Source organism: Mobula hypostoma, chromosome 2 (assembly GCF_963921235.1).
Source record: "Mobula hypostoma chromosome 2, sMobHyp1.1, whole genome shotgun sequence".
Taxonomy (NCBI): Eukaryota; Metazoa; Chordata; class Chondrichthyes; order Myliobatiformes; family Myliobatidae; genus Mobula; species Mobula hypostoma.
The window spans coordinates 45,293,995-45,438,173 of record NC_086098.1 but is presented as its reverse complement, the minus strand read 5'-3'; the positions used below and the strand labels follow the sequence as shown (position 1 = coordinate 45,438,173).

At 40.0% G+C, this 144,179-nt stretch overlaps 2 protein-coding genes across 2 annotated transcripts; both read right to left on the bottom strand.

Moving 5' to 3' along the window:
- Nucleotides 1-35,688: 35,688 nt before the first annotated feature.
- LOC134339732 (cytosolic 5'-nucleotidase 1A-like) lies at nt 35,689-104,294 on the bottom strand. The gene is made up of 7 exons (XM_063036466.1): nt 103,854-104,294; nt 103,519-103,686; nt 94,890-95,019; nt 86,802-86,924; nt 84,595-84,779; nt 62,605-62,637; nt 35,689-36,069 (listed from the first exon to the last, which is right to left on the bottom strand). Exons 1-7 carry the CDS (start codon nt 103,983-103,985, stop codon nt 35,770-35,772), a joined length of 1,071 nt encoding a protein of 356 aa, XP_062892536.1. The 5' UTR covers nt 103,986-104,294; the 3' UTR covers nt 35,689-35,769.
- A 7,069-nt stretch (nt 104,295-111,363) lies between these two features.
- LOC134339726 (cytosolic 5'-nucleotidase 1A-like) lies at nt 111,364-139,848 on the bottom strand. Its single transcript, XM_063036454.1, has 6 exons — nt 139,593-139,848; nt 139,306-139,473; nt 137,684-137,813; nt 133,086-133,208; nt 117,640-117,824; nt 111,364-114,764 (listed from the first exon to the last, which is right to left on the bottom strand). Exons 1-6 carry the CDS (start codon nt 139,731-139,733, stop codon nt 114,399-114,401), a joined length of 1,113 nt encoding a protein of 370 aa, XP_062892524.1. The 5' UTR covers nt 139,734-139,848; the 3' UTR covers nt 111,364-114,398.
- Between the last annotated feature and the right edge of the window lie 4,331 nt (nt 139,849-144,179).

Here is a 144,179-nt window from a genome sequence, read left to right as displayed (position 1 = left end):
ATAAAAAGTGGAACGCCCCATGAATCAATCCTTAACTCTCAATGATTGACAATCTATGTTAATATTGTAGAGAAAGAAGCCGAGGGTAAGGTGATCCAAGTATGATGATGAAAATAGGTTAGAGGGCACATTGCAATGAAAAGAACTGGACGTTGCAGCAACAGAGATCAGCTGAGTGAACGGGTAAGAATCCATTAAATCGTTTATATTTATAGGAAAATCAAATGGCACACTAAATGGCAGAGAGATGATATATCAGTTCAGCTGATTAGGACTGAGGTGTTCTTGCGCATGAACCACAAAAGATTACTATGCGGGGAGGAAATATTCAAGAACATAGAACATAGAATAGTACAGCACAGTACAAGCTCTTTGGCCCACATTGTTGTGCCGACCCTCAAACCCTGCCTCCCATATAAACCCCACCTTAAATTCCTCCATATACCTGTCTAGTAGACTCTTAAATTTCACCTGTGTATCTGCCTCCACCATTGACTCAGGCAGTGCATTCCATGCACCAACCACTCTCTGAGTAAAAAACCTTCCTCTAATATCCCCCTTGAACATCCCATCCCTTACCTTAAAGCTATATCCTCTTGTATTGAGCAGTGCTGCCCTGGGGAAGAGGCACTGGCTATCCACTCTATCTATTCCTCTTAATATCTTGTATACCTCTATCATGTCTCCTCTCATCCTCCTTCTCTACAAAGAGTAAAGCCCTAGCTCCCTTAATCTCTGATCATAATCTATACTCTCTAAACCAGGCAGCATCCTGGTAAATCTCCTCTGTACCCTTTCCAATGCTTCCACATCCTTCCTATAGTGAGGCCACCAGAACTGGACACAGTACTCCCAAGTGTGGCCTAACCAGAGTTTTATAGAGCTGCATCATTACCTCACAACTCTTAAACTCTATCCCTCGACTTATGAAAGCTAACACCCCATAAGCTTTCTTAACTACCCTATCTACCTGTGAGGAAACTTTCCGGGATCTGTGGTCATGTACCCCCAGATCCCTCTGCTCCTCCAGACTATCAAGTATCCTGCCATTTACTTTGTACTCTGTCTTGGAGTTTGTCCTTCCAATGTGCGATGAACCAGATTTGATCAGGGACCTCGAAGTAAAGGAGCCATTAGGAGTTAGTGACCATAATATGATAAGTTTTAATCTACAATTTGAGAGGGAGAAGGGAAACTTGGAAGTGTCAGTATTACAGTTGAACAAAGGGAACTATTGTGCTATGAGTGAGGAGATGGCCAAAGTTCAATGGAAGAATACCCTAGCAGGGATGACAGTGGAACAGCAATGGCAAGTATTTCTGGGAATAATGCGGAAGGTGCAGGACCAGTTCATTCCAAAGAGGAAGAAAGATCCTAAGGGGAGTAAGGGGAGGACGTGGCTGACAGTGGAAGTAATGGACAGTATAAAAATAAAAGAGAAGAAGAAGAACATAGCAAAGACGAGTGGGAAGCCGAAGGATTGGGAAACTTTTAAAGAGCAACAGGAGGTAACTAAAAAGGCAATACGCGGAAAAAAATGAGGTATGAAGGTAACCTAGCCAAGAATATAAAGGAGGATAGTAAAAGCTTCTTTAGGTACGTGAAAAGGAAAAAAATAGTTAAGACCAAAATTGGGCCCTTGAAGACAGAAATGGGTGAATTTATTATGGGGAACAAGGAAATGGCAGACAAGTTGAACAGGTACTTTGGATCTGTCTTCACTGGGGAAGACACAAACAATCTCCCAGATATAATAGTGGCCAAAGGACCTAGGGTAATGAATGAACTGAAGGAAATTTATATTAGGCAGGAAATGGTGTTGGATAGACTGTTGGGTCTGAAGGCTGATAAGTCCCTGGGACCTGATGGTCTGCATCCCAGGGTACTTAAGGAGGTGGCTTTAGAAATCGTGGATGCATTGGTAATCATTTTCCAATGTTCTATAGATTCAGGATCAATTCCTGTGGATTGGAGGGTGGCTAATGTTGTCCCTCTCTTCAAGAAGGGAGGAAGAGAGAAAACAGGGAATTATAGACCGGTTAGCCTGACGTCGTTGGTGGGAAAGATGCTGGAGTCAATTATAAGAGATGAAATTATGACACATCTGGATAGCAGTAACAGGATCGGTCCGAGTCAGCATGGATTTACGAAGGGGAAATCGTGCTTGACTAATCTTCTGGAATTTTTTGAGGATGTAACTATTAAAATGGACAAGGGAGAGCCAGTGGATGTAGTGTACCTGGACTTTCAGAAAGCCTTTGATAAAGTCCCACATAGGAGAAGAGTGAGCAAAATTAGGGCCATGGTATTGGGGGCAGAGTACTGACATGGATTGAAAATTGGCTGGCTGACAGAAAACAAAGAGTAACGATTAACAAGTCCCTTTCGGAATGGCAGGCGGTGACCAGTGGGGTACCGCAGGGTTCAGTGCTGGGACCGCAGCTGATTACAATATATATTAATGATTTAGATGAGGGAATTAAAAGTAACATTAGCAAATTTGCTGATGACACAAAGCTAGGTGGCAGTGTGAAATGTTAGGAGGACGTTATGAGAATGCAGGGTGACTTGGACAGGCTGGGTGAGTGGGCAGATGCATGACAGATGCAGTTTAATGTGGATAAATGTGAGGTGATCCACTTTGGTGGTAAGAACAGGAAGGTAGATTATTAACTAAATGGAGTCAAGTTAGGAAAAGGGGAAGTAAAACGAGATCTAGGTGTTCTTGTACATCAGTCACTGAAAGCAAGCATGCAAGTACAGCAGGCAGTGAAGAAAGCTAATGGCATGCTGGCCTTCATAACAAGGGGAATTGAGCATAAGAGCAAAGAGGTCCTTCTGCAGCTGTACAGGACCCTGGTGAGACCACACCTAGAGTACTGTGTGCAGTTTTGGTCTCCAAATTTGAGGAAGGACATTCTTGCTATTGAGGGAGTGCAGCGTAGGTTCACAAGGTTAATTCCCGGGATGGCGGGACTGTCATATGTTGAAAGATTGGAGCGACTGGGCTTGTATACTCTGGAATTTAGAAGGCTGAGAGAGGATCTTATTGAAACATATAAGATTATTAAGGGATTGGACACGCTGGAGGCAGGAAGCATGTTCCCACTGATGGGTGAGTCCAGAACCAGAGGCCACAGTTTAAGAATAAGAGGTAGGCCATTTAGAACAGAGTTGAGGAAAAACTTTTTCACCCAGAGAGTGGTGGATATATGGAATGCTCTGCCCCAGAAGGCTGTGGAGGCCAAGTCTCTGGATGCTTTCAAGAAAGAGATGGATAGAGCTCTTAAAGATAGCGGAATCAAGGGTTATGGGGATAAGGCAGGAACTGGATACTGATTGTGGATGATCATCCATGATCACAGTGAATGGTGGTGCTGGCTCGAAGGGCCAAATGGCCTACTCCTGCACCTATTGTCTATTGTCTATTGTCAAAGTGTACCACCTCACAGTTATCCGGGTTGAAATCCATCTGCCACTTCTCAGCCCACTTCTGCATCCTATCAATGTCTCTCTGCAATCTTTGACAATCCTCTACACTATCTACAACACCACCAACATTTGTGTTGTCTGCAAACTTGCCAACCCACCCTTCTACTCCCACATCCAGGTCATTAATAAAAATCATGAAAAGTAGAGGTCCCAGAACCGACCCTTGTGGGACACCACCAGTCACAACCCTCCAATCTGAATGCCCATGACCCTCTGCCTTCTGCAGGCAACCCAATTCTGAATCCACCTGGCCAAACTTCCCTGGATCCCATGCCTTCTGATTTTCTGAATAAGCCTACTGTGTGGAACCTTGTCAAATGCCTTACTAGAATCCATATAGATCACATCCATTGCACTACCCTCATCTATATGCCTGGTCACCTCCTCAAAGAACTCTATCAGGCTTGTCAGACACGATCTCCCTTTCACAAAGCCATGCTGACTGTCCCTGTTCAGACCGTGATTCTCTAAATGCCCATAGATCCTATCTCTAAGAATCTTTTCCAACAGCTTTCCCACCACAGACATAAGGCTCACTGGTCTATAATTACCCGGACTATCCCTACTACCTTTTTTGAACAAGGGGACAATATTCGTCTCCCTCCAATCGTCCGGTATTATTCCCGTGGACAATAAAGACATAAAGATCCTAGCCAGAGGCTCAGCAATCTCTTCCCCAACCTCGTGGAGCAGCCTGGGGAATATTCCATCAGACCCTGGGGACTTATCCGTCCTAATGCATTTTAATAACTCCAACACCTCCTCTGCCTTAATATCAACTTCAGTCATATTGTCCTCATCATAAATGAAATATTGGCATTTATTACAAGAAGGTTGGATTTTAAAAATGGAGAAGTATTATTACCACTGGCCAGAACAGTGGTGAGGTCACATGTGGATTACTAGATACAGCCTTGGTCTCCTTTTCAAAGGAAGGATGTACTGTCTGCATTGCCAGCATTTCAGAGAATTCTGATATACACTGTCTGGTTTTGCTATTAAATATATAACTGGTATAAAGGAACAGTGCTGTTTAATACAATTCGCTTCACCCTCAGGTCATTTTATTGTAGGTAAATATTCATCAATAGCCTAAACTTAGATTAGGAAACACTTCATGATGTTAATATTGCTGATGTGTATGTAGTTACTGTATGGTAATTATCCATATCTATGAACAAACAAATCCTGTTTATGAAGTTTGGTTCCTTTGAAGTCAAAAGAAGCATATTTAAAAAATAAACCCCTTGCAGTTTGAGCCTTGGGTGCTGAGGATAGTTAAATTAACAAGAACGTAAGGCACATAATTCTTCATAACTTCCCAGTACATAATTCAATGTAATTTCCGCCATCTCCTATAGGATCCCACCACAAAGCATGTCTTTCCCTTTCCCCCTCCCACTCTCAGCTTTCCAGAGGGATTGCTACTTACGTGACTCGCTTGTCCACTCATCCCTCCCTACTGATCTTCCCTTGCAAGTGGAGCAAGTGCCACACCTGACCCTACACCTCCTCCCTCGCTACCATTCAGGGCCCCAAACAGTCCTTCCAGATGAAGCAACACTTCACCTGCCAGTCTATTGGGGTCATCTACTGTATCAATGCTCTGGGTGTAGACTCCTGTCTATCAGTGAGACCCAATGTATATTGGGAAACCACTTCGCCAAGCACCTACGCTCCATCCACCAGAAAAAGCAGGATCTTCCGGTGGCCACCATTTCAACTTTACTTCCCATTCACATTCCAACCTGTCAGTCCATAGCCTCCTCTATTGCCACGATGAAGCCACACTCAGGTTGGAGGAGCAACACCGTATATTCCATCTGGGTAGCTTTCAACCTGATGGCATGAACATTGATTTCTCGAACTACTGGTAATTGCTCCCCATTTTACCATTCCGTGTTCCTGCTTCTCTCTCACACCTTATCTCCTTACCTGCCCATCACCTCCCTCCGGTGCTCCTCCCACTTCCCTTTCTTCCATGGTCTTCTATCGTCTGCTATCAGATTCCCCCCTTCTCCAGCCCTTTACCCCTTTCACCAATCAACTTCCCAGCTCTTTACTTCACCCCCCCCACTCTCCCAGTTTTACCTATCACCTACCACCCTGAACTTCTTCCTCCCCTCCCCCCACCTTCTTATCTTGACTTCTCCTCTTTCTTTTCACTGCTGATGAAGAGACTCGGCCTGAAACGTTGACTGTTTACTCTTTTCCATAGATGTTGCTTGGCCTGTTGAGTTCCTCCAGCATTTTGTGTGTATTGCTTTGACTTCCAGCATCTGCAGATTTTATTTTGCTTGTCTATAGATCAATGCTTTTTAAATCCAACTAAGAGCACTATTCACTTGGTGTCGGACCACCTCATCTTTTTACTTACCCAACTACTTCTTTGAAGTGTTGTGCCGAAGTTGGTAGAGGCAGAGTACACTTTTAGTAAAGAAGGTTGTAGATGACTGTGAACAATTATGTTAACTCAAGGCTCAGATGTCCCAGTTTAGGGTTGCAACAAATCATAATGAGCAGCAGCAACATGACAAACAGGCAACAATGTCAGATTGGCAGCTGTAGGATCCCAGTCTTGACAGAGGACAAGAGACTTATACTCTGCTGAGAAAGAATCATTTCCAGAGGGAAGGAATCTATTAGAGGACAGAACTCTACAGTGTCATGAGATTTTTAAAGCATCTTTGTGCAACAGTATCCAGAGCTAATTTGGATGGCAGAAGCTTCCAATGCAGGACTTGCATGTTGGGTGGTGTCCATATATACTACAATAGAATTTGAGACTTCAGCCATCAAATATTCTACCCTGGTTCAATCTGTATGTGTTGATAGGGAACTGGCCACCATATCCATAGTAGAAAGGACAGGATCCAGACTCAATGCAAAATCTCGTTCAAGGTTTTATTTGCGGTTTCATTATTTCTGGACATCCTTGCAGGTTTTCCAGCATGTTCAACAATGACCCATGCATCTCCATGTGCAGAAACCATTACATTCTTCATCTGAATTCTTCAGAGCATTACTAATGTGCAACTTTGCCATCTGGGAAGCTGAAATCCTCTCTCCTTGCTGTAAGCCTGGCCACTCACCTCAGAACCATGTTCTAGTGTTTGCAAGATGTCAGGATCTCATTTGTTGGATACAATTGTCACCCTGAGCTAATTAGTTCATCAGCTGGGCTAAGTCAAGTGCTTGACGTTTAAAGTACATTCATTATTGATGTATGTATATATTACCATGTATTACCTTGGGATTCATTTTATTGCAGGCATTTTCAGAATTTATATTATATTTTAATTTTATTTGTGATACAGTGTGGAGTAGGGCCCTCCAACTCGTTGAGTCACACTGTTCCCAGCTACCCCCCACGACCCTGATTAACCCTAACCTAATCACCAGACAATTTACAATGACCAATTAACCTTTGGACTGTGGGAGGAAATCAGAGCACCCGGGGGAAACCCAGGCATTCCACAGGAAGGCTGTACAGATGTCCTTTCAGTACAGTGCCAGAATTGATCTTTGAACTCTGGAACAGCCCGAGCTGTAATTATGGCTGTGTTAACTGCTACACTACTACCCTGGTGCCCAGACTGACACCAATTTATGAAAAGCTACACACAAATAGACCAAGAATGATGAACAACCAAAAGACAAACCATGCAAATAAAAAGAATAATACTGAGAACATGGGTTGTAAAGAGTCCAAGAAAGTGAGCCTCTGGGTCATCAAATTTGTTCAGAATAGTGGTGATTAAAGTTATCCACACCAGTTCAGGGACCTGCTGGTTGTAGGGCAGTAAACTCCTGAACCTGGTCATGTGGGATCTAAGGTTTCTGTACCTCCGGCCCGAAGGCAGACGTGAAAGAAGGACATCGCCTGAATGATGTGTGTCTTTGATGATACTTTCTTGTGGCAGTGCTCCCTGTAAGTGTATTCGGTGTTGAGGAGGGCCTAGCCTGTGATGAACTGCGCTGTGTCCACCTCTATCTGTAACCTCTTCCATTCCTGGGCATTAGTATTTCCATACCAAATTGTGATGTTATTTCCATTATGGAAATGCATTAGTATAAACTTCTCCACTCTGTTAGAGTATTCTCCACTGTATATTCATAGAATTTTGTAAAAGTTTTTGATAACATAACAAATCTATGAAGTTTAAAAACTTCTAAGATAGTAGTGGCATTGTTGTGCTTTCCTTGTGACATTGTGCTGGTCCCTGGGCAGATCCACTGACATGCTAATGGCAAGAAATTTAAAATTACTGACCCTCTCCACCTCTGTTCCCCCAATGCATCTCTGGCTTCTTCCTCCTCTAGTCAATAATCAGCTCTTTGGTTCTGCTGACATTAAGTGAGAGGTTGTAGTTATGGCACCACTCAATTAGATTTCCAATTACGCACCTATATGCCAATTTGTCACCACCTTTGATTTGGCCGTCAACAGTGGTGTCATCAATTAACTTAAATACAACATTGGAGCTGTACTTAGTCACAGAATCATAAGTATAAAGTGGGATTTCCTGTGCATCTGAAAGATATAACAGTTTGATCATTGTAAAGGGGTAAGCAACAGTGGCATATTTAAACTATTTGCATTTTATACACCAGAAGAGATTTTGGAATGAGATTTGTTCACACCATCATTTTCAACAAACTCATTTTCTTATTAGTCACAGATTTTTGCTAACACTAAGCCCACGATTACCAGCGTTCTTTTGACAACGCAGGTCAGCAAGCCAGTAGAGGTCCAGTGGGCACAGTAGAACCCACTGCATGTTAGACGTTCCACTTGTTGTTGCTGACTATCAGCAAGCACCCATTGTCTGTTTGTGAGTTGCAATGTGTGATTGTGATGTTCCTGGTATGATTGAATAGCTCTATTCAAAATAAAGTGCAATGTGTCTGTTCAGATACTGGAAGAACCTCAGCATGTGAGTGAAGATCTGCTGCTATTTTGTCTCATGTACAGTACAAGTATAAAATCACTACACTTTCCTTTGTATGAATATAGATTTTATATGCTTCATTCTTTGCATTAACCACACTGTCAACCTCTCCCAATGTCAATTCACTGTTATCTCAGAAAGCATTAACTAAAGTATTCAGGGTTGCGATTTATTGAAAATGAAATTGAAATTCAGATTGGCCAATATTTAATTGAAAAGCTGAAGTTATGTGAACACTGAATAATATACATCTGTTTCTATCTTATATTATGCTTCAGTTCCATCTAATATTCTAAACTTTAGGCACGTAATGGAAATAAACTTCTAATTTTCATGGTGTAATGCAAATGTTCCACATTACAGCTTTGGAATGCACTGGTTTTGAAATTTTGTTCCCCTGGGTGAAAATCATCAGTTTCCTGAAAAAATAAAAGCTGGTCAGAACTGCCTTCATCCCTCATTTCCTGTACATGAGTAACTGATAGAATTTAGTCTCTAGTGTGCACATTTAATCAATAATGAAGTATAGCCAAGCGCAGAGAAATGAAGGGACTGGAATGACATCAAAGTAAATAATCTGTTTTTCTTTCTCTTTCTAGGGCAGTAGTATACTTCTTAACATGGGAGGAGAAGGAGGTATACATTGCTCCTAATGTATTTTCCTCATTTAATCCAATAATGGGCTGATTTCTTAGTTGAGGAGAATCTAGTTGTCTACTGCGATTTGTGCATTAGTATCTTTAAGTGTATTTACAGGATGATTGTGAGGATGGAATGATGGAAAACATCTGGTGGAGACCATTTTGGTAAATGGAACTCTGTAAAGTAAGATGCTCAGATAAGCTCATTGCACAGATTTTTGATTGTGTCTTCATTAGTACTCCAAGTAGCAACATTCTGTGCTAATTTGCTACAGGATATCCATGCTAAGTTATTGACGTGCCCAGCTTTGTGGCAGATATCTAAGGCAGAATCTGACATGAAATAGCACCTTATATTTTAATTCCTTCTGAGAAAAGGTGGGTATCAAGGTAGACTTCAAAGAGGTAGTTACTGACTCAAGCACTTGTTATGGTAGATGGAGCAAAATATTGTCTCTGATCCATTTGTGTCTGTGTTGGTATTGCCATGACTTGCCTGGATTTGGTGACTATGGCAAACAGACTGTGCTAGTTGTTCATTATTAAGTTAATCAAGCTTAATGCTTATTTTGAAGTATTTCTGAAGGTATTGCCGTTGAACTACATTCCTTCCCTTGGCACCATATTAGCAGCTGAACGATGCACAATTAAATGGAAACTGACTTGAACAGATGCCAAACAGAAAAGCTAACTCAATACGTGCTTAATGAGATGAAACTGTATAGAACTCAAAATAACCTCTCTAGATCTATATCTTCAATGTAATGTTATGAAAACTATATCCTTAGAGATTGTTTTAGTGATACACTTATCTACCACTGAATTTTCTGACAAGAGGAGAGTTTTTTTTCCTATTGATCTGGACTCAAAGGCTTCTTAGCACCTAGTGGGGTCAAACTTCACATAACTCAGTGTAAATGACCTCATAACCATACTGTTTCCAAACCCTTTTATAGATCATCAATGTTTACAGAATGTAAAGTATCTATTGGGATCTTGATGAACTAATCGAAAACTATTGTTGCCTTCATTCTTTCTTCAGCCTTTTAAGTTTCCCTGCTTAAAATATTTATCAGTTTTAAAGAGGGTCCATATTTTGAAAAGTTGCATGATGCTGTAAGATCTCCTGAAAGGTTCACCACTAAAATGCTGACACAGTTTCCAGCTCCATAAATATTGCCTGATCTGCTGAATATTTCCATTTTTATTTAAGACCTAACAGATGTTGTGTACACTAGATATCGTTGGAAAGAAAATTGTAAGATTTTCAGTGAATTGTATTGAATTATGATTGACAATAATAGGTAAGCATAAGCAGCTTACAGAAATACATGTATGAACCTTAAGATTAAAGAGCCAAAATGAAATGTCCCTGCTTGGTTGATTACATTTGAGAAAGAATGTTACTAGCTATTTTCGGTTAAAAAAAAAGTACTTTTGTTGTAGGAGAGAATGATGGCTGCGAAACAGGGTAAAGAAACCACAAAACTCTCACACCAATGCACCGTATCTCCATTGAGCATAAAATAAAGGCTAATCTGTGTTAACTAAACTAAGGCTTTTTGGAACACATTCACTTCAAATTTTACACGGAGCTATAAACAGCCCTGACCTGCATGTAAGCCACTCTTTCATCATTGTTACTAACTTAAAAACTTCCAAAATCTTACTAAGAGCATCGCAGAAGTAAATTTACTAAGATATCTTGCTATCACCTTCTGAAGAGCTATTGGGGATGAGTACAAGCCTTGCCAGCCGCACTCACAGTGTAAGAATATTATCAGGACATGAGTAGATATTGCTAATCCCCTGACTTGCTGTTTAGCTGACTGAAGCCACTGTATGATATTCTCTTCACTAATGCACAATACTAATAGTTTTGCCATTATTCCAAATATAAAATTCGCAACATCATTAATCATAAAATGTAGTCATGACAGTTACTATATGGTAATTAAGAAATGTTAATCCTTAAAGCAATAAATACAAAATAATATGTCAAATCAGAATGAAAATTTAAAAAATGCAGGCTGTAGGTATGAAGTCTCTTTGTCTTCAAACAGAAACATTAACTATGTATATCTTTCCAAATATGCTGCCTGACTTATTCAGTATTTTCAACATTTCTGCATTTATTTATGTTGAGCAGTTTTACCCTAGAAGATACAAGGTCAGCAGATAGTTGTACATGTGGTGAAAGCAGTATTTATGATCCAGTAATGCTGTTGCTTGAAACTGCTTCTGACAGGCACAGTTATTATTCTTATTTAGTGCAGTACACATCAAAGGCTTCCTAGTCTCCATTCCCTTTTGCTGCTATTTGGTGGTGGCACTGCTTCATCACCGGAAACCACAGTTGCTACGCTCATCTAGATATTAAACAAAATGTGAGGTCGGATTTTCTTAAGGAGTGCTTTTTTCATTGAACCAACATGGAAGAGTGCTTCATCAATCTCTAGGCCCCTGTTACGAATTTTCTGCAAAGTTTTTGCTCCATTGTTGGAGGGACTTCCATCCATGATTAAGTATGTTCGGATAGGGCATTTCTGACGTTCATTTTTGGCAAAGAACTTTCGTTGGACTCCACCAAGTAGTTCCAGAAGTTCTTCGAGAGGGTCCTGTTTGTGAAACAGGTCAATTACAACTTCAGAAAAACTAGCTGCAACATCTCTGAGAATGAGAGCATTAAGGTCATATGTTATTAACGTATCACTTTAGGCCAATTCAATTCAAAATGGTAATGGAATCAAACATCCTTCCTCATTACTTTGTTACCTGTGGTGCCCAAAAGTTGCTTTGCATGCTTCTGCGTTACGATTGTGGTTCAAGTCCAGGCTAAAGATAATGCTAGTTTAGAATAGGCATAGAATTACACTCAGAAGTTTAAGTGCAGCAAGGTTTTTTTTTCTCTTGTATTTTTGGAAGGATTTTCTGTTTTGATGAACATGGTTCCACGGGAGAATAAGCTGTGAAAACTAAATTGGATATAATCTCAGGCTGGTAGATGTGCTTCCTACATATACTCACAAAAAATTTAGGGAGCAACTAATAAATTCAAAAGTATATATGGAAGGTTCAATATTATGCTGGGAAGTGCTGGAAAACTATGACAAAAAGAGAGTTTGAGCAATGTCAGATCCTGTTGATGAATTAGATTAACATCACTAATAGGGAGAAATATTGAAACCTACACAAAAAGAAAATAATGAAATATATAGAAAATAAAATGAACTCGGATCTGAAAGGCTAATTCATGGCTAAATAGTCTGAAATGAGTTTTTGAAGGGACAAAGGAAATTGTGAGAAAAAAAGAATAAAGTAATCAATACTTAGATTTTGAAAAGGACTTTGATAAGATACTGTTTAGTAGACTTCTGACATATGTCAGGGCATGTGGGTTTGAGGATAAATGTGTGAAATAATAAACAGGCAAAAAATAGAAAGTAAAAAGTTGTCTTTCAGATTAATGGGTGGTAATATCTGTTAAGCCACCAGGATCAGTGCTGACACCAAGTTATTTATGGCTTACATTTTTTATCTGGATTGAGGAAGAGGTAAAAATATTAAAATTTATTTATGACATGTAACTGCAAGGTCTAGTTAGTGGTGAGAGAGAATGCAAAGCAATACAAAAATTCCTTAAAGACGGAGCAGTTCTGCAGCAAATACATCTCAGGATAAACAGATGGATTGATGGATGTGATGGAAAACAGTCCGAAATGAAAGTATTACTTAACACCTTAGAAAATAAGAACCTGAATTGGATGGAAAAGCCACAGAATTGTAGGTGCAGATAGATAAATCAATAGAAGTGATTTAATTGGTCAGCAAAGCAACTAACCCATCAACAAAGCTCTGTGTTTATTTCTTGTGATATGGAATTCAGTCCACATTTAAGAGAAGTGTAGTGTTCTGGTTTCCACACAACAAAATAAAAAGATTAGTCTAAGTTTAACTTTAAAACTTGAACAATTTATTATTGTCTGATATGCCTAACTTCAGGACCATGTTGGGGAAAATGGAACATATCAAAGATACTAACATCTGCCATAGAATTAACAACATGTATAGAAATAAAGTATAAAAAGTGATTTCTTTTCCTTTTGTACGCATGGCTGGTTGTTTTCATTCTGGTATTTCAGAACTATATTAAAATTGTTACATACTTTGTATAGAAAAAGCAAAAGACAGCATGAGGAATGTTAATGTATATAGCAGTGACCCCTAACTGTGTTAGTAAATGACTGATATATCTGATTACAAACGAGCACCAAATGTCCATCGTGTTTATGCTAAATATGTTCTGTTGGAAACAAGGTTATGTAGTATATTACAGAATATTTCAAACTTGGAAGCTTCATTTTATATCCACATGAAATTTAAGAGTATATTTTGTTTATAATATAGCTATTATAAGAACTGGCCTAAGTCCAGTTTATAATTTAACTCATGGAAATTAGTTTAAAGACGATTTCTTCAAATTCATCAGAAGCTGAAAGTTAATGCCAAATACAGTTACCAGAAAAGTCTCTCAGGAACTTGCTGTCCTGAAAGAGATTCATCTGATGATTTTATATATTTGTATATATCTAGACCTTCACACAAATTTAATGAATTGGCCACTATAAAACTGTATGAAACAAACCTTAATTGAAAAAAAATCAAGTTTAATGAAGTAGTTAAAGTAACAGATTTAAGGATACTTGTTTAATACTTACTTATTTATACTTATTCCTGCACTGATCACATTTGTGTCAAGTAACACTCCTGTTTTTGCGAGGTTATTAGCTTCAATCTGCACTTCAGTTTATTTGACATTACTTGCTGCTGTAGTTGTCTAAAAGCTGTTCTTTTGTCACAGGTAACACCTGCTCTCCAGCACTAAATTCTTGTACCCAGTATTAGTTCAAAGGGGTCAGGTGGTTTGATGCCATATAATTCTGAATGGAACTCAAGTCCAGCAGTAGATCACAAGCTGCTGGTGATTAGTTTTGTCTGACTCTTATGTTAGTTTCTTTACTTAGATAAAGATGATCAAACTGTAACTGATCCTGCTACACTTATCATGGTTATTAGGGGTGATCTACTGGGCAATCTGTACTGGCTAGGAACGTATCCAACCAGTTTCAGGAAATATACCTTGCATTGCGTGAAGAATATACTGCTACTTTTTAATATTACATGAAGTACAAAAGATCAGATAGGATTAATTCATCTTTTATGCTCATGTCTAGAATTCACCATTGGTTGCATCTGCAGCTTCAGCATCAAATACTTGCATTTTTTTAACTTAAGTTGACAATGCTGTATAGATAATGTGAAGTCCTGTGTTTAACTGCTCAGGCATTACCATCCAGTATCTTATCTTAGCTTCTTAATTTTTAATCATTACTTATAGGAAAGAGATGTGTACCTTCAACATGACACAAGGACCATCATGTTCTAGATCAACATATTTCAGTCCTATTGGCTTAATTATCAGCCACTAATGTACGCTGGGAACGCTTTAGCAAAGATCATGCCTGAAATGATTGTACCTTCAATGACAGGTCACAGGTACAATGTGTAGACTACCATTTATAGAAATTTTAGCACTTAGTGTATAATTTTTTGCATGTTGCTAAGTGGATGGAAACAACGGTCAATTCAAATGTAACCTCATAGTGGTGCTAATAAAACAAAGCCTCAACAACAATTCACAAAAAAAACTGAATTGCAACATTTAGTCAAAGAATGTTTGTGTTCCTAATTAAATCTTAAAATAAAGTCCATTAAAAAGTAAAGATGGCCCCAAATAAAGTCAGTAAAACAAAACAGGAGAACTAAGTCACTTGTTTGCAGTGACATACGTAACTTGTTTAGAAATTAATTTAAGGATCATTAACAGCACAGACATTGTGCTTTTCTCTCCAGTCTGCTCCCAAGCACAATCTTCCATTGAGGAGCAGACTCTCAGTAGATCGCTGAGACTCAGTGCAGTTAAGGGCTCCTTTGGGTGTGGGTGACTGGTTCATCCCCATGCTTCCCGGGGACTCAATGGTTGACAATGCTATTACAGCTATTGAGTGTGAGTACATACACATGTACCCAAAAACTGTATCTTACCTTCTTTTTTTCTGGTGTTATGATACCATTTTGGGTTGACATAGTAATGAAGTACATATAAGTGGGTGCTATTTGAACTCCAGGTTGGTTCCATTTATACTCAATGGTTACTTTATTAGGTACTTCCTGCACTTAATAACGTGGCCATTGGGTGTACGTTCATGGTTTCTGCTGTGTAGCCCATGTACTTCAAGGTTCAATGTGTTGTGCTTTCAGAGATGCTCTTCTGCGTACCTCTGTTTAATGCATAGTTATCTGTGTTACTGTCACCCTTTTGTCAGCTTAAAGCAGTCTGGCTATTCTCCTCAGAACTCTCTCCGTAACAAGGCATCTTCACCTACAGAACTGCCACTCACTGAATGTTTTTGTTTTGTTTTGCACACACTCTCTGTAAACGCTAGAGATTGTTGTGCGTGAAAATCCAAGCAGATCAGCAGTTTCTGAGATACTCAAACCACCGTCTAGCACCAGCAATCATTCCACAGTCAAGGTAACTTAAATCACCATTCTGATATTTGAACTGAACCTCTTGACCATGTCTGCATGCTTTTATGCATTGAATTGCTGCCACATGTTAGGCTAATTAGATATTTGCATTAAGAAGCAGGTGTACAGGTGAACCTAATAATGAGCCCACTGAGTAAATTTAGCTTGAGTATCTTAAGTTATGTAGATCTGTTCTGTTGTTTCTGTGAGTGTGCTATTTGTAATCAGCCTCTTGGAGAACAGTTATTGCAAAGGCATTGCTATAAATTTGTGTTTTCTTGTTGCTAGGGTGGTAACTCAGTGGCTGCTGCTAAATCTCCTGGTTAATGTCTGTGGAATCCAACTGCAATCACTGCTCAGCCTGAGGCATGATTCATCAAGCGATGCAGGTAGCATATAAGGCAATGAATTGTGGATTAGAAGCACTATTTATATGTGACCTAAAATGATAGGAAGTAGTTTGAAAGGTCTCCCCGCTCTCCAGCTGGCTCAATGAGTACATTTAAAAACATGACATGGTATGGCACTGAGTAAAGAAAATTCCATTTTCAATCCCTAATCTGAGTTGATGCCAGCAGGGATGGGGGTATGCTTTTTTAAGTTGCCTTTGTTACTCCCTTGAGAATAGTATTTTTTAAAAAAAAGCTTTTTACTGAAACCATCTTATGTTCCCTCTCAATGCGGTTACTATTTTGGAAAATACTTCAGGACCATGTTTGTATTAAGCTGTGTATGGCTTATGCTTTATTAAGTATATCATATGTTTAATGGTACACAAGCCCTTTGTGTGAGAAGTTCACTCAGTTTCTCTACCAGCATTGTGCAACATTTTACTGCAGCAGTTCTTTTTTTAATTAGTAATGCAGCAGTTCTGAATTTCTCTGAAATGTGGCATCATGGTAACATAGTAGCATGACACTTTACAGTACTGGAGACCCTGGTCAATTCCCACTACTGTCTGTAAGGAATTTGTATGTTCTCCCCATGACCATGTGGGATTCCTCTGGTTTCTTCCCACAGTCCAAAGATTTACTGGTTGGTAGGTTAATCGGTCATTATAAATTGTCCTGTGATTAGGCTGGGATTAAACTGGGGAATAGGTGGGCAGTGAGGCTCAAAGGGCCTATTCTGCACTGTAAATTAACGAATAATATTGGTGAGAGATCTGAATTTATGAATTTACTTCTTCCACAAAACATTTGCTACAAACTTCAGCCATTACCTAGCTGATATGGGTGTTAAAATTGTTTGAATTCAGCTTCACTCTGGAAGACACAAGCAGTATGGTGTTAGCTCCAGGTGTCAGGGGATACTCCACCCTTCAAGAAAGGAGAGACGCAGAATAAAGGAAACTATAGGCCAGTTAGTCTGACCTCAGTGGTTGGAATTGATTATTAAGGATGAGGACTCAGGGTACTTGGAGGCTGTAGTCAGCATGGTTTCCTCAAGGGAAAATCTTGCCTGACAAATCTGTTGGAATTCTTTGAAGAAATATCAAGCAGGATAGGCAAAGGAGAATCAGTTACTGTTGTGCACTTGGATTTTCAGAAGGCCTTTGACATGGTGCCACACGTGAAGCTGCTTAACAACCTATGAGCCCATGGAAAAATTCTAGCACGGATAAATATGTGGCTGATTGACAGGAGGCAAAGAGTGGGAATAAAGGGAGCCTCTTCTGAGTGGCTGCCAGTGACTAGTGTTCCAAAGAGGTCTGTGTTGGCACCGATTCTTTTTACTTTATATGGCAATGATTTGGATGATGGAATTGATGGCTTTGTTGCAAAGTTTGCAGACAATATGAAGATAGGTGGAGCAGCAAGTCACTTTGAGGAAGTAAGGAAGCTACAAAAGGATTAGCAGACAGATTAGGAGAATGAGCAAAGAAATGGCAGATGGAATACAGTGTTGGGAAATGTATGGTCATACATTTTGGTGGAAGAAATGAAAGGGTTGACTATTTTCTAAATGGAGAAAATACAGAAAAAACTGAGATGCAAAGGAACTTGGGAGTCCTTGTGCAGGATTGACGAAAGGTTAATTTGCAGGTTGACCTTTCTGTCCATGGTGAGGAAGGCAAGTGCAATGTTAGCATTCATTTGAAGAGGACTAGAATATAAAAGCAAGGATGTCATACTGAAACTTTATAAAGGCCTTACTTGGAGCATTGAGAGTAGGTTTCAGCCCCTTATCTTAGAAAGGATGTGTTGAAACTGGAGAGGGTTCAAAGGAGGTTCATGAAAATGATTGCAGGATTGCATGGCTTGTCATATGAAGAGTGTCTGATGGTCTCACTAGAATTCAGAAGAATGAGTGGTGATCTCATTGAAACCTACTGAATACTGAAAGGCCATGATAGAGTGGATGTGGAGAGGATGTTTCCTATGGTGAGACAGTCTAAAACCAGAAGACACAGAATCAGAATAGAGGGGCATCATTTTAGAGTGGAGATTAGGAGGAATTTCTTTAACCAGAGGGTAGTGTATCTGTGGAATTCTTTGCCATAGGCAGCTCTGGAGGCCATGTCTTTATGCATATTTAAGGCAAAGGTTGATAAATTCTTGATTGGTCAGGACATTAAGGGATTTGGGGAGAAGGGATTTGAGGAGAAGGAATTTAGGGCTGAGTGGAAAATTTGGTCAGCTATGATGGATCAGCAGATTCAATGGGCCAAATGACCTAATTCTGCTCCTCTATCTTATAGAAACATAGAAAACCTGCAGCACAATACAGGCCTGTTGGCCCACAAAGCTGTGCCAAACACGTCACCACCTTAGAACTACCCAGGCTTTACCCACAGCCCTCTATTTTTCTAAGCTCCATGTAGCCATCCAGGAGTCTCTTAAAAGACCCTATCGTTCCCCCTCCACCACCGCTGCTGGCAGCCCATTCCACACACTCACCACTTTCTGTGTAAAAAAACTTACCGCTGACATCTCCTCTGTACCTACTTCCAAGCACCTTAAAACTATGCCCTCTTGTGCTAACCATTTCAGCCCTGGGGAAAAGCCTCTGACTATCCACATGATCAATGCCTCTCATTATCTTGAACGCCTCTATCAGGTCACCTCTCATCCTCCATCGCTCCAAGGCGAAAAGGCTGAGTTCACTCAATCTATTCTCATAAGGCATGCTCCCAAAACCAGGCAACAACCTTGTAAATCTCCTCTACACCCTTTCTATGGTCTTACCCAGAGCAGAATGTACAAAGCACACCTGGTTAGCATAAGACACAGGACCAGGATGAGGCCATTCAGTCCACTGTCTGTTTTGACATTTAATTATGACTGACACTTTTCCCTCTCCTCCCCACTCTCCTGCTTATCTCCCTGTAACCTTTGATGCCTTTAATAATGAAGAACCTATCAACCTCCACTTCAAATATACTCAATGATTTGGCCCCACAGCTGTTTGTGGCAATGACTGTTAATGCACTCACTGGTCTTGCACACTGAAATTATAAATGGCAGATAAATCAAGGTTAAAATTTTGATTCTACCCAGCATTCTCAAATTACACATACCTGATACAACTAGGAGCCAAGTGCTATTAATTCACTACCTAGCCCTTAGTATGCAACTGAAATATAAAAAGAGCCAACTATAACTAAATAAAATGCTAGTGTGCTCAAGCAAAATATACATATCCCCACACTGCTCTTGATGATCCCAGCACTGTGCAACAGAGTGGATCTTGAAATTTATTGGTCTGAATTAGGAAGGATATCCTTTGCACTAAAGGAGGTTCAATATTTTCTCCCTCTATCCCCACTCTCCCTCTCCCTTTACCCCTCCCCCTTCTCCCAATCTCTCTCTTCCTCCCCCTCTCTCACTACTCTCTCTTCCCCTTTCTCCTCCTCTCCCTCTTACCCATCTTTCTCTCCCCTCTTCCTCCTCTTCCCTCTCCCCCTCTCCCTCTCTCTCCCCCTCTCTTCTTCTTTCAGCCTCCCCATCTAAAATTCTGCTACCTGATGAATGTCACTCAGGCTTTGGCCATAAGACATATGAACAGAATTAGACTATTTGGTCCATTGAATCTACTCCACCATTTCACCATGGATGATTCTTCTGTCTCCTCTCTGTAAATATTGACATCCTTACTAATTAAGAACTTATCAAACTCTTATTTAAATATACCCAATGACTTGGCCTCCACAGCCATGTGCGGCAATGAATTCCACATGTTCACCACCCTCTGGCTAAAGAAATTCCTCCTCGTCTCTGCTCTGAAGGGGCAACTTATTCTGAGGCTGTGCCCTCTGGTCCTTCTCTCTCCCACCACTGGAATCATTCACTCCATGTTCACTCTATCTAGGACTTGTTGCATTTCATGACTGCATTGAGTTATCAAGTTCTGAAACTGCCTATAAGCTAATCAATACAGCAGTCAAACTGTCAGTACTTGAGATGATTGTTCCAAGTATCAGGATGAGTGATCAAGTATCTTCAGATTTGATCTCTTGTTCTTCAGCTACTATCTTCTTCCAGTCAAGGGTAACGTTGTGCTGAGAAGATGATATAAAGGCAGAGGGAGATGCCATCTTACACTTTAAGAATGTGTGTGATGAGGAGAGAAGTGGATATGAGAGGAGGTATTCGAAACGATTATGTCATCATCTTTAATTATCTCCGACTGGCAAGACCTCATGATTCATGGCTTGAACTATCTTTTTTGAAGTTGGGGGTGGGAGTGGTATGTGAGGTGCAAAGTTGTGGTCGCAAAGACCGACCACAATTATACTGTATTGCTGCTGTTGCCGATTGTACACAACTTTGTTCTTCAACTATGTCTGCCAGTGAAAAGTAATGGCTTTTGGATGAGCTGCTTGCCATGGTTAATTAGCTAGCAGAGTGAGATGTGGGAGTGAGCCATGGAGTGCCTAGTCTGATGAAGCCCGATTGTTGGCTGGTGAACTAGGCATTCTAGGAAGTAGGTCACAAGCTTGAGTGAGGATGTGAAGTTACAGAATTCATGGTATTGATGTATTAGGGTAACACACACTGGAAGAATTCATGTCAGGCAGCATCTATAGAGATGAATAAATAGTCACAGTTTCGAACTAAGACCTTTCATCAGGACCAAAGGCCCAAAATGTTGACTGCTTATTCCCTTCCACAGATGCTGCCTGACCTACTGAGTTCCTCTAGCATTTTTTGTGTGTTGCTCTGGATTTCCAGCATCTACAGAAGCTTTTGGGTGTATTAAGGCACTCTATTCAGCACTGACATTCCAGTTATGACTGTCTGCTCCCATTGCTACTTTAATGTGTGCGTGAAAGGCCATTTTCTGCCTAAGATAGAGAATCTATCCCACCAATCATGGACTCCATCGCTGCACTGGAAAATCAGGGCAACCTCATTTGTGTTCAGGCAGGAAGATGTAGAAACATTTGGAAAGTCTTCCGATACTTGCTGCAACCACAATGTGCTTTCCTTTGTGCTGACTGGGATGTATGTTATCTAAAACTTTGACGACGTTTGATAGGTGTGTGGCGAAGAGTATATTGACCAGTTACATCATGGTCTAGTATGGAAACACTAATGCCCTTGAATGGAAACGCCTAAAAAAAGGATTGGATATGCCCAGTCCATCATGGATAAAGCTCACCCCAATGAGCACATCTACATGAGCATGCTCTCTTCTCACTACTGCCATCAGGAAGAAGGTACAGGAGCCTCAGGACCCACAACACCAGGTTCAGGAACTGTTATTACCCTGCAACCACCAGGGTCTTAAACCAAAAGATAAATTCACTCCCCCCCCCCAACAATCACTGAACTGTTTCCACAATCTATTGAGTCACTTTAAAGGACTTTTCATCTCATGTTCTTGATTTTTATTGCTTATTTATATGTTATTATTTTTTTCTTTCTTTTTGTATTTGCACAGTTTGTTGTTTTTTTGCACATTGGCTGTTGTCCATTCTGTTGTTGGGTGCGGTCTTTCACTGATTTTATTGTGTTCCTCATGTTTACTGTAAATGGCCCAAAAGAAAATCTCAGAGTTCAGAGTTGTATATGGTGATGTATATGAAATTGATAATAAATTTACTTTGAACTTTCAACATTGGTTTAATATCAGCTCAGACTGTTTCCAGTCTCTCGTGATATCATGCAGCGAGGCAATGTGCTCAAGCAATCAGCAGTTTATTTACCCCTGGCTTGACAATAAGATTATGTTAATGAGCGATCAGCTTTGTAGCACTGTCTGCAGTAGATTGAGGGGGCAAGGTAAAGTCATTCATTGTGTTCCCATCACAACTTTTCCAGCATTATCCAATTTAATCTGCCTTGCGCTTAATAATGGTTGGAGTTTTTATTTTTTTGTATATAACTGAGATTCAAATAACAAAGAAGTACAATACTGACAATGGAAAGAGAAGCAACGTGCATAGAAATTCAACTATATGCCGCCTTTTCACTTTTATTCCACTTTTTTAAGTGTATGCAGACAAATATTTTTTTCTGTAAGCATCTGATTATCTGCCCATATTTTCAAAATCTAAGTCTATTTCTGATAGCCTTTAGGGATTTGTGCATGGTGACTTCTGCCATAATAACTTCCAGGAGTTTCTTACCCCACTCAGGGCAAACATCACTCCTGGAACAATGCCTTTTTTGTATTTTTCAAGAAATCAATGAAAATCATTCACAGTATGAATATCTGCACCATATGAGATCCATCTAATCTTTATATGTACTGCCGAAAGAATATTTTCTTGTCTATTGTATTGCTGGCATTTTGCAATCTGAGTCACTGAAGAATCTAAGTGCTTCTGACAATCCTTCCCTTAGGATAACAAGTGAATCACGAGTCTGATTCAAATTCAGATTGTTCTCATTTTCTTAACTGATTGCAGTCACAATCAGTAAATTACAAGGCTGTGGTACTTGGCTAACAAAAGAATTTGTTGAAAGAGAAGCTTGCAAATGATCATTAAAAAAATTGTTGCCAACTTAGCATTAATTAAATAATTGGTCAAAGCCGATGAAGCTTCAATCACATTCACTGTCTTTTAAATGCAACTCCCCAATATGCTTTTGTTCGGTAGGTACAAGGAGACCATACAGATGTTATAAATTAGTTCTCTATAATTGTCTCTTGGCAGTTATAAAGACATATCACAATTGATGATTTAATTTGGAACACGCATAAAAGATCCAACCTGGCAAACTACTAAAGGGCATCATTCTTTTTACTATTGTTCAACATGTTCCATTGATTTTCATAAAAGCAAGCCCTAGTTCAAGATTTCAAATACTTGCATCCAATTAGCTGTTACAGTTAATCAGGGAAGAGTAATACAGCAAACTTAATTCTGGAAACCCATAGGGACAAAATTAGAATTCAGGAAAACTCTCAGCTAACGTTTATTGTTCAATGGGCACGATGATATCCTATATGGCTATTTATCATTTGGTTGTTGTAAGGCAATGTGCAAACTCTGGCTGCAATGTTAGCTCCATTATGCCAATGGACAATCCAAGTTGTTCACCAATCTGTTTCCAGGGATGGTAGGACTAGCACATCAAAATAAAGAGTGGATCAACTAAGCAGGTTTTACTAGAGCTGATTGCAGACTTCAGGAACGAGAAATTGGGATAAAATGCACCAGTTCTTTTTGAGGAGTCATTGTTAGAAAGGGTGAGCAGCTTTAGGTTCCTGGGGTCAGCATTTCAGAGGATCGTCCTCCAGCCAGCACATTGATGCAATCATGGAGAAATCATGCCAACAGCACTACTTCATTAAAATTCTGAGCAGACTTGGTATATCACCAAAGACCTCTTACAAATTTCTGTAGGTATATGGTAGAGAGCATTCTGACTGCTTGTATCACAGCCTGGTATGCACAGGATCATAAGAAACTACAGAGGGTTGTAGATTTAGCTGGATCCATCACACGCACAAACCTTCCCACCATCGAGGGCAGCCTTAATAGGTGGTGCATCAAGAAAATGGCATCCACCATTGAGGACTCTCACCATCTGGTTAATGCTCTCTTCACATTACTACCATCAAGGAGGTGTTACAGGAACCTGAAGACCATGCTCAGTGATTCAGAAACAGCATCTTCCCCTCCACCATTAGATTTTTGAACATCCCAGGAACAATACCTCACTATTTCCTTATTTTTAGCATAATTTATTTTGGAATTTATAGTAATTTAATGCCTTTGCACTGTACCGCTACTGGAAAACAACAACATTTTTATGTCATTTAAGTAAGTGGTAACTGTGAGGATATCTCATTGAACAGTACCAAATTCTGCCAGAGGTGACAGACTGGACGCAGGGAGTACATTTCCTCTGGTTAGGGGGAGCTAAAACCAGTCCATCATTCAGGACTGAGTCAGTGGAGGGTTGTGGAGGCCAAGTTACTGAACACATTTAAGTAGAAAACAGACAGATTTCCACATTCCAGAGAAGTGGGTCGAAATCAGATATTAGATATTGAGATAGAGAATCAACCAATCTGAATGGTGAAAAAGTCTCAAAGGTTTGAATATCTACTCGGATAGCATGGTAGTGTAGTGGCTAGCATAATGCATTACAACGCAGGCTCAGTTCCCACTGCTATCTGTAAAGAATATATATGTTGTCCCCATGACCATGTGGGTTTTCTCTGAGTGCTCTGGTTTTCTCCCATATTCAAAAGCCATACAGCTTTGTAAGGTTTAATAGGTTGGTGACACCAGTGGGCTGCCCTCAGCACATTCTCAGACTGTGTTGGTCATTGACACAAACAGTGCATTAAACTGTATATTTCCATTTCTCGATGTACATGTGACAAATAAAGCTAATCTTTATCATTAAGTCTTAACCCTAATCCAATGTTTCTCTTTCTAAAAGCATGGCCTTTAATGTGAAGCTGTACTGGTTATCGTGAAGTCACTAAAGTTGAGATCAGGGAAAGAGGCAAACAAAAGCTACTTTGAAGCATGCAAGCTGACTAGTTTATCCAGACCTACCACAGTCTTTGGAAAGGTGGCAAACTATCAGATAAATGTCAATTATAGGGTGCAACATGATACAACAAGTTGAAGAAAAAAATGTGTTGGGCATCTTTCCTGTGATTCTGGCTTTCATCCAACCATCTGCAAGTTGTGAGCGAGATACAAAAATGGTAAAGCATGTGGGCGGGGAAGACAATGCAGCAGGCTAACTTTACACAAGAGGCGAGGCTTAGCTTATGCAATTAAATCTATTTCTGCTTTTGATACAGAATAAAAGAAATGTATTGGATAGGTTTCGCATTAGAAGATGTCATTGAAGGATCAAAATGCTTAAGCAAAAGTCAGACCTTCTGATCCACAGAAGGCTTTAGAAATGGCAGCTACTGATACTTCTTCAAAGCAGCAATGTGTTGAAGTTTATTTGACTATAATATACATTTATGGTCTTCTACAACTAAAGAAGTGTATGTCAAACAGTCGACACCTACTTAGACTATTGTTTATTGAATACAGCTTCATCTCCAGTACTCTAAGAAAACTCATCTCTAAGCTCTTAACGGGAGACTCCACACCTCCTTTTCTAACTACATCCTTGATATCCTGACCAACAGAATATAATCACAAACAAGAGAAAATCTGCAGATGGTGAGAATTCAAGAAACACACACAAAATGCTGGAGGAACCCAGCCGGCCAGGCAGCATCTAGGGAAAAAAAGTACAGTCGATGTTTCGGGCTGGGAAAGTAAAGAGCTGGGGAGTTGATTGGTGAAAGAGATACAGGGCTGGGGAAGGGGGAGTCTGATAGGAGAGGACAGAAGGCCATGGAAGAAGAAAAAGGGAGAGGAGCACCAAAGGGAGGCAATGGACAGGCAAGGAGATGAGGAGAGAGGGAAAAGGAGATGGAAAATTGTGAAGCAAGGGTGGGCGGGCATCACCAGAAGTTCAAGATATTGATGTTCATACCATCAGGTTGGATGCTAGCCAGACGGAATATAAGGTGTTGTTCCTCTAACCTGTGTGTGGCCTCATTACGACAGTAGAGGAGGCCATGGATTGACATGTCGGAGTGGGAATGGGAAGTGGAATTAAAATGGATGGGCACTGGGAGCTCCCGCTTCTTCTGGCAGATGGAGTGTAGGTGCTCAGTGAAGCAGTCTCCCAATATATGTCGGGTCACACCTGTATACTGGAGGCCACACCAGGAGTACTGGACACAGTAAGTGACCCCAACAGACTCACAGGTGAAATGTTGCCTCACCTGGAAGGACTGTTTAGGGCCCTGAATGGTAGTGAGGGATGAGATGTAGGAGCAGGTGTAGCACTTGATCTGCTTACAAGGATAAGTGCCAGGAGGGAGATCAATGGGGAAGGATGAATGGATAAGGGAGATGCATACTACAATGCTCTGTTGTGGCAATGTGGCAGCAACTACTCTGTCATAACTATTCCCCACAAGGAAACCCTAACCCTAACACTGATAATTGTATAGTAAGAAACTGGATCTGCGGACTGAATGAGTGTGACTACCTGGAGCGTTTCTTCTTTGAGCAATGAGAGTTCAAAATTCAGAAATAAACACATGCAGGACTGAAAGCGAGGGTAAATCAAAGGGGGTGAATGCAATGTCAGAGGAAGAAATAGAGAAAAGGAGGAATTATATCATCAACCAGATACTTTAAAGTATTTAAAATATTATCACAAAATAATCAAAATATGTCAATTATTAAAACTAAACAAATTGAAGATAAAACAGCAAAACGTATCACTCTGCAATGAGGTTTATGAGTATTTAAGGGGAAAATGCCCCAAAAACTTTTAATGCTGATTTGTGAAACTAATCACACAATTTATGGGAAAAAACTATTTGGAGAGATAAATACTTGCTGGAATATTTACTCTACAATGATCATCAGAGTCACTAACTTTGCTGCTACTTTGATGGTTAATTCCAGTTCATTAGAAGAAAATAAATTGGATTGCCTTGCATATTGTTTAATGGTTATTGACTATGTAAAGAATAAAGTGCTGATCTGCAAAAATTTATTCAGCACAATAGATTTAACGGATCTGAAACAGCATTTATGAACACAGTGTGAAAATCCAGTCATTATTAAAAAATTAAATTAAATTTACAAGGGCTGGAAAATTTAGAATCTGGATAACTGGCACACAATTTTCACCTTTTGGTGTCAGTATAATTCGTGTGAGTGCCGAGGAACAAAAATGTGAGTGCTGTGGTTATAAAGACCTATCCAGTGCATGACAGTACTGCTAATGTTAAAAGATGATGATAGGAGCATCTTAGCTTTCTCTTTTTATGCAGATGGAAAATAATTGTCACAAGAACAGTGAAATGCTGACTGATACACTTATATCTTCTCAAAGCACAATTCAGATTAGTTTAAAGTTCAGTCACATTGAAGACTTAAGTCAAGAACAAAAACTCAACTGGTCCAAAATGCCCCAGACCAAAACAGTCCCATTTCCAGCATTTGGTCCATAATTTTTTAGAATTTTCCAATCCATGTACCTGTCCAATTTCCATTTAAATTTTATTATTGTACCTGCCTCAAACACTCGTTCTGATAGCTAATTCCACGTACATGCCATCTTTTGTGTAAAAAGTTGCTACTTGTCCCTCTTAAATCTTCTCCCTCTCACCTTAATTCTTATGCCTGTTAATACTTGATTCCTCAGTCCTGGGAAAAAGACTGAGGTCAGTGGTTTCTGGTTAATTGGGCCATTAGTTAATCAGGGCAGCTGGTTTTTTGCGACTACTCTTAAAAGTTAACCGAGAAAATAGCTGGAATCCCTTTGTTTATTTGGGACACCGGGAGTGAAAATGAAATGATTTTGTTACTTCAACAAGTTAGACACTATGAGGAATTTAAAGGTATCGACAATCGTCTTGAATTTTACAATGAAAATGAAGATTTGGAGGATGTAATTGTTGATAGCATTGTATAAAGGCAGTCCATTATCTACACTAGGTGTTCGCACTGATTTTGCTCAATTTACCATCATACAAAAGAACATGGCAGCGTACACTGGATGAACTATTGGAAATTAATACACAGTTTTATAGTACTGTAGTAATATTGATAGTGCTCAAATTTGTTCTTTATTTTGTTTAAATACATAACTTGTTACTCAGCTAAATAGTAGTTTGTCATTTTTATACCTTTTTAACTATTTTCATGATACTTTGGTTAGTTGGGGCAGCCACAGATTTTGGCTAAAATGTTCTGGTCTAGATGTGTCCCAAATAACCGGAATCCACTGTGATCGTATATTCATCCTATATCTAGTCCCCTCATGTTTTATACGCCTCTGAAAGATGAGCGCTCGGTCTCCTACATACCATGGAATAAACCCCTAACCTAGCCAACCTCTCCTTCTAACCATTCCCTCAAGTCCTGGCAATGTAAATTTTTTGCACTCTTTCTTGTTTAATATCTTTCCTATAGCGAGTGACCAAAATCTGAATGCAGTACTCCAAGTGCAGCCTCAGCACATCCTGTTTAACCATGCCACACACTCCCAGCTTTTATACTCAATACCCTGATTTATTAAGGCCAGCTTGCCAAAAGCCTTCTTCACCACCCTGTGACTCCATTTTCAGTGAGTCAGGTAATTGCACTCCAAGGTTCCTCTGTCTATATCACTTGAGTACCCTAGGCTTCACTGTGAAAGTTCTACTGTGTTGCATTTTGACTTTCCAAAATGCAACACCTCACAACTTTTCTGAATTTAACCTCATTTGCCATTCCTTGTCCCAATTACTCAGCTGATCAAGATCCCACTCCAATTTTCAATAAGCTTCTTATAAAATACATGATTTTAAATGAATGGGAGTAATGTAAATAAATGATACTTGGAATTGGATTGTGTTAAAAGATTATGATTTTTTTTGTTTTGATGTGATGATTGATGCCAAGTATGTTGTTGTATAAGTAAGAGGGGTAGGCGTAATAAACTGTAGCTTCAGCCTACACCCTTTTGGTCTGTTTTAAAGAATATCTATGCTTTTTTGTTGTAATTTTGTCCTATGAAATCATCGTTGAAAATGATGCATTTGTTATGTTTGTACTGACCAAAATAAATTTCATTCATTAATTTCCTACTATACTGCCAATTTTAGGGTCTTGTGCAAAGTCACTAACAATTCCTTGTACATTCTTATTCAAATCCTTGATATAGATGACAAACAAAAGCCTACTGTTTGGCGTGCGATGTGCTCCTAATCTACTAGAAGTTGCCAAGGTGTCATGAAAGCCATCATTGATATCCCGTGGGATCATGATGGAATGAATACTTCATGCCATCCTTTTGGTCTGCAACCTCTGGCATGATTTTCCATAGGTTCCACCTTCAATGCATCTCTAGTACTTTCCAGTTGAGTGCAAATACACTCATCCAGTTCCAGCAATGCCCATTTGTTATAGCCCAAGAATCAGCACCCAGGGATTCTCCTTCCTCTTCTACTCTAACTTCAGTATTCTCCAAGAAGTTATCCTTAGCCCTTTCAACTAAAGTCTGCTGTTGGTAACATTGTTAGAAAACATAATGCCACTCTACTATATACAACAGTCAGCTTCGTCCATCACATTGCTCAATTAATCCACTGTCACTAATTGTCATATTGCTTGTCCAACCATCAGCTACTGCATAAGCAGAGGATTCTTCCAATAGTATTTTGGGAAGACTTAATAGAACACCTTTGATATCTGGCCTCTGATTCTATCCACTCCCTGACAAATAATATGAAGCTGCACCAGACGTGTCATGGCAGTGTAGTGATTAGCAGGACGCAATTACAGCCCGGGGTGTTGATGTTTCGATTTCAGTTCCCCCGCCTTCTGTAAGAAAATCTGTACGTTCTTTCTGTCTGCATGTGGGGCTCCTCCAGGTGCTCTGGTATAATTCCACAATACAAAGAAGTACGTACCAGTTAGAAGGCTAATTGGTCATTGTAAATTGTCCTGTGATTAGGCTAGGGTTAATTTGGTGGGTTGCTGGGTAACACGGTTCAGTGGACCAGAAGGGCCTGTTCCACGCTGTATCTCTAAATAAAAATTTATTTTTAAATCCTTGGTGGCATACTTGACTCCACAATGAACTTTAGATCACATACCATTACCTGGGCCATTTGCTTCCAAGTTAAAACTATGTAACACTGCTTGACATCACTCCTGGGCCTCTCACCTGCCAAAACCCTGTCCATTCCTTGCTTTCTTTTAGATTTGACTATTCTGATATATTCTTTGTCTGACTTCCTTGTTTTACCATTCATACACCAGCTGTGGTGATATGACATGGAAGAGCATGATTGGAGAGAGTTCTGAGCATGCGCAGGAATGATAGAAAGATCGAGAAACATGGTATTGTAAAAACGTTGTGGTTGTTGTTAAATAAAAGTTCTATTTCTTCCAGAAGATGGTTCTTTATTAGTAACCCACAGTATGTAAAAATATAAAGAACACAACATGCTGTCAGAAGTCGGTCTGGAAGAATAATACTTTTCCTAACACGGGAGAATCGAAGATAATTTTCTGAAAAAAAGAGTTCAAACTGTTTTGGTTTTGCTAACAGTTTTACAAATGTGGGTTTGCAGCCTCCGTTGACACTTCAATTGTCTGGGAATGTAGCTGAGAACTGGAGAAAATTTAAGCAACGTTTTGAATTGTATTTATCGGCGATTGATGCGGATCGAAAACAGGAACAAAATGAAAGCTGCGCTTCTACTCCACGTAATAGGTGACAACGCAATTGAGGTGTATAATCATTTTATTTTTGAAAGTGGAGATAATTTAAAGTTAAAATCGATAACGGATAAATTTGAAGCATTTTGTATACCGAAACGTAATGTGACGTATGAGTGGCATAGATTTTTTACATGTATGCAGAGAGATTGTGAAACTATTGATCAATATGTTACTAAGTTGAGACATTGGAGTAAAACATGTGAGTTTGGAGAGCTGACAGACTTTCTCATCAAAGACAGAACTGTTTGTGGCATTCTGGATGATGGTCTGAGAGAAAGACTGTTAGGAGAACAAGACTTAGACTTGGAAAAAGCTTTGATGCTCTGCAAACCTCGGAAACTGTGACATCACAGGCTAAAGGACTTTTCATTGAGAACTGCAACATGTTAGAAAAAGTAATAAAATGATAACAAAACCGACAGAGAGCAAGATGTCATCTCAGAGAAAAAGCTATGTGATCGCTGTGGGGGGGGGGGCAGCATCGGCCAAAACAGTGTCCAGCATATGGGAAAATGTGCAACGACTGTGGTAAGAGTAATCATTTTTCACGCTGTTGCAGAAGTAGAAAGAAAATAAAACAAGTAAATGCAGTGCTTGAAAATGAACTGGAGGAGTTTTATATACATGTGCTTTGTGAAAACAAACAAAGTAAGAATGGCTGGACTATTCCATTGCAAGTGAACCAAAACAATATTCTATTTAAACTTGATACTGGAGCACAAGTAAATGTTCTTGTGGAATCTCAGTTTAATGCATTAAAACCAAGACCAAAGTTACATAAGGCAAATATGACTGGGTATTCAGGTGCAGACATTCCAGTTAAAGGAAAATGTGTGGCAAAAGTATCACACAAAAATATTGTGCACACACTTTCATTTGTGCTGGTGCCAAAGAATGTACAGTCAATACTGGGTTTATCTGCCTGTGAGAGACTGAATTTGGTGAGAAGAGTGTGAGTCCTGGACAGTGACACAGAGTCAGAATACAGTGACTTGATGAAAGAGTATGAGGACTTGTTCAAAGGGCTTGGTTGTCTTCCAGGACAGCACACGATTAAAATTGACAACACAGTGCAACCCAAAGTACATCCATGTAGAAAAGTACTTTTTGCATCGCGCCATCAGCTGAAAACAGAGCTTGACAGAATGGAATGGCTGGGAGTCATAAAAAAATTGATGAACCGTCTGAATGGGTCAACTCGCTTGTCATTGTTGATAAGAAAAATGAAAAATTGAGGACTTGCTTAGATCCAAGAGACTTGAATCGAGTCATTAAAAGAGAGTGTTTCAAATTGCCTACTCGTGAAGAAATTATGCCACAGTTTGATAATGCAAAGTACTTTAGTAAATTAGATGCATCCTCTGGATTCTGGCAACTTAAAACTAGACGAATGTTCAAAGTTGTGTACCTTTAACACTCCTTTTGCCAGATACTGTTTTCTTTGGCTTCCGTTTGGAATTGCATCAGCTCCTGAAGTGTACCATAAAACCATTCACATGCTAAATGAGTACATTGAGGGCGTGGATGCTTCTATGGATGATATAATTGTTTGGGGATTATCTAAACAAGAGCATGACGCCAGACTCAGACAAGTCTTTGAGGCAACACGCAAGGCAAACCTGAAGTTGAATAAAGACAAAAGTCAGCTAGGAGTGTCTGAACTTACCTTTGAGGGTGATATCATCAGCAAAGAGGGTGTGCATCCTGATCCATTGAAGGTTTCTGCTATTGAGAACATACCAAGATTGCAATGTAAAAAGAATGTTCAAAGGTTCATGGTAATGGTCAACTACATGGGAAAACTCATACCCAATCTTTTGGAACAGCTTGCTCCATTGAGGCTGCTAACAGAAAAGAGAAACGAATGGAGCTGGAATCATGAACAGGAGAAGGCATGGCAAAATCTCAAGAAAGTGCTCACTAAAGAACCTGTGTTGAAATTCTATGATGCTGAGAGACCCATCAAAATCTCATGTGATGCATCTCAAGCAGGCTTAGGGGCAGTATTACTCCAGAAACATGATCAGCAATGGCTAAAAGTGGCATATGCATCTCGTTCATTATCTGATCCAGAAACAAGGTACAGTATGCCCAGATTGAAAAAGAATTGCTTAACATTATGTCTGCTTGTGAGAGATTTCATCAGTTTGTGTCAGGGCAATCTATTGATGTTGAAACTGATCATAAGCCTCTGATTACATTGTCTCACAAACCTTTAAGTGACTGTCCTTTGCGAATTCAGTGAACGATGATCAAATTGCAAGTTATGTATTGAATGTTTCATACACACCTGGAAAATTCATGTACACGGCTGACATACTTTCCAGAGCTGTGGATCCAACAACAAAAGACGTCACAGGGACGCTGCTGATGTTCAGGCTTTTGTTAATATGATCATAGAGACTATACCTGTTGCTCCCAAAAAGTTGGAACTGCTGCGTCTTGAGACAGAGGAGGATAAAATTCTCAGTCATGTAATACAAGTGGTGATGGATGGATGGCCAGATAATAAGCATGACTGTACCTCAGAAGTACATGAATATTAGAACCACAGATCAGAACTTTCTGTTGTGGATGGGATATTGTACAAAGCCAGCAGAATTGTGATTCCTAGAGGTCTCTGGAAAGAAGTGCTTGGCAAAATTCATGAAGGCCATCTAGGTATTGAAAAATGTAAAAGAAGGGCACGGGAAGTGATGTTTTGGCCCAGGATGAATCAAGAAATTGCAGAATTGGTGTCTTCTAGTCAAATATGCCTTAAATACCAACCTAGCAACCCTAAGGAGCCACTGCATCCACATCCTAGTCCTCAGAGACCTTATCAGAAAGTAGGAGTTGACCTTTTTGTAACTGACAACAAGGATTATCTTTTAATAACAGATTACTGCTCATTGTATCCTAAAGTGTGTGGTCTGAGCAGAACAACTGCAGAGAATGTAATTACATGCATGAAATCAGTTTTTTCCAGATATGGTGTACCTGATGAAGTTTTCACAGACAATGGTCTACAATTCAATGGTGAATGCATGAGACATTTTGCTCATGAATGGGGCTTTGTTCACACAACATCTAGTCCATTTTTCCTTCAGTCCAATGGATTAGTGGAGAAATCGGTAGGAATTATGAAGAAACTGATGTACAAAGCAAAAGATAGTGGAGGTGATTTTTATAAAGCTTTGTTAGCCTATCGCAGTACTCCACTTGAATGTGGATTTTCACCTGCTCCGCTCTTGATGGGACACTGTTTGAGATCCAATCTGCCAATAGATGAGAGCCTTCTGAGAACAGAGGGAGGTGAACAAGTGAAAAGATGGAAAGGTGAACACAAAGCAAAGCAGAAAACATACTTTGACAGATGTTCTCATCCATTACCTGAACTGCACCAAGGAGATGAAGTAAGGATACAAGACAAAATGAACACATGGACACAGAAAGCTACAGTATTTGAAGAAGTACAACCCACATCATACATGATCCAAACAGAAGGAGCAGTGTTAAGAAGAAATCGCAAAGACCTCAAGAAAGAGCCAACTTTAGAGTTTCAGTTAACTAATGCAGACCAGACAAAACATGGAAATAACAACGAAACGCAAGAACTGTGTGAACCACTTAGAAGGTCTACTCGTGTTTATAAGCACCCAAGGAGGCTGATAGAGACATGTTAAATTATGCATTTGTTACTGTCAATATTGCTAATTGTTTTTCTTTTTAAGGAAAGGAAGATGTGGTGATATGACGTGATTGGAGAGAGTTCTGAGCATGCGCAGGAATGATAGAAATTTCGAGAAACATGGTATTGTAAAACATTGTGGTTGTTGTTAAATAAAAGTTCTATTTCTTCCAGAAGAAAGTTATTTATTAGTAATCCACGGTAGGTATGAATATAAAGAACACAACACCAGCGGTCATTCAAAGCCTTGCTGCCAGTGTCCTAACTTGTACCAAATCATGTTCAAGCACTACTAATAAACCACCTGAATTATACTTGCAACTGGTTTAATAATTACCTCAATGTTTTAAATTTTCATCCTGTTTTGAAACTTCATCACCCCTCTCCCCCAACCCTTCATTATAACCTTTTCCATCTTAACTTCCACCAAGGTATCTGGTCCTGCAATTTTAACCACATCATCATTTGCAAATTTAAAAGCTCCATCATTGGCAAAAGTACCTTTTCCTACCAAGGTCTGCAGATCCAGAATTCCTTTTTAATAAATCTCCACCACTACAGTATCTCTCTCTTTCCTTTTTTTCAATGGGTTCTTAAAATCTCCCTGTTTGACTAAACCAAACCACCTGAATTTCTTCATATGCTCTTTGGTACCAAATTTTGTTTAATAATGTTCCTTTGAAATATGTTATACATCAAAGTTCCTGTAATAGTAAATCACTGAACATATTTCTGATTCTTCAGTGTGGAATCTGCAGTTCTGAAAGATAGATTAGATGGATCAATATTGCAATATTGATTTTTCACTTTTGTCATGACTTCATTTTAAATTGATAAATACTTTGTCTTTTTAAAAATAGAGTGGATCGTGAATCATACACTCCCAAGTTAGTTTATAACTTGGTACAGTCTTAATGTATTTTGATATGAAATTGGCTATATAAGTAAAATGCTTCATTATTGCTGTTAAAATTTCACATACTATTCAGATTTGTTGAAATCTATCCAACAAGCATTTTAATAATTATTTTTTGATTTTAGCAAGAAAGAGCTACGTGATGTTTGAGATTCAAACAATGTACAAACGTAAGTTGTATCTTAGGTGCCTGATAAAGTGTTTAGACCATGAATATGGGCTATTGGCTGTGCTGAACTTTTATCCTATTATTCGATATTTAAATCAGATATCCAGTTAGCTTTGGAGAATGACTTTTATGGCATATACTTTATCAATTTTTCTTAATTGAGCTTTGAAATATGCCAGGTTTAAAGAAATTCTATACTGGGAATCAATATAATCCTATAATTTTAATGAATGTATATTATCTCAGAAGTAATAAGAAGCTTAAGGTGGCCAACACCATAACTTAAACAACACCATTTCTAATTAGGATTTAAGATTAAAAGGACCAATATTTACATACTATAGATGAGTATTTTTTGTAATAATTTTAGAACCCATCAAATCTGCAATTAATGTAACCAGCCAGCAAATGCAAATTCAACAATAAAATTCTATTTTAAAAAGGCAATGATAATACATTTTATTAGTTTTAGTTATTTTTGATCCTAATAGAGCCTGGTTAAAATTAATAATAAAACACACAGCTACAAAATCTTTCAGTATTGTAGCTTTAATTTTCCTTGTTGTATACAGTTGGCATTGTTAAAAAAGACATCAATGATTATGAAGAATTATTCCAGCCCTTAACGGATCTTGCCTTGTGTACCAACTGCTACATTTGATTGGTTGAATGCCTGTTCATCAAAGTAAAGATGTGGGCATATTTTATCTAAAAGTACCGTTGCAGATAGGCCAGATAAGATGAATGCCTCGTCAACTTCCAGCCCCCAGCTACGAATTGTCTTCAAAGCTTTTAATCCAACAGCAGAACCGCCCTTTTTTATGATCATGAATACTCGAATTGGACAATCCTTACGTTCATTTTTGGCATAGAACTTTTTCTGGAGTTTTCCGACTGCTTCCAAAAATCCTACGAGGGGGCCCTATTTGTGAAACAGGTGAATTACAATTTGGAGAAACAACGAGTGCATATTTTCCAAAATTTGATCATTCAACTTGTGCTACAATTATATTCCATTATTTCAACAACTCTTTCTCTTACTCACCAATCCCACCTCCCAGCTAAATATCCAGTCACAATTTCAGAGTTTTTCTGAACTCCAATTAGGTCTATCTTTTAATCAATCTTTACATTTCACAATAAACATATCCTTTTCCTTAGGGACAAAAATTTTGCTTCGATTCAGTCAGAGTCATTTCTGGAAGAACTTCCAGTTCTACAGAAAGTTATGGAAACTTCCTTAAATCCTGCTGCATTGTTGAAATGTTTATCTCTTTTATTTTCATTCTAACATATTTACTTCAATTCTGTAGAACCCATTCTTTTCCAATTACAGTATATTCATAACGTTTCCAGGCATTTAGCAAAGGTTAAGGTAATATTGTTCTTTTGAAATTCTACCCCTTCAACATTGAAAGATTTCTACAAATAGAAATGTTTCACAAAATCATGTAATTAAACTTTGTGATGATATAATGAGGGTAATGTTCCATTTGCGTCTGTAGCATTTTTAAGAGCAAGTCAGGTGTGGGGTTCCAAAAATACACAACAAATATGTGAAGGTTCAAAGGTACCAGATTCTACTTGTAATATCATTCTGGAATATTGGGGAGTAGGATGGGAAAGAGAAGACTGAAATTCCATTTGACCCAGGAAATTTGCTGAATGCCAGAGATTGTGGACCAAGAAGAAAGAAGTACACACTTGGATTCTCTTTGCCCCCAGTAATAAGACATGCAGACCACTTGAGGACCCAAAACCTACATCCCTGTCGGAATGAAAAATGATCAATACTTACATTAAAGACATAAGTGTTACAGATAAAAGTTAGTTAAAAACTATCTAAAGCCAGTTCCATACTCTTCTTGCATCTTAAAAGTCATCCACTTATAGTTACATTAGCACAAACCTTCTCCCAGTGAGAAGGTCCACAAAATCAACACACTAATTTTTTTTTTAATGTAGCATGATCCTTTTACCATGAGTTAACATATCTAAATATAAACAAACAAAACAACTTTACTTTCATCTGAATTAACTATAGTGACTGATTATATTTATACAACTTTTCAACAAACTTTTTAGTATAAATTAGGTTATGATATTTCAAATTGAGCACATTACATTCTACTGCTGTTGTTTTCAGTTTTCCAAGGTAATAAGTGGAATTGGGACATTGCCTACTGACGCGAGCAGTGTCATGACACACTAGTTTGCAGCAGTACAGTGATTCTAATAAACCTTCAGAACCAAGATCTCTCTGCATATACTGATGTACTCCTGGGGATACTTAAGAAATGTTAAGCTGTCCGTCCTGACTTCTGAGAAACAGTCTGAGTATTTAAAAGGAATCAAAAATATCCACAGCAAGCACCAATATAAAATTATAACAATATATTGGTTTAAACAAAGTATATTATTTAGGCATTAAGACATTGACACAAGTGTCCAAGTGAGGCACCTTTGTGTTTGTCCATGCAGGCAGGTCTGGAAATGTGCTACATGCTTGTTGAACTGATTGCCTCGTCTAAATATCCTTGAGCCATAGAAGCATAATCTTGAAGCTTGTTATATTAAATTAAGTAATCCGTGATAACTGAAGAACCCTATGAAGAATTTGTCTTCTTTAGTTGTGTGCTTTCAGTAGGACGACTTCACTTCAAACTTTATTAGACATTCAGACCAAACATGGACAAAAGCATTACATTTCAGTGGCAATGAGTGCTCTTGACATCAAGGAGCAGTTAATGAAGCATACCATCATGAAGCCATGAGAAATGAAGAGAACACTCTCCACTAGCAGAAGTCCTACAAAGCAACAAAAGAATGATTGCTGTTGTTTGAAGTAAACCATCTTTTAAGATCATTAGACTTACGAGCAGAATTAGGCCATTTGGCACATTGAGTCTGCTCTGCCACTTGATCATAGCTGATCATAGCTGATTTAACTCTGCTATTTGACCATAGCTGATTTGATCGGCTCTCAACCTCAGTCTCTTGCTTTCTCCATGTAACATTTTATGCCCTTACTAATCAAGAACCTACCAACTTCAGCTTTAAATATACTCAGTGACATCACCTCCACAGTCATCTGTGGTAATGAATTCCACAGATTCACCATTCCATTCTATGGCCAAATAAATCCTTCATAGAAACATAGAAAATATACAGGCCCTTCAGTCCACAAAGCTGTGTCGAACATGTCCCTACCTTAGAACTACTGAGGCTTTACCCATCACCCTCTATATTTCTAAGCTCCATGTAGCCATCCAGGAGTCTCTTCGAAGACTCTATCGTTTCCGCCTCCACCACCGCCACCAGCAGCCCATTTCATGCACTCACCACTCTCTGCGTAAAAAAACTTATCCCTGACATCTCCTCTGTACCTACTTCCAAGCACCTTAAAAATATGCCCTCTCGTGCTAACCATTTCAGCCCTGGGAAAAGGCCTCCGACTATTCACATGATCAATGCCTCTCATTATCTTGTACAACTCTATCAGGTCACATCTCATCCTCCATCGCTCCAAGGAGAAAAGGCCGAGTTCAATCAACCTATCGTCATAAGGCATGCTCCCCAATCCAGGCAACATCCTTGTAAATCTCCTCTGCACCATTTCTATGGTTTCCACGTCCTTCCTGTAGTGAGGCGACCAGAACTAGGCACAGTACTCCAAGTGGGGTCTGACAAGGGTCCTATATAGCTGCAACATTACCTCTCAGCTCTTAAACTCAATCCCGCGATCGATGAAAGCCAGTACACCGTATGCCTTCTTAACCACAGAGTCAACCTGTGTCGCAGCTTTGAGTGTCCTATGGACTCGGACCCCAAGATCCCTCTGATCCTCCACACTGCCTAGAGACTTACCATTAATGCTATATTCTGCCATCATATTTGACCTACCAAAATGAACCACCTCACACTTACCTGGGTTGAACTCCATCTGTCACTTCTCAGCCCAGTTTTGCATCCTATTGCATTGTAACCTCTAACAGCCTTCCACACTATCCACAACACCCCCAACCATTGTGTCATCAACAAGTTTACTAACACAACCATCCACTTCCTCATCCAGGCCATTTATAAAAATCACGAAGAGTAGGGGTCCCGAACAGATCCCTGAGGCACACCACTGGTCACCGGCCTCCATGCAGAATATGACACGTCTACAACCACTCTTTGCCTTCTATAGGCAAGCCAGTTCTGGATCCACAAAGCAATGTTCCCTTGGATCCCATGCCTCCTTACTTTCTCAATAAGCCTTGCATGGGGTACTTTATCAAATGCCTTGCTAAGATCCATATGCACTACATCTACTGATCTACCTTCATCAATGTGTTTAGTCACATCCTCAAAAAATTCAATCAGGCTCGTGAGGCACGACCTGCCTTTCACAACGCCATGCTGAATATTCCTTATCATATTATGCCTCTCCAAATGTTCATAGATCCTGCCTCTCAGGATCTTCCCCGTCAATCTACTAACCACTGAAGTAAGACTCACTGGTCTACAATTTCCTGGGCTACCCCTACTCCCTTTCTTGAATAAGGGAACAACATCTGCAGCCCTCCAATCCTTCGGAACCTCTCCCATCATCATTGATGATGCAAAAATCACAGCCAGAGGCTCAGTAATCTCCTCCCTTGCTTCCCACAGTAGCCTGGGGTACATCCCGTCTAGTCCCGGTGACTTATCCAACTTGATGCTTTCCAAAAGCTCCAGCACATCCTCTTCCTTAATATCTACATGCTCAAGCTTTTCAGTCCGCTGTAAGTCATCCTTACAATCGCCAAGATCCTTTTCCGTAGTGAATACTGAAGCAAAGTATTCATTAATTACCTCCGCTATTTCATAGTCATAGTCATAGTCATATTCATAGTCATACTTGACTATGTATACTTTCCTCTGGTTCCATACACATTTTTCTACTGTTACACTTGATTGGTCCTATTTTCTCACGTCTTATCGCCTTGCTCTTCACGTACTTGTAGAATGCCTTGGGGTTTTCCTTAATCCTGTCCGCCAATGCCTTCTCATGGCCCCTTCTGGCTCTCCTAATTTCATTCTTAAGCTCCTTCCTGCCAGCCTTATAATCTTCTAGAATCCTATCACGACCTAGTTTTTTGAACCTTTTGTAAGCTCTCCTTTTCTTCCTGACTAGAATTACAACAGTCTTTGCACACCACAGATCGTGCACCCTACCATCCTTTCCCTGTCTCATTGGAATGTACCTACTCAGAACCCCATGCAAATATCCCCTGAACATTTGCTACATTTCTTCCGTATGTTTCCCCGAGAACATCTGTTTCCAATTTATGCTTCCGAGTTCCTGCCTGATAGCCTCATATTTCCCCTTAATATGATTAAACATTTCCCTAACTTGTCTGTTCCTATCCCTCTCCAATGCTATGGTAAAGGAGATAGAAATGTCATCTCTATTCTAAAGAGACATCTTTGTATTCAGAGGCAGTGCTCTCTAGTCCTAGACTCTCAATATTCAAAAGGTTTCAATGAAATCCCTCCTCATTTTTCTAAACACCTATTAGTGTTTAGAAAGACTAGCCCAGAGCCATCAAGCACTCCTCATATGTTAACCCTTTCATTCATGGGATAATCCTCATGAATCTCTTCTGGATACTTTCCAATGCCAGCACATCATTTCTTAGATAAAGGGTCCATAACTGCTCACAATACTCCAAATGTGGTCTGATCAATGCCTTATAAAGCTTCGTCCAAGGCACCATTGTAGATGTTCCCCCCGGTCAATGGTGTAAGTCAAACTTCCTTTAGCTGCTTCATCAGTGACTTCCATTCCATGTAACTGGAAGTGGTAATGCTCACTGATGATTTGTTACTACTTGTAACTTACCAGAAAATGAAGCTGACTATGCTTCCATCTAGCTAGATTTGGACAATATTCAGGTATACACTGCTATGTGAGAAATAACATACATGTCACACAGATGGTAGATAATGAGTTTGTAACCATCTTCTCTTGACAGTCAAAAGTACTGCCTTTGTTGAGTACTGGAGGGAATAGCACTTACTATGTTATTGGTCAACTGGGCAAAACAATTAAATACTGTGGCTACTTAAATATGGGTGACTCATCTCCTGATTCACTAAACCGTTCTACCACCACAAGATGGCAAACATGATGGAATCACCTCTGCTACTTTGGAAGAATGAAGTTCCAATGCTGCTCAAGAAACTCAAAACTAACCAGGGCAATGTGGAGTGCTGACTGTTCACAGAGTCATAGAATCATAAAGTCACATCCAATACTCAAACATTTATCTCTTCCACAACCAGCATCCACTAACCGTGAACTGTGTATAAAGTGCATTGCATTTATTCACCCAATATACTCCAATGTCACCATCTAACAGCATATCCTGGAACTTCTCCTTCAAACCTATATATGTCACAATCTACAACCCTGAGGTTCCTCTTCTTCAGGCCAATCACAGTAAATACAAGAAGCACAACAGAATCAATGAAAGACCAAAACCAACAGGGCAAACAACAACCAATGTCCAAATAAAACCCAATAAACTTTGCAAATACAAAAATAAAGAAAAACAATAAATACATATAAAACAAACAAAAAATAAATAAATATATCAAGCACATGAGACGAAGAGTCATGGGAAGTGAGTCCATAGGTTGTAGAAATAGTTCAGTGGTGAGACAAGTGAAGTTATTTCCTCTGGTTCAACAGCCTGATGGTTGGAGGGTGATAAATGTTCCTGAAGTTAGTAGAGTGGGTCAGCAGCCTCCTGTACCTTCTTCCTGATAACAGCAGTGAGAAGAGAGCATGGCCTAGATGATGGTGGGGTGGGGTGGGGTGGGGTGGGGGGGTGCGATGATGATGGATGCTGCTTTCCTGTGACAGCACTCCATGTAGATGTGCTCAATAGGTGGGGAAGGCTTTGCCATTAATGAACTGGACCATATCCACTACTTTTGTAGGCTTTTCCATACAAGGCATCAGTGTTCCCTCCCATACCAGGCCATCATAAATCCACTCAATATACTCCCATAGTCATAGTCATAGTCATACTTTATTGATCCTGGGAGAAATTGGTTTTCCTTACAGTTGCACCATAAATAATAAATAGTAATAGAACCATAAATAGTTAAATAGTAATATGTAAATTATGCCAGTAAATTATGAAATAAGTCCAGGACCAGCCTATTGGCTCAGGGTGTCTGACCCTCCAAGGGAAGAGTTGTAAAGTTTGATGGCCACAGGCAGGAATGACTTCCTATGACACCCCGTGCTGCATCTCGGTGGAATGAGTCTCTGGCTGATTGTACTCCTGTGCCCACCCAGTACATTATGTAGTGGATGGGAGACATTGACCAAGATGGTATGCAACTTAGACAGCATCCTCTTTTCAGACACCACCGTCAGAGAGTCCAGTTCCATCCCCACAACATCACCAGCCTTACGAATGAGTTTGTAAGTTCTGTTGGTGTCTGCTACCCTCAGCCTGCTGCCCCAGCACACAACAGCAAACATGATCACACTGGCCACCACAGACTCGTAAAAGATCCTCGGCATCGTCCGGCAGATATTAAAGGACCTCAGTCTCCTCAGGAAATAGAGATGGCTCTGACGCTTCTTGTAGACAGCCTCAGTGTTCTTTGACCAGTCCAGTTTATTGTCAATTCATATCCCCAGGTATTTGTAATCCTCCACCATGTCCACACTGAGCCCCTGGATGGAAACAGGGGTCACCGGTACCTTAGCTCTCCTCAGGTCTACCACCAGCTCCTTAGTCTTTTTCACATTAAGCTGCAGATAATTCTGCTCACACCATGTGACAAAGTTTTCTACCGTAGCCCTGTACTCATCCTCATCTCCGTTGCTGATGCATCCAACTATGGCAGAGTCATCCGAAAACTTCTGAAGATAACAAGACTCTGTGCAGTAGTTCCACAACACACCTATAGAAGTTTGTCAAAATTTTATGTGATATGCCAAATATTTGCAAACTTCTAAGAAAGTAGAGGCACTGCTGTGCTTTCTTTGTAATCCAATTATTTACCAAGCAAAACTGAAATGGTTCAAGGAGGCTCAACAGCATCTTATTAAGGGCAATTAGGAATAGGAAATAAGTTCAGTATTTTATGCCAACAGCATCATCCTACAGAGGAACAAATAATCAAGTTTCTTGATTATATTATAAGATTCTGATGTAAGATTCTTCAGTTTTTTTTGTCTATTAGTTCCATGCCATGACTGACTTGTGAGATTTAAAAGAGCAATCTTTAATTGGTAGTGAACTAACTTTACTTGACTGTTGTAGGTGTTCTAGCAGGCTATGGTTTAGGAATAGAAGCAAAGAAAACTGGAAAAGCAGAAGTAGCTTACACAACAGTGAGATTCTGCTCAGTAAGTTCTGCAGTTACTAGAAGCACATAACATAGGTTTTCTGTTGGCTGTTCTTCATTCTAGAACATAGAACAGAACAGAACAGGAGCAGGCTATTCAGCCCACAATGTTGTGCCAAACCAGCTAAAAAGCAAACCAGTAACACCCAAATTTCTAATCTCTCCCATCTTCACAATGTCCACATCCACCTTCCTTACATCCATGTGCCTATTGAAATGCCTCTTAAAAGCTTCTAATGTATTTGTCTCCACCACCATATCAGGCAGCTCATTCCAGGCATTCACCACTCTTGAGTAAAAAACTTACCCCTCACATTCCCTTTGAACCTGCCCCCTCTCGCCTTCAATGCATGCGCTCTGGTGTTTGACATTTCAAACGTGGGAAACAGATACCCCCTGTCTACTCTATCTATGCCACTCATTATCTTATAAACCTCTGTCAGATCTCCCCTCAGCATGCAGCGTTCCAGAGAAAACAAGCCAATTTGTCCACACTCTCATGACAGCGCATGCCCTCTAAATCAGGCAGCGTCTTGGTAAACCTCTTCTGCACCCTGTTAAAAGCCTCAACATCCTTCCTATGGGGGGGGGGGGGGGGCGCGATTAGAATGATATGCAATACTCCAGATGTGGCCTAACCAGAGTTTTATAAATTTGCAACATAACCTCTTGGTTTTTGAAATCAGTGCCTCAACTAATAAAAGCAAGCATTCCATAAGCCTTCTTGACCACCTTATCAACCTGTGTAGACACTTTCGAGGAGCTATGACCTTGGATTCCAAGATCTCTCTGCTCAGCAACATGGTTAAGGACCTTGCCCTTAACAGTGTACTGTTAGCTTGCATTTGCCGTACCAAGGGGCAACTCCTCACATTTATCTGGGTTAGACTCTATCTGCCATTTCTCTGCCCAGATCAGTCACTGATCTACATTGCACTGTGTTCTTTGCCAGTCTTCTACACTATCCACAACACCACCAACCTTTGTATCATCTGCAAATTTACCAACCTATCCATCTACATTTCCATCCAGGTCATTTACATACATTACAAACAGCAGAGGTCCCAGCATAGATCCCATATGAACACCACTAATTTCAGACCCCCAGCTCGAATAAGTCCCTTCAACCATTACCCTCTTTCTTCTATGCGAAAGCCAGAATCCAAACAGCCAATTCGCCATAGACCCCATGCATCTTACTGTTCTGGATTAGCCTCCCATGAGTGACTTTGTCAAACACTTTACTAAAATTCATGTAGGCAACATCCACCGCCCTACCCTCAACAATCTCTCTCGCCACCTTTCAAAAAACTCAATTAAGTTGCTAAGGCACGACCTACCACTCACAAAGCCATGCTAACTCTCCCTAATTAGGCTATGGGTTTCCAAATACTCATACATCCTACCCCTAAGAATTTCCCTACAACTGATATGAGACTCACCAGTCTATAGTTCCCAGGATTTTCCCTTGTTCTCTTCTTAAATAGAGGTATAATATTAGCCAGTCACAAGTCTTCCAGGACTTCACCTACGGCTAGAGAGGACACAAAGATACTGATCAAGGCCCCAACAATCTTGTCTGTTGCCTTCTTCAATAACACGGGGTAAATCCCACCAGGCCCTGGGGACATCCACCTTAATACTCATTAGGAAGCCTAACACTTCCTCCTCTTTAACATCTAAATGCCCTAACATATTTATACACTCAGCATTGATCTCCTGGTCCTCCAGATCCTTTTCTTTGATAAATACTAAAGCAAACTACTCAATAGGTACCTCCACATCCAAGCAAATGTTCCCAACCTTGAGTGGTCCCATCCTAGTTATCCTCTTGCTCTTGATGTATATATCAAATGCCTTGGGATTCACCTTAATTCTACTTGCCAAGGACTTTTCATGTCCTTTGCTGGCTTTCCTAATTTCCTTCTTTAGTTCTTTTCTGCTTTCTTGACAATCTACATGTGCTTCATTTGATCATAACGTCTGAAGCTTTACATACTTTTCCTTTTTCTTCTTGACTACGTTCATCACATCTCTGGACACTGAAGGTTCTCTTATCGTTCCAACCCCATCCATCCTTCCTGTACTCTGTGTAATTCATCTTTTTAACACACTCCACGTGTCTGATGTGGACTTGCCAAAGAAAGGGTGTTCCCAATTAACTCTAAGATGAGAAAACCTGCAGATTCTGGAATCAAAGCAACACCATAAGGCCATAAGATGTTGGAGCAAGAAGCAGGCCATATGGCCCATCAAGTCTGCTCTGCTCTGCCATTTCATCATGGCCACTCCAATTTTCCTCTCAGCCCCACTCACCTACCTTCTCTTCATATCCCTTCATACCCTGACCACTCAAGAACCTATCAACCTCTGCCTTAAATATACACAAAGATTTGGCCTCCACAGCTGCCTGTGGCAAAAACTCCAGATTCACCACTCTCTGGTTAATAAAATTCATCCACATCTCTGTTCAAAAAGGACACCCCTCTATTCTGAGGCTGTGTCCTGTGGTCCTACACTTTCCCATCATAGGAAACACCCTCTCCACATTTACTCCATCAAGACCTTTCACCATCTGATAGGTTTCAATGAGGTCACCCCTCATTCTTCTGGATTCCAGCGAATACAGGCCCAGAGCAATCAAACACTCTTCATATGAGAGGCCATTCATTCCTGCAATCTTTTTCATGAACCTCCTTTGAACCCTCTGCAGTTTCAGCACATCCTTTCTAAGGTAAGGGCCCCAATACTCCAAGTGAAGCCTCAGCAGTGCTTTATAAAGTCTCAAAATTACATGTTTGCTTTTATATTTTAATCCTCTTGAAATGAATGCCTCAGACTCCACCTGCAAATAAACCTTTGGGAAGTCCTGCACAAGGACTCCCAAGTCCCTTTGCACCTCAGTTTTTTTTTTGTATTTTCTCGACATTTAGAAGATAGGCAACCCTTTCATTTCTTATACCAATATCCATACTGATATTGCATGACCATACACTTCTCAACACTGTATTCCATCTGCCATTTCACTGCCCATTCTCCTACTCTAAGTCCTTCTGTAGCCTCTCTATTTCCTCAAAACTACCTGCCCCTCCATCTACTCTCACGTTGTCTGTAAACTTTGCAATAAAGCCATCAATTTCATCATCGAAATCACTGACATATAACATAAAAAGAATCGGTTCCAACACAGACCCCTTTTGGACACCACTAGTCACAGGCAGCCAGCCAGAAAAGGCTCCCTTTATTCCCATTCTTTGCCTCCTGCAAATCAGCCACTGCTTCAACCATGCTAAAAACTTCCCTGTGATAACACGAGCTTCAGGTGACTTATCTACCTTCAGACCTTTCAGTTTCCCAAGATTATTCTCTCTAGTTATGGTAACTTCACACACTTCATGACTTCTGACACCTGGAATTTCCACCATACTGTTAGTGTCTTCCACAGTGAAGCCTGATGCAAAATACTTATTCAGTGTGTCTGCCACTTCCATTACCATCTCTCCAGCATAGTTTTCCAGTGGTCCAATATCCACCCTTGCCTCTCTTTTACACTTTATGTATCTGAAGAAACTTTTGGTATCCTCTTTAATATTATTGACTAGCTTACTTTTATATTCCAACTTTACCTTCTTAATGACTTTTTCAGTGACCTTCTGTTGGTTTTTAAAAGATTATCAATCCTCTAACTACCCAATAATTTTTGCTCTGTTATATGCCCTCTCATTGGTTTTTATGTTCACTTTGACTTCTCATGTTAGCCACCGTTGCGTCATCTTTCCTTCAGAATACTAATTCTTCTTTGTGAAGCATATGTACTGTGCCTTCTGAATTGGTTTCAGAAAATTCAGCCATTGCTGCTCTGCTGTCATCCCTGCAAATGTTCTTTTCCAATCAATTCTGGCCAACTTCTCTCGCATGCCTCCGTAATTCCCTTTATTCTATTGAAATACTGATACAACTGACTTTAATTTCTCTTTCTCATGACTTCAGCTTCTCCTTCTCAGACATTTGGTCCTCCTTCTCAAAGTGCTGGAGGAACTCAGCAGGCCAGACAGCATCAAAAGAAAAGAGTAAATAGTTGATGTTTGGGGCCGAAACGTCAACTGTTTACTCTTTTTTAGAGATGCTGCTTGGCGCAATTGATTCTTCTTAGTTCCTGGCTAATGCCCTCATAATTTGTTCTATTCCAATTTAAAACTATCCCCAAGGACCATCCCTCTCCTTATCTATAGCTATCCTGAAAGTTAAGGAGTGGTGGTCACTGTTTCTTAACTGCTCACCCAGTGAAAGGTCAGTCACCTACCAGGCTCATTATCGACCAGCAAGTCTAGTACAGCCCCTCCTTCTGTTGGACCGCCCACGTATTGATTTAAGAAACCTTCCTGGATACACTTTATAAATTATGCCGCATCTAAACCTCTTACACTAAGAAGGTCCCACATTAGATTAGGGAAGTTGAAAACCCTCATGACAACAACCCTGTTATTTTAACACATTTCCTTATCTGATTACATATCTGTACCTCAATGTCCCAGTGGCTATCGGGGCGGGGGGGGGGGGGTAGTTTGTAATACAATCCCATCAGTGTGATTGCACCCTTCCTATTCCTGAGTTCTACGCAAATGAACTAATTGTCTGATCCTCTCCGGTATACCTCTCCCATGTGCAGCTGCAACTCCTCCCCCCCCACCTCCTCCTTTATCTTTCCTAAAACTTCGAAAGCCTAGTATGTTAATCACCCATTCCTGCCCCTCTCCCAACCAATTTTCAGGAATAGCCACATCATAGTTCCATGTACTGATCCATGCTGTAAATTCATCACTCTTACCCATAATGCTCCTAGAATTAAAATAAACACACTTCAAACTATCTGACCCATCATATCTGTTATTCTGATTTTGACTTTGAACACTTTCCCTAACATCTAACTTCTGGTCTGATCCTTCCCTTACTGATCTGGTGCTCTGATTCTCAGTCCCTTGCAAAACTAGTTTAAACTCTCACAAGACACATTAGCAAACCTCCTGGCCAGGATATTTATTCCCCTCCAGTTCAGATTTAACACCTGCCTCTTGTACAGGTCACCCCCTCCCCAAAAAAGGTTCCAATAATCCAAGAACTTGAAACCCTGTCTGTCCCCTGCACCGTCTCCTCAGCCACTCACTCGTCCATGCTATTATCCCACTCCTACCTGTGGCACCGGGAGTAATCCAAAAATTACCACCCTGGAGATCATTCTCTTTAACCACTTTCCTAACTCTGTTTACTCACTGCATAGGACCTCTTCCGCTTTTCTGCCTATGTCATTTAGCCAATATGCCCCACGACCTCTGGCTAAGATTCCATCTTGTCAATGATTGGGCTGCTCTGTCATGGTGTAGCTCATTAGGTACAAAGCATGGCAGCGCTGGGTTACAGTTAGTATGCCCTATAAATTTTGTGCAATCTGTAATTCCTGTAGTTTCAATAAAACAAAAACAGCAAGTGCTCAAAATATTGATAAGTACTTCTTTGCCATGACTGTAATCTATTCTCATTTACTTGTTTGTGCCTGCAAGTTGTGTATCCAGATGTTGAGAAGTTATGTGTCTTTCACTCAAGGCACTTCACATGTGGGCACTATCAACATGCCCTGAACCTTGAAGGAATGGCTGTTATCTACAGAATCATGCTGTGTGACACTGTAGTCTGCCTCAGTAACATAATGGGGTGATGGTGGAGTAGAAGGCACATATCCATCTGGAAGAAGGAATGCATATTCTTTTACCATTGAAGTAATGCTACTCTCTTGGTGATACATTTGAAAAAAAATTCTTTGCTTTGAATTAATTTACGTATGTTGCTAGACTCATTTGAAATGGCTAGTTGCTCTCACTGGCTGCTTTACAAAAATGTATTCTGAAAACATACAGTCACAATGATACTTTCAAACAGTTTCACACAATCTAATAAAATAAGATCAAAGATGAACTTTAGTTTGGGCATATGTGTATCATTAGGTATGCGCGTGTATATATTACCAGGACCGTTCTGCCTCTACAACAATACCATTATTAATCAATCTTCCTGACACCCATCTGGCAACATTTCTGTGAGCCACACTGGAAACTCTGAATGAATTCAGTGTGAGTGTGATTTCCAAATATTGTTTTATTTAGAGATACAGCACAGTAACAGTCCCTTCTGAACAAACAAGACTGCACTGCCCAATTACACCCATGTGGCCAAATAACCTACTATCCCATATGTCTTTGGAATGTGGGAGGAATTGGGAGCAACTGGAGGAAACGTACATGGTCATGGGGAGAATGTACAAACTCCTTAGAGACAGCAGCACAATTTAACCTGGATTGCTGGTGCAGTATTAGTGTTGCGCTAACTGCGATGTGCCATACTGATTTTATTTGTTTTATTAATACATGGTTTGATGTGATCTATAAAAACAATATGAAGCATGATTGCTGTTGCTGTTTCTCCCTTTTAAAGTTCAAAGTAAATTTTATAATCATATAACTCTGAGATACATTTTCTTGTGGGCATACTCAATAAATCAATAGAATGATAATCATAACAGAACTAATGACAGGCCACCCAAAATGCATCCAACCAGAGTGTAGGAGACAACAACTTGTGCAAATACAAAAAGTAGAAATAATAATAAAAAATAAATAAGCAATAGGTAATTAGAACTATCCTTGAAAATGAATCCATTAGTTGTGGGAACATTTCAATGATGGGGCAAGTATCTTTGGAATAATGGAATTTTTAGCTGTATTCCACTTGAAAAAATTACTTATAATTTAAGAAATAAATATGATACATTTTTGAATGTTTGGCATCCTTATTTACAAAAGATAGGATTGTATATATAGGTGCTCCGGTGATAAAGATGTTAGTCCTTTGGGGAAAGAAACAAATACGTATATTAAATTTATCTCAAATCCCATGGAGCATGTGGAGACCTTCCAATATCCAGGCAGCCTTTCTTCCTTTTTTAATTTTTCTTTCTTTTCTTTTAGGTAGGGGTATGTATCGGGGGAAGGGTTAAGGGGAGGGGGGAGGGTAGATTTTATTATTCCATGTAATCAAGTTTGAAAATTGAATTAAAAATTATTTTAAAAAATGATGGGGCAAATGAAGTTTAGTGAAATTATCCCCTCTGGTTCAAGATCCTGATGGTTGAGGGTAATAATTGTTGCTGAACCTGCTGGTCTGAGTCCTTGGGCTCTTGTACACCTCACCCCTTTGCAGCAGCAAGAAGAGAGCTTGTCCTGGGTGGTGCAGGCTCCTAATAATGGATGCTGTTCTCCAGCAATGTTTCAAGTGGATGTGCTCAATGCTGGGGAGACCTTCACCCATGATGGACTGGGCTGTATCCACTACTTTTGTAGGATTTTCCATTCAAGGACATTGGTGTTTCCATACCAGGCTGTGTTGCAGCCAATCAAAATACTCTGCACTGCACATCTAAAGAGGTTTGTCTAAGTTTGAGATGTCATGCTGAATCTCCACAAACTCCTAAGGAAGTAGGGGCGGTGCTATGCTTTCTTTATATTGCACTTATGTGCTGGGCCAGGACATGTCCTCTGAAATAATGATACCTAGGAATTTAAAGATGCTAATCCTCTTCATCTCTGATCCTGCAATGAGGACTGGCTCATGGACCTGAGGTTTTCTTCTCCTGAAGTCTACAATCAGCTCCTTGGTCTTGAGCAAGAGGTTGTTGTTATGAAACCACTCAGCCAGATTTTCAGTCTCACTCCAGTTTGCTGATTCATCACCGTCTTTGATTCAGCATACAATAGTGGTGTCGTCAGCAAACTTGAATATGGCATTGGAGCTGTACTTTAGCCTCACAGTAATAACTGTAAAGCGCATAGAACCAGGGTCTAAGCACACACCCCTGTGGTGCACCTGTGCTGATGGAGATTGTGGAGAAGATGTTGTTGCCAATCGGAACTGACTAACATCAGCAAGTGAGGAATTCCAGGATGCTATTGCACAAGGAGGTATTGATGCCAGGGTCTTAGAGTGTATTGATTAGTTTTGAGGGGATGATGGTATTGAATACCGAGCTATAGACAATAACGAGCATCCTGATGTATGCACCCTCACTGTCCAGATGTTCCAGGGTTGAGTGAAGAGGTGGCATCTGCTGTGCACCTGTTGCTTCAGTAGGCAAATTGGAGCAGATGTTAGTTGCTTCTCAGGCAGGAGTTGATATATTTCATTACTAACCTCTTAAAACACTTCATCTCTGTGAATATAAGTGCTCCTGGGTGATAGTCATTGAGACAGGTCACTACGCTTTTCTTGGGCACTGGTATAAATGAAGCCTGCTTTAAAAAGTTGGGTACCACACACTGCCAAATTGAGAGGTTAAAGATCTCAGTGAACACACTAGCCAGTTGATCAGCACAGGTTTTTAGTACTTGGCCAGGTACCATATCTGGGCCGGATGCATTTCATAGGTTCACCCTCCTGAAGGATGCTCGGTCGTCTGCTTCAGAAATCAAGATCGCAGGATCGTCGGGGGAGGTGGGAATTTGTGATGATTCCATGTTTTCATGGACAACGCAAGCAAAGAAGGAAAAAATCTGGCATCAAAAAGGAGCAGTTGTAACTTCTGTCAGGCCAGGCTTCATGGGAAGGTTCTGCCGAGTCCTGTCAAACCTGCATCCTACTTTACATATTGGAAATCTGGTACACCAGAAAACAGGGGCTAAGGTCATATTTTATATCTGTATATAGTCTAATTGTGAACTAAAAGTACAGAATGAAACTGTCTTGGGAAAAAAAGATATACCTATGCAACAGTGTATCACCAGAACATTTCTAAATTTTTTTACAAATTATTTTCAAGCTCAGCCACTATAATCAGAAAAACAGCATAGATCCTTCAAAAAAGCTGAATGACTAGTTAATCAAGTTGTTCAGTAATGAAGGAATATGAATCGTACAATGAGGAATAATAATATGCTTGATTTTACCGATTTACAAGCTCAAAATATATTGAAGCACATCAGTTTAACCACACACAATCAACCAAGGAGTCAAGGAGATGGTCATGAACTGACAATTTTAGTGTCCTAGGTAATTATGTGATCAATTGTCCTGATTTTATCTGAATAATAGTCATAGAAAGCACAGAAACAGCTCTTTGGCTCATCTAGCGCTTGCCGAAGCATTTAAAATGCCTAATCCCATTGACCTGCACTAGGACCATAGCCGTCAATACCCCTGTCATCCATGTACCAATCTAAACTTCTCTTAAATGTTGAAATTGAGCTCACGTGCAGCTTCTTTCAAACTCTCGTGATCCTCTAAGTGAAGAAATTTCCCGTCATGTTCCCCTTAAACTTTTCACCTTTCACCCATATCCAATGACCTCTAATTGGAGTTCAATCCAACCTCAGTAAAAAAAAAGCCTGCTTACATTTATCCTGTCTATACCCCTCATAATTTTGTATAGCTCTATCAAATGTCCCTTCAATCTTCTACATTCTAAGGAATAAAGTCCTAACGTATTCAATCTTTCCTTATAATTCAGTCCTCCAGTCCCAGCAACACCCTTGTGAATTTTCTCTGTATGCTTTCGAACTTATTTACATCTTTCCTGCAGGTAGGTGGCCAAAAACTGCATATAATACTCCACGTTAAGCCTTACCAACGTCTTATACAACTTCAACATAACCATAAGACCATAAGACATAGCAGCAAAATTAGGCCACTTGTCCCATCGAACCTGCTTCGCCATTCAATCATGGCTGATCTTTTTCTCCCCTCCTCAACCCCATTTCCCAGCCTTCTCCCCGTAATATTTGATGCCATGTCCAATCATCAAGCTCTGCCTTAAGTATACCCAACAACCTGGCCTCCACAGCTGCCCGTGGTAATAAATTCCACAAATTCACCACCCTTTGGTTAAAGAAATTCCTCCGCATCTCTGTTTTGAATGGATGCCCCTCTATCCTGAGGCTGTGCCCTCTAGTCCTAGACTCCCCAACCATGGGAAACATTCTTTCCACATCTACTGTCTAAACTTTTCAACATTTGAAAGGTTTCAATGAGATCTCCCCTCATCCTTCTAAATTCCTGAGAGTACAGACCCAGAGCTATCAAATGTTCCTCATATGATAACCCTTTCATTCCCAGAATCTTTCTGAACCTCCTCTAAACCCTCTCCAATGCCAGCACATCATTTTTGATATAAGGAGCCCAAAACTGTTCATAATAGTCAAGGTGAGGCCTCACCAGTGCCTTATCAAGCCACAGCATTACATCCCAGCTGCAAGTTAACCTTTAGGGTGTTTGGCAGAAGAACTAATAAGTCTTTTTGCATCTCAGATATTTGGATTTTTTCTCCGTTAAGAAAATAGTTTGCACATTGATTTCTACTACCAAAGTGCATGACCATGCATTTTCCAACATTGTATTTTATTTGCCAGTCTCTTGCCCATTCTCCTAATCTGTCGATGTCCTTCTGCATCCTACCTGTTTCCTCAACACTACCTGCCCTTCCACCAGTCTTTATATCATCTGCAAACTTGACAACAAAGCCATTCTGTAAACCAATATGTAGACCTTAACCCTAATTATGAGCCAAAATTGCCACATTGGCAATGAACAATGGGATTTTCTTTCCACATCACACTTTAGTTTCTGAAATGACATCGATTCAGCTGATTGAAAAATATAAAAAGGGCAAGCATTCGGAGGAAGCACCACCATCAACAGTGCATTGACGATGTCTCCTCACATGGTGACAAAATGTTTCCAAGTCAATTGCCAAGATCAGAGAACAACTCAACCCAAAACAACCATTATTTAGATATCCACAGCAGAGTAAATTTTAAATTGTCCCATTAAGGCCAAAAGATTTAATAGCTGAGGAGAATTTCTTATTCTTGTGGGATAATGTCTTTCTTGACCAGGGAGGTGACTCTGCTTGGCAGTTGAGACTAGTGGCTGTGATACTATACCAGGTTTTGGGGTCTCCTCTATGTTGGTTGTAGGAATTGACTTTGGGACTGCAGGAAGCGGTGTGACAGCTCTAGAGACTTTCTTCTCTAACAATTGACTTTGCTCTCCTCAACTGATTGATGTGTCATCTCCAGATGATATCAGATGCAAACTCCATTATGCAGGAGAGTGGTCCAGTTCTGTCGTTCATTTTTCTCAGTACCCACTATCGATCATATCTGTAGTCCCTTGCCAGGGCTGCTTGACCCAGAGTGAGACACTGAACATCCTTGTTGGAAGAGCCTTCGATATGACTCCGCTGCTTGTCCTGCATACTCCCTCCGAGATAGAGTTTGAGGAGATCCAAGTGTAGTGCAAGGGATGACCCAGGAACAGCACAGCTGGTGAGTTGTTGGTACTGGAGTTTGCTGCATTGCAATGTGCAAGGAGGAAATTGGTGACCTTCTGATTCAGTGTTAATGTAGTGTCTTTTGCTGAAATTGCTCAAAGTGCCTTCTTTAGATTCTGGCCAAATCTTTCCACCAAGCCATTTTATATATAGGTGGTACGACACAGATGTAACATTTCTTAATCTGTTCATTTTCAGGAATGACTGAAACAGTTCCACAACAAATTGTGGTCCATTGTCACTGACTAAATGTTCTGAAACACCAATCCTGTGAAGAGGCTTCTCAATTCTTCAACAGCGTGTGAGGCTACAGTGGAGGGTACTGGGAACACTTCTGGCCACATTGTAGTTGCATCTGCTACTGCCATGAATTCCCTGCCAGGACAATGCAGGCCATTCCCAGAGAGGGAAAGGCACTGCTGTTGGCATCTTTTGGACATTTTGGCTTTCTAAACTGTGCATGGCGAGCTGCTCAATCTGATGGCTTATCCCAGGCCACCAGACAAAGCTTCCAGCCAACACTTTCATATTACTAGAGAATACTTGAGAACCAGGATGAAGCTCCTCCAACACTTTAGCTCTCAGTTTGGATGGTACAACAACTCCCAATCCCCACATAAGGCAACCCCTATCAAGGGCAAGTTCATTCCACCCCTGGTAAAAATGGGGGAACTGGAATTTTGGGTTGCTATTGTAGACCTGAGACAGTGTGTTTTTTTCTCTCTGGTTTCCCTTTGGATTATCTCTTCCAGAAGACCAGTCTGTGCAGATTGGTGATAACATATCCTCCTCGCTGACGGTCAACACTGGCGCACCTCAGGGCTGTGTGCTTAGCCCACTGCTCTGCTCTCTGTACACACATGACTGTGTGGCTAGGCATAGCTCAAATAGCATCTACAAATTTGCTGATGATCCAACCATTTTTGGTAGAATCTCAGATGGTGATGACAGGGTGTACAGAAGTGAGATATGCCAACTAGTGGAATGGTGCCCCAGCAACAACATGGCACTCAACGTCAGTAAGACGAAAGAGCTGATTGTAGACTTCACGAAGGAACACATACCAATCCTCATAGAGGGATCAGAAGTGGAGAGAGTGAGCAGCTTCAAGTTCCTGAATGTCAAGATCTCTGAGGATCTAACCTGGTCGTAACATATTGATGTAGTCATAAAGAAGGCAAGACAGTGTCTATACTGTATTAGGAGTTTGAAGAGATTTGGCATGTCAACAAATATGCTCAAAAACATCTATAGTTGTACCGTAGAGAGAATTCTGACAGGCTGCATCACTGTCTGGTCTGGAGGGACTACTGCACAGGACTGAAAGAAGCTGCAGAAGGTTGTAAATCTAGTTAGCTCCATCTTGGGCACTAGCCTACCAAGTACCCAGGACATCTTCAGGGAGTGGTGTCTCAGAAAGGCAACGTCCATTATTAAGGACCTCCAGCACCCAGGGCATGCCCTTTTCTCACTGTTACCATCAGGCAGGAGATACAGAAACCAGAAGGAACACACTCAGCAATTCAGGAACAGCTTCTTCCTCTCTGCCATCCAATTCCTAAATGGACATTGAAGCTTTGGACACTACCTCACTTTTTAAATATACAGTATTTCTGTTTTTGCACATTTTTAAAAAATCTATTCAAAATCTATGACTTATTTATTTATTATGTTTTATTTTTTTGTCTCTCTCTGCTAGATTATGTATTGCATTGAAATGCTGCTGTTAAGTTAACAAATTTCACGTCACATGCCAGTGATAATAAACCTGATTCTGATTCTGATTCCATAATAGGGAGATTTTCAATTTGCACTCGGGAGAGTACGTCAAGAGGAGTGCCCTCATTTGTAAATTTTTCAGGTATTTTCACATCAGCATTTCCATGACTTGTTGCCCTCTTGAATTCAATCTCGTATCCTTCAAGAAACAGAGCCATCTTTGCATTTGTGCTACTGCTGTTAGTGGAACATCCTTCAGTGGATTGAAATTAGACACCAGCAGTTAAGCACAGCAGTGAGGGTAAAGTCCCTCCCATGCGAGTACCGGTTGAAACATTTTACATTCCAATCCAAACTCAAGGCCTCTCTTTCAATCTATGCAAACTTTTCGCTGCGGCAGTAAGGGAATGTGATGCAAAAACTATGGGGTGTTCACTTCCGTCATTCATAACGTGACATGACTACACCTATACCATAAGGCAGGGTATCACAAGCAAGCTTCATTGCACAATGTGGATCATATGTGTGAGCACACGGTCTGAAATCACCATTTCCTCTGTCTATCGAAAGCCACCTCACACTGCTCTGTCCATTGCCATTTTTTCCTGATCTGCAGTGATGAATTCAAGGGGTGGGGTACAGTGGGTAGGTTTGGCAGGAACCTGTTACAGTAAACTGGCCAATCCTAAAACTGATTGCAACTGTCACATTCCCTTGGGCCTTGGGGCATCCACCACCGCTTGAATTTTCTCAGTACACTGTGCAAACCTTTGGGGAGGTGTCCAATGCAACCACAGTAGACGATGCTTGGTTTAAAGAATTCACACTTGTGTTGTCATGATCTGGGCCCATAATCTTCTAATCTCTTGAACGCTGTCTTGAGATTTTGGAAATGTTCCTTGATATTCTCACTGGTAACAGTGATGTCATCCACGTAGCACTGAGTGCCCGGGCAGCTTTGCAGCACCTAGTCCATAGCCTGCTATCAGAGTGCAGGTGCAGAGGCTACTCCAAAAATAAGCCTATTATAGTGATAAAGCCCTTTGTGTGTGTTTATGTTGAGAGGTTCTTTGGACTCTTTTTCCATCTCCATCCGCAGGTAGACTTCATCTAAGTCCACCTTGCTAAAGTGTTTTCCTCCAGAATGGTTTGCAAAGATATCCTCTATCCTGGACAGAGGGAATTAATCAACTTTCAGTACTGGGTTGATCACCACAGATCCTAACAGATCCATTCTTCTTGGCTGCTGGGACAACTGGCATTGCCCATGGGTTCCACTCAACCTTCGAAAGAATTCCTGCAGCCTCAACACTACCTACCTCACTGGCTACTTTATCACAGATGGTATATTGAACAATTTGGGCTTTATAAAACTTGGGTGTGGCATTTTCATTTAACACTATTTTACCCTTGGTATGTTTGGGTTTTCTGATGTCATACTTGAACACTGTTGTAGCATCATACAGTATCTTTCTTAATTTACTTTCAGTTGACTCTTCTACAGGGGATGAGGTATGCAAATAGTGGATGGATCTCCAGTCTAGTAGCAGAAGTCTCAGCCACTCATGACCCTGCTATTTTCAACATATACAAGCCCATTGTGGCTTGTTGGTTGTTGTATTTCACCGTTACAAATGTCATTCACACAGGAGTCTCTTTCCTCCAGTGTAAGTTCTTAGTTTTATATCTGCAGGCTTCAGTTTGGTATTTTTGAAATGTTGTACAAATTCATTTTCTGGAATGACCAAAACAGGCAAGCCGGTGTCCAAATCCATTTTAACTATTTTGCTGTTCACTTCTGGTGTAAGCCATATTGAATCTCTCTTGTTTGTCTTCACAATGTAAATCTCAATGTTACCTAGTCCTGTGTCACTCTGAGCAGTGTCAGTTACTTCATCAACACCAAGCAGACTCATGCTCTTTTTAACAGTGCAACTTGACTTTTTATCTTTTTCTCTTCCTTTTGTAGACTGTTTATTTTGGTCTGCCTGTTTTGCCTTTAAACCTGCAATGGTCCGGTGTATATGAACCCCTGCCACAAAGGTAACCCAGTCAGGGCTCTGTCTAAATGCTGCAATTTTGTTCACGCTGACTTTCATTCCTAACTGCAATTCAATTGCATCTGAATGCTGTTTCCATTGATACAGCGATTTCAACTGCTCTTTTAAATGTGAGTTGTGCTTCAGTAAGGAGCCATTTTTAAATACTCTATTGTAAGATTCCATAAACTAAACAATCTTTCGGTGCACGTTATTAAGCCCATCACTGAATTGACAATACTCAATCTCTTCAATTCAGCTATGTAAGATGAAATGGACTTCCCTTCCTTTTGATTCCACTTATGAAACATAAAGCATCCTGTAATCAAAGTGGTTTCAGTTCTAAATGTTCTAGCATTACCTCCACAATATCAGCAAAGCTCATTTTGGCTAGTTTGGTTGCAGCAGTCAAACTTCTAAGCTAACTGTCTGCCTTTCCACCAATTGCACTCAGCAAAACTGGCATTCGTTTCTCGTTAGCTATTCAATTTGCTTCAAAATACTGCTCAATTCATTCAGTATATATCAACCAGTTGTCTCTCGTGCGATTGAACACACTTCTCTTTGCGATGCAGTCAGCCATTTCTGCTTTTTTTATTTATGATTATTATCACTCTGTACTTACTTTTTTGAACCTATGAATTTTGTCCATTTTCTGCCTGTTTTGTTAAAACTTGACCGTATCTCTCCTTTTCGAGAGAGACACACGCTATGCTTTTTTTAAAATTCAACCATCTCTTTTCTCCTGTGAAGAGAAAAACCTACTGCACTTCAAAAGGTTGGTAATAATTTTAGGTTCATTTCAAAACTTACTCATCACCACTGTCATTTTTGTAATGCTAAAATATAAAACTAATTCAAAGAAAAGCACAGAGCCTGGGAGATAAATGTGTCCTCTTCACTTTTACTTTTAGTGACCTCACATATACGACATGGTGGCGTAATGATGTACGTTCATGTACTTTTACATCTAACCCATTATGAATTATTTAAACAAAGAATGCTTAATCAAATAATATATTTACAAAATTACTCAATTACTGAAATACTAAATACACAACAAAATCCACAATTGTTAAATCTGCTGCACCCCTACATTGACTTCAGAAAATATAATGAGGTTTCTGGCACTACTCTGTAAGCAACACCCAAAACCACAAAATCAATCAGCAATTACCATGCATATAACTGGTGGTTCCTTTAAACAGCACAGATATGATGACACTTCTTTTCGCTAAAAACTGGATCCTTGTTGCAAGTTGAATATATGATGTAAGCAAGATTAGTGATGTTTTTTTTGGTGACTCAATTGCACAGGAATTGTTATAATCTGCTCACTCCTCATGAAATTGGCACGTACAAGTGCTGTGACTCTTCCCACCTTTTCCAGTAGAAGACTTCATGACAACTGGCACAGAAACCTTATAGCAAATCAGCAACCTACAAATCCAAGCAACTGGTGCTAGAGAATTTAATTTTATACCCTACATTGCTGTGAGAAGTGGAAATGGAGGGCACAGGAAGACCAAGTTGAAAGATGTATTGTATGTCAATGTCAAGAGGGGTTCCATTGGAAAATGTTTAAAAATAGGCAATATACTCCATCTCCAATACTGCACTGAGACCAACCATGTGCATTGCAACCTAAAATACTTTAGTTAATATTAATGTACATAATGACACATGTGTAGAGTGTAACTTTCTTGCATTTGAGTGTTCTGCAACACTACTTAAAGGGATGATGATCTGCAATGGAAAACTTTGGTTTAATTACCTCATTCATTCATAGATACGAGAGCAGAAAATTTGATAATATAGAAGTGAATGCATCAATAAAATTCCCTTCTTTCCAGCTCTTCAGAAAATAATAATGGATATTAACTAATGAAAATATATCAGATGGCAAATTTCTATTGATTTCCAAACGGCCAGCAATTAGGAACATAACTGGGCCATTAAGGCTCCAGAGTCCAAGCAATTTGATGATCTATGTCTTAATTCCATTTACCTGCGTTTGATTCATTGATCTCTTCATTTATTCATTAATTGTTAGTAGCATTCATTTATTCCCTGTTATGGTAATTTATTCACTCCTTCATACATATTCCAATTCACTCTTTGTCTCTTGATACCCACATTCAAAAATATAAATCCATTTAAGAAGTAAAGGCTATGCAGTATCCACAAGCTTAATTATGGGGAGTGTTTTAGATTTACACACCATGATTTATACAGGAAATGATTTGTAACTTCACAATAAGTAGCCTAAGAATAATGTTAATATTGGCCATCACAGTCTGAATTCCTTCACTGGAGCAAATAACTTTTGTTTGTCTATTCTGTTAAATCTTTTTATCCATTTGGAAACAAGTCAACTATATTTTTCTTTTTTTTTCTTTAATAAGATGCAGTTGCTACTTGTTATGGCAGCATCTATTGGCTCCCAAGCATTTGAACTCAGAGAAAAGCAAGCTAAATTCATACAATTTACAATAGTAATTTAAGTGCTGGAATCATTGTGCTACACCAAAGTTCTTCTAATGCAAGTACATAAATTTGACACAATGTTACAGACGGTAATTTAACCAAAGCTCAATACAATTTAAGCATAATTCCTTCCTCTTTGTGTAAAGTTTATATTTCAGATGCCTTGAAATTGGGGCTATCATTCCACTAGCTTTTAAAAATTCATTTTACTTACATTCATCTTTTAAGATAGTTGTATAAGCATCTGGCAAAAGTTTTTGTTCTCCTTCTTGATACATACATGGTATCAAATTTTGCTTCATGAGTTTCTTTGAAGCACTCTAGCAAGTTTTATAGTGTGACATATAAATAACAGCTGAATTTGTATACAAAATACCTTCTTTGCTTCCACAGTTCCCAGTCTTTTATCATTGAGAAACTACTCCTGAATTTTGGATCTAAAATGGATTAAACTTGTCATATTCAATCCTATTCGTCACAGCAGCTGTCTTTTTTAATTACATTAAATCCTTATTAAGTTTGACTTCTTGATTTATTTATAAAAACCCCTTAAAAGACTTATGATTTCAGAATCAGTATTACGATTAATATCACTAACATATCCTATGAAAATTGTTGTTTTGCAGCAGCAGTGAATTGCAATATATAATAAAAATTATAAATTACAATAAGAAATATATATTAAATATTCAAAGTAGATAAAAATGAAAAAAAATGGTGAGATAGTTTACATGGGTTCTTTGTCCATTCAGAAATCTGATGGTGGAGAAAAAAACATAAGACCTTCAAAACAATCTAACTGCAACATTTAACATTTTAGTCATTTATTTAATCTGCACTGTAGTCATACTCACACCTGTCTTTAAAGGTGCACCTGTTCCCTTAAAATATGTTATTTTGTTATGTTTCAAAGGGAATTTTCTGCTGACTTTGGTACTCCTTGCAGTTTCCTTGCAATTAATTATATCTTTTTACTCATTCAGTCTTTTTCGTTAGTTGCTCCAGACTAAACAAATTCAATTTTTCTGACATTTGGGTAAATCTCCTTTTTTCTGATGCTATCTTGTTTGATTTTATTGATTAAGATTGTTTATTTGTACAAATAGAATTTTTGACTTGGGATATGGAGTGCTTTGTATTTCATCAAATACATATTTAAACATTTCCAACTGTTGACTATAGGTTTACCCATAACAGTCCACAACAGTTTACTACTGTGAATTCATTATTCATTCCTTCAAAGTTCACTTATTGAAATTGAACTGTCATTCTCCTTGTACTAACTCAAATCAAACTGCAAAGTCAAATATGTTACACTGATTAAATGCAAAATGTTTCCTTCCAATAACATTGTTAACAGGAATTGTTCAATAGTTCTACAGCACTGTTTAATTCACTGTATAATGAAAACTGACTCAAATATTTTATGGAAAGTTTTTACCTTTGCTCCTTCAGGGGTCCCACTTCTTCCTGTCTATGGAAAAATAAAAATCTCATGTTATAACCACATTCTTTCTGCAGCACATTTTTGCTGATATCGACATTTGCACACTTCTGTCACCAGAATACCTTTGTCAGGAAATCAATTCCTGACACAGATATTACTTGCATTATCTTAAATTGCCTGATCACCCAAAATGATACGCACAATAGATTCTGTAGATGATAGAAGTCTTGAGCAACACACACAAAATGCTGGAGGAACTCAGCATCTACACAGTTGATGTTTCAGTCCGAAACGTCCTTAATCAGGACTCACCCAATATGAATTCCTTCTGTTTACTGTTGTAATTGTATTGCAGTTTCAAAACTCCATATTGAAATACTCTGACCTGTCAACAAATCATGTAGTCTGGAATAGTTAACTTGTAATCAGTTCTCTGCAGTATCTTTTAAATTTTCAGTTTTAATTGATCTGTTTTATATCATGTCCATCCTGATGATGTTTTGCAGAAAGTTGACTTATTCAACTTCTTTATAGCTGATGCTCTCTATATTGCTGTACAGATATTTTAAAGCACCATCAATTACTAGCATGACATTTAATGCAGTGAGCAACATTAGATAGGGTTTTCTTCCTTACTCTTAAGATCATTTTACATTTGCACTGAACTGACAACTGTGCGACAATGACACTGACAATCCCATTTTGCCAAGACCATTAACTAACATACATATTTCAGTAATGATTGAGACATAATAGAAAAATGAATGAGCAATGCTGGAAGGAAGGTCAAGGCTTTGGAGGAGATGCTTTTTGTGGATAGGTACCAAGAATGGGAAACAACAACTGTGTGGACAGAAAAGGAATGTTGCGTTCATTCTCTTCAGAGGGGAAGAGTCTAAGAATAGGTTTGGGATTGTCATCGATTATATTTTGTTTAAACTGTAGGTGGGGAGAAACTGCAAGAAGATGGAACATAGAACTGTATAGCACAGTATGGGCCCTTCCATCCACAATGTTGTGTTGATCAATATAAACCTAGTCCACGATCAGTCTAACACTTCCCCCTACCCAGCCCATAACTCTCCATTTTTCTTAATATCTATGTGCCTTTCTAAGAGTCTCTTATACGTCCCTATTGTATCAACCTCCATTGTCAATTCCAGTAGTGCATTCCTGATACATACCACTCACTGTGTAAAAACCATACCTCTGACATCTCTCCTAAACTTTCCTGCACTCACTAACACAAAGAATATCCTCTGGTATTGAGCACTGCCACCATGGGAGAAAAGGCACTGACTATTTACCCTATCAATGCCTCTCATAATCTTATAAACCTCTATCAAGTCACCTCTCATCTTGCTTTGGTCCAAAGCTAGTTCACTCAACATTTTCTCATAAGGCACGTTCCCTACTCCAGGCAGCACCCTGGCAAATCTACTCTGCACCCTCTCTAAAGCATCCATATGCTTGCTATATTGAGGTGATCAGAACTGAAAACTATACTTCAAGCTTATGCAGTATATTCAAGGGCATATTGAAAGGACAACAGCATAGCAAGCCAGGGAGGGGAAAGGAAGAGGATTTATGATCAGAGCCTATATTTGGGTGGAAGTCATAACACAAAAAAATAGCACAGCTTTGAGATTTGTTTAGTGTCCAGTACATCTTGACTTCAATGACTTCCCTACACTGTCTGCCTTCATTCTTCAAAAAAATAGCTTGCTTCTTTCTGGGAAGATATTTAGCTCAAGCCAAAAAATTCTATCAGTTAAGAAACTTGAGAAAATGTTAAATGATAGAGATGAGAAAGTGTACGAATACTAAGTTACTCAGTAATTGAGGGTTACAGGTTGAAATCTCTTCTCTGGCTTGTTTGCAAAACTCTCCAGAAAACAAGGTTAGGTACTGGTGTCAATATTCCCAGAGCACAGTATAAATTGTCATTTTAAGAGGTTGTGAGTATAGGATCAGAAGAAATTGTTAAATTGAGTGAATTAACATGACTTGGAAATGCCGATACCTAGCATCAACTGTATTGCTTTCAATAAAAATTACTTTTCTTATGTTGTGAACATGTAAGTTACTAAAGTTAATTGTATCCATGAGCAACAGAAAGCTCCATGGATGTTTTTTAAAAAATTGTGAAATATCTGCACCAAATCATATTTTAGTAGACCACAGAGATTCTGGACAAAGGAAGAATAGGGCATAAGACAGTTTGAGGTTCCCTCTGTTGGAGCGATAATGACAGAAGCCATAAACACAAGAGATCCTGAAGATGCTTGAAATCTAGAACAACAAACGCAAAATGCTAGAAGCTCTCAGGAGGTCAGGCAGCATCCATATGGAGAGGAATTGATGTTTCAGGCTAAGATCCTTCATCAGAAAGATTTTGATATGAGTCTTAAAATTAAAGATTGTCCTTACTAACCAGACAGCTTAAAAATAAGACAAACAGAACAACCAGAAGGCGTTGAAAATGTGAAATAATTGGATAGATTTGCTATCTGAAGAAGTCGCCCAAGGGATCGTTATTTCACTGGCACCATCTTGACCAGTGGACAATCTCCATCAACACAAGAGCACCACAGGGATGTGTGCTTCGCCCTCTGCTCTACTTGCTTTACACCTATGACTGTGTGGCTACGGACAGCTCCAACACTATATACAAGTTTGCTGATGATACCACTGTAGTGGGCTGTATCAAAGGTGGTGATGAATCAGCATACAGGAGGGAGGTTGAAAACTTGGCTGAGTGGTGTAATAACAACAACCTCTCACTCAATGTCAATAAGGCCAAGGAACTGATTGTAGACTTAGGAGAAGGAAACTAGAGGTCCATGAACCAGTAATCATCGGAGGATCAGAGGTGGAGAGGGTCAGTAACTTTAAATTCCTGGGTGTCACTACCTCAGAGGACCTGTCCTGGACCCATCATATAAATATCATTGCAAAGAGAGTGAGGCAGCTTCTCTACTTCCTCAGTGGTCTTGGCAAACTTCTATAGATGTGTGGTGGAAAGTGAGCTGATCGGCGGCATTTCAGCCTGGTATGAGGACTACAATGCCTTTGTACAGAAAATCATACAAAAGGTAGTGAATTTGGCCCAGTACATCACAGGTAAAGCACATCTACAAACACTTGTACATGAAACTTTGCCGAAGAAAAGCAGCATCCATCATTACCACCCAGGCCATGCTCTTTTCTCGCTGCTGCCGTCAGGTAGAAGGTACAAGTGTCTCAGGACTCATACCACCAGGTTCAAGAAGAGTTACTAACCTCAACCATCAGGCTCTTAAACAACAGGGGATAACTACACTTCCTCTATTTCTGGTTTTCCCACAAACGATGTTCTCACTTTAATAACTCCTTATCTTGTTATTTCATGCTCTCATTATTTATATTTGCAGTTTGTTGTTCATTGATCCTGTTTACAGTTACTGTTCAATAGGTTTGCTAAGTAGTCCCGCAGGAAAAAAGAATCCCAGAGTTGTATGTCGTGACATGTATGTACTCGGATAATAAGTATTACTCTGAACTTTAATTGTATGTGCTATATGTGCAGTGTGCATGTGTGACTGTTAGTACTATGTTTTATACCTTGGCCCTGGAGGAACATTGTTTTGTTTGGCTGTATGGTTGAATAACAATTAAACTTGAATTTGAATGCAATGGTGAATTTTGTCACCAGACCCTAAGACCACAAGTGCATAAGACATAGGAGCAGAATTAGGTCATTTGGCCTGTCAGTTCTGCAGTGTCATTATACCACGGCTGATTTTTTTTATCCATCCTAAACCCATTTTCCAGTCTAGTAATGTTTGATGCCCTTACTAAACAAAAAACTATCAACCTCCGCTTTAAATATACTGAATGAGTTGGCCTTCACAGCTGTCTGCAGCAATGAATTCTGCAGCATCACCACCCTCTGGTTAAAGGAATTCCTCCCCATCTCTGTTCTCTAGGGACATACCTTTATTCTGAGGCTGTTGCATCTGTCTTGGATTCCTCCGCTATAGAGATCATTCTCTCCACATCCACTCTATTTAAACCTTTCAATATTTGATAGGTTTCAATGAGGTCACCCCTCATTCTTCTAAACTCTAGAGAGTACAGGCCTAGAGCCATCCACCCTCTCCAGCACATCCCTTCTAAGATAAGGGGCCAATACTTCAAGTTGGGCTGACCAATGACCTAAAAAGCATCAGGATTGCATCCTTGCTTTTATACACTAATCCTCTTGAAATGAATGCTAACAATGTGTTTGCCTTCCTTACCACCGACTCAATCTGCAAGTTAACCTTTAGGGAATCCTGCACAAGGACTCCCAAGTCCCTTTGCACATCTGAAATCTGAATTTTCTCCCCGTTTAGAAAACAGTCCCACACATTTATTCCTTCTAACAAAGTGCATGACAATACACTTCCCTACACTATATTTCATCTGCCACTTCTTGGCTCATTCTCCTAAACTATCTAAATCCCTCTGCAGACTCCCTGCTTCTTCAGCACTAGCTGCCCCTCCATTTTTCTTTGTAACTGTCATCCAAATCATTAATATCTAGCATGAATAGAAGCAGTTCCCAACACTAACCCCTGCGGAACATCACAGTCACTGGCAGTCAACCAGGAAAGTCCCCCTTTATTTCCACTCTTTGCCTCCTGCCAGTCAGCCAATTTTTTATCCATGCTAGTATCTTTCCAGTGATACCACTGTCTCTTATCTTGCTAAGCATTCTGATGTGCAGCACCTTATCAAAGGTCTTCTGAAAACCCAAGTAAACAATATCCATTCACTCTCCTTTGTCTATCCTCTCCATTATTTTCCAGCAGAATTCCAGCAGATTTGTTAGGCAAGATTTCCCCTTATCATGCGCCTCGAAGTACCCCGAACCCTCTTATATATAGACACAGATGTCTTCCTAACAACTGAAGTCAGACTAACTGGCCTATAATTTCCTTTCTTTTACCTCCCTCCCGCCTTAAAGAGTGGAGAGACATTTGCAATTGTCCGGTCCTCGAGAAAAATTCTAGAATACTGCGTGCATCCGAGATATAACCCCTTCAGTCCTGTATTCATTATTCATTTTGGTTTTGTTCCCACTTCAACTCATCCCACTGACTACCATTTTGTCCTGTCCTCTGCCTCCCTTTTCTCACAGTCTCACTACACACTGTATACGTGTACACCCACTGCTCCATCCTCAGCTCTATCACTCCAGTTCCTATCCCTATGCCAAGTTAGTTTAAAACCTCCCCAAAAGCTCGAGCAAACCTGACTGCAAGGATTTTGGTCTCCCTTGAGTTCAGTTGTAACCTGTCTTTTTTTCCTTCCTCAGAAGAGATCCTAATGATCCAGAAATCTGAAACATTGCCCCCACTAATTACTCAGCCACGTATTGATCAGCCAAATAATCTTATTCTTATCCTCACTGGCACATGGCACAGGCAGCAATTCAGAGGTTACCACCCTTGAGATCCGCTTTTCAGCTTTCTACATAACTCCCTATATTCTCTCTTCAAACTTCAACCCTTTTCTTACCTATGTCATTAGTATCAATAATAACACAACATATAGCTGTTCACTCTTCCCCTTTAAAATGCTGTGGATCCGATCTGAGACATCCCTGACCCTGGCACCTGGAAGGCTTCATATCACCTGGCTGTCTCCTTACATCCACAGAATCTCCTGTCTGATCCTCTAACTATGAAATCTCCTGTAACAACTGTACTCCTCTTCTTCCCTGTTCCCTCTGAGCCACTGAGCCAGGCTCAGTGCTAGAGACCCCATTGCTGTGGCTTCATCCTGGTTGATCTCCCCTCCCCAAAATAGTATCCAAAATAGTAGACATATTATTGAGGGGAATGGCCACAGGGGTGCTCTGCATAACCACCTAGCTTTCTCCTTCCTTCAGCTTTAACATACAATTAACCCTGGACCCATTCTCACCACAATGATCCAATGAGACATGATCGCTGTGACATAGGAAGTCATCCATACTTGTGAGAATCTCACTGTGAAGTTTTAATATCAATTGGTATTGTATATGATCCTGGTATGGTGAGTTTTGAATGCAAACACTATCTTTTAGTCTGCTTCAATGAATGAGTCATAGATGGCTTACAGCTCGCTCTCAGAGCCCAAGCAGACACGGGCATTGTCGTCTAAACAACAGAGCCTGGACTACCCTTGATGCTGGTTGTCATCGGCATGGCGATAATGGTTTCCTACTTGTTCTGAACTTCTCGGGTAAGGTACAGCATTTTGGAGGGAAAGACTGAAAATAGTATCGAGCCTTGCTGCTTCTGACTTAAACACCTAATAAAGCATATCGTAAGCCCTATGACACGATTGCCTGAAATACACCATTGTTATAGGTAGCAAACTATAATCTCCTCAACTGCATCATGCCCCAATCTCCTGTGTCCCTTCATGCCCGGGCCAATAAAGAATCTATAAACTCTGCCTTAACTATACATAAAAACTTGGCTTCCACAGCTACCTGTGGCAATGAATTCCACAGATTCACCACTCTCTGGCTAAGGAAATTCCATCTTATCTCCATTCTAAATGGACGACCCTCTATTTAGAAGTTGTGTCCTGTGGTGTTAGACACTCACACCACAGGAAACATCCTCTCTACATCTACTGTATCTAGGCCTTTCACCATTCAATAGGTTTCAATGAGGTCACCCTTCATTCTTCTAAATTCTAGTGAATATACGCCCAGTGCCATCAAGCGCTCTTCATATGACAAGCCATTCAACTCTGGAATCATTTTCGTGAACCTCGTTTGAACCCTCTCCAGTTTCAGCACATCCTTTCTAAGATAAGGGGCCCAAAACTGCTCTGAATACTCCAAGTGAGGCCTCACTAGTGCTTTATAAAGCCTCAACATTACATCCTTGCTCTTATATTCCAGTACTCTTGAAATGAATGCTAACATTGCATGTGCCTTTCTCACCATATTCTCAACATGCAAATTAACCTTTAGGAAATCCTGCACAAGGACTCCCAAATCCATTTGCGCCTCAGATTTTTATATTTTCTCTCCATTTAGAAAATAGTCAACCCTTTCATTTCTTCCATGAAAGTGCATGATCATACACTTCCCATTACTGTATTCCACCTGCCACTTCTTTGCTCACTCCTAATTCTCCTAAGTTCTTCTGAGGCCTCTTTAAAACTACCTGCCCCTCCACATATTTTCGTATCATCTGCCAACTTTGCAAGAAAGCCATCAATTCCATCATCCAAATCGTTGACATATAGTGTAAAAAGAATCAGTCCCAACACAGACATCTGTGGAACACCAATAGTCACCAGCAGCCAACCAGAAAAGGCTCCTTTTATTCCGCACCTTTTCCTCCTGCCATTCAGCCACTACTTTATCCATGCTAGAATATTTCCTAAAATACCATGGGCTTGTACCTTGTGAAGCAGCCTCATGCATGGCACCTTGTCAAAGGCCTTCTGAAAATCCAAGTATGTAACATCAAACGATTCTCCTTCATCTTATTCTGCTTGTTATTTCCTCAAAGAATTCCAACAGATTTGTCAGGCAAGATTTTCCCTTGAGGAAACCATACTGACTACAACATACTGTATCATTTGCCTCCAAGTACCCCAAAACAACATCCTTAATAACCTAGTGATTCTTGAAAGATCATTATTAGTGCTGAAATAATCTCCCCAGCTCCCTCTTTCAGAATCCTTGGGTGTACACTATCTAGTCCAGGTGACTTATCTACCTTCGGACCTTTCGTTTTCCCAGGAACCTTCTCTCTAATAATGGTAACTTCACACACTTCACGACCCATGACACCTGGAATTCCCACCATTACTACCTCTCCAGCATCGTTTTCCAGCGGTCCAATATCCATTCTTACCTCCCTTTTACAATTTATGTATCTGCAGAGATGTTTAGATGTTCATGGGGTGTTAGCTATCATAAGTCGAGGGATAGAGTTTAAGAGTCGTGATGTAATGATGCAGCTCTAAAAAACTCTGGTTAGGCCACATTTGGAGTACTATGTCCGGTTCTAGTCACCTCACTATAGGAAGGATGTGGAAGCATTGGAAAGGGTACAGAGGAGATTTACCAGGATGCTGCCTGGTTTAGAACGTATGCATTATGATCAGAGATTAAGGGAGCTAGGGCTTTACTCTTTGGAGAGAAGGAAGATGAGAGGAGACATGATAGAGGTGTACAAGATAATAAGAGGAATAGTTAAGAGTGGATAGCCAGCGCCTCTTCCCCAGGGCACCACTGCTCAATACAAGAGGACATGGCTTTAAGGTAAGGGGTAGGAAGTTCAAGGGGGATATTAGAGGAAGGTTTTTTACTCAGAGAGTGGTTGGTACGTGGAATGCACTGCCTAAGTCAGTGGTGGAGGCAGATACACTAGTGAAGTTTAAGAGACTACTAGACAGGTATATGGAGGAATTTAAGGTGGGGGCTTATATGGGAGGCAGGGTTTAAGGGTCGGCACAACATAGTGGGCTGAAGGGCCTGTACTGTGCTGTACTATTCTATGTTCTATGTTCTATAAGACACAGTTGGTATCCTCTTTAATATTATTAGCTAGCTTACTTTTGTATTCCATCTTTACCTTCTTGACTTTTTAGTTGCCTTCCATTGGGTATCTAAAAGCTTTCCAATCTCCTAACTTCCTACTAGTTTTTGCTCTACTATATGCCGAATCTTTGGCATTTATGTTAGCTATGATTTCGCTCGTTAGTCATGGTGGTGTCATCTTGCCTTTAGAATACTTCTTCCTCTGTGGGATGTATCTATCCTGTTCCTTTCAAATTGCTTCCAGAAATTCCAGCCAGTGCTGCTCTGCCATCATCCCTGCCAGAGTACTTTTCTAATCCATTCTGGCCAACTCCTCTCTCTTGCCTCCACTCTTCCTTTACTCCACTGAAATAGTGATACATCTGACTTAAGCTTCTCCTGCTCAAATTTCAGCTTTCATTGTAACATAGCATTTGTTTATCTTTTGCACTGTACTGCTGCCACAAAAACAACAAATTTCATGACATACTGAATGAGTGATAATAAATCCGATTCTGATTCATGAGCACTATTCAAACACCAGTGAATGATCACTGCTTCTCACTTCCCTGCCAACAAACAAAGCCACTGCAAACTTAGAGCAGGATTCAACTCCTCAGCCGCCAAGCCTGGCCTCTCATACAAAAAGATTGTAGTTAATTTTTGAAGACTCATTATCATCAGGAACAAGTGTTGATGAATTTCTAAAAAAAAATTAAGTATTTGGATTTATTTCTCTGAAATTCTTTCAACATTTTACATTGAAACTGCTTTTTGTTTTATAAGTTTTCACTTAATAAGAGCTGTTAGTCACATGAAGTCATTCTTAAAAGGGGACGCATCCAGCAGTAACAGATAGGTGACAGAAATCACCATATCTCTCACAACAATGATTTTCAAAGCTCATGTTATGCTGAATTCAAAGACATAGTCCTATCACCTGACATTGCCGCTAGTGGTACAATAACAATTTTCTAATGTTATTTGCTAACATTAGTGCCATCTCATGAAATTTCTTCAGTTCAGAAGTGAAAATGACCTTCAGCGTAAGGATTGGCATTTCACACTTGGATTCAAACTCAGTGGAAGTTTCACCTGAATTGTTAAGTGCGGTTATGTGATTGTGTGTTTTCCCCACACAATCCCTCATCAATGCTGCTAGTATTCAGGTTTTTTTTTGATCAGGCAATGGCTGTTGGACTATCTTCTGAGTTCCTGTTGATAATTGCCTTCAACACTCTAAGCTGAAAAACTGTTACAAATATTTCTTTGCTGGGCTGTGCCCGCTAATCAGCCCCCAAGCAACTCCAGAGATTTGGTGATTTTTTTCTGTAACTATTCCCATTCTGTTCCAGAATCATCAACGCGACACTTCTTCAGATCCTTGCACTCAATTGACAAATGTACTGAGGCCCCTCCGAACAGTTAAAACCAACACCCTTCCCCCAACCGATTCACCCAACAGGTTGCAGGACCACCAGAGCAGCATGTAGCTAGAGTGTGGTAAACCTGCATAGACAGTTTACATTATAAATGCAGACATAGACATTTATAAGGAAAATATAAAAAAGCAGAATATGTGCCCTTAACACAGGACTTCAATTACTTAATCTCCTCCTCTCACCCTTCGCTTCACCTGAAGACTAAAATTGATTCCTTGTGTTTTGTTCTGACTTTGTGCAATAATATTTTAACACTTATCCATTTTCTTACTTCCTTTGAAATTAATCAGTATAAAAAACCAAGAGAGATGTTAAAAGGTCATTCTTGATTCAGTGTCGAAAATTATTGAGAAAATTAAGATTTTTACTTGTGTTGCTTGTCAAAGGAAAGCAAGTGACATGATTGTATTTTTAACATAAGCCTTTCAACAGACTTTTAACTTTGAATGTAAAGCATTGCAAATAAACTAGGCTAATAAAGACATATATCACTTTTATAAATTAATGTAATGTTTATCCATTTGTAGCTATTCAATAAATTCAAATGGAATTAGTTTATGTGGAATAAAATACTGATTTAACAGATAACTATCATTAAAATTCATTCAATGGAAAGTTTACTCATACAGAATCAGATGCAGCCCTTCCAATGACCCCAATAACTGGTTTAGCATAGCAAAACTCAGTTTACTAATTGGTCTTCAAGGGATGTTTTTAACAAGAAAAAGCTGGTCGCTTCTCCCTGAATCCAAAGCACAGCAAACAGGCCAGACCACCCATGCACTAAAAATATCAACTATAGCAAAAAGTAACATATCTTAGAAAATCAATCTCTATTATAGCCATACAGTCAATCCAAAATTTTAAGGTGGTTTCAAACGAAAAGACTGACAAAAAGAGTTTGTTTACATCACTGGGAACAGAATTACACAATGCCTGGACCACCCACAGTTGAGAAAAGGAATTGTAAAGTGTCACTTCTATTTATGTAGTTTTCTTGTCACTGGCTATTTGCTCTACCATAATTTCTTTATTAAAGAAAAAACACATTCGCATAACATAGATGTTTTTGGCTGGAATGTCATTTATTGCCCATCACTGGTTACCTCCAACTTGATAGCTTGCCTGTTCCATGTTAGAGAGCAGTCAAGACTGAACAACACTGTGGGTCTGAATTCATAGACGGACCAGACTGGATAAGGATGGCAGATTCCATTCTCTGCAGAATTAGTGATGACACGAAAGGTGAAAAGACCATCTAGAAGTTTCTTCTGAGTCCTGAAGAAGGGTCTTGGCCCAACATGTTGACTACTTATTCCTCTCCATAGACGTTGCCTGACTTGCTGAGTTCCTCTAGCATTTTGTGTGTTGCTCATGATTTCCAGCATTTGCAGAATCTCTTGTGCTTCGAAGATTCTTCCTTGATCACTTCCCCATTTTTAAGTAGGATCGAAGTGCCCAATTGATAGCCTTTTCACTAATGTAAGACATACTCTCTAGCCAAAGGAAAAATTTCACAAGCCTGCCTGGGGATTATTACTACTGTATTAACCTCCATGAATACAACTTCTAAAATAATTATTTACTTTATGTATCAACAGTAACATAATGCATCTCAAAATCACAAGACAAATACCAAACAGCTGGAAACGGCAGTGCAATTACAGGCTATTCATCTCCTTATGTCTGCTCTGCTGTTCAATAAGGTGTAGCTGAGTTCTTTTTCATCACTGTACTACACTAATATAATGTCTTTGGATACTTTAATATTCAACGAGACTTAAATATATTCAGCAACAGAGCTTCTATGATCCAGTTTGGCAGATGAATTCTTAAGATTAACAACCCTCTAAGTGGAGAAGTTCCTCAACATCTCACCTCACAATGGTTGATCGATTGTTTTAGAACTGTAAAGCCTCATTCTGAATATTTCAATCAGGGGAATGGTCACACCCTTGTCTAACCTGTCAAGACTCATAAACCTCAAGAATTTTTTATGCTACAACAAGATCAACTCTTACTCATCTAAATTCAAGTGACAGTACACCTTTAAAGATTGAAAATGATCGGAAATACCAGCAGATCAGACAGCATCTGTGGAAAATAATCCATCTGGAAAGTAGACCCCATCTGTTCAATCTCTTCTCAAAAGGATATACTACCCCATTTCTGAATCAATCTGATGAACCTCTGTTGCACTTCCCCTATCACAAAGATCTCCTTCTTTCCTTAGGTAGGGAGACTAGACCTGGAAATTCATGGTGTGGCATCACCATGGCTGTTGTAACTGGGTTAACTGTCTGGACACGCCCCTCTGCTGACTGCCCCTGTGGCTCCTCCCACAGAGTCCTGTATAAAGGTGTTTTGCCTTGCCCCTCCCCCTCAGTCCGGGGGCAGACACTCACCATGGAGGTCATATTGTACAGCAAATAAAAGCCTTTCAGTATTTTACCCAACTTCAGTCTTTTGGAGTTATTGAAGGTATGCTTCAATGGCCGCAAACAACTGTTGTAGTATCTGATGTGCCTCTATGTTAACTATCAAGGATTCATGTACAAGAACACCAAAGTTCCCTTAAATACCAATGCTTCACTCTATCACCTTTGAAATAACAGATATTTTTCTATTCTTTTCTGCACATCATAACCACTACCCAAACACAAACACGCATAAATATTATCAAGCTTGCCTGCTTGCCTGTCATAAACTGACATTTTAAACAGTTTAAAGATTTTAAAGAAGGGGAGGAATGGTTAGAGTTCAATAAAGAAGCAGGTACTGCCACAGAAGTGGATGGGGCAGAATTTTATAATGTAAAGAAAATTATCTCTAATTATTGCCACTGTGCCTTTAAAATATTACCAAGATTTTCCGCATTACTGAGGTTTTGAGTGAATTTGTAAGAATGGGAGCAAGGGCTGGAGACTGAAATTGATAAGGAAGAGAACAGGAAGAATAGATTGAAGAAACAATCTGAATGAAAGATGGGAAATGCCAAGGACTAAAAAAGTGATACGGGCCTCACTGCCACCTAGGCAGCTTGGATAAAAAGGTGTAAAATGCCAGTAATTGGGGAGGTTTTGATGAAGGACAAATAACTTCTCTTATTTGTGAAAATTAAAACCAATATGTCAGGTCAACAACCTATAAATGAAATACGGGTCTTGTTCACAAACAACAAAGTGGCTAGTGGTGATGTAATTAAAGAAAGAAGGGGCATAACAAAGAATGGACATTATAATTCCTCTCTAAAGAATTGTTTTCCTGGTTAAGATATAAAAATGTACATTTTATTTTAATATTCAGAAGGCATCAGTAGGGTAAATTTAAAATTGCTTCCCTTGCATGGAACTTGCAACCTGATTAACTCTTTTGCTTTAGAACACAGATATTTCAGACCATTTGGTGAGGTTCACCTTTGCAACCACAGAAACAGAAAATCTACTCTTAAATTTAAGGCTGCTTCCAACCAGTTTTTGGTGAAATAGGATGATACAGGAATGTTGGGACTGCACAGCAACCAGGCAGGAGGCCTGGCTGCCAACACGGGAGATCTCCAAATCTTCCTATCTTTGTGAGTTTATGCAGCCTACTAAAATGCCAAGCAATCATTGATATTTTGTTTATTTATTATTTTATTTAGAGACACAGCACACAACATGCTCCTCTGGCCCAACAAGCCTATTTATGCCAAGACTCATCACAGGTAATTTACAATGAACAATTAACCTACCAACCGCCCCGTATTTGGAATGAGGAAGGAAACCCATGCACTTACGGGAAGGATGTACAAACTTCTTACAGATGGCAGCACAATTGAACTCCAAATTCTGAAACACTGAGCCGCAATAGCATTGTGCAACTGGTGCCAGTTTATCATTTTCACACTATTTGTGTGAACAATGTACTGTTCAAAAGTTCAAAGTTCAAAGAAAATTTATTACCAAAGTATGTATATGTCACAAAATATTACCCTGAGATCCGCTTTCTTGCAGGCATTCACAATAGAATACAATAAAATCAGTGAAAACTGCACACAAAGACTGACTAGAAACCAATGTGTAAAAGCCAAAACTCTGCAAAAATAGAAAAGAAAAAGTAATAAGCAACTAGATAGATAGATAAATAAATAAACAGCTGTGAACATTGAATTGTAGAGTCCTTGAAAGTGAATCCTATAGGTATAGGTCGTGTTCAATGATCAGTTCAGAGTTGTGGTGAGTGAAGATGTCATAGTCATAGAAAAGTACAGCACAGAAATAGACTCTCCAGCCTACCTAGTCCATGCTGAACAATTAATCTGTCTAGTCCCAATGACCTGCACCCAGACCATAGACCTCCAAACCTCTCCCATCCCTTCCCATCCATATACATATCCAAATGTCTCTTAAATGTTGAAGTTAACCCTGCATCGACGACTTGCACTGGCAGCTTATTCCACATTCACACCACCCAAGTGAAGGAGATCCCTTCATATTTCCCTTAAACATTCCACCTCTCACCCTTAACCCATGACCTCTGGTTGTAGTCTCACCCAAACTCAATGGAAAAAGCCTGCTTGCATTTACTCTATCTTACACCCCATAATTTTGTATACCTCTGTCAAATTTTCTAGCAACTAAAGTCCTAACCCATTCAATCTTTCCCTATAACTCAGGTCCACAAGTCTCGGCAACATCCTTGTAAATTCTCCTTGCACTCTTTCAATCTTATTTACATTTTTCCTGTTCATAGGTAACACCTCACAGCTGTCTGCATTAAATCCCATCAGTCATTTTTCAGTCGATTTCAACAGGTGGCCCAGATCCATCAGCAAGCTTTGATAGTCATCCTCACTGTCCACTACACCCCCAATCTTGGTGTCATCTGCAAATCTGCTGATCCAGCTTACCACATTATCATCCAGATCATTGATATAGATGGCAAACAACAGGGACCCAGTACCAATCTCTTTGGCACACCAGTAGTCTCAAGTTTCCAGTCAGAGGGACAACCATCTACAAACACTCTCTGGTTTATTCAAGGCAGGACCTTGTCAAAGGCATTGGTAAAGTCCATGCAGACAACATCCACTACCTTGTCTTCATAAACTTTCCCAGGAACTTCTTCAAAATACTCTATAAGATTGGTTAGATTTGACTTACTACGCACAAAACCATGTTGACTATCCCTAATCAGTCCCTGAATATCTAAATAGTCCAAATTATTATATCCGCTCCCTTGTGATCTCTAGAAACCCTTAGGATTCTCCTTTATCTTGTCTGTTACAGCAACACCATGTCTTGTTTTAGCAAATGCTTCCCAAATGTTCTCTTACATTACTTATACTCAAGTACCTCATTTGTTCCTACCTGCCTATACTTACTATGCACCTCCTCCTTTTTCATAACCAGGGCCACAGTATCTCTTGAAAATCACAAATTCCTAAACTTGTTATCCTTACCTTTCATTCTAACAGGCACATACAAATTCTGTACTCTCAAAATTCCACTTTTGAAGGCCTCCCACTTACCAAGTACACCTTTGCCAGAAAACAACCTGTCCCAATCCACACTTGCAAAATCCTTTCTTATATCATCAAAATTGGCCTTGCTCCAAGTTAGAATCTCAACCCAAAGACCAGACCTATCTTTTCCATAATTATCTTGAAATTAGTGGCATTATGATTACTGGATGCAAAGTGTTCTCCAACACAAACTTCTGTCACCTGCCCTATCTTACTCCTCAACAGAAGATCCAGTATCACAACTCTCTCTAGCTGGGACTTCTGTGTACTGATTAAGGAAACTTCCTGAACACATTTGACAAACTCTATCCCATCCAGCCCTTTTACAGTATTTGAGCCCCAGTCAATATATGGAAAGTTAAAATCATCTAGTTGTGAGAGATCACAACTTTGTTTCTTGTAAGTCTGGGGTTTCTCTTCAAATTTGCTTCTGTAAATCCCGTGGACTGTTGGGCATTGGTGTTTTCTTACAGGCTATGATGCAACTAGTCAGGATGGTTGCTCTCCATTGTGCATCAATATAAGTTTTAGATGACATGCTAAATCTACGCAAACTTCTAAGAAAGTGGAGACACTACTGTGCTTTATTTGAAATGGTATTGTGTGCTGGTTCCAAGGCAGATCCTCAAATATGATAACACCCAAGAATCTTAAGTTACTGATCCTCTCCATCTCCGATCTCCTAATGAGCACTGGCTCATGGATCCACAGTTCCTTCCTCCTGCATCAGTAATCAGCGTTTTGGTTATGCTTATGTTGAGTGAAAGGCTGTTGTTGTGACACTACTCAGCCAGATTTTCAGTCTCTCTCCTAAATGCCGACTAATCACCACATTTGATTCGGCCAACAACAGCAATGTCGTCAGCAAACGCAAATATGGCATTGGAGCTAAATTAATGTTACAGTCATAAAAACAAAACAGAGTAAAAAACCAAAACTTTTAAAAGCTCATCATGTACACATACTGTAAATTCATTAATCACAGCACACTACAATTGAACAATGGTAAACATGTAATTACACGAACAAGAGAAAGTAATGGAAATATTCAACAAATCAGGCAACATGCGGTGAAATACTGCAAAAGTTTCCAAATAAAGGTGTATTTTTCCATTACTCTCTTCGCAGCTGACGTTTGTCCTTAGTGAATATTTCCTGTTTTTTCAGCTTTCATTTTACATCTCCAGAATATGCAGACTTTTGCTTTTGTTCATCGTCACAATACTTTGATATTAACTTCAACATTTGTTTTTGCAAATTGGGCTTGCCCCAGCAGGACAGAATTCTCAGTACTTGGAGTAGGACAGACGTCTCAGTAATTGATACCACCAAGCACCAGGTCAGGAACTACCACCATGAGAGCTGTGGAAGATATATGCAACCTCTTTCACAAGTGGAGACACCTGGGGCAAGTAGATTACACTACTGGATTGGGAAACTAGTAAGCAACAATCCAGAGGGCTTCCAGTATGTAAAGCTCAACAATTGGAAAGCCTGCAGTGGTTGAAATCCTTGATACACTTACCTGCCAAGCATACCAATAAACAGAGGAAATATCATCTCCAACCTCTCAGAGGACTTTCCTAAATGGACATCTTTTCCAATCAGGTACTGGTATGCAGCTCCCAAGGTACAATAGCAATGGAGCAGATTTCTGTTTTTGTCAAACAAACTATGATTAAATTTTTCTCAACTCAGTGAAATTTTGGTCTACTCTAATAAAGCTATTTCCCTTTTGTTTTTATAAGTACTGAAAGTCCTTCTTCATGAGGAAATGAAGACTATTACAGGGCCCACCACTGAAGGAATTGCCATTTAATGGAAACTGACTGATCTCCTGAAGGATTCAGAGAACTTGACTCTCAAGTTTGCAGCACTATGCCACCAGGTTTGGGAGCAGTATTTGCCCTGTAGCCATTGAGCTCCTGGACTGGCTTCACGCAACACAGAGCTGCCCTGATGCCACAGCCTGTGAACTCACTTTCAAAGACTCTGGAGTCATGCTCTATGCATTATTTGAGTACTGATTTTATTATTTGCAAAATTTGTTCTCTTTTGCACATTGGACATTTGTCATTCTTCCTCGTTTGTGTTTTTTGTGGGTTCTACTGCATTTCTTTGCTTTCCTGCGAGTGCCTGCAAGACATTGATTCTCAGGGTTGTGTACGGTATACATACATAGATAATAAATTTACTTTGAAATTTGACCATTGTTTGCCTGATTTTTGGGAAGCTGGTTGCAACTCTGATAGTACAAATTAATCATGGCTTACAGAATCAATCTGTAATGAAGTCTATCACTGCTGAAGTGTGCAGTCTAATACATACATTTGGCTAAATTACATCATAGCCCAGAATCAGACACGTGACAGAACCTGTCATTTCTTGAGTTTTGTACCTCAAGGCTTGTGCATAGAGCTAGTGAAGTGGAATCTTCAAAGATTTCTCTGGACTAACAGCTCAGTCAAAATGTCCACCCCTTGTTGCCATCTACTGCTATCTTCCTCTCTCCAACTCCCAAATGTGATCCTTCATTTTGCTGCCATTTGACTCTCTATTTGGCCTTTATGGAGAATGTGACATACATATCAACAAAATATCCACTGTTTTCTCCAGACTACCAGAAGAGAACTTCAATTTAAAAGGTCTCAATGTCACTCTCTATTAACAATAAAACAACCTGCTGGAGAAACACAGCAGACAGCACCTGTGAAGACACACAGCAGACAGCACCTGTGAAGACAGAGTGACAGTTGACAATTTAGGTAGAGATGCAGCATATGGTCTGAGAGTGTAGACGAGAGATGGTCAGCTGATAGGGAGGGGAAAGACAGGGGCTGGCAAGCAATAGATGCACCTAGGTTAGAAGGGAGATGATGAGCAGATAAAGCTAGGTGGGGGAGGAATGGAGTTGGGTGCCAGAGACTAGTGGATGATAGGTAGAGTGCATGAATAATATAGGAAAATCAATCTGGATCAAAGCTTGTGGAAATTGTCCAAGCAGTTTTCTCTTTTATCATAAACAGGCCAAAGAAGTTTTTAAAATTAGCTGGCTGACTTGCCATCAATTCCATTACTAATCTTCTTTTAAAATCATACAGATGGAACTTTACCCTACCGCTGTTATCTACCTCTCAACAATGCTCATTACCTACCACCTCAACAACTCATTAACTACCTCTTCAACATTAATTATCTACCACCTCAACAACCATTATCTACCACCTCAACAACACTCATTAACTACCTCGTCAACATTAACTATCTACCACGTCAACAACACCCATTATCTACCACCTCAACAACACTCTTCAGTGATTTATCCACAATGTACTGGAACTGCATTAGTCTTTAAATTCTGCCACAAAATATGTGCATAAAAATTAAGTCTTCAGCCATTTTAATTGAATATTATTTAACACAGCCTCCAGTAAAACAGTACAGTTTCAAATTCAGATGTATAAAACATTCAGTTTTGAATTATAATTCAGTATATGTTGTAAATGTTATAACGTATTTTATAAAAGCGGATGAGCTTAGAGCGTGGATCAGTACTTGGAGCTATGATGTTGTGGCCATTATAGAGATTTGGATGGCTCAAAGCAGGAATGGTTATTTAGGGTGCCAGGCTTTAGATGTTTCAGAAAGGACAGGGAGGGAAGCAAAAGAGGTGGGGCGTGGCACTGCTGATCAGAGATGTGTCACAGCTGCAGAAAAGGAGGAAGTCATGGAGGAAATGTCTACTGAGTCTCTGTGACTGGAAGTTAGGAACAGGAAGGGGTCAATAACTCTACTGGGTGGTTTTTATAGACACAATTCACAATTCTCTCTCATTTACCATAGCACTGGAGGGGGATAAGAACAGACAAGTTAGGAAAGTGTTTAATTGGAATAAGGGCAAAAATGAAGCTATCAAGCAGGAACTTGGAAGCATAAATTGGGGTCAGATGTTCACAGGGAAATATATGGCAGAAATGTGGTAAATATTCAGAGGATATTTGTGTGGCATTCTGCATAAGTACGCCCCAATGAGACAGGGAAAGGGTGGTAGGGTACAGGAACTGTGGTGTACAAAGGCTGCTGAAAATCTAGTCAAGAAGAAAAGAAAAACTTATGAAAGGTTCAAAAAACTAGGCAATAATAGAGATCCAGAAAATTGTAAAGCTAGCAGGAAGGAGCTTAAGAATGAAATTAGGAGAGCCAGAAGAAGCCATGAGAAGGCCTTGGTGAACAGGATTAAGGAAAACCCTAACGCATTCCATAGGTATGTGAAGAGCAAGAGGGTAAGATATGAGAGAATAGGACCAATCAAGTGTGACAGTGGAAAAGTGTGTATGGAACTGGAGGAAATAGCGGAGGTACTTAATGAATACTTTGCTTTAGTATTCACTACAGAAAAGGACCCTGGCAATTGTAGGGATGACTTACAGCGGATTGAAAAGCTTGAGCATATAGACATTAAGAAAGAGGATGTACTGGAGCTTTTGGAAAGCATCAAGTTGGATAAGTCACAGGGACCAGATGAGATATACCCCAGCCTACTGTGAGAGGTGAGGGAGGAGATTACTGATCCTCTGGCAATGATTTTGCATCATCAATGGGGATGGGAGATGTTCTGGAGGATTGGAGGGTTGCAGATGTTGTTTCTTTATTCAAGAAAGGGAATAGAGATAGCCCAGGAAATGATAGACCAGTGAGTCTTACTTCAGTGGTTGGTAAGTTGATGGATAAGATCCTGAGAGGCAGGATTTATGAACATTTGGAGAGGCATAATATGATTAGGAATAGTCAGCATGGCTGTGTCAAAGGCAGGTGGCGTCTGAAGAGCCTGACTGAATTTTTTTGAGGATGTGACTAAACACATTGATGAGGGTAGAGTAGTAGATGTAGTGTATATGGATTTCAGCAAGGCATTTGATAAGGTACCCCATGCAAGGCTTATTGAGAAAGTAAAGAGGCACGGGATTCAAGGGAACCTTGCTTTGTGGATCCAGAATTGGCTTGCTTAAAGAAGGCAAAGAGTGGTTGTAGATGGGTCATATTCTGCATGGAGGTCGGTGACCAGTGGTGTGCCTCAGGGATCTGTTCTGGGACCCCTTCTATTTGTGATTTTTATAAGTGACCTGGATGAGGAAGTGGAGGGATGCGTTGGTAAATTTGCTGATGACACAAAGGTTAGGGTTGTTATGGATAGTGTGGAGAGCTGTCAGAGGTTACAGCAGGACATTGATAGGGTGCAGAACTGGGCTGAGAAGTGGCAGATGGAGATCAACCCAGATAAGTGTGAGGTGGTTCATTTTGGTAGATCATTCCTAATGGCAGAATATAGTATTAATGTTAAGATTTCTGGCTGTGTGGAGGATCAGAGGGATCTTGGGTCTGAGTCCATAGGACACTCAAAGCTTCTGTGCAGATTGACTGTGTGGTTAAGAAGGCATACGGTACAACGGCCTTCATCAACCGTGGGATTGAGTTTAAGAGCCGAGAGGTAATATTACAGCTTTATAGGACCCTGGTCAGACCCCACTTGGAATACTGTGCTCAGTTCTGGTCACCTCACTACAGGAGGGATGTGGAAACCATAGAAAGGGTGCAGAGGAGATTTACAAGGATGTTGCCTGGATTGGGGAGCATGCCCTATGAGAATAGGTTGTGTGAACTTGCCCTTTTCTCCTTGGAGTGTCACGGATGAGTGGTGACCTGATAGAGGTAAATAAGATGATGAGAGGCATTGATCGTGTGGATAGTCAGCAGCTTTTTCTCAGGGCTGAAATGGCTAACACAAGAGAGCACAGTTTTAAGCTGCTTGGAAGTAGGTTCAGAGGAGATGGGTAAGTTCTTTATGCAGAGGGTGGTAAGCGCATGGAATGGGCTGCCGGCGACCGTGGTGGAGGTAGATACGATAGGGTCTATTAAGAGACTCCTGTACAGGCACATGGAGCTCAGAAAAATAGAGGGCTATGGGTAACCCTAGGTAATTTCCAAAGTAAGTACATTTTTGGTACAACATCGTGGGATGAAGGGCCTGTATTGTGCTGTAGCTTTTCTATGTTTTAAATAAAAAGCTATACATTAATGTCATAGTAGGATATAAGAGCTATTCTTGAATAAAGGTTTCCCATCATCTTGTTATATTGTTAATAAATTATTGCAGACCTAAGTTATGTCTGGCTTTGTTAGTCATGTCAGAAAACAGAAATATACTGTTATATTCCTTGGAATCCAAGAGCAGGAAGCACTGCACAATTATAAAGATTAAGTTTCTTTGTTTAGTTCTAGAACACTGTTTAGTGGTTACATTTCTAATGGGAGCCTGTGACATTTATATATCAGAAGATCACGCACAGCCTGTAATTCCTGTCATTCTTGCTAACAATTATAAATTTAAACTTGAAAAAAATTGAATTCAATGCTAACTAATGCTAAACCTTTAGCTAACACCAAATGTTAGAGCGGCTAAAAGTTTCAGGCGGTACCTGCTGCACCAGTGACATTGACTTGGGCTCATATTCACAGACTGATTCAGACTGCATATAACCCTTCGAAGGTTTCTCGTTCGCTTCTTGATTCACAAAGGAATCTCCATCAAAAGCCACTCTAAGCTGCTGCTCACAGAGCTGTGCATCTTTGTCAAGATGACACAGGGTTGCTGCTGCGATTCCTGAAATCAGAGAAACAAACTATTACAAAACATTACATATCATAGCTCTGTCCTACAAATCCTACAACGTGGGCATGCGGAACAATTTTTCTTTTAAATGACCTGAAGTTGCCTCTCCCAAACTTTAGCAAGCACATGACTTGGTTGCCCTTGCTTAATTATCCAAGAATTGTGTTCCCACCTTTACTGCCCTTGCTTTTTACTAGAATATACTTTACTGAGCACTGTGAACATCCTCTTTGGAAGCTTTTCACTGTTCCTTAACTGCTCCACTATATAGCCTAGATTCCCAGTCTACATTCTACCAGTTGGTCACCCAGTCCCTGTCTTAGGCCCTCAAACTGGTGTGACTAACTCACCACATGAGTTATTCACAATATGCCAATGCATTTTGCCAGGAGCTGCAGCTAGACACACTTCCCACACGTACTCTGGGACTCTGGCCACCTCCCTCATTTCTGATCTGGTGCAGGATGAAAATGACAGGAATCTGAGCTCACTGATCATGGCTTATAACTTTGATGGAGACCATTGAAAGAGCAAAAATGCAATTACACGTGGAGTTAGAATCAACTGGATGTACAACATCTGTGCAGGGTTTACATGCTATTACTCCCTACACGGTGAAACTTAACCTCATAAATGGCTGTGCTCTTCACTCCCCAATGAGCTCAACACCATTTGTGCATGTTTAGGAAGAGAGAATAAAACTACACCTCCGCACAGTCCCACAGCATCTGGTGACCCTATGATCTCTGTCTCTGAGGCCAACATCAGAACATCCTTCAAGACAGTGAACTCTCGCAAGGCGTCGGCCCCAACGATATACCTGGCAGGATACTGCAAGCCTATGCCAAACCAACAGGCTGAGGTGCTCAGGGACATCTTCAATCTCTCAGTGCTGCAGTAAGAAGATCCAAACTGCTTCAAAAGGACATCAATCATAGCACTGTCCAGGAAAAGCAGGGTGGACTGTCTCTAACATCCGTTAATGCCCCTCTTCCCCTTCACATCCCACTTCTGAACAGCGTGCACTTCTCAAGTAAGATCTGTTTATATGCATCATGCCTCGATCAAAACAACTTACAGAGGACCTTAGAAGAATTGTAGAGCTGCATGAAGCTGGAAAAGGCTACAAAAGCATTTCTAAAGACCTGAGTGTTCATCAGTGCACAGCAAGGGAAATTGTCTACAAACAGAGGAAACTCAGTACTGTCGCTACTCTCCCTAGGAGTGAGTATTCTGCAAAGATCACACCAAGAGCACAATGCGGAATGCTGAAGGAGGTGAAAAAGAACCCAAGGGTAACAGCAAAAAATCTGCAGAAATCTCTACAACTTGCTGAAGTTTCTGTTCATGTATCCACTATAAGAAAAACACTGAACAAGAATGGTGTTCATGGAAAGACACCACAGAGGAAACCGCTACTCTCCAAAAAAAAACATTGCTGCATGTCTCAGGTTTGCAAATGACTACCTGGATGGTCTACAATGCTTCTGGAACAATGTTCTGTGGACAGATGAGACAAAAGTTGAACTTTTTGGTAAAAAAATGCACATTGCTATGTTTAGAGGAAGAAAGGCACTGCACACCAAAACCAAAACCTCATCACAACTGATGGAAGGAGCATCATGGATTAGGGCTGCTTTGTTGCCTCAGGCCCTGGACATTTTGCAATCGTTGAGAGAACAATGAATTTAAAATTGTATCAAGACATTGTACAGGAGAATACAAGCTGGATAATGCAACAAGAGAATGGTCCAAAAGACAAGAGTAGGTCATATTTGTGCAGAAATGGAAAGAATACTACAGGGTTCTCAAACTTTCTAGCACCACCATGTCTGCTTTTACTTTTCAAATTAAATATCTTCTGATTTCATGAACAATCTATTGTGCATAACTGCAGGCCATAGCATTGAGTAAACAATTTCTATTGCCAAGAAGTAATAATGATTGTAGTTTTTTAAATGCTTTTAAATAACTTTTTCATTTCTGCTGTGGATTGCATTTCTTTTCTCTTACCTTCACTGAGAGCTTTTGCTACTTTAATTGGATCTGATGAGAGGTACAGGTTGGTGTTATATGCTTTTAGATAATTAATAGGACTTGTTCCCCCTGTCAAACAAAACCTTTCAATTGACAAACCTATGAAAAAGATAAAAATAACAGTTTATATCTATAATGTAATTTTAGACTGTTTAGTTAAAAATGTTAAGATAAATACAGAAAGCAATATTGTCATTTTCCATATAAAATCTTTTGCATATTAAAATAAATGACACCAATTATGAATATATGAATATCACGAAGTACACTATTAAACTGCAACATCTGAGTGAGCGATGATTCATTGTACAGTTGATGTCAATTATTTCTGTCCCCCACAATAATTGTTGAAATGCTTCCATGAGTGGGAGAGTTTCAAACAAGAGGATATTATTACGTGGTAAAGGAAAGGTCATCCAAAACTGAAACCCATGGGAATTTTTTTTCTATAGTGTGGTGACTCTCTGGAATTCTCTACCCCAGAGGGTTGTGGAGGCTGGATCATTGGAAGTATTTAAAGAGGGGGTAGATAATTATTTTAAATATTGGGAAATTTAGGACTTTGAGCCAAGGCCTGGGAAAGATCAACCTGAACATATTGAATGGCAGATAAAGGATGAGGGGTCAGCTGATCTGCTCCTGCCCTTATTTTTGTGTGTTCTTGTGTTCTCTGCTGCATAACCATTTTTCAAAATTATACTCCTTAATGAGAGCCGAAATCATCTACGTACAGTGACACACATTAGACCCACTTATCTCCTGTCACAGAACAATATTCACTCATTATCTGTAGTTTCCAGTCTGTTCATTGAGGTCAACCTATACTGTTGCATTTTCTTTCTCCACACCCACCACGTCTACAAATCTGAAGTTATCTTGTGACAAATCTTAAATCATTTTCTAAAAATCTAAATGGAATACTGTATATTTAAAGTACTTATCAACTTTTTATCAAAAAATCTACTAAATATGTGGTAATATATCAAATGTAAGGCTTGGAATTTTCAAATTCACTGTAGTTTTTTTTGTTGAATACATACAAACTTGAAAGCTTCATTTCTTTAAACTTGAATAATAAACTTAAAGAGCACATGCACAACCATCATCAGAACACGTTTTATGTTTAATTTTGCACTACAAACTTTTCGAAATGGTAATGTGACAATCTCGAATTAGCTGAATGAAAGTTAATTACTTTGTGCATGTTTGTGTGAATATTAAGCTATCTTTCTTACTGTTTCACGGTTCTGGTTCCTTAGTTGCAAAAACAGCAATTCCACTGTTGGACCAAGCAGGATCCAGAAAATGTAATGTTTTTACTATGAAGCCATCTACATCAGTTCCACAGTCATCCATTGCTGGAATCAATTTGTGCAAGCAGCTTTCTAAAACATTTATGTTTGCATATGTGGAAGTGAGCAGTGACCGAAGGTAGTTTCTGACTCAATTTCTGACCATGTGCTGCTAGGCTGCTCATAATGAGGACTTATTATGGGAAATAGGCACCCTTGCGATCTAGTAGCTTCCATCTCTCAGGAAGACCATCAAAAAGCTTCTTGGATTTTCTGATACTTGACAATTTCACAGATATATCTCATAGTTGCCACTTAATAGAATTATGACTAATTAAGTATCATAATGTTGCATTTCCATAAGAGGATAAAACGTATGAGCAGAATTAGGCCACTCAGCCCATCAAGTCTGTCCTGCTATTCCATCATGGCTGATTTATTATCCCTCTCAACCCCATTCTCCTGGCTTCTCTGCATAGTTTTTTACCTTGATTAATCACGAACCTATCAACCTCCACTTTAAGTATACCAAATGACTTGGCTTCCACAGTCATTGTGGCAATGAATTCCACAAATTTATACCCTCTGACTAAAGAAATTCCTCTTCACCTTTGTTCTAAATAGATCTCTTTCAAATCTGAGGTTGTATCCTCTGGTCCTGGACTCATCACTATAGGATACATCCTCTCCACATCCATTCTATCCAGGTCTTTCAAAACTTCATGGGTTTCAATGAGATGCAACCTCAATCTTCTAAACTCTAGTGAGTACAGGCCCAGAACCATGAAACGCTCCCCATAGGTTAACCCTTTCATTCCCACGATCATTCCTGTGAACCTCCACTGAACACTCTCCAATGCCAGTGCATCTTTTCTTAGATGAGGGAACTAAAAATGCTCTCAATACTCCAAGTGAATTCTGGCCAATGACTTATAAAGCCTCAGCATTACATCCTTGCTCTTATATTCTAGTCCTCTCAAAGTGAATGCTCACATTGTTTTTACCTTACTTACCACCGACTCAACCTGCAAGTTAATCTTTAGGGAATCCGGAACAAGGACTCCCAAGTCCCTTTCCACCTCCGGTTTTTGAATTTTATCCACACTTGGAAAATAATCTATGCCTTTATTTCTTCTACCAAAGTGCATGACCATGCACTTTCTTACACTACATTCAATTCTTTGCCCATTCTCCCAATCCGTCTAAGTCCTTCTGTGGACTCCCTGCTTCTGCTGTAGTTTGTGTCCACATCATGGCTACTGTTTGGAGGCCTGTATATGACTCCCATCCTTTTGCACTTGCAGTTTCCTAACTCTACACGCAAGGATTCAACATTTTCCGATCCGACAGTATGTCACCTTTTTCTTAGGATTTGATTTAATCTTTTACCAACAGAACCACCCTACCCCTATATGCTCATCTGCTTCTCTTTCCTGTACAATATGTGTCCTTGGATGTTGAGTTTTCAACAATGATCTCAGCATGACTCAGTGATGCCCACAGTGTCATACCTGCTAATTTCTAACTGCACCACAATATCATCTACTTTATTTTGTATACTGTGTGCATTCAAAAATACCACCATCCCCCCTGTATTCTTCACCCTTTTCAACTTTGCCCCCATGTTATACTTCAACTCATCCCACTGACTGCAATTCTGCTTTATTATCTGCCTGTCCTTCCTCACAGTCTCACTACACACTACATCTAATTGTATACCAACTGGCCCATTCCTCATCCCTATCACTCTGGTTCCCATCCTCCTGTCAAATTAGTTTAAACACTTCCCTACAACTCCAGCAGACCTGCCTGGTCCCCCTCGGGTTCTAGTGTAACTCATCCTTTTTGTAAATGCCATACATTTCCCAGAAGTGATCCAACAATCCAGAAATCTGAAATCCTGTCCCTTGTACCAATTCTTCAGCCAGGCATTCACCTACTAAATCATCCTATTCTTACCCTCTCTGACATATAGTACAGGCAGCAATCCAGAGATTACTACCCTGGAGGTCTTGCTTTTCAGCTTTCTACCTAACTCCCTATATTCTCTCTTCAGGACCTCCTCCTTTCTCCTACCTATGTTGTTGGTACCAATATGTCCTACAACTTCTGGCTACGTTCCCCCTTTGGAACATTCTGGGCCCAATATGAGACATCTCTGACTGCAGCACCTAGGAGGCAAAATACCATACAGGTTGCTTTTCCATGTCCACAGAACCCCTCACCTGCTCCTTTAACTATGGAATCCTCTATCACTACCTCACTCTTCTTCTCCCCCCCCCCCCCACCTTCTGAACTACAGAGACAGACACAGTGCCAGAGACAGGCTCCTGCCCCTTCCCCTGATAGTTCATCTCCCTAAACAGTATCCAAGTGATATATGTATTACTGATGGGAATGACCACAGAGGTATTCTGCACTGGCTGTCTATTCCCTTTCTCTCTTTTGACAGTCACCCAGGTACCTGCCTCTTTCAAGTTAGTGGTGACTACCTCCCTGTAGCTCCTATCCATCGCCTCCTTAGTCTCCCATATAGGCCAAAGGTCATCCAGCTGCAACTCCAGTTCCTTAACACAGTCGCGAGGAATCTGCCGCTTGATGCACTTCGTCCAGATGCAGGCATCAGGGAGACTGAAATTTCCACACATGCCACTAATTCTGGAGTCATTGAAGGTAGAAGGTAAAACCCCAGCTACCACAAGTAACCAAATGGATTTACCAAAAGCTTATCATCTAAACAACCATGAAGACAGAAGGCGGCCTTCAGATGCTGGAAATTCAGGGCAACACCCAAAAATTGCTGGAGGAACTCAGCAGATCAGGCAGCATTTATGCAGGGTAATGGACAGTAAAACATCATAACATTTCAGCTCAGGTTCTTTATGGCAAGTTAAATTCATGCCATGCAGATGATAGATCAGGGCCATCTCAAATCAATTGAATTGAATCCACCTCCCTTGGTTAATTATTATAGCATTCTCAAATGCAACAGTAGCATCATCCTCCAGAAGACTGTTTACCACAAGTTTACTTGGACCATAAATATTCTGTCTGTGTGGTCAAAAGTAATGGCCCACCTGATTCCCTAAAGCCTCTTCACCATCTGTAAGGACAAAGTCAAGAGTGCAATGGAGATCTATCCACTTGCAGAGTGGGTGCTAGTCTATGATGAACACACATAAAGCTGAACATTATCCAAGACAAAGTATCAAACTTGATTCGCATTCCAGCTTCCATGTAAACATTTAATCCTCCCCTCACCACTAAAACACTGAGTGCTATCAAGTACAGCAAAAACAAACCTTCAGCAGCCCCTCCCAAGAAAATAATTTTCATTACTTTAAATGGGAAAGGAGCACAGATTCAAGTGACTTTCACCGATGTCTATTTCCAAGCCATTACCCTCCTGATTTAAAAATATGACTGTATTTACATTCCAAACTCCTTGAACTTTTCAATAAATATTACTGCGGGACTATTTTCAACACAGGAACTATAGAGGTTCGAGAAGGAAAGTCCACCACTTATTCACGGGGCAATAACTGTGAGTCTTGCCAGCAAAGTTCAATTTCCTTGAATGAATTTAAAAGATACTAAATATGGAAATGAATGTGTGCTACGCTCTTCAGTTCTAATCAAAAGATCCATGAATGCCTTAGAAAGGTTTCAAAACTAAATTTAGCAGCCAGTGTGCTTCACATCCTTTGAAAGGTAAAGAGAAAAGGCATGTAGTTGGTGCAGCAGTCAAACAGCATGGATGGGAATTGGATAAGAAACAGTTCTATTGGTTAAAGTTGTGGAAAGATTATTGGTTTGTTCTTCTTGCTTAATGCAATCACGGAAGGTAAATATCTACATAGCTTATGAAAAGCTTGCAATAGCTTTGGCAGGAGGAGAAGATGGCAGTGCGCCGCGCGTGCGCAGCTCTCCGGTGAAAAATGATGTCATATCTGTTAAATAGGGGCCGTAGACAATTCTGATTTGATGGAGAATGGACGTGAAAGCACAGAGGAACATCTGGAGAAATTTCTGAAACGCCCGTCCGCTGCTGTCGTTACTGTGTGGTCGGGAATCTTTCGGAGGGTAGGCCTCAAAATCCCCAGCCTTGCCTGCTTCTGGCAACCGAGAAGGAGGTCGAATCATTCAGCAGAGATGCCGCTCAGTACTCGGTGTCGGAGAGCTGATCAGAGCTCGAAGTTTTCGGATGACTCAGAGTCAGGTTGTGGTCGGCATGGCAGGGAGAGTTTTTCTTCCTTCTCCCGTCTGCGTGAGATGTGGGACATTCGAGAAACTTTGAATTTTACTGTGCTCACGGACTTTCTTCATCAAGTTATGGTATTGTTACATTGTTTGTAACTATATGTATAATTATATGGTTTTTTCAGTCTTGGTTTGTCCTGTGTTTTGTGATATCACACCGGAGGAAATAATGTATCATTTCTTAATGCATGCATTACTAAATGACAATAAAAGGGGACTACATGTCTTCATAATCTAAAAAGCATCAGAAAATTTTACCTGATGGAAGTCAATTCTGATAATGGTGATCTCCCTAAGTGTGTCGCAATGAAGTTCTGAACTCATGTACATGCCATCAAATGGGCCAAACTAAAATGACATCATTCCAATTTTCACTTAACTTCTGCAATCTAATAGGGAGCTCTTACCGTGATCTTAGATTATAAGTGTCCTATCTATTTTCTGTTAGAGATAATATTTGATTGCAGTTTTCCAAAAGAATTTCCATCAGCAAGTGGGCAGTGAATATATTGGTATGTGATATACCAACATGTGAAATTGATCTCTAAGTTAAAAGTAATCAACACAATCAGAATCACATAACTTTTTTTTTGAAAAGTGAAATGTAGAATGGAGTACAAGTCAAAATGGCTGCTGAATTGCAATGATAAAGAAACCCTCTCTTATATTTGGCCCAATATGAATAAGCAAAAGGCAATTTAATCTTAGTTTACAAAAAAATGTAAAAACAAGTCAGTGAAAGAGCATTGTCAAGCAGTACTGTATTCTAAAATAGATTAAAGCATGCAACACCAACTAACCATGCCAGCTGCGTCACTAGTCCACTCCTTTTATCGATACTGATCATCAGCATTTAGAACCTCACCTACAGTATACCCTTTGGCTTTACAGAGTATTGCCTCTGCTGTCACTACTGGACTTCACTTGTTCTCTTATTATCTCTGAATGCCTTTAGATTTACCTTAATCCTATCTGTTAGTGACTTTCATGAGCCTTCATTGCCTTCCTAATTACTTTTTAATCATGTCCCAACAGTTTATATGCTCTTGAAGGGTCCGCCCACCTCTTTAGATCTCTTCATCTACCACATCTGTTCTTTTATCTCGTTATCCCTCTTAGTATCTCTAAATCTGCGGAATTCACTGTGCTTGTTACCCTTGGTTTTCCCTCTTACAGCAATATGTCGGCCCTGAACTCTTTCCATTTTGCCTTTGAATGCTTCCCTCTTTGCCAATGTAAACTTATCTGCAAATCAATACTCCCAGTTTACTTTTACGAAGTTCTGTCTTATTTTAATGAAATTAGCCTTCCCCCAATTTGAAAACTTCATTACTGGCCCACCTTTATCTTTTTCCATAACCACTTTGAAATATGAAGTTATGGTTACTCTCTCCAAAATGTCTCCCGACTAATATGTCATTCACATTCCCAATGATAAGTTCCAGTAATGCTCCTTCCCTCTTTATCTATCTACAGATTGTGTCAAAAGTTTTCCTGGACACATCTCAAAAACTCCACCCTCTCTGAGCTTTACATGCTAAGGAACTCCCACTTAGTATTGAGGAAATTGAAATCTTGTTGTACTATAATGCTACTTTTGTTACATCTCACTGCAATTTGCCTTTTTTTTAACTGCCCGTTACACCACTGGCGTACAGGGCACAAAGATGATGTTCGCGGCTTCCTTCATCATGTCAGTAGCTTCCTCTCGGATTTCACTACTGTCAGTCACGCAAGTCCTGGGTGGATACTCAGGAATACCGATACACTCAGATGTAGATGGACTCTTCACTGCTGTTTCCATAACAATTTTGTTTTAACAGTCATGGTTGTTAGTTCCTGAATCTCCTGAATCTAGATGACCAGTGAACCACTCTTAATTTGTCCTCTACTCTTTGACCTGTTTGGCACGAGTGACCCTACCAAATGCCAACACCCTATTCCAGCCAGCATAGCTCTCTGGGTCATCTGGGCCTCCAAACCATGACAAGGTTGTGGCCCTCTTGGAGGTGCAATATGCTTACAAATCTTTTAATATGTTGGTGACAGTCTAGTTTTTTTTTGCTACAATATATGCTCATTCATTACTTACTCGGTGTTGTTTTCACAGTTTAAACATCTCACTGCCTTACTCCATCATACTGCGCACTAACAGTTGAAACCGTTTGTCATTGCAAATGTCTGACATTTTTTCTAAAGCAGCCTGCCTCATGACAACAATAACAAGGTTTGCAAGGTGCCTGCCAATGACATCACCTGCCTGTCAACTGGTAAAGAGTAATTATTATATTTATATTGATAACTGGTAGATTTATTGAGATTGTTAGCAATTTGATTGCTCCCAGAATGTTATTTACCAAGTTGAGTTTTCTTTGTCAGCTGCATAAGATAAGAAATAAAACAGCCTTTTCTTCAACCTGAAATTTTTATAAAAGTTCTCTGTATAGCTCATCAGCTTGGCATGTTTTGATATAAAAATTCCATATTGTCACTGTTGTCTTTCTGTACATACCATAATGATTGATACTGTTTATCAGCCGTACTCCTACTTGTGCATGGTTATTGGTCATTAGAACCACATCAAATATTTCATCAGACCCAGGATAAAGTTCATGTAGGCGTGAATTAACTGCTTCCAGTGCCTAGGCATAATAAAGAATTCTGGTTACACAAGTATATATTAAATATGCATATGATATGATATAATATTTTTGTTACTACTTAGTAGACAAAATTTCAGGTCATATTTTATACCAATGTTTCTAGTTGTCAGTTCCAACATCCACATTTTCAATTGGTTTTAGTTCATCAACTGATCTTGGTCATTAAGTACTTCTTGGTGACTGTATGTCACTGTGGATAATCTGGAGGATTGTCAGAGGTTACAGCGGGACATTGATAGGATGCAGAACTGGGCTGAGAAGTGGCAGATGGAATTCAACCCAGATAAGTGTGAAGTGGTTCATTTTGGTAGGTCAAATTTGATGACAGAATATAATAATAATGGTAAGACTCTTGGCAGTGTGGAGGATCAGAGAGATCTTGGGGTCCGAGTCCATAGGACACTCAAAGCTGCTGCGCTGTTTGACAGTGCTGTTAGGAAGGCGTATGGTGTGTTGACCTTCATCAAACATGTGATTAAGTTCAAGAGCCGTGAGGTAATGTTACTGTTATATAAGAACTTAGTTAGACCCCACTAGGAGTACTATGTTCAGTTCTGGTCACCTCACTACAGGAAGGATGGAGATACTATAGGCGGAGTCCAGAGGAGATTTACAAGAATGTTTCTTGGATTGAAGAGCATGTCTTATGAGAATAGGTTGAGTGAACTTGGCCTTTTCTCCTTGGAGCAACAGTAGATGAGAAGTGACCTGATCGAGGTGTTATAAAATGACGAGAGGCATTGATCATGTGGATAACAAGACACTTTTTCCAAGGGCTAAAATGGCTAACACAAGGGAGCATAGTTTTAAGGTGCTTCGAAGTGCATAGGGTGGGATGTCAGAGGTAAATTTTTCACACAGAGAGTGGTGGGTGCGTGGAATGCACTACCAGCAACGGTGGTAGAGGCGGATACAATAAGGTCTTTTAAAATGCTCTTAGATAGGATCATGGAGCTTAGAAAAGTAGAGGGTTATGCGGTAGGGAAATTCTAAGCAGTTTCTAGAATTAGGTTACATGGTTGGCACAGCATTATGGGCTTGTAATGTGCTGCAGATTTCTATGTTCCATGTTCTATGTACTACTTTCTTTAACTGCTCGCAGTCATCATTTTATTCATTCAATTAGCTTTTATCTATTCTAATAAAGTATGGAATAAGTAATTCAAAAACCACAGCTTCTTACCCCAAAAAAATCTTTGATCTGAGTCTTAAACTCAATTCACAAAACTTGGTCTAAACATTTCTAGTTTATTCATTTCCTAGGGAAGCTCCCACTGAGAATCACCTGAATTCAGCTTTATTTCTTCTCTGTTCCTTGAGAGCACAACAGTGTTCATAACTCTCAGCAGTGCTGAAATCTGCACCCTTACATTTTTCCAGAATGGGAGTGCCACTCATGAGTTTACACTTACTGCTAACTCCAGTAGTCCTCAAAGTGTATTGGTACAAAAACTGCAAATTGCATTGCTAATTCAATGCTCCCACAGTAGCTTTATCTTAAAATATTTATAAACGCGTACCTGCTTATTGCAAGTATAAAAGCTGGGGAAGGGGAGGTGTTGGAGTGGAGACATTCAATTTGTACCAATTTCTGCTATAAAAAGGGCAGGCAATCAGTACATGTATTGGAAGACATCAGTCAAAATTGGGCCCCAGCCTTTCTCTGGAATAAAGCAGGAAAACACTGATGTCAGTTGTTTACTTGCTGCTCATTATCCCGCTGGCATTTAGAGCAGCAGTGAAGGTCCTCCATCTCTGGTGCTGCTCAGGGCTTCCTTCATCATGGCAGTAAAGCTTCCTCTCGGTTTTCACTAAACCTACAAGTCATGCAAGACCCGAGCGGAGAGTCAGAAATACTGTCACATTCACATGTAGAAGGATTCCTCATTGCTGTTTCCGTAATAATTTTGTTTTACCAGTCAAGGTTGTCAGCCCTGAGCTGAACCCCCGAACCTGCAGGACTGGTGGACTACTCTTAGTCTGGCCTCTATCCCTGGACTTCTTTGCCATGGGTGACCCTACCAAGAGCCAAAGCAAAAAGCCCTGACTCCAGCCAACATAGCTCTCCACACAAGCCTCCAAAATATGACAAGGTTAAGGTCCTCTTGGATGTCAATTAACTAATCTAATCAATCCAAGGTACACAATGAGTACAGTTCCAAAGTTGAGAGAATGGGGAGGGGCAGGAAAGAGCTGTTGATTTTTGGTGTACACATCAGAATCTGAATCAGAATCAGGTTTATTATCACCGACATGTGACGTGAAATTTGTTAACTGATCAGTATTTGGACAATAAACTGTTACAGTATTAGTAGCCTAGAAATGATTTTATATTTCAAATTTATTAATAATTTTGAGCAGGTTTTCTAAAATGCTTCATTTATTTAAATCTGTCCATTATGATTTTATTAGTAGTGAAACAATGAATACACTAAATAAGCAATAAGACTCATTCTTTTCCTTAAAAAGAAAGTTCATAATTACTGTTACTAACATTAATCAATGATAATTTTTGCTCAAAATTACCATAGCATGTGAGTTTTTTTTAGAAAATTATTGCCAAATTGGGCACATGCTCTCTGAAAGGTTCGCCATCTCTGGCCTGTTCTCTCAAGTTTAGAAAGATGGGAGATTATCTCATGAATAGGTACAAAATTTTTATCATGTTTCAAAGGATAGATGCAGGGATGTTGCTTCCCCTGCAAGCTGAGTCTGGAAGTTCTTTACCTAAAACAAATTTTGTGGAGGCTCAGTCACTAAATTCAAGACAAAAATTGACAGATTATGGGATAGTAACAAAATTGAGCAATGCAGGAAAGTGATACTTGGGTAAAGAATTAGTCGTGATCTTATAGAAGGAAAGTGTGTGAGCTGGGGACTGAGCGGTCTGCTTCTGCTTTGACTTTTCATGTTCAAGACTTCTGTGAGTCTGTTCTAGTTTCCTTTTATTTCATTGATCATTAATTACTTCTGCCTTTTCTATCCAGCATGCCTCTACCTCTTAATAATACTTGTAGTTTTATTTTTGGCTTTATACCTGACCATTAAGAGTGGAAATGAAAGTCAAGGGAACAATATAAGAACAGACCAATAAACTACAGTTACTATATTTGGTCTGGGGAGATCATTAAATCAATGCAATTGAGGTGGTATTTTACAAATTACAACCTCTCCATAAGTTACAAAAACCGACATACAAACGGGCGTTTGAGACTGAACTGCCTTCTCTCCCCACACCACCCCTCTGAAGGCAGAGCTTTGTGGCCACTTAGTGTCGGTCCAGCATCCCGTTCAGTGGTTGGAGCAATGCAGAGAGAAGTAAATAAAAGTACAGAGGGGACATGCGGAGCAGCCATTGTTGGGAGTGGGCCAGTGGTGAGATGGGAGTGTTGGGCTTTAGCTTGGAAGAGGCGTTGACTCTGGGTAAGTTGTCCAGGTAAGCTTCCCTTTTTTCTTACTGTGTCAGGAGTACTTACTGTAGCTTAAATGACCATTGTGTGTTCTTCATGCCGGGATGTTGGAATCCTGGGAGACCCAGAGTCTCCCGGGGAACAACATCTGCATGAATTCCATCCAGTTGCAGCTCCTTGGAGACCATTTTAGGGTTCTGGTGCAGCAGCTGGATGACATTCAGCTTGTACGAGAGAGTGAGGAGATCATCAATCGGAGTTACAGGAAAGTGTTCACCCCAAAGTTGCAGAAGGGAGGTAGCTGGGTGACTGTCAGGAGAAGACAGGAACAGTGAATAGGCAGTTAGTGCAGAGCACCCCATGGGCATTCCTCTCAATAATAAAAATACCGTTTTGGATACCATTGTGGGAGATTACCTCCCAGGGGAATGCCACAGAGACCAGCTTACTGGCACTGAGCATGGGTCCATGGTGCAAAAGGGAAAGAGGGAGAAGAGGGGAGTGGTAGTGATAGGGCACTCAGTAGTCAGGGGAACAGAGAGGAGATTCTGTGGACATGAACGGGACACTGGATAGTATGTTGCCTCACAGGAACTAGGATCAGGGACGTCTTGGATTGCATTCACAATATTTTGGAGAGGGAAGAGGAGCAGCCAGATGTCTTGGTACATATTGGTACCAATGATATAGGAAGGAAAAGCAAAGAGGTTCTGAAAAGAGATTTTAAAGAGCTAGGTAGAAAGCTGAGAAGCAGGACTTGCCGGGTAGTAATTTCTGGATTGCTGCCTGTGCCATGCACCAGTGAGGGTAGAAACAGGATGACATGGCAGATAAACGTGTGGCTGAGAAGATGGTGCAGAGGGAGGGGCTTCAGGTTCTTGGATCATTGGGTTCTCTTCTGAGGGTCCTGTACAAAAAGGACAGGCCGCACGTAAACCAAAGGAGGAACAATATTCTTGCAGGCCGATTTGCTAGAGCCTATGGGGTGGGTTTAAACTAATTCGGCAGGGGACGGGAACAGGAGTGAAGGGACTCAGTATAGGACTGATGGTAATGAAGCAAAGAAAGCATGCAATCAGATTGTCAGGAAGGGCAGGCAGATGATATGACAAAATTGCAGCTAGCATGGTGAATATCAGTGCATTAGGGATGCAGGATCGAAAGAGTAGCACAATACAGTATTCAAAGTATTATATCTCAATGCATGGAATACAAGAAATGAGGTAGATGATCTTGTCACACTTTTACAGACTATCGGGTATGACGTTGTGGCCATCATTGGATTATGGCTGAAGGATGATTGTAGTTGGGAGCTGAATGTCCAAGGTTACATATTGTTTCAGGGATAGGAAGGTAGGCAGAGAGGACAGTATGACTGCTGGTAAAGAATCATTAGAAAGATGTGACATAGGATCAGAAGATGTTGAATCCTTGTGGGTTGAGTTAAGAAACTGCAAGGGAAAAGGACCATGATGGCAGTTACATACAGGCCTCCAAACAGTAGCTGGGATTACAACGGGAAATAGAAAAGGTATGTCAAAAGGTCAAATGGGAGATTTTAACATTTTTTTTATTTATTCATTTACGGGATGTGAGCATCGCCAGCTAAGACCGCATTTATTGCCTGTCTCTAGATGTCATGGAGAAGGTGGTGATGATCTGCCTTCTTGAACCGCGCAGTCCCTGATGTGTAGGTACACCCACAGTGCTGTTAGGGTAAATGCAGGTAGATTGGGAAAATCAGGATCTCAGAGTGAATTTTTTTGAATGCCTATGAGATTTTTTTTTAGAGCAGCCTGTCATTAAGCCTACTAGGGGATCAGCTGTACTGGATTGGGTGTTATGTAAGGAACTGGAGGTGATTAGGAAGCTTAAAGTAAAGAAACCCTTAGGAGACAGTGATCACAATATCACCGAGTTCAACTTGAAATTTGCTAAGGAGAAAGTAGAGTCTGATTTAGCAGTATTTTAGTGGAGTAAATAAAATTAGAGGGAAGAGAGAGACATTTACCAAAGTAATTTGGAAGGAGATGCTAGCAGAGATGACAGCAGAGCAGCAATGGCTTGAGTTGCTGGGGAAAATGAGGAAGGTGCAGGACAGATGTACTGCAAAAACAAAAAAAAATACTCAGATGGCAAAATAGTACAATTGTGGCTGACCAGGGAGGTCAAAACTAATGTAAAAGCAATAGAGAGGACATACAACAAAGTAAAAATTAGCAGGAAGATAGAGGATTGGAAAGTTTTTAAAAACCTCTAGAACTAAAAGAATCATTAGGAGGGAGAAGCTGAAATATGAAAGCAAGCTGGCAAGCAACATCAAGGTGGATAGAAAAAAACTTTTTCAAGTATATTGAAATGAAAGAGAGCTAAGAGTGGATGTAGGACCACTAGAAAATGAGGCTGGAGAAATAATAACAGGGGCAAGGAGATGGCAGATGAATTAAATAAGTATTTTGTATCAGAGTTCAATGTGAAAGACAGTCACAGTGTGTCAGGTGTTGAAAAGTGTGAGGGAAGAAAAGTTGGTGAACTTATTATTACAAGGGACAAGCTGCTCAAAAAGCTGAAAGACCTTAAGGTGCATGTCATCCAGACCAGAAGAACTGCACCCTAGAGGTCTGAAGGACGCAGCGGTAGAGACTGTGGTAGCATTATAACGATCTTTCAAGAATCATTGGACTCTGGTATGGTTCTGGAGGATTGGAAAATTTCAAGTATCTCTCCACTCTTTAAGAAAGTAGGGAGGCAACAGAATTAATAGACCAGGTAGCCTGACCTCAATGCTTGGGAAGATAGTGGAGTCAATTTTTAAGGATGAGGTTATGAAGTACTTGGTGACACAAGACAAGACAAAGGTCTTGTGGTTTCCCTCAGGGAAAATCTTGCCTGACGACTCTGTTGGAACTCTTTGAGGAGATTACAAGTTGGACAGATAAAGGGGATGCAGTGGAATGTTTGGATTTTCAGAAGGTGCCACTCATGAGGCTGCTTACCAAGTTAAGAGCCCAAGGTGTTGCAGAAAAATTACTGGCATGGTTAGAGCATTGGCTGATTGGTAGGAGGAGGGAGCAAATGGGAATAAAAGGATTCTTTTCTGGTTGGCTGCCAGCAACTAGTGGTATTCCACAGGGGCTGGTGTTGGGAATGCTTCTTTTTATGATTATATAGGATTTAGATGATGGAATAGATGGCTTTGTTGCCATGTTCATAGATGATACAAAGATTCAAGGAAGAGGAGGTAGTATTGGGGAAACAGGTGGGCTGCAGAAGGACTGCAGATTAGGAGAATGGCAAGAAAGTGGCAAATGAAATATAATGTTGGAAAATGCTTGGTCATGCACTTTGGTAGTAGAAATAAATGTGCAAACTATTTTCTAAATGGGGAGAAAATCCAAAAATCTGAGATGCAAAGGGACTTGTGCAAAACACCCTAAAGGATAACTTGCAGGTTGAGTTGGTGGTGAGGAAGGCAAATGCCATGTTAGCATTCATTTTAAGAGGTCTAGAATACAAGAGCAGGGATGTGATGCTGAGGCTTTATAAGACACTGGTGAGGCCTCACTGTGAGTATTGTGAACAGTTTTGGGCTCCTCAGCTAAGAAAAGATGTGCTGGCATTGGAGAGTGTTCAGAGGAGGTTCACAAGGATGATTCTGGGAATAAAAGGGTTATCATATGAGGAATGTTTGAAGGCTCTAGGCCTGTACTCACTGGAATTTAGAAGGATTATTTACAGTTGGATCTCATTGAAACCTTTCAAATGTTGAAAGACACAGACAGAGTAGACATGGAAAGGATATTTCTCATGGTGGCGAGTCTTGGATAAGAGGGCACAGCCATAGGATAGAGGGGCATCCATGTAAAACAGAGATGCAGAGAAATATCTTTAGCCAGAGGGTGGTGAATTTGTACCACAGGCAGCTGTGGAGGCCAAGTTGTTGGGTGTATTCAAGGCGGAGATTTATAGGTTGTTGATTGGCCACAGCATCAAAGGTTACAGGGAGAAGGCCAGGGAGTGGTGTTGAGGAGGGGAAAAGAAGGATCAACAACAGGCCAAATGGCCTAATCCTGCTCCTATGTCTTATGGTCTCTAACAGCTGCCACCCACTTCCCACTAACTGCTTCAGGGAGGGTCAGGATCAAACCAAGCAGAGCTGGAAGCACTGAACAGACAGACTTATTCACTGAGCCAATGAGGTTCACTTTCCTGTCACAACTGAATGTTTTCCCACACACTAATTTAGGAACTGTTTATGTAAAGTTTCTAGGTTTGGAATTCTGCCGTACCCTAAGGACTTCCCTCAATATGTTGTTATAAATTCTGAAAACCATCTTTATGACAGAGATTTTAATTTTGTCACATTTTAATTAAATATTGACAGAGTTTCCTAGAGTTCCCATATTTCATGTTGTGATTGGATTACTATAATCCATTATCAACTTTGTTACTATTATCATAAAGTCACACTGCGATAAAAAGGCCTCTTGGCTCATCAATGCCTGATATGACCACGTGATATGGGTTAACCTATGGAATCACAGACCAATTTGCTTAAAAATCCTAATGTTTTCCTAATTCTGAAATTGATGTTTTGTTCATTGTAAACAACTCACAGAAATCACCAAGAAACGTTTAATCAACTCACAGGCTCTTGCGTTTAATACACACACCCCGTGTAAATCCAACCAAATAGATAATGCCACACTGTATCCCTACCTGTTTCTAAAGAGCATCACTGAGCGCTTGCAGACACCAATGTTAAGGGCAATCTATTTGTTTCTATTTATCAACGCCATACTTAAAGCTAGAGCGCGAAGCACACTTGTTGGTATGGGTGTTGGAGCAAGATTTTAGCACCATCTGACTTAGCCGCTAGTGCCCGGACTTCTGTATTTGGGCTACGGGCCTTGACCTTTGCTCTTTGAGCGGGTGGGGGTAGTTGTAGTCCTAGTTCTAGCTTGGGTGGGGTTGGGGAGGGAAGGTGCCGCTTCTCCGGCGGGGTGGCGGGCGTCTCAAACACAGCTTGTTGTTGCAAGCCTTTCAGAGGCTGCACCCTGGGTCCTACCTTCATCAAGGAGAAGGCCAATCCTTTTTTGAGAGGTTCGTTCTCGTGGTCCTGCTGGTACTTAACATATGACTCCAAGCCGTCAGTTTCATAGATAGCCCGTTCCTCGGCCATGTTGAAGAGTGTCCGAGAGGAGACGGCGATGGTGATAGCATGTGGATTCTTGCTCTGCAAAACAGGTTTGCCCATATTGACATATATGGTATATATGTATGTATATGTACATAGTCTTTACTGATATGTAGATTTTGGGGTTATTTCTTGCCCTTGCCATTCCCCTCCCCCCGACCACTTTAAATTGAAACCATGACAAGTTTGTAAGCAAGTTGTTTTACCCCTGTGGAGTTCTTGATGGATCCACCAGATCCTCGGCCTCTCCTGGGTGTCGAAGACCTTTCTTGCGGCGCGGGAACAGGCACACTGCAAAGGTCCATGTCGTCCAGCGAGTAGAGTTCAGAATCACTCATCTTTACCCAATTTCTCCCTACAGCAGAAGCGAAGCAGAGGGTCGGAGGGAATATGCCTGAGCCACTTGTGTCCGGGCTTTGGTCTTTCAAGGGAAAAGATGATTGTATCGATAGTTTGTTGGGAGGTTGGCGAGGGGCGGTGCTGCGGCTCTGGCAGGCAGCGGGCGCGTCACAAAGACAGCCTGCGAGTTGTCACAAGCAGCGGCGGCACACGTGTCTTCAGCCAGAGAGTCCTGGACTCCGACAGGATACCCCAGTCCCGGCCGCCTTTTTCCTTGAGCTAGGTGGGGTGGCGGTTACTGCGATGTCCCCACCACTTCAGAACTAAGCATTAACCCATTTAACTCTCCGGCGCCGTGTCGTACAGTCGCACGACCCGGTTCTAACCATTTTCACAGGTGGACGGAAAACATTCCCAGGATCGGTTCGGAGACCAGTATTCACACCCCTTTCGTCCCCATCAATATTTTTAAGTCATGTTCCTTTTCTCGTTGCTTGGGAGAGCTTGGTGAACGTAGTTCAGACATGACCAGGGTGATGATGCGTCAAAAGTGTTTCATAACCTTGATTGTGCCTTGGGATGTCCCAAGCGACTGCACCCGTTATTCAGCCAGACTGAACAGCCGACAAATTTGACAGAAAACGGCTTTCTAACTACAGAAGTAGACGATGTGCAAACGGCAGATGCACCCGAAATGTAAAATGTTCCCTAATTACGAACCAAATGTAAATATACACAAACAGGAAATATTGTCAATTTTATTCACTAGCTGGGGATCATATCAGGAAGTTCTCATTACATGATCCCTAGTCCATAGTTGTAGGTAAAAACAATACATTAAAAAAAACACTTAGGAAAGAGGTAATTCTCCAAATTTCATTATAGTTTGAACACTGACTTATTAACAAAACCAATCGAAATGTTACATTCGTCCCTAACAGTAATATTTTGTAGGCTAACGAAAAGGTGATCTGAAACAGTCACTGGGAGAGTCAGTAAAGGCTGAGTACAGACTCTGGCAGCTGCCTCACAATGGCTTGATTGCTAAATTTTTATTATTGTCACGTGGACAGAGGTACAGCGAAAACCTTGTCTTCCACACTGTTCGTACTGATCAATTCGTCACAGCAGTGCACTGAGGTAGTACAAAGTAAAACCGTAACAGAGTGCAGAATAGAATTTTACAGAGGAGGTGCAGTACAGGTAGGGAATATTGATGACTGAGATCAAGAGTGTATTTTATAGTACTCGGGAACTGTTCAATAGCCTTATCACAGCTGGATAAAAGATGTTCTTGAGCCTGGTCGTGCATGTTTTCCAGCTTGTACCTTCTATTGTCGTGGTTTCTCGTTTCTCACAAACGACAAGGAGACGCAGAAAACTTGTCAAGACGTTTTAAACTTTAATTTGAAAATCAAAGCTGAGACAATCAGAAAACTAGTAGCTGACTGCCCGTCGAGGCTTGTATACAGCATTTTTATAGCAATTTTCTTATCTTAGATATATTATCATATCCAGTCGGCCTGTGATTACATATCATCAATATATCCGCTCTCGACTTTCCACTATTGTTGTACTCCCCAACTTAATTATGTCCTAGTTTACATTTTAGACCATATGTCCTCTCATCCCTAACCAGAGTTATTTCTTAATTAGTCTTGTGTTGACATACTGCCACATATTTCATCACCTTACTCGCCACCGTTATCTTTCTACTTCTATTCTATTCTAGTTCTCTTCATGAATTAATAGTGAACAGGCCAAAAGTCATGGCTACATAGTGAATGCCTTCTATTGAGCTAGCAGTGGTTACATAGTAAATATAGAAAATACAATGTGTACATTTGAGTAAATACTGTAATACATAGAAAATACAATGCATGCGTTTGCATTTTCCAATACTACCTGATGGAAGGAGATAGGAGATTGCAGAGAGGATGTCTAGGGTGGGTGGGAGGGTGGGGTCTTTAATCGTCCTAGCTGCTTTACTAAGGCAGCGAGAGTGTCGACAGAATGCATGTTATGGAGAATCGGCTTACGTGATGTGCTGAGCTGCTTCCAGTTTTTCGCAATCAATGGCAGAGCAGTTTCCCATGAAGTGCCTGGATAGAATAGGATGTTTACTGTGCTGCATCGATAAATAGTGAGGGTCAAAGGGGAGATGCAAAAATTCTTTTAGTAGAGACACCGGTGAACGTGCATGGAAATAGTTGACGTAATATATACAGAGGTAAGAGATTTGAATAGGTACAATGTAAAATCTGGTAAAATTCAGTTTTATACAATTGAAGATAGATTAACCGGAAGACCACAATCTGTGCGGATTGGATATAACATCTCCTCCCTGACAATCAACACTCACAATCTACAGGGACTTGTGCTTAGCCCACTGCTCTACTATTTCTACACGCATGACTGTGCGGCTAGGCATAGCTCAAATGACATCTATAAATTTGCTGTTGATATAACCATTGTTGACAGAATTTCAGCAGGTGACGAGAAGGCATGCAGGAGCGAGATATACCAGTTAGTTGAGTGGTGTCACAACAAAAACCTTGCACTCAGCGTCAGCAAGACCAAAGAGCAAATTGTGGACTTCAGGAAGGGTAAAACGAGGAAACACAAACCAATCCTCATAGAGGCGTCAGAAGTTGGACAGAGTGAGCAATTTCAAGTTCCTGGGTGTCAATATCTCTGAGGACCTAACCTGGACCCAACAAATTGGTGCAGCTATAGAGGAGACAAGACAGCAGCTATATTTTATTGGAAGTTTGAGGAGATTTGGTTCATCAAATAAAACACTCGAAAACTTCTGCAAAGGTACCGTGGAGAGCATTCTGACTGACTGCATCACAGTCTCTTATGGGGGGGGGGGCGCGGGGGGGGGCTACTGCACAAGATTGAAATAAGTTATAGAAACTTGTAAAATTAGTCAGCTCTATCATGGGTACCAGTCTCCATAGTATCTAAGGCATATTCATGGAACCGTGCTTTAGGAGGGTGGCGTCCGTCATCACGACCTAGAACATGCCCTCTTCACACTGTTACTGTCAGGAATGAGGTACAGAAGACTGAAGGCACATACTCTGGATTCAGGAGCAGTTTCTTCCCTCTGCCATCCAATTTCTAAATGGTCATTGACTCCGTGAACACTACTTCACTACTTTTGTATTTCTGCTATTTTGCACTACTTAAACTATTTAATAGACACATATATAAAGTAACTCAGTTTTTTCTTCTATACTTATATTTCATTGTACTGATGCCATAAAGTTAACAAATTTCATGTCATACGAGGTGATATTAAATCTGATTCTCAATCTGAAAGCACATACAAGTCTCAAGGACATCTTCTATCCTGCTTTTATAAGACCCTTGAATGGTTCTCTAGTATAAGGTGGCCTCCTGCCCTCACAATCGACCTCATTATAGCCTTGCACCTTATTATTTACCTGCACTGCACTTTTTCTGTAACTTTATTCTGCACTCTTATTGTTTTATCTTGTACTATCTCAAGATAGTGTTATAATGAATTGATCTGTATGAACAGTATGCCAGACATGCTTTACCTCTGTATGTGTGATGATAATAAACCAATCTATCAAATTTGGTTAGCCCACGGAGTACTGAAAAAAAAAGGGAAACTTGATTTGTACTTCAATAGCTCAGATTAAGTTTGTGCCCAAGTTTTGTCCCTATAAGCATTATTACACATAGTTCTAAAGCCACATCCAGAGCACCTCAAACAATTGCAGTACTGGTCAAAGACAACTTTGCCAAGTGGCTGACAGTTCTTGCTTGGGCAGAGAGATACTAGTCATGAATAGATCACAATTCTCACTGAGCAACAAGATGCCTCTTATGAGGAAATCATTGGTTCCAGCCAGTGGAAGAATGGAACCCAAAAGGATTTTGCTTAACGAGGTGCAGAGTGATGATTCATATGTGCAACAATTTATGTCTATGCTCAGAAAGATGCTGAGCATGAGCAGACTCCTTTCTTGTATGAGCAGGGTGATAACACATCTTAGCAGATCACCGTTCTTCTTGTGGAAGTATAGCATGACACATTTGAACTCGTGTCTCTTCGGCAAGAACATGTACCCCAACCAAACGCTCTCCCAGACCCACTCAGATACTTTTTCTCCATCAAGAACAGATTTCTTCACAGGTTGCTTTGAGAGACGACTGAGAACTATGAAGGGCTTCTGGTGAGCTATGCTGTGGAGTCTATCACCTGCATCAGCTCTGACACTGGTGGCTGTAACAATTATATTGCAATCTAAATTATAACAGACCATTATATAGTTACCACCCAGAACCCTGACAGTTCACCAAAGTCCCACTGCCAACCATCCCAGTCTACTCTTTAAATTGACTGGGCCAGTAGTCCTTTGAATTTAGGGTTAAGGAATGATTTGATTGAGATATTTAGTACTATAGACACAATTAATAGAACACAAAGAAATAAAACAAGAATTTTTGAAGCTCTAACCTAATAAGAATAGATGAGAATGAATCAGTTGAAATGGCGTACTTGGACGTTCAGAGACATTAAATGAGGTGCCACATAAGACACTGTTAAAACACAATTAAAGAATGTGGTATTGGAAGTAACATATTCGTGGAGATTAAGAATTATTTAACAGAAAACAGAAAGAGAATAAGAGAGTTGTTTTTAATTTGGAAAGTTGTATGAGTGGTTTATCAAAGTTAGATGCCAAGCCCCAGTTCTACAATATCCAAGGAATTGATTTGAATCAGGGTATCAAGTAAAATATAGCAAAGTCAGTTTATGATACAAAGCTGAATGGGTTTGTTGCTGGTGAAAACAATGCAGACTGGTTACAATAGTATACGACAGGCTAAATGAATAGCCAAGTAAACTATTAATGGAGCACAAGATGAAAAAGTACAGAGTAATTCATTTGGGTAGAGAAAATAAACATTGTGTACATTTATTAAATGGCAGGACATTGAAATGTTTTTGTGTTCAGCAGGACTTTGATATATGAATTCTGAGAGCTGACCAGCAAGCAGTTAGAAAGGGAAATAATACATTGGTCTTTATGACAAGTGTATAAGTGTAGAGCTATCTTACTTCAATTAGATTGTCCTTTAAGAGCATTAAAGGAGTTCATGTATGGTTCTTTAGACTGATTTCTGAGATGACAGGTTTGCAGTACTAGAAGAGGGTGAGCACCCTGGGCCTATGTATAGTTGATACCATTGAAACATATTGAATTCACAAATGCTTCTTGGGATATATTCAGAGATTATGTTCCTCTGAGCTGGACCGCCTATGACCAAAGGTCTCCAACTCAAAATATGGGTATAGAAATCTTGGACAGAGAAGAAATGTGACCCTGAGAGAAGTCACAATGAATATTGATTGGTTGGACAGGCATGATATTGTGAATGGCCTACTACTGCTTTAATATCTTTATTCTGCTATTCTTATGTATACCTGTCTTCAAAATCTTAGAACATGCAATGTCAGGGAAATTACTTGATTTCCTTGGTAAAGAAGGCATATGCATGGTACCATTCATTTCAATGGGAATAGAATATAAAAACAGAGATGATGCTGAGGCTTTATAGGACATTAGCCAGGCCACACTTGGAGTATTGTCAACAGTTTTGGGCCCAATATCTCAGGAAGGATGTGTGTCATTGGAGAGAGTCCAGAGGAGGTTCATGAGAATGATTCCAGGAATGAAAGGGTTAACAGGTGAGGAGTGTTTAGCAGCTTTGGGCCTGTACTCTGTGGAATTTAGAAGAATATGGGGGATCTCATTGAAACCTACTGAATGTTGAAAGGACTGAGTAAGGTGGATGTGGAAATGATGTTTTCTATGGTGGGGGTGTCGAAAACTGGAGTTCACAGCCTCAGAATTGAGGAGCGACCTTTTAGAGCAGAGGTAAGGTTTTTTTTAAGCCAGAGAGCGGTGAATCTGTGGAATGCTCTGCCACAGACAGCTGTGGAGGCCAAGTCTGTGATATATTTGAAGCAAAATTTAATAGTTTCCTGATTAGTCAGGGCATGAAGGGATATGGCGAGAAGGCAGGTGTATGAGGTTGAGTGGGATCCGGGATCAGCCATGAAGCAATGGCAGACTCGAAGGGCTGAATGACCCAATTCTGCTCCTCTGTCTTCTGGTCTCAGGGGTTCAGCATGGTAAAGGAGAAAGCCAAAAAGGTGGAAACAACAGCTACCTACATAGGACACAGCACAGTAAAATGTCACTATATGCTTCACAGGAGTATTATGAAGCACAGAGTGGCTTTATCAAACAAAATTTGATGACAAGTTCTTAATAAGGAATTAGAGCATATAAATGAAAGTTTAGGCAAAAGGATAGATTTTGGTAAGTGTTTAGGGGAGACAGAGGTATTTAGGGAGGGAAACGCAGACATGGTCTTGGCAGGTTATAGGCAGAATAGTTCACATTGGGAACATGGAGAACACTTTACCAAAGAGGTGGTGAGCAAGGAAATCTCTCACCAAAAAACATGCTGCATCAAGTTACAATTTCAAGTTTTGAGATTATTGTAAACCCACCATTTCTACACGTTTTTGATCACAGGACTTCTGTCTCTTCAGCTGTACGTCTGAGATTGTTGTGTCTGTAAATGACTGTAGTTGCATTAATTCCTGTTGTAGATACAGCCACTTAATACCTGCATTTCTATTCCTCCATTTCCTTGTACAGATCATTAACAAATCATTCTGTGGTTTATTTCCATGCGAAGGGTAACTGATGCTATTCCCCTGGACAACAGAAAGCAGCAGTTCTAGGATCAACAGTGGTTGCATGCTTCTCCCAAGACTTACCCAAGCAAGCCACTGTCATTATGAATAGTCATACTTTATTGATCCCGAGGGAATCATTGTAGTTCTTTCTGGCTTTCCTATAACTGCTATGATTAAGTTCTTTTTTTGGTTTTTCTCCATCTGCAAAGTTTTTGCTCCACACAGTGAGAGTGAAGCAGACAATGAAGCACAATTCTTGTTAGGAACACATGCTTTATGGAAAAATGCTTATCAGAACTTCATTTGACTGATGCTATAACAAAAGACTGAATTTTCAAAATATGGTTTTGCTGCCAGATCTGATTTGTTCTTCCACCACAGCTCACAGGAAATGCTTCATATAATAATGGCATGCTGTTTGTAGCACAGTATCAGTGTAATGAGAAGGAGCACAAATGCATCTGTTGTTCTCTAAACAACAGGAGTATTCTCCTTCACTTTAAGGTCCTTAATTTGGGACCAGGTCTAAGTTGCTTAGTGAAGGCCTATCTATCACTGTATTTCCAGAGAGCAGATCCTGCTGTTAAGACTTCTGCAAGTTACAAACATTTCTGTTTCTCAAATTTTCAGCATTCAAAGTATTCCTTTAATCTCTTAAGAAATACATTTAAAGCAAAATAATTATCACGTAAATAATATTTGCAATAAGCTTTCTTATTGAAATTAAAGAAACAATATAGTATTGTTTTGTAAAAATGCACAAAGAAAATTGCAGGTAAGAAAACGTACAAAATGCAAAGGCACTACAATTCAACCACTGTAATCAAATAATAATCAATTTGAACTGAGGCAACCTTATTTCACTGTTGCAATTTTTAAAAAATTTGTAAGCATTAAGACCTTATCTTAATTACAATGTGTAAACAGGGACATCAGTGCCATCTGCTGCCCCATTCACTTCCTCTCACATGATTGCTTTGCACCAACAGTCCAGGACCAGGAGTGAAGGACAGTCAACAAGAAGAAAAATGGTGAGCCTGTTACATTACCTGAAGAGATTTCAGAGTTAGCTTGCCCTGACTAGGAATTGTTGGAATTTGTTTCCCCTATTTATACACAAGGCTAAGCAAAGCAGCCCAATCTTCACTGAAGGGGACAATTGATAACAGGGGCTTTTTATTGCTAATAAAATATAGTTTTTTAAAACAATTGTCTAACTTGTCCACAACTGCTGAAGCTCATCCAATAATTAGGTCCTTTGTAAGGAGCTCACTAAATGTTTACCTAATGCAACTTGTTTTAAAAACTAACTGCCTTTAGCATGGCAGATGCCAAATTAACAACACACAAACATAATAAAGACAATTAAATAGTTCAATACGGAGAACTGGAAAATGCTGAAAAACTTTCCTAGATTCACCATCCTTGGATACTTTTAAAACATTTTTATTCTGCTACTCATTCCATTCAAAATAGTGCCCTGCACTGCAGGCCCTTACATTCAAGGCTTTGCAAAAAATATTTCTGAATGTAAATGTTCTTATAAATAAAAACCTAAAATCTGATCTACTTTTGCAAAAACAAGTCAAAGCAGTAACTGTTTGCAAATAAATAGCATATTGTTATGACCAGAGAAATATAGTAAGGATCATATAATCATTTAGCTTTTACAAATACTGTAAATAGGCATAATTCCAATATATCAAAATGAAAAGAGTAGACAACATTAGTTGATATCAGTGACTAGAAACTTAATTGAATTATAACCTGTATTCTTGTATCATAAAACTACATTCCAGTGATTCTGTAACCTTGACATATATATATTAAAGAAATAAACACCATTATACTGGCGGAGGAGGTAGTATCAAACCTAATTTAAATACAGATGTTTAAAGAAACAAAAATAGGAATAAGAGGCTCTAGTCATATGTTTTGTTGAGGCATTTTCCTTTAAACAGAAATGGCCAAGGTGATCCAATGATTATTTCAGTGCAAAAGTGCATTTTCTGATGGGAAATAGACTAGTCAAACATGTGTTCATTCATAATATGCGTTGTCGTATGATGTGGGAGATCATGGTCTTCCAAGAGCATGACTGCTCTTGGCAAATTTTCTACAGAAGTGGTTTGCCATTGCCTTCTTCTGGGTACTGTCTTTATAAGATGGGTGACCCAAACCTCTATCAATACTCTTCATAGATTGTCTGCTTGGCGTCAATGGTTGCATAACCAGGAATTGTGATATACACCAGCTGCTCATACAACCATCCACTCACCATATGCTCCCATGGCTTCAGATGATCCTGATCAGGGGGCTAAACAGTTACTACACCTTGCCCAATGGTGACTTTCAGCCTAGTGGAGGGAAGGAGTGCCTTACAATATCCTTTAGTAGAAAAAGATCTTCATCCCGCCACCCAACTCAAAAATTACCAGTACTATAATACATTACATAACACAGTAAGAGAATATTAGGCAGAGAAAATTAAGTGTTTCTTGGTAACGCCCAATTTCACTTATTGTATATTCTCACATGAGTGGGTTCAGCTGGCAGCTTGGGGTGATGCATGCACTTAATTCTGATCAAGAGTGACCTCAGTCAAACTGGAAAAGACCAAAAAGAGACAGTCTTTACCAATGCAAGATGCAAACATTATGGTCTTTGCATTGGTGAATATTTGAAATTCCTAAAGCATTGACTGAACAGAAGAAGATAGTGCTCATCACACTTAGAAACCTTATCAGTGCTTCTTTCATCTTCCGATCAATTACCAACCAAAATTTTGACTCCATCTATCTTTGAATCCAAATTGCAGCTCGTAATCCTGATTCATTTTATTAAGAGTTTAGCCACAATTCTGTGGCCCAAACCTGCCTGAATCCCCAGCACTACTGTTATTGTGAAGCTTGAAACTGAATATTAACTCTTGAGTGAGGGAATAATAATATATTTCCCCCACCCCAGAATTATGAATAATAAACTGCTGTTGTGCAAGTTTAACAAAAAGGAAGCAGGGGCATTATTTGCAAAAAAAACGGAGCGTCCATTAGGATGGTCTTTCAGAGAGCTAGCACAAAATGATAATGATCTCATTTTGCTTTGAGGTTCTAATTTCAGGGGATTCCTTGGATAATTTTATATGCATCTGGAGGTAATTTAATTTCCAGTCCAAGCTAACAATTTCTATTACATAATATGCCAAGAGAAATGTCTGCCATTTTAATTATTGTTAACACCCAACAAACTGTATCATTCGGACATAATCTTTTATAGTACAGTATCTATTAAGCAATTTTAAAAGTAATGATACCCTCAATTAAAGTACTGCCGCTTTGAAGAGAAAATCAAGTCTAATGTGCCTCTTACATTACTAAAATTGTTATAAGGCTATTGTGGTCAGAATTAAAAATGGTATGAAAATATAAGCTGATTACTTCATCCTCTTTAGACCTCAAGCTTGAACGTATTAAGATAAATGCATTGTAATAAATTCTGGAAGAAACAAATAAGCAAATCCTATGTAGAAAAGGCCCCTCCATTAAATTCCAATTTTCTCATTCTGCTAACACATTTGATTTTAGTATATTTCAACTGTAGCTACAGAGTAAACAGTCTGACTTGGTTTTTTATCTGAATATGGTCTACCATTTGTCATTTAACTTTTATCAGCATTTTCAGTTATGGAAGTGCTCTTATTGTACTTTTGTCCAATGCCGTATGGCACATGTGCTGCAATGGTTCCCATCTCCTGTGCTCCTTTCACGTGGAACATTTGATCATCAAAGAAGATATGAGGGCGAATTTTTTCTAACATCGGTCCTTTTGGTGCCCCTGCTAGAAAGAGGGCTTCATCAACTTCTAGCCCCCAACTCCGAAGTGTCTTCAAAGCTCTTGCTCCAGAACTTGCAGCACTTCTTGCTGTGACAAGATAGGTCCTGATTGGGCAGTTACAGCGCAAGTCTTTAGCATGGAACTTCTTCTGCAGCTTTCCTAATACTTCCAAAAATCCCTTGAGAGGACCCTGTATGGAAAATAAATGAGCATATTATACTTTACAGGGCATCATTTCAAAGTCACAGTGCCTATCCTTCAATATGCAAGTTGCACAAATGCTTTGAATTTCTTACAGCCACACTCAGCCTGTCAAAATCCTGCTTATCAGGATATTGATTCAAGCAGTCTTGGGCAAGATTTTGGTAATTCTGCAATGGCCTCATTTCTTCATCATAATTCATGCAAATAATGATTTAAAGAATGAAACTAGCTCAAAAGTTTGCAATGTAAATTTCTTGCCATTTGCCTCCAGTCAGATAAGTACTACTTCACAAAGAAATTCAGGAATTGGATTCAATTTAAATGTTCCCCATTGGGGCAGTAGTTTTGATTTCACTGACTCCCCATTTTGAACTTGTAAGTGCCAACACTTCAGAGAGAGATAATACTGACAAAGGCTGTTGTATCTATGTACTTGATTCTATAATCTGTGGCTCGGATTGTTGCTGCAGCAGCTCCATTATGACTCGAGGACTGATCTGACTGCTCCATAGTATGCAGTGCCCACTAAAGTGTAGCTTAACTTGTCCCTACCCCATTTTCCCTCTCAAATTCCTTCCTCCTGTTTCCTACCTTCATCTGAATTTAATGCTTTCCTCCTCCCAGAATTAGTTTCCCTGACCTTCATGACAGATTGTGTGATTGTCATACAAAGAACTCTTTAATAACCTGCTTTCCAGTGCAATGGCAATTGTGAACTCAGGCAGCATCTTCTACCTGTGATTGCTCAAGTCAACATCTAACACTTTAATAGAAAAAAAATACACAATATTAATTTCACAGAACTGAATGATATGATTTCTTTTACTGATATCCATCTGTGTATTAGGGAAAATATGCTATTTCACTCAAATAGTTGGTACCTATATTTTAGATTTCTATCTCTATCTTTTTTAACCTAAAACTAATTTCTCACCCAATCACCAGCATTTGAGATAATTACTGGCACTATTGCAAGTTATTATTTAAAAGGACTCCTCTCTCTCCAATACAACCATATAGATTCAAATCAACAAAAATTTGAGTCAAAACCAAATGATATGTCTGCTTGCATTCCCAAGGCATAATTAAGAAAAAAAAAACTTGTTTTCATTTTGTATAGAATTGCATTCGTGCATTAGCAAGTATATTATGGCTTCATTTTGTCTTGCAAGCCAAACTCAATTAAGTATGTCTGGAGTGAGAATAACTACCTGATTTAAAATAAAATTAGTTAAGTGCAGTAACCTCTTTGTCAATTAACAAAACCCAGAATTAAGTTTCACTTCAATGATCATTATTGATTAGCATCTTTCCTATTCTGACTCCGTTTGGAATGTGAAAATAGATTTCTTTACAAGATTCTACAGAATAGGCAGAATAGGGATGGGGGGGGTTGGTAGAGGGTAACTTTTCATGTGATATGATGGTTGGAGGTCAATTTATAACCCAAGTAAAAAAAAAGGAACCCTTCATGTATCCTTTCCTTAAAAAAAAATAAAGAAATACTCAGCAAGCCATGCATTATCGGCACCCAACTGCCCACCAATGAGAACATCTACCATAAATGCTGCCTGGGCAGGGCAAAAAGCATTATCAGAGATGCATCTCACCCTAACCATGGACTTTTTACTCTCCTCCCATCCGGTAGGCGATACAGGAGCCTTCGCTCCCACACCAGCAGGAACAGGAAGAGTTTCTTCCCTGAGGCTGTGACCCTGCTGAACCTCTCATCACAGCGCTAAGCAGTATTGCATCCATATTGTACTGTCTCAGTACTTTTATATTTGTGTGCTGTAGCATTTTTTTTATTGGCAGTTATTTTGTAAACAACACTATTCTTTACATTTCTGGTCAGATGCTAAATGCATTTCATTGGCTTTGTATCTGTACTCGGCACAATGACAATAAAGTTGAATCTAATCTAATCTAATTATTCTGGGGAGCGAGGGAGGGAGAGAGAGGGAGAGAGAGAGAATGAGAATGAATGACCAGGCCATTGACTCTTTCCTCAGCCGCTTTTCCGCTTTTTAAATTTTCAATGTTTCTTTTCCTGCTGCTCTCTCACTATATCAAATCGAAATCGATTTTTCATGAATTCTGGAGTGTAACATCATGCACTGGAAAATGCACAGATGTTAAAGCACAGCTAGTAAAGAGAAGGAACTTAAACAGAAGTAGGTTTTGTTCTATTTTATTGACCAGCTATGCTTCATAAAAAATGTAGAAATTCCAATCTTGCTTTCTTCTCATTATTTATCTCAAAAGGTTATATTTTTATGTTAATTTCTTAAGTTGAATCAGCAATTTTTATACGAGGTTAGCATTCGTTTATAGTCAGGCATTTGATGAAACCATTGAATGCCTGCTAATTGTTGAAATACTTCCTAAGCTCAATAAAAAACTTTGTTTCCACCTCAACCCCATTTTACCCTGCTAATGAGATTCCTCTGACAGTTCTGATTCCCAAAAGCTACGTATCAACCTTTCTCCCCAAGACCGTTCTGAGTATGCACCAAGTACTCTGTATAACTGAAAGCTACTTGCACAGGACTTTTCAGGTTATAGTTGCAGAACCGGCATGGAGCAAATGAAAACCAAACAGCTCCTTTGTGAACAGACACACAAAAGTGTGCAGATACTGAAATCTTGAGCAACAAAAACAAAACTGCTGTTACTCAATAGGTGAAGTAGCAGCTGTGGAGGTAAAGGATGGTCAATGTTTCAGGTCAAGACCCTGCTTCAAGACTCCTCCCTCTGCCTTCACATCTTCTGTTTGACCCACTGAGATCTTACAATGCTTTTTTTTCAGCTCCTCTGTGAAACTGTTGCAAAGTGGAAAGTGATTTTTGCATCAGACTTACTTTTGCAAGAGGATTGTTTTCATATTTCTTCTCGTGTTCAAAAAAGGTATCTAATCCATGAAGCTTTACAATTTTCTCTGACTCATCAGAGAAGAGAACAGCATCACCATCAAATGCAACCCTCAGCTCTTTATCTGAAAGGTTTAGTTCCTTCGTCGTCTGAAACATGGTGGCAGCTGCAATTCCTGAAATCACATAAAAGGACAAACCAGGGTTTATCAAAGTTCACATTTATGCGAAAACATAAAAGCATACTTGAATCCAACATAAATTAAAACCAAAAAATGATTTAACCCTTGACTCTTACAAGCAGATCAATTCCAACAATTACTTTAGCCATGTAGATTAGATAGAACATTGCACAGTATCTGTTCTAGTGCTCATACTCCCCACCCTGCTTTTCCTTAATATTATATTTCTAGTAAAAACAGCCCAGCTCCTCACACTATGGATGATGGCAGAGGTAAGACAAAGGTTGGATGATATTAAAAGATGCAAACTCAAAAAAATTAGGAACATGTTTCTGTGAATCTACTTAATCAAACTAAAGCCCAATTTCAACTACACTGTTTCATGGCATGTTGTGAACATGAAATTTGTCAAATATTGGTGCTCCATAGAAAAGGAATAGAAATTGAAAAGCCGATGTGGTTAGGCTGTCTTCTCTTCAGTAACACATTAATGTGGTAAGACTGTCTTCACTTCAGTGACACATTATGTCATTTACTGTGAGTGTAAGGATTTGCTCTGTTAAAAGTATGTACTGAACATATATTGATATTCATTTGTACCCAGCCTTCACATATGTACTTCACTTTAGATACTAGCCCAGTAGAACCATTTTACTGACAAGATAAGGGGCAAAGGTGGGTAACTGGTACCTTAAAACCAGTCGCTTTGGCCAGGTGGGGCTCATAGGCTGTGGTTGCCAGCTCATCTAGGAGAAGGAAAACTCTTACCTCAAACCTTTGCTGCCTAGCGGCTGTACCAACTCATGGGGAAGGTCTTGGGAATAAACCCCAAGGAAATAACCTCAGGCAGTCCTACACTGAATTCAATACTGACTGGCAACCCCTGCGATGGAACTGGTGCCAAACTACATCAGTCTCCGCCATTCCTTTGGAGTCATCAGCTGCACGGAGAGGGGAAGCCTGCTACACAGCAACAGCTTGCCCTCCATATTGTACCGCCCTGCCTTGAATACTGGCTTACATATCACATAGAAAGCTGAGATACAACATCCACAGTCAACTGGTTAAGATAGCAAGTATCCAGTTAGGATGGTCCTACCGAATGTGTGCAACAGCTTCTGGTAGTCAAAAAGATTAGAAATCCAACAACAACAACACTAAAAATTCCTTTCCTGTGGTAAGTTATGTTCAATTATTGCTGCTAACAGTGAAGAGGTGAGCTCAGATGATGAGCCAAGATGATGTGTTGCAGAATCGTTTAGTTCTGGGCGCTGAAAGAAATCAGGGCCTGGGCAGAGAAGTTCCGATTCTCGTCCAACTGGCCCATGTACCACATTGAGACGGAGACGTAACGTAAAGATTTTTACTCCTCGTGTATGTGAAGGATATAAGAAATAAAGTCAATTCAATTAGAAGTATGAACATTATATTTTTAAGTGTCGTGTGCCTAGTTATTGGGAGTTGATGATCGAGATGTCATTCTTTTTTGTACGGAGGGGGGCGCATTGAAGTTTATCTGAATGACCTTCAAGTTCTTTGTTTCATAGCTATATGGAAAAATACAAATTTCAGAGTAGTCTATGATTACAGGCTTTGATAATAAATCAACCTTTGAACATTTGAATGACATTGATGTTGACACCAATGTGAATGTTCATCGAGCCCTGTGTGTTCAAGTACTAAATATTTTGTATACATAACTGCATTCCTTTGGTGAGTTTGCTTTCAAAGTAGTGAACCAAGTTACACTGACAGCATTTACCCAAAACGTGATAAAGTAAATGTACATTGGACAAAATTTACACATAACATTAGTGAAATGTAGCAATAGCAAAAAAAAAATTGTATCGGAAGGACAGACAGGTAGGCAGAGTGGATGGAGTGTCTGTTGGTAAAAAAATTAAATCAGATCATTAGAAAGTGACATAGGATTGGAAAATGTAGAATCGTTGTGGGTAGAACTAAGAAACTACAAGGGTAAAAAGTCCACGATGGAAGTTATATACACACCTCCAAACAACAGCAAAGATCTGATCTACAAATTACAATGGGAGAGAGAAAACGTATTTTAAAAGGGAAATATTACAATAGTCATGGGGAATTTCAATAGGCAGGCAGATTGGGAAAATCAATTTGGTTTTGGATCCCAAGAGTGGAAATTTGTAGAATGCCTACAAGATTTTTTTTTTCTTTTAGAGCAGCTGTCCCACCCCCCCCCCCCCACCACCATCCTCACCACATTCCACAGAGGTTGTATTGAGAGCATCCTGAGCAGCTGCATCACTGCCTGGTTCGGAAATTGCACCATCTCGGATCACAAGACCCTGCAGCAGATAGTGAGGTCAGCTGAGAAGATCATCGGGGTCTCTCTTCCCGCCATCTCAGACATTTACACCACACACTGCATCCGCAAAGCAAACATGAAGGACTCCACGCACCCCTCAAACAAACTCTTCTCCTTCCTATCATCTGGCAAAAGGCACCAAAGCATTCGGGCTCTCACTACCAGACTATGTAACAGTTTCTTCCCCCAAGCCATCAGACTCCTCAATTGCTAGAGAGGTAGCAATGAGAGACATTTTACACCATTATTCACTGAGGAAGACACTTGCAGTATGCCGGAAATTTGAGTGACAGTGGGCAGAAGTGTGTGAAGTTGATATTACTAGGGAGAAGGTGCATGGGAAACTGAAAGTTCTGAAGGTAGGTAAGTTACCTGGACCAGATGGTGTACATCCCAGGGTTCTGAAAGATGTGGCTGAAGAGATTGTGGAAGCATTAGTAATAATCTTTCAAGAATCAGCAGAATCTGGAAATATTCAGAAGGACTGGAAAATTGCAACTATCACTCCACTCTTCAAGAAGGGAGAGAAGGCAGAAGAAAGGAAAATATAGCCCAATTAGTCTAACCTCAGTGGTTGGGAAATTGTTGGAGTCAATTGTGAAGGATATAGATTCGAGATACTTAGAGGCACATGATAAAATAGGCTGAAGCTGGCATGGTTTTCTCAAGGGAAAAATCTTGCCTGCCATACTTGTTTAAATTTTTTGAAGAAATAACAGGCAGAATAGACAAAAACTGAGAATTGGTGGACATTGTGAATTTGGATTTTCGGAAGGCCTCTGATAGGGTGCCACACGAGGCTGCTTAACAAGAGCTGATGGTATTACAGGAAAGATACTAGCATGGCAAGAGCATTTGCAGATAGGCAGTGTGACTAAAGAGTGTGATTTAGGGGGCCTTTTCTGGCTGGCTGCCCGTAATGGTGATGTTCAACAGGGGTCTGTGTTGAGACTGCTACTTTTTACATTATATATCAGTGATTTGGATGGCGGAATTGATGGCTTTGTGGCCAAGTTTGCGGATGATACGTAGATAGGTGGAGGGGCAGGATGTGCTTATATTGAAGAGGGTTCAAAGGAGGTTCATGAAAATGATCCGGGTTTGAAAGACTTGTCATATGAGGAGTGTTTGATGGCTATGGGCTTGTACTCACTGGAATTCTAAAGAACGGGGGGGGGGGGGGGGATCTCATTGAAACCGGTCGAATGTTGAAAGGCTTCAATAGAGATGTGGAGCAGATGTTTTTTAAGGTAAGTAAGTCTAAAACCAGAGGGGACAACCTCAGAATAGAGGGACATCCATCTAGAATGGAGATGAGGAGTAATTTCTTGAGCCAGTGGTGAATCTGCGGAATTTGTTGCTACAGGCGGTTGTGGAGGCCAAGTCTCTTGGTATATTTAAGGGTGAGGTCCGATAGATTCTTGATTAGTCAGGGCATGAAGGGATAGGGGAGAAGGCAGAAGATGGGGGCTGAGAGGAAAATAGATCAGCCATGAAGAAATGTCAAAACAGACTATATGGGCCAAATAGCCTAATTCTTCTCCTATATCAGATGGTCTCTGATCACACAGGGAGGTTGCCAGAATATTTCATAGCATCACTTCTATATCTAACAGAAAAATGTCCTCATTTGTAATGTACACCTTTGTAATCAAATATGTTGTGCCACAGTACCAATTCAACATGCAGATGCAACACATTCAGAGTAAAACAACATGATCATTTCGGCTAAATATAATGGCTTCTTACTATTTACTATCACACTTAGAGATGATGTTTGCACTTAATGGCCTGCAGTTTTCTCAACATCTCACACTGGTCACATTAGTTGACTGACTGACTTATTGCAAAACAAGCATTTTCTCATGACCTTTGACAACTGTTCAGTTTTTTTCCCAGTTCTGCAGTGACTTCTAGAGAAGAATGATAAAAGGAAGTGGTGTTTTAATCACACTTCTCCTTCTAGCTTCGAAAGTATCAAACCAAGCTCGCCCTTTTCTATTGTTGGCCCAGCTGAAATTCTATACATCTTCACAGCAACATATTCACTTATTAAAAATGTTGCTCATTCTTACTTCGACAATCTTTTAAATTGGACATGGGGATTACAATGTATAACCAACTTTCACCTGATGATTACAATGTCAGCACTACACTGAACTATTTTAACAATTCAGTTATAACAATTATTTTAGCAGCAACATCAGGCCATCCTTCCCTTTCATTCACAGATTTTGTGGTTAATTTGTGATCAAGTTCATTTGAATTGCCTTTGCTCCAAAAACATTTGGTTAACAAAAGTCCATATACTTCCACATTCAAAATAACAAGTGATTTAACCACAATATCCATTTGTAGAAGACAGCTTAAAATTTCCTCCAGCTTTTCAAATGGAATTGTTTCTTAACTTTGGACCTGTAGGACTTGCTCTACAATCCCAAACAGCAGTAGTTGTCATTTCTCCTGAAAGTTTTCTTCAATCTTTTGAAAATTATGTTTAAATCACAACTTACCCTTTTAACTTCCAAACCCCATTGCTCATTGGAACTTAAGCCTTGATTCATAGTTTCATTAAGTTTTATTCTGGTAAATCTATGCTGAATTCCCACCACAGGCAAAATATCTTTCCCTCAGAGAAAGCAGCCATAAAATGTTTGTTGTGGAGAGTAACAGCACAACCTCTCCAGCTTCCACCATATTCTGGACCTCTAGATGCAAAGGTTCACATTCCATTTTTCTTTGATTGTTTCCTGTATTTGTCCATTACATTATAAAGATCTATATTTATAGACACAGTCATTCTCTTCAAACTAGTTCTAATTTTACGTTGCTGCTTTAGAGGTACTGTTTCATTCTTCTCTGATCCACATTTACACCCATTGAAATCAATCTATCACAATTTTGCTCATTTAATTAATCTGTTAATTACATCCTTGTTATTCAATGCTCTCTTGCATAAAAGTTTTGCCTTTCTTCAGGGGATCAGCAAACATCTGTATGTGACTTTCTGTCCAGTTTCTAAGCCATCAATGAATACACTGAATATTCACAGCCCCCATCATTTTTAGCAGCATTATAGTTCATGTCCCGACAATTAGAGTTGATGTTATCCTTAAGCTCTGTTTCCTGCTGCTTAACCGATTTATCGGCAAGGTGAATAACTCTGTAGTCCAGCTAATATAGCCTCACCAATGACTGTCCGTATGAGTCAATGAGGTCTATAATGCAGTTCACTATGTTTCAATGTACATGGGACAAATAAAGCTAATTTCTAATCCTGAAGCAACCATAAATGGTTAAAGAAACCCCACATTTATTAACTGCACCTTTTGACTGCAACAAGTATTGGCAGTCAAGAAAAATGGTTCTGGCCACAATAGAAAATGTTCAGTTCAGGTCCCCTCATTATTGAAAGGATGTAGAAGCGTTAGAGAGGGTACCGAGGAGATTTATCACAATACTACCTAGATTAGAGAGCATGTCTTGTGAGGGAAAGGTTGAGTAAACTATGGATTTTCTCTTTGGAGCGAAGGAGGATGAAAGGTGATTTGATCATTAGGTTAAAATATTGGCACAACACTATAGGCCAAACGGTCTGGACTGTGCTGTACTGTTCCTTTTTCTAATCATTATCATTATGTGCCATGTAGTATGACGGAGGCTATCATGGCTTTTGACTATGATTGTTCTTGGCAGATTTTTCTGCGGAAGTGTTTTGATACTGCCTTCTTCTGGCCATTGTCTTTACAAGACGTGACCCCAACCATTATCAACGCTCTTCAGAGATTGTCCGTCTGGCATCAGTGGACGCACAACCAGGATTTGTGATATGCACCAACTGCTCATATGACCAACCACCCCTTGCTCCCATAGCTTCACGAGACTCTGATCAGGGGACTAAGCAGGCGCTATACCTTACCCAAGGGCGACCCACAGGCTAGCGGAGTGAAGAAGCACTTTAAACCTCCTTTGATAGATGCATCTTCTCCGCCCCACACTCATTGTTCTAATATAAATGGAAAATAGGCTCCAACATTTGTAGTGAAGCTTCATAGTAAAAGATATGACTTGCGTGTGGAAGAAGCTAAGAAAGCTTTAACATGTGCATTCATCCATGCCTTGCGGACCAGCATGCACTGCTGTCTCAAAAATCTTACGCAACTAGTCAAGATCAATTAATGCATAAAAAGTCACATACTGTTAACTGCCTGAAGGACTCACAAACAGCTTAATCTTTTTTCCATTCACCTACCAACTGTCTTAGTGAAGGACTCAAACCAACATCCACATGTTCACGCTTAACTTACTTATTTGGCACACCTAACACTTATCACATTCACACACCCATACCTCACATCCTGTATTCTCTGAAAAACTGGACTTGCACTTCTCTTTATTTATACAGGACAGGATTACACACAGTCAGGGTTCCAGAAGCTTACTGGGATGAAGCAGGTGTGGCTGTATGGCCCAATACAAAGAGGAGACTGTGTTGACCATTTCTGGGATAGTCCTCACAGTGGTTATTGCCAAGATAGCACTGAAACAAAAGATTAGAGACTCCTCCCACCTAAATCATTCTACTCTCAGATCCTAGCTTCTGATTTATTGCAGCTGTAAGTGGCAAAAATTCCTTTTCACCTTCCCAGTAATTTTATCTCTGCCACTTTCCAGAGGATAAACAGTGTTACGTACCCCGTAACTGGGTTGCCAAACCAGCAGAAATGGATCACTCAGTTGGAGTCTGGAGTACTAGAACTAAGAAAGTTTTATTAAAGAAACAAGCAACACAGTAATCGAAAGGATAATAAATGCAACAGTTCAGCGATGATAAACACACGTGCACAGAATTAAGATAGCAGCATCAATCAAGCTCTATCGTTGTCTAGGGGTAAATGACCAAATTTCACAATGACTCAAAATTCAGTCCAGTTCAGTTCGCAGTAATCGTTGCCATGGCGATGGACAACGTGGGGGAAGAGAGAGATAGAACAGGAACAACTGATCATTCAGAACACTGCTTCACTCACAGACCGGCGAGATTGCTCACAAGCAACCTTTTGGGCGGGTCCTTGGTGATGTCACCTGAGGTCACCGACTGTGACCCCTCCTCCAGATGCGGTCGATCCTCTGCAGTGAACCCGGCACCCAGGCAAGGGCAGACACACACCGGGTTCCCGCTGATCGTACCTTTCCACCCTGGTCGTTGTCTGGTACTTCTCACCCACTCTTGAGAGGCGCACCGCTTCCAGGGTCTCGTTACCTCGGGTGGCGTGTGTCTCTGTCTTAGCGAACCTGTCCCTTTTTATCCCCCTGCTGGGGTATCGCCTGTCCATCACTTCAAACAGTTCAGGGTTCAAAGGGGGAACCCAGACAGCTCTCTCTCTCCCACGTCCCTTCATTACACATCTCCAGACGCTGCTCCATTGTTCCTTATTTCTCCTTCCCCTGAGGGCAGGTGGCAGACCAACGGCTGATGTCACTGATGCTAACCCAGGCCAGCAAACATCTTAATTTTATGTGTATTCTCGTAACAGCAGAAACAACAAAGATGCACCACTCACTCATCTTTGCAATCACTCATCATCATCATAGCTTGTCACACCACCAGACAGACAGCCACTCTAGTGTTGTTTGGTTAATGCTGAGCAGGTCAGTGTCAGCTAAATCAGGTGAGAGTGGGCAGTTGCACACTCACTGCCAGCAACTTAAATAGTGATGCAATATGTATCTGAAGAAGATAGCACAGAAATATGGCAAGGCATAGGGCCCAATAACTTGACATCAAGGTTAATGATAACGATAGCCCAAACGTCAAAATCCAGAAGGATTGCCTGAAATTTCTATTTATAGCAATTGGATTAAGACTTCCATGGAAAACACCCAACTATTATCAGGAACAAGAGAAAACCTGCAGATGCTGGAAATCCAAACAACACACACACAGAATGCTGGAGAAAAAAAAAGCTGAGGAGTAGATTTTAAGGTTGGGGGAATGGGAGAGAGAAACACAACGTGATAAGTTAAACCTGAAGGAGGAGGGATGAAGTAAAGAGCTGGGAAGTTGATTGGTGAAAGAGACAGAAGGCCATGGAAGAAGGAAAAAAGGGGAGGAGCACTAGAGGGAAGTGATGGGCAGGCAAGGAGATAAGGTGAGAGAGGGAAAAGGGGATGGAAAATGGTGAGGGGGGGGGTTTCTCTGTCCCCTGCCCCCAACTTTTAAATTTACTCCTCAGCTTTTTTTTTCTTTCCAGTCCCGCCAAAGGGTTTCGGTCTGAAACGTCGACTGTGTTCTTTTCCGTAGGTGCAGCCTGGCCTGCTAATTTCCTCCATCATTTTGTGTAACTATTATCAGGATCTGCATGGTCTGTGTAGATTGCATTCACTGCACATACAATGATTCAAGTCATTTTTAAGACACCATGCATAACATGCTTCACAAGTGTGTATTCCACATCTGGAATTCCATCTGCTTCCAACAATCGGAGTTTCACAAAATACAGGTTTCAATTTGTGTAATGCAAGTTACTACTGGTACAATGAAGATCTGCAATGTCAAATATCAGACTGCAAAAATGTCAAGACTCAACATTTTAAACAACAGATTAAATTACCACTCCTACATTTTTAAGGGTACATTTAACATACACTAAAGCATTCAATAAGATGCAGTGCTTCATCAGATTCAAAACACAGCACGGATGGTTAAGACAGACTTTGGCTGCAACTATTGAACTTAACATATAGACTATTTAAAATTTCTTTCAAGCCAGATAAAATTTCTTTCAAGCCAGAGACATGGCTCCAGGGTGACCAGGGATGGGAGCTCAACGTTCAGGGATATTCAATATTCAGGAGGGATAGACATGAAGGAAGGGGAGGTGGGGTGGCGTTGCTGGTTAAAGAAGAGATTAACGCAATAGAAAGGAAGGACATAAGCCGGGAAGATGTGGAATCGATATGGGTAGAGCTGCGTAACACCAAGGGGCAGAAGACGCTGGTGGGAGTTGTGTACAGGCCACCTAACAGTAGTAGTGAGGTCGGAGATGGTATTAAACAGGAAATTAGAAATGTGTGCAATAAAGGAACAGCAGTTATAATGGGTGACTTCAATCTACATGTAGACTGGGTGAACCAAATTGGTAAAGGTGCTGAGGAAGAGGATTTCTTGGAATGTATGCGGGATGGTTTTTTGAACCAACATGTCGAGGAACCAACTAGAGAGCAGGCTATTCTGGACTGGGTTTTGAGCAATGAGGAAGGGTTAATTAGCGATCTTGTCGTGAGAGGCCCCTTGGGTAAGAGTGACCATAATATGGTGGAATTCTTCATTAAGATGGAGAGTGACATAGTTAATTCAGAAACAAAGGTTCTGAACTTAAAGAGGGGTAACTTTGAAGGTATGAGACGTGAATTAGCTAAGATAGACTGGCAAATGACACTTAAAGGATTGACGGTGGATATGCAATGGCAAGCATTTAAAGGTTGCATGGATGAACTACAACAATTGTTCATCCCAGTTTGGCAAAAGAATAAATCAAGGAAGGTAGTGCACCCATGGCTGACAAGAGAAATTAGGGATAGTATCAATTCCAAAGAAGAAGCATACAAATTAGCCAGAGAAAATGGCTCACCTGAGGACTGGGAGAAATTCAGAGTTCAGCAGAGGAGGACAAAGGGCTTAATTAGGAAGGGGAAAAAAGATTATGAGAGAAAACTGGCAGGGAACATAAAAACGGACTGTAAAAGCTTTTATAGATATGTAAAAAGGAAAAGACTGGTAAAGACAAATGTAGGTCCCCTGCAGACAGAAACAGGTGAATTGATTATGGGGAGCAAGGACATGGCAGACCAATTGAATAGTTACTTTGGTTCTGTCTTCACTAAGGAGGACATAAATAATCTTCCAGAAATAGTAAGGGACAGAGGGTCCAGTGGGATGGAGGAACTGAGCAAAATACATGTTAGTAGGGAAGTGGTGTTAGGTAAATTGAAGGGATTGAAGGCAGATAAATCCCCAGGGCCAGATGGTCTGCATCCTAGAGTGCTTAAAGAAGTAGCCCAAGAAATAGTGGATGCATTAGTGATAATTTTTCAAAACTCGTTAGATTCTGGACTAGTTCCTGAGGACTGGAGGGTGGCTAATGTAACCCCACTTTTTAAAAAAGGAGGGAGAGAGAAACCGGGGAATTATAGACCGGTTAGCCTAACGTCAGTGGTGGAGAAACTGCTGGAGTCAGTTATCAAGGATGTGATAACAGCACATTTGGAAAGCGGTGAAATGATCGGACAAAGTCAGCATGGATTTGTGAAAGGAAAATCATGTCTGACGAATCTCATAGAATTTTTTGAGGATGTAACTAGTAGAGTGGATGGGGAGAACCAGTGGATGTGGTATATTTGGATTTTCAAAAGGCTTTTGACAAGGTCCCACACAGGAGATTAGTGTGCAAACTTAAAGCACACGGTATTGGGGGTAAGGTATTGGTGTGGGTGGAGAATTGGTTAGCAGACAGGAAGCAAAGAGTGGGAATAAACGGGACCTTTTCAGAATGACAGGCGGTGACTAGTGGGGTACCACAAGGCTCAGTGCTGGGACCCCAGTTGTTTACAATATATATTAATGACTTGGATGAGGGAATTAAATGCAGCATCTCCAAGCTTGCGGATGACACGAAGCTGGGTGGCAGTGTTAGCAGTGAGGAGGATGCTAAGAGGATGCAGGGTGACTTGGATAGGTTGGGTGAGTGGGCAAATTCATGGCAGATGCAATTTAATGTGGATAAATGTGAAGTTATCCACTTTGGTGGCAAAAATAGGAAAACAGATTATTATCTGAATGGTGGCCGGTTAGGAAAAGGGGAGGTGCAACGAGACCTGGGTGTCATTATACACCAGTCATTGAAAGTGGGCATGCAGGTACAGCAGGCGGTGAAAAAGGCGAATGGTATGCTGGCATTTATAGCGAGAGGATTCGAGTACAGGAGCAGGGAGGTACTACTGCAGTTGTACAAGGCCTTGGTGAGACCACACCTGGAGTATTGTGTGCAGTTTTGGTCCCCTAATCTGAGGAAAGACATCTTTGCCATAGAGGGAGTACAAAGAAGGTTCACCAGATTGATTCCTGGGATGGCGGGACTTTCATATGAAGAAAGACTGGATGAATTGGGCTTGTACTCGTTGGAATTTAGAAGATTGAGGGGGGATCTGATTGAAACGTATAAGATCCTAAAGGGATTGGACAGGCTAGATGCAGGAAGATTGTTCCCGATGTTGGGGAAGTCCAGAACGAGGGGTCACAGTTTGAGGATAGAGGGGAAGCCTTTTAGGACCGAGATTAGGAAAAACTTCTTCACACAGAGAGTGGTGAATCTGTGGAATTCTCTGCCACAGGAAACTGTTGAGGCCAGTTCATTGGCTATATTTAAGAGGGAGTTAGATATGGCCCTTGTGGCTACGGGGGTCAGGGGGTATGGAGGGAAGGCTGGGGCAGGGTTCTGAGTTGGATGATCAGCCATGATCATAATAAATGGCGGTGCAGGCTCGAAGGGCCGAATGGCCTACTCCTGCACCTATTTTCTATGTTTCTATGTTTCTAATTTATTGTTTAAAGATTCAATGCACAGCCAGATTAAGAATAATTATATATAAAATAACTAGGCCATGTACATTTATTTTAAGCAAAACTACTTTAGTGTATCTCAGTAATTGCTCTAAACCGGTATTCCAGGAGAGCAGCAATTACACTTGAAGGCCCTGGGTTCAGTTGAACAGATATTGCACATTTTCGTTGCGGTACGAATAATTCTGACTACGCCAAGGTCAACTGAGGATCGCAAGCAAGAACTGGGATGGGGTCAGGTGATTTTGTGAGTGACAGAGTGAGATTTAACACAGACATGTCTATCAAGCACAAAGTTGGGAGATCACTGGGTAGGAAGGATTCAAGGAAGCTTGAGTGTCAGATTGACCAGAACAAGGGCAGGAGAGGGTGGTGTAGGAAGATAAAGGATGAAAGGTAATTAAGGGATATAATTTGCAGGGCTATACACTCTGTGACATCACTTCCATAGATGTTGCCTGACCTGCTGAGTTCCTCCAGAATGTTGTGTGTGTTGCTGCAGTGTGAAGACCAAATAGTTCCAAAGAGTGCCCAGCAGTTATCTCAGCATAGACAACTGATCCAGGAGGAGCCTTCCATGAGGAAACACTTTATTCTATGCACATTGACAAAAAGGTAATGCTGAGGTCACAAGGCCAAGCTGCACTAGGAAATGTCTGGTTGTATCTCTACAGTGATGTGAAATGACCAGAAATGGTCATGTATGTTATTTATAACTCAAGGAACAAAACTTTAAGAAGGAGCATATACTGGAATCTGCCGGAAACTGAGGTATGGAAAATTGGTATAGGGCCATATAAGAGCAGTAATGACGTGTTTGGACAGCACTGAAATAAGAACTTTACAGTAAAGTGACCTGGCGGCTATATACTAGTGGTTGGTCAAATTAGGGAACAGAAAAGTATCTGGATATAGACCCAAGAAATAGAAACCAGAAAGTTTAGCAAAGGGACTAAAGAGAGAAAAAGATGAGGAGAATCCTTGATCATCAGGGGCTACCAAAATATAGAAAACTCCATTGCAATTAACAGTTGAGGTAGCATCTAAAACTTATAATTCAGTGGGATTTTTCACAACAAAAATGCAGACAAATTTGTGGTGAGTGGACAGCAATGGAGTTACAGCAGAGATCAACAGATTCAGACATCAAAGGCACTGTTTCCTGTGGCATAATTTATGTTCACGCCTTATTTTATTGAGTCTGAGCTCAGGGAATAATTTGAAGTATTGATGATGCTGATTTTAGGCAATATACTGAACTAGGTGTCAAACACTGGCTGACTGGTTTTTACGCAAACAACACACATCAAAGTTGCTGGTGAACGCAGCAGGCCAGGCAGCATCTCTAGGAAGAGGTACAGTTGACGTTTCAGGCCGAGACCCTTCGTCAGGACTAACTGAAGAAAGAGCTAGTAAGAGATTTGAAGGTGGGAGGGGGAGGGGGAGATCCAAAGTGATAGGAGAAGACAGGAGGGGGAGGGATGGAGCCAAGAGCTGGAAAGGTGATTGGCAAAAGGGATACGAGAGGATCATGGGACAGGAGGTCCAGGGAGAAGTAAAAGGGGGAGGGGGGGGAAAGCCCAGAGGAGGGGCAAGGAGTACAGTCAGAGGGACAGAGGGAGAAAAGGGAGCGAGAGAGAAAGAATGTGTGTATATAAATAACGGATGGGGTACGAGGGGGAGGTGGGGCATTGATGGCATGAACATTTGACTTCTCAAACTTCCGCTAATTTTCCCTCTTACCACTTCACAGCTCTGATTCCATATGTTTACCCACTCTTGATTTTTTTCCTCCCTTCCTGCAGTTTCTTCTCCACTTCTCAGCTCTCAGTTTAAAAATTCAAGGTACATGTATTATCAAGGTACATATATGTCACAGTATACTAACCTGAGATTTATTTTCTTACAGGCATTCATAGCAGAACAAAGAATTACAAAAGAATCAATTAAAAACTACACACAAAGATAAACAACCAATGTGCAGAAGACAACAATCTGTGCAAATACAAAACAAATACTAATAAATAAATAATTCCTCTTCTTTTTACCCACATTCCATGTCCCTCATCTTTCCTGCCAACCCTCATTCCTATACCCTTTATTTCTTCCACCCGAGTTCCCCACTTAACCATTATTATATGGGCTTCCTATCCAGAAGAGTGAACAGGCCATTGAATCTCTCAAACTAAATGTATCAATATTATACAAGTCACATAATCCAATGTCATCTGACCAGACAACATTAATAAAAATCATATTTGTAGATATATTTAAGACAAGGTTGGATAAGTTTTTGCGTAGTAGGGGAATTAAGGGTTATGGGGAAAACGCAGGTAAGTGGAGATGAGTCCATGGCCAGATCAGCCACGATCTTATTGAATGGTGGAGCAGGCTTGGGGGGCCAGATAGTCTACTCCTACTCCAATTTCTTATTTTCTTATGTACATGCACACAGTATCACGATCAAAGCTTCAAAATGCATGGAACGTACTGACACAGTACAGGCCCTTCAGTCAATGATGTTGTGCCCACCCTTTAAGCTATTCTAATATTAAAGAGCAACCGGAACTGAATACAATATTCCAATTGTGATACTACCAATATCAATAATGTGAAAATAGCAGTTTTATTATTTGAAACAGAATGCAATCTCAATCTATTTCAATCTAGGTAACCACTCATCCAGTAATGTAAAAAGAAAACTCCAGATTTGATAAACCTTGAAAGCTAAATGGACACACCCAAAGGCTGTTTGCCTGCAGTGACAGGAATGTTAGCTAAATCTAATGATTTGTAAAATCTAGTGACTTTACTTCAACAAATTATATTTCAATTACACAATCCACACCTCTCTGCAAACACTGGGCAGCTGTGACAGCCACAGAATTGAGAGTGCAGCTCCAAAAAAATTTTCCACACCGTCCTATCCACCAAAGTTACAATAAGCAGCTGGCACAGCTCCAGAGAAAATTCTGTCCAATAAACGAGCTGCAATTTCTTTTTAGTACGAAGATTTCATTAGCGTATTAATAATATACCACAGAACCAGTATTTCTTTGGGTAAGTAAATGTGAATTTTCCTTTTTATATAGTCCAAATAAACTTCCAGATTCAACAGGAGTAAAGGTTGATTCAATATTCTTTTGAAATAATTCCTTCAGAAATATACCTTCAACAGATCAGATGATCCCTTCAGCAAAATAAACATTGATGAGTAAAAGACCCTTTGGTTGTTAGAACCTTGTAAAACTAATATATCCTGTTGTGGATCACTTTGTTTAGTCCTTACCTGCTTCAATTGCCTCACCCACTTTCTCAGGATTTGCTGATAAGTACAGATTGGTAAGATAGGCTTTCAGGTACCCAATTGGACTTTTCCCGCCTGTCATACAGAATCTTTCAATTGCCAGATCTATTTGAAGAAAAAATTAAATTAAGTGCAAATTAAAGTACAAGTTCCTCTTTAGGTAGTTCGATGAAATTCATTTTCAGTATGGAATTATAAAATAATCAAAAAGCAATAAATACACCCATTAAAATGTGTGATTCGATTCCATTAAAGTTACACCCTTACCGCATGAATATTTTCATTCAAACAAGTTTTAACAAGCTGAAAACATTGAATATGAATGCATGTATTCAGCAGCCCCTTTCATTGTTTATACAGGGCCATGACTATGGTAAAGGCAAGTGTACTGAATTGTTAAGACTCAGATTTCTTAATGTCTGAGAATTCTAAAAAAAAATAAGATTTCTACAAGAATTGTAAAATATGCATGTTGTGAATTGATAGCAAGGGCTCCATGCAGAATGTTAGGAAGAAATATTATAACAAGACCACTCAGTTACATTTTCAGAAGATGACATATTATGGAATACAGAGTTAACAATCTTATTCCTTGTTTACCATTAGTGTTCCTGGGTGGGGAGAAGAACACAAATTGAACACAAAAAGAAGTGCAAGAAAATACTTAAGAATGAAATCAGGAGGGCTAAAAGAAGACATGAGGTTGCCTTGGCAGTCAAAGTGAAGGATAATCCAAAGAGCTTTTACAAGTATATTAAGAGCAAAAGGATTGATAGGATAAAATTGGTCCCCTTGAAGATTAGAGTGGTCGGCTTTGTGCGGAACAAAAGGAAATGGGGGAGATCTTAAATAGGTTTTTTGCGTCTGTATTTACTAAGGAAGCTGGCATGAAATCTATGGAATTGAGGGAATCAAGTAGTGAGACCATGGAAACTGTACAGATTGAAAAGGAGGAGGTGCTTGCTGTCTTGAGGAAAATTAAAGTGGATAAATCACCAGGACCTGACAGAGTGTTCCCTCGGACCTTGAAGGAGACTAGTGTTGAAATTGCAGGGGCCCTGGCAGAAATATTTAAAATGTCGCTGTCTACAGGTGAAGTGCCGGAGGATTGGAGAGTGGCTCATGTTGTTCCGTCGTTTAAAAAAGGATCGAAAAGTAATCCGGGAAATTATAGGCCGGTGAGTTTAACGTCAGTAGTAGGTAAGTTATTGGAGGAAGTACTAAGAGACAGAATCTACAAGCATTTGGATAGACAGGGGCTTATTAGGGAGAGTCAACATGGCTTTGTGCGTGGTAGGTCATGTTTGACCAATCTGTTGGAGTTTTTCGAGGAGGTTACCAGGAAAGTGGATGAAGGGAAGGCGGTGGATATTGTCTACATGGACTTCAGTAAAGCCTTTGACAAGGTCCCGCATGGGAGGTTAGTTAGGAAAATTCAGTCGCTAGGTATACATGGAGAGGTGGTAAATTGGATTAGACATTGGCTCGATGGAAGAAGCCAGAGAGTGGTGGTAGAGAATTGCTTCTCTGAGTGGAGGCCTGTGACTAATGGTGTGCCACAGGGATCAGTGTTGGGTCCATTGTTAATTGTCATCTATATCAATGATCTGGATGATAATGTGGTAAATTGGATCAACAAGTTTGCTGATGATACAAAGATTGGAGGTGTAGTAGACTGTGAGGAAGGTTTTCAGGGCCTGCTGAGGGACTTGGACCAGCTGGAAAAATGGGCTGAAAAATGGCAGATGGAGTTTAATACTGACAAGTGTGAGGTATTGCACATTGGAAGGACAAACCAACGTAGAACATACAGGGTTAATGGTAAGGCACTAAGGAGTGCAGTGGAACAGAGGGATCTGGGAATACAGATACAAAATTCTCTAAAAGTGTCATCACAGGTAGATAGGGTCGTAAAGAGAGCTTTTGGTACATTGGCCTTTATTAATCCAAGTATTGAGTATAAGAGCTGGAATATTATGATGAGGTTGTATAAGGCATTGGTCAGGCCGAATCTGGAGTATTGTGTTCAGTTTTGGTCACCAAATTACAGGAAGGATATAATTAAGGTTGAAAGAGTGCAGAGAAGGCTTACAAGGATGTTGCCGGGACTTGAGAAACTCAGTTACAGAGAAAGGTTGAATAGGTTAGGACTTTATTCCCTGGAGCGTAGAAGAATGAGGGGAGATTTGATAGAGGTATATAAAATTATGATGAGTATAGATAGAGTGAATGCAAGCAGGCTTTTTCCACTGAGGCAAGGGGAGAAAAAAACCAGAGGACATGGGTTAAGGGTGAGGAGGGAAAAGTTTAAAGGGAACATTAGGGGGGGGCTTCTTCACACAGAGAGTGGTGGGAGTATGGAATGAGCTGCCAGACGAGGTGGTAAATGCGGGTTCTTTTTTAACATTTAAGAATAAATTGGACAGATACATGGATGGGAGGTGTATGGAGGGATATGGTCCATGTGCAGGTCAGTGGGACTAGGCAGAAAATGGTTTGGCACAGCCAAGAAGGGCCAAAAGGCCTGTTTCTGTGCTGTAGTTTCTATGGTTCTATGGTTTCTATGATGATTCAGTAAGTTATACTGATCACTGTGAGGGAGACAGAAGCCCCAATTTTAACTAAACCCAAGTACAGCACCAAGAATACTCAAGTATCTCTACTATCAGGTCAAACAGTGCACTTAGTCACTATCCACCTCAACAGATATTTCCTCCCTCATTAAATCAGTACACCATTGCTCAAACTCACTGAGAATTGTGCAACAGTGTAACAGTGTCTTTCAAACCTGCAACATCTGCCACTTAACAGTTCAAGGGCAGATTGGGAATGACACTTCCTCTCCATTTTCACCACACACACATACTCAACAGTGATTCAGAAGGGATCATCAGTACTTTCTTAAGACCGGTTAGGGATAGACATTACATGCTGCCTTGCTAACAATGCCCACAATCCACATATGACTAAATTGAGCAAGTGTTCAACCTCTCGATTATTCATTACCTCTGCTTGAGTTTAAAGTTATTTAATGTATAGCATTTCACAAAGCTTTCAAATTAAAATATTTTAATGAATTATTAATTTTCAATACTCTTACTTAAAGCTTTCCATACTTAACAGTGATTCAATATTATATGGCCATTAAAATGCAGAAGATGTACTGTATATAAACATTTGTGACCCATGGTGAAGACAACATTATTAAAAGCTTTTCAAATAGAGCGGGTTTATCAACATTATTGATATCAAATCATATACATCGTTCTTAGACTAATTTGTTTAACTTTCTATTAGCTAACATCATAGCCGGTTTTATAGATTTAACTGTTCCTCTGTCTATCGATGCTGCTTGACCTTCTAGGTACTTCTAGCAATTTTATTTATCTTGATTCAATACTGTCTGCAATTGTGAAGATGGCATGTAACCTACAAAAATTAATGCTCCATTTAAGATAAAATTGATTTTAATAATAGTGCGTATAGTGCATGAACTAAGTCATATACAATATGATAAAGAGAACTGGCAAAAAAGTGCAGAAAGTAACCAAACATGTTGATCTGCAAAGTGAATACCCTTTTATTGAAAGTGCAATAATAAATCCAAATAGCTGAGTTATATCTAAATAAGATTTCAATTTATCTCTGCCCAAGGAATTATACAGATTATACGTGTTGCATTACTTCTTTGTTGCAACACTTAATTTTTTTGCTTGCTTTCTTCAGCTATAGTCTATCAAGAGTACGCAATCACTATTTATTCACGTCTTCAATGGACAAAAACTGGTGTTTCACTTAAGTGCAATATAGGTAAGTCAGCCCATCACCCACACAATGAATGGGCCAAAAGTAATTCAACCACATTAGCTAGTTAACTTTCCTTAGTTCTTTCTTATTGCAAGGAACTGGGGAACCATTTGCAATATTGGAGTGGCCATGTAAAATTGTTGAGACCCAATAAAGTGTTTGTCTCTCCTCTGTATTCCACAGTTATTGTTGATTTTACAGTATTCCAAATGGATATAGGTTGATTAATAGCCTGCAAATAAAATTTAGTTATTTTAAATTCACATGATTGATTATACATTTCCCAGTGGCTTATGTCACTGTTAATTGACAATCAGTGTGGTAGATATTAAAATTTCTAAAGTACAGTAGGCATTAACTGTCTAAATTTAGTTAGATTTCTTACACTTAAAATAGTTCAGGTATAATATGCTCCTACGCTCTATATTCTTACAATCCTTCACAAATATCCATCAGTTGATTGGTTAAAATATGTAATGACATACCACTTATCTATATAATGATAAAATCTTAAAAAATCTTTTGTTGCTTAGTAGCTGGTTTTACTAGAATATTGTGCAGGTAAGTACTGTCATTGCTTAAGAAGAATGCAAGGCTACAATCAGTCACATTATGCAGCAATAAGCTCCAAGTGAACGGACAGATGCTTCACAGAATCAGTTTTCTTTTCAAGTGGAATCAGAAGAGCAAACCTGCGCTAGAACCACAATCCAAATGAAAAGAGAAAAAGCATTAATTCTGGTAAATACATAGAAGAGCTTAGGTGAACTTACAATAGTGATTGATACTGTTTATCAGCCGTACTCCTACTTGTGCATGATTGTCGGTCATCAGAACTACATCAAATATTTCATCACTGTCAGGGTACAGGTCACGAAGTTGTAAATTAACTCTTTCCAGTGCCTGGAATAAACAACTTCATTACATTGCAATAAAGGATGTTTCACTGTTTGAAAGCACAAGTACACAATTGTTCTTTAAGATATTGAATGCTGCTTTGCATTTCAGACTACTGATTATAATCCATTCCAATTCCAACTGTACTATTTTGAACTAAGCTTGCAACTGACCTTTCCAGTATCCTTTAACTTTGTTGCCTTTTAAACATCTTTCCACTTCTCTTCTAAATAATATAATGTCGATGCAATTTACCAACTTGTGAATCTGCAAGGCATCTTTCATTATTTTATTAGGTTTGAATTCTATTAGTATATTAATGAAGGTCCACAATCAGGGGAGGCAACATTTAAACATCAGAACTTAACTGCTTTGAGTGAGGTCAGATACAATTTCATCATATGCATGGTATTGTATAACCATTTAAAATACTGCTGTGTTGCAATCAAGTTATTAAGAATTATGAATTTTGAATTAGAAGGGTGTAAATTAGTGATTATGAAACTGTATTATGCAGTAGCTCTATTGTAGCATGACTAGGAGCTTATAAATTCAGTAATACTTTACTGTTGTGTTCACAGTCCTTCCTTGAATAACTCCAGGATATTGTTTGATTGTTGATAGATTGCCACATACTTTCATATTTTATCATTTTCAAAGATCCATTTCTACTTACTTAGGTCTGTCCTCTCTCTTCTTCCTCTACTCAATAATCTCACTAAATAATGGTCTGCAAATCCTCAGGGTGGGCAGATGTTATCAAATCTTTGAGAAAGGTACAGAATGAAGTAAAAGTCTATAATACTGAAACTGAGTTTCAAATGCTTTCCTGTCTTCAAGTTTTTCTTGGAAAAGTTCAACATTTTCCAAGGCATAACCCACCCTTTTACTTTTTTGCCTAAGTTTATTAAAGGGTTGGAAAATTCAACATGAACTATTTCTCTTAACCCACTGTAAACCACTGTCAGTCTAACTTTGCCAAAACTATCTCAGCTTTTGCCTGGAATGACAATGACCTCTTAATGCATTTAGTATTAAACAAAATCAAGTCTATACTTAGACTATCTTCTCTGTGGGTAGTTTTGTTACAACTGGGTTGGGCAGCACAGCTGAAACCTTCCCAGTACACACCTCCAGTAGGATCAGAGTGCCTCAACGTTAATGCAAGTGTAATTCCACAAACATTGGTCAGCTTTTCTCTACCTCCGAAGTTCCACGTTGTGCCCTTCTGACAAAATTCTCGCAGAAACCTTCGTTCAGGCTTCAATTAAGTTAAACTTGGGGGGTGGGGAAACAGAAGAAATAACCCATTACATTAAAAATTTTGAGCGAATCTCCCTCTTAGGGTTGTTTTTCCAGAAGAGTTGCACAATACAATGTATATAGCCCGAAGAGCTTTGAGATACATTACAAGCGTCAAGTATCTAATGTTTGGCTTGGTTCCAAACATCTTGCATAAAGGAGAAGGAAAGAAATTGGTAGAGAGTAAATTCAATGCCTTGATTAAGGGGAAAGCAGGTCCCTTCTGCAAAGGTTCCTCTTCATGTTCCTGCTGATATTTAACGTATTTCTCCAGCCCGTGCTCCTCGTAGATTTTTCTTTCCTCTACCATGTTAAAGAGGCAGCGAGAAGACACAGCGATAGTGATGGCATACTGAGACTTTGGCTGTAGAAAATACAAAGGCAACCCGATTACACTCTTAAAAAGAAGTTCGAGTGCATACACCTTTTGCTATAATTGCGTAAACAGACGTAAAACTCAATTTCCAGTCCCTTTGTACTCACAGTCCGGAGCTTCTTTGTGGAGGCCAGGCTTTCAAATTTCTCCGCTGCAGCCTTCCAGTCGGCCTCTGTGTTCTCGGTACCAGCTTTAACCTGCCCTTCGCTTTGATTCAAAGCACCGTCCTGCATTTCCCCTTCGCTCATTTTTAAAGGAAATGTAGAAAAGCTATATGAGAATACAGGCCAGAATCACCGACTCAGGAAGACACAGCGAGTTCGTGAAATGAAATACTAGGAAGCATTGGGTGTCGGCGCTGGGCGTTGCTGTAGCTGTGATGCTGAGTCTGAGGCGGGCCGCTCAACACAGGCTGGCGGAAGCAGCACAGGAACAAACGCAATGGGATTTTTCTGTAATTTTTAGATTTCCAGTAACTATAATGAGTTGTTTCTCCATGTCTTTTCAATCGGAGTGTAATTTTCTTCAAAAGGCAAAGAAGGGGGAATAAGGCAAATGCTAAATATGTTTGAACAAATTCTTGCACTGATTTCTGTGCTTAAGTTTGTGGGAGAATTAATGAAATGGGTGTAAAATGTGCTGATGGTCCCCAAGCCAAGTGCAAGTCTGCATACAGGACAGATCGACGATATTATAGTGAAGAAGCTGAATGGCGTTTGGACAATCACTTATCCATATTTGGTCCTAGATAGAGGCCTCTATAATGGAGACAGACCCTTTGCTCAACCAAAATTTTGTGTCATTCCTATGCCACACGCATTCCAGCTGCCACTTTGATCCATGGCAGCAATGGTAACAGAGCCCTAGAGAAACCATCTCCAGTCATCTCTCATTGTTGGCAACAATCTGGGAAGGGTGGTATTTGTCTGTGTGATATATCAAAATGTTCAAGGAGTGCAGGGTGAGTGGATGAACTGAGGGAGGTGAAGGAGCAATGTATTACACAAATCTGGGACATTTGCAGCTGAAACTATAATTTTTTGCCTGGGAATCTTTAAAGTGGGCAAAAGATCTGAAGGAAGGAAGTAGAGAAAATTCTGTCCTTGTTGATTTAGATTAGTCCTAAACTACGAAGATATAACTTAGTTGAAGATACAACATTTGAGTTCTTGTGTAAGTGATTGTGGGGAAGGAATGAGGACTGAGGCTGCAGGGGGTTGGTGAATGGAGTGGTTAATGAGGAGCATGGGAGGAGGCAGTGGGAAGAAACAGAAGAGGCAGCAATGGCCACAGAATCTAACCAGGGCCGGATTAAGCTAGTGCTGGACCTGTAGCATATGTTATAAAGGGGCCCTAAATTTTAAAAATGCACATGTGTATTAAAACATAAATTATTTACTTGCATAGTAAAGTAATTCAATTTTTTCATTTGCTATACAGTCAGATAATATGACAAATGTCTGACACTTCAGTAATAGTATTACTTACATGTAGGTATCAATTTCAAATGTCAAAAGTAACAAAACTACAACATAAAAGTTACATTTTCTAGATTTAGCATGAGCAAATTTGTTGTTGATACTAGAAATGTCTATTTCACACAGAAGTTCATGTTCAATGCTCATTAGAGTGAGATTGTTCAATCTGTTTTGACCCATGGTTCTCCTTAGTTCATTTTTAATACTTTTCAGTTTTGAAAACGTGCGTTCTCCACTGCAGTTGGTAACCATGAGTGACAAATAGATGCGCAAGGCATTTTCTACATTTGGAAAACATGACTCCAAAGAATTGTCAGTTATCGAAAGGTACAACTGTAACTCTACAAGGTCTTGTTTGGCGCCAATATGAGAAGCAAGGTCAGTTTTCAATAGTTCAGTAAACTGCACAAATTCTTCATTAAGACTTTCTTCCAGATCTTCCAGATATGATTTAATAAGATTTGATGGCCTCTTTACGATCTCTTCAGGTGTAAACGACTGTAACTGATGAAGGAATCTAAAAACACCATTCACCTTTAGATAAGCTTTCTGCCTCGTTGACAGGGCAGAAAGCAAGATGTCAATAATGGCAAGAAATGTGCGGCTTTTAAACTTCTGAGAAGGCGTTTGAGATTCATCAAGTGGACCAAGAGTGCTGGAACCACTGAAATCATCATACGCGCGATTTTGCTTGTGTTTTCTTCGAGTTTGCTGTTGATAATCTTTACACTTAGTTGGATCCTTGGCTTTTTGCTCAATGTCTGAAAAAGTAGACCGCATAGCTTGAATATATCCATGCAAGGGTTCATAGAGTGCACAAGCTGTGTTCAAGTCTTGACCAGAAGATTGCAAAGAAGCACTGATCATTTGAAAACACTGTAATACTTGATCCCACAATATGAACATTATTCCTGTTTCCAACTTCATCATGGTTGAAAGTAGTCCACGAGCCTGTTGTCGACACTCTGCCTTCTGATCATTGTTATTTGAAATGTCATCCAAGACTTCGTTTATTGCAGAAAAGCTGTGTAAAAGTGCTTTTGTTGTGTCTGCACGAGCTGACCACCTGGTATCTGATATTCTTTTCACAATGGGCAAATGAGCACAACCGTCAGATAATGCAGCAGAAAGGAGATCCCACCAATAAGTAGAAGCAGAAAAAAATGTGTACAGGCTTTCTACAAATTGAAAGAAAATTAATGCTTCTTGACAACACTCAGCAGCACATTTTCCAACCGAATTTAGTGGATGTGCAAAACATGGAATGTAATCCGCAAACTCATTCAGCTCTTTAATTCATGGTTGTAAGCCACCATACTTGCCACTCATGTTGCTGGCATTGTCATAACTTTGACCACGGCAGTCTTTTATATCAATGTCATTTTCCTTTAAAAAGTCAAGTAAACTTTGAGCGAGCTGTTCAGCACTATGACCTTCCATATCCAAAAACTTCACAAATCTTTCAACTGGTCCAGACGGCAAAACATAGCACACAGTCAAAGTCAGCTGGTCCACATTAGATGTATCTGGAGTAGAATCCAATGAAACAGAATAATACTTGTATTTCTTCACTTCACCGATAATGTGATCCAGTATGCTGGATCCAATCAGACTGATGAATTCCTCACATGTTGTTTTAGATAGGTATGATTTATGTCCCCTTCCTTGGTTTGCATGAGCATTTATACCACGATACAGCAAGGAGCCAACACACATCTGCACACATATGCTGTGCCATGCAGCATGCAGCTCCCCCAGCATGAGAACAACAGTGTTGCCAGATTGTTGTTGTTGTGGCATGGATGAAATCACAGAGCATTGCGTTACCAGTAGGTACAAGGCAGCTTCTTTATTCAACAAAACAAGGTTACAGCAGGCAGAAACCAACTTGTGATTGAAGCTCGATATTTATTTGCTAAACACAAAGGACAGTTCATAGTTACAAGTATAGACAATTCTTTGAAGTTTTCACATCGTTTGATTAAATTCATTCCACTGGTGCCAGTATGCCTAAGCTGGCATTCATGGCCTTTAGGAATGCAAATTAACATCTATAATACATTATTTGGTATGTTACGTGCTAACATAGAGGACGATTCATATTCGAAAAGCATAGATATGGTGTCTTCACAACTACCTGTAAACTTAGCATTCTTGTCTCAGAAATGCCAGAGATGTGTTGTTATAAATGAAACTGGGTTCACAGCTTTTAGGAAATGCATTGTTATGAACTCAATCCACAGCACTTTGTCAAAGAACAGAAGACTGATGGCTGAAGTCATTTATTTAAGTGTAAATGAATCATCTACCCAAAACTCACTCTAACAGTTGTGAGAATACGGTGAGATGCCAATTTCACCAGACCGCAGCTTGCAAGCATTTAGTGCGGGCAGTGCCCATAGCATATGCTACTTTTGCTACTAGGTTAATCCAGCCCTGAATCCACCATCTGCCCTGCCTGAACCTGAGCTCTCTTCTTAGAGTGAACTGGCAGAAGAAGAGTGGGCCGAGATCGTCCTTCTGTTACATACTTCATGGATGTTTGTCATCTTCTTCACAGTCATGCTGAAGCACGCCTTTGGAACATCAACTGATGGTGTCTACCTCCAGACCAGATCGGACAGGAGGCTGTTCAGTCTGTCCCGGCTGAGGGCAAAAACCAAGGTTTGTGAAGTACTCATCAGGGACATGTTGTTTGCAGATGATGCGGCACTGGCAGCACACTCTGAAGAGCAACTGCAGTGCCTCATGGATAGCTTCTCAAGAGCTTGCCGTCAGCCTGAAGAAAACCAACATGTTGTGCCAAGGCATTGAGCACCCCCTTGCCATTACCATCAACAACTATGAGCTGGAGGTAGTTATGAGTTTACATACCTTGGCTCCACCATCACGGACAGCCTCTCCCTAGACCCCAAGATCAATAGACAGATCGGACGAGCAGCCTCAACATTCGCCAGGCTGACAAAGAGAGTCTGGGAGAACAGAAAGCTGACGATGCACACCAAGGTTGCAGTCTACAGGGCCTGCGTCCTCAGCACACTGCTTTACGGCAGCAAGACCTGGAGCTTCTACTCCAGACAAGAGCGGCGTCTCAACGCCTTCCACCTTCGCAGCCTGAGACGCATCCTGGACATTACGTGGACTGAACAAGTCATCAACAATGAGGTCCTAGCCCATGCCCAGATACCCAGCCTCTTCACCCTGCTCCAACAATGC

What these genes read in the sequence shown, in the direction of transcription:
- LOC134339732 (XM_063036466.1), bottom strand. Translation starts at nt 103,985, where the DNA reads ATGAGTGATTCTGAACTCTACTCGCTGGACGACATGGACCTTTGCAGT. An exon ending in AGCAAAAGCTCTCAGTGAAG is followed by an intron (nt 84,780 to 86,801) that starts GTAAGAGAAAAG and finishes CTCTGATTTCAG; the next exon opens with GAATCGCAGCAGCAACCCTG. An exon ending in CAATGTCACTGGTGCAGCAG is followed by an intron (nt 62,638 to 84,594) that starts GTACCGCCTGAA and finishes ATTTTTCCATAG; the next exon opens with ACAGGAAGAAGTGGGACCCC.
- LOC134339726 (XM_063036454.1), bottom strand. Translation starts at nt 139,733, where the DNA reads ATGAGCGAAGGGGAAATGCAGGACGGTGCTTTGAATCAAAGCGAAGGG. An exon ending in CTGCTTTCCCCTTAATCAAG is followed by an intron (nt 137,814 to 139,305) that starts GCATTGAATTTA and finishes TGTTTATTCCAG; the next exon opens with GCACTGGAAAGAGTTAATTT. An exon ending in AAAACAATCCTCTTGCAAAA is followed by an intron (nt 114,765 to 117,639) that starts GTAAGTCTGATG and finishes TTTTCCATACAG; the next exon opens with GGTCCTCTCAAGGGATTTTT.